The sequence below is a fragment of the Vitis vinifera genome, chromosome 1, assembly GCF_030704535.1.
Source record: "Vitis vinifera cultivar Pinot Noir 40024 chromosome 1, ASM3070453v1".
In the NCBI taxonomy this organism is placed as follows: domain Eukaryota; kingdom Viridiplantae; phylum Streptophyta; class Magnoliopsida; order Vitales; family Vitaceae; genus Vitis; species Vitis vinifera.
Genome location: NC_081805.1, coordinates 26,871,138 through 26,980,182, shown reverse-complemented (window position 1 = coordinate 26,980,182; position 109,045 = coordinate 26,871,138). Strand labels below are relative to the sequence as shown.

At 31.2% G+C, this 109,045-nt stretch overlaps 7 protein-coding genes and 1 non-coding gene across 16 annotated transcripts; 4 read left to right on the top strand and 4 right to left on the bottom strand.

Moving 5' to 3' along the window:
• Positions 1-18,403: 18,403 nt before the first annotated feature.
• Positions 18,404-21,273, bottom strand: LOC100855410 (B3 domain-containing transcription factor FUS3). 2 transcript variants are annotated; one of them, XM_003631315.4, is made up of 6 exons: positions 21,052-21,273; positions 19,940-20,029; positions 19,737-19,837; positions 19,064-19,110; positions 18,864-18,940; positions 18,404-18,759 (listed from the first exon to the last, which is right to left on the bottom strand). In XM_003631315.4, the coding sequence occupies exons 1-6, from the start codon at positions 21,271-21,273 to the stop codon at positions 18,505-18,507; spliced, it is 792 nt and encodes a 263-aa protein (XP_003631363.1). In that variant the 3' UTR covers positions 18,404-18,504. The 2 variants fall into 2 exon arrangements, with proteins under 2 accessions (XP_003631363.1, XP_059591858.1); XM_059735875.1 differs by lacking the exon at positions 19,940-20,029.
• Positions 21,274-21,827: 554 nt separating this feature from the next.
• Positions 21,828-22,972, top strand: LOC100242008 (uncharacterized). The gene has a single exon (XM_010658885.3). The coding sequence runs from the start codon at positions 21,828-21,830 to the stop codon at positions 22,737-22,739; it is 912 nt and encodes a 303-aa protein (XP_010657187.1). The 3' UTR covers positions 22,740-22,972.
• Positions 22,973-46,974: 24,002 nt separating this feature from the next.
• Positions 46,975-55,607, bottom strand: LOC104880861 (protein LAX PANICLE 2). Its single transcript, XM_010658870.3, has 4 exons — positions 54,497-55,607; positions 54,300-54,350; positions 54,115-54,187; positions 46,975-47,524 (listed from the first exon to the last, which is right to left on the bottom strand). The coding sequence occupies exons 1-4, from the start codon at positions 55,261-55,263 to the stop codon at positions 47,366-47,368; spliced, it is 1,050 nt and encodes a 349-aa protein (XP_010657172.1). The 5' UTR covers positions 55,264-55,607; the 3' UTR covers positions 46,975-47,365.
• A 12,530-nt stretch (positions 55,608-68,137) lies between these two features.
• LOC100253986 (putative pentatricopeptide repeat-containing protein At5g13230, mitochondrial) lies at positions 68,138-76,099 on the bottom strand. 8 transcript variants are annotated; one of them, XM_019222508.2, is made up of 7 exons: positions 73,399-76,098; positions 72,666-72,867; positions 72,368-72,423; positions 72,062-72,239; positions 69,393-69,501; positions 69,173-69,284; positions 68,138-68,575 (listed from the first exon to the last, which is right to left on the bottom strand). In XM_019222508.2, the coding sequence occupies exon 1, from the start codon at positions 75,972-75,974 to the stop codon at positions 73,488-73,490; it is 2,487 nt and encodes an 828-aa protein (XP_019078053.1). In that variant the 5' UTR covers positions 75,975-76,098; the 3' UTR covers positions 68,138-68,575; positions 69,173-69,284; positions 69,393-69,501; positions 72,062-72,239; positions 72,368-72,423; positions 72,666-72,867; positions 73,399-73,487. The 8 variants fall into 8 exon arrangements, with proteins under 8 accessions (XP_019078053.1, XP_059591837.1, XP_059591829.1 ...); XM_059735854.1 differs by lacking the exon at positions 72,666-72,867 and having other exon boundaries at positions 69,400-69,501; positions 73,399-76,099; XM_059735846.1 differs by having other exon boundaries at positions 69,393-72,239.
• An 899-nt stretch (positions 76,100-76,998) lies between these two features.
• On the top strand, positions 76,999-77,084 carry LOC132254676 (small nucleolar RNA SNORD36). The gene has a single exon (XR_009466978.1). It is a non-coding gene; the product is annotated as a small nucleolar RNA SNORD36 (small nucleolar RNA).
• A 4,155-nt stretch (positions 77,085-81,239) lies between these two features.
• Positions 81,240-84,246, bottom strand: LOC100262641 (protein TIFY 9). Its single transcript, XM_002262714.4, has 6 exons — positions 83,953-84,246; positions 83,672-83,858; positions 83,505-83,583; positions 83,301-83,418; positions 83,158-83,215; positions 81,240-81,584 (listed from the first exon to the last, which is right to left on the bottom strand). The coding sequence occupies exons 1-6, from the start codon at positions 84,056-84,058 to the stop codon at positions 81,494-81,496; spliced, it is 639 nt and encodes a 212-aa protein (XP_002262750.1). The 5' UTR covers positions 84,059-84,246; the 3' UTR covers positions 81,240-81,493.
• Positions 84,247-100,700: 16,454 nt separating this feature from the next.
• Positions 100,701-103,756, top strand: LOC100252378 (protein AUXIN SIGNALING F-BOX 2). The gene is made up of 3 exons (XM_002262820.5): positions 100,701-101,327; positions 102,111-102,642; positions 102,740-103,756. Exons 1-3 carry the CDS (start codon positions 100,861-100,863, stop codon positions 103,502-103,504), a joined length of 1,764 nt encoding a protein of 587 aa, XP_002262856.2. The 5' UTR covers positions 100,701-100,860; the 3' UTR covers positions 103,505-103,756.
• Positions 103,757-105,318: 1,562 nt separating this feature from the next.
• LOC100257506 (uncharacterized) lies at positions 105,319-107,329 on the top strand. Its single transcript, XM_002262859.5, has one exon. The coding sequence runs from the start codon at positions 105,341-105,343 to the stop codon at positions 107,282-107,284; it is 1,944 nt and encodes a 647-aa protein (XP_002262895.2). The 5' UTR covers positions 105,319-105,340; the 3' UTR covers positions 107,285-107,329.
• Positions 107,330-109,045: the final 1,716 nt, after the last annotated feature.

Sequence of the window (109,045 nt, the reverse complement as noted above, 5' to 3'; positions counted from 1 at the left end):
TTTTCTTTAAATCTCCAATATTTAGATTTTATGTTTTTATATCTTGGTTTTATTATTTTATACATCAACAATTCACATTGATGATTGGATATGATACCATTTTGGTACTACAATACTTTTTATATATTTAGGAAAAGACTATAATATTAATTTGATTTGATAAGAATATGTACACTTAAATTTGGATTATTAAACAAAGGTATAAGGAAATATGAGTTAGGTATAAAAATTATTTTGTTTATAAGGATTGAATGCTAGGGATAATTATCTTGCATAAAAGGAAAGGAAAGCAAGTTATTAAACGATGAATAAACTTGATAATATAAAAATATTTCTAGAAGGCTTCTATGGTACCAAAAAGTACCATCAACTAGGAAAAGCTACCTCTGTAACAAGGTTTGACTACTTTGTAATTTAGAGGCCAATTACTCTACATTTTACATATGGTTTCATTATTTAATATCTTGATCTCACATATTTGTTTCTAATCTTGTACGTTTATATCCTTGTTCAATTACCTAGATTCTATTATACATTTGAACGGTATGAATTGAAAGTTTGATATAAGACCAAATCAATACGCATTAAAAAAAGGAAAAAACATTATAACACCTGTCTTACTTATCGATTTTCCTTTTTCATACAATTGAAAATTTTCACAAAAGAGAAGGTGACAAAGCAATGATTCTTAAGATTCAAGCTATGCTACCATCATGAAAGAAGAAATGGGAAGTGATGTTTTTACGCTACAACCTACAATCATGAAAGAAGAAAAAGAAAATACCAAAATATTGACCAAACAACAAAAAATTGCTTGGGCATTTTAGTACGTAATCCTTTCTTGTCACTTATTTTTTTCTATATTGGAATGTAAAATAGTACAATGAGTGTTAAGATAAGATTGCCATATTTATTAACCAATTAGTGAATTATTCATACTAATGATAGTTTCCTATATTAGCTAAGTTGTCCTTCTATCAAAATTATTTTGGATTAAGATAATAATCATGTTTCTTCTAAGAGATTTGAATTGAACCCTAATAGTAATGATCATAATTTTTACGAAGAATGCAAAATTTTCTTGCAACAAGTGTCTTAACCCCGTTTGTATTACGAAAAGTACTAAAAAAGGAAAAAAATAAAAATGGAAAGAAAACTAAATTCTCTTGTTTAGTTCAAAGTAAAAGGTATAAAATAAAATCAAATATAATAAAATTGTTTCAAAAATTTTCAATCTTCATGTAGAAGAGAAAAAAGAGAAATACACTTGGAGAAATATGTAAGAAATATTAATTGAATTTAAATCTATTTTTTATTTTATTATTTTTATAACTTTGTATGACTTAAAATTAAGAAATATACCAAAGACATAGGTTTTAATGATTGACATATGTTAGTGTTATACAGCGAATGACACTAAAAAATGCAATACATTTTAATTAAATTTTATTAAGTATTGTCTGATGAAAACATTTAGCAAGATCACAAGTAGAATGCAAAACCTCTCAATTCACTAGTAGTATTGGGGTTTTCGTCTCATTTCATATTTTTGTTGTTGCGATCATCACCACAAAGCAGAAAATGATAGACTTGGATAGTTTTTGCCAACAACATGACATGCATAGTGACAAACAATATGTTAATTTGAAATCTAATTTAAATTTGATATAATGTTGCATCAATCGATGTTTCAGTGAATAGGTTTTATCCCGATACCGAAAATGGATGGCGAGAAGCAAAATAAAAGAAATTGATGATTTTAACTATAAAACTACAATAAAACATATAACAATGACATTTGTTGAATTTATAAAAAAGTTTAAAGAAGTCTTACCAACAATCCTCTTATGGAAGAAAGCCTTTTTCAAGAAAAAATGGAATTTGTGATTAAAGTTGTTTTCAAATATCATTGAATTAGTTGTGATATCAATCAAATTTTATTGAATTATAAAACTAGAATGAAATGTGTACAAAATGATATTTCTTGAATTTCAATAAATCTTATTATATAAGTAAGTGTGTTTAGTAACATCGTGATTTATAATAAACTATTATTTTCAAATAATGTTAGATTTGGTGATGTATCGATTCAATTAATACCAAGATGTTATTAATAAAACCATTTGTCAAAATGAATCTTATTTCCTTTTTTGTCCAAGTCACTTCTTTGTGCAAGTCAATTTATATTAACTTGTTAGAATCAATGGTAATTTGAAAATAATATTTTTTTTTTTACTAATACCCCTTAATATTACTTTTTTTATAGAAAAGTTTCTTTCTTTTTTTTTTTCTTTTTTTTTTTAAATAGTAAAGAATGATTTACAATTTGAATATTAGTCAAATGGATCATCATGCATATAAGAAAAAAATGAATATGAGCAAAACTTTTGAAGAATATTTGAAATTTTTTTGTTTTGAAGTGGATGAGTCATTTTCAAGTAGCATTAATTCCTAATGTCCAAATCCTTGTTAGATTGAAAGGTATAGGACCATAGACAAGACAAATTTGTCAATTGTTACAACTTTTTATACAAATCACTACCTTTAATGTGAGACTCAATTTCCTTCTTGCTGGTGAGTTTTGTGGAAAGTGTTGGTTCTTTGTCTAATGTCATTCAATAAATTGACAATAGAATGGCAATGGGAATTTCCCAAATTTGAAGAAATAGAGTAAAACTGTCCCTTTTATTTTTTTAGTAAAACATCCAAGAGAATGAATTTATACAAACAAATTTATAATGTATTTTTATTTTATTATTTTGGCCCATTATCATTTTTCAATAACAACCCACAATTCAAAGATAATTGGCAAAATACTTGATGTCTCCCATGTGGACTAAGGGGGAGAAATTCTTAAGATTCATAATATCCACCTTAATATTTTCATATTATAAGTGTTTCATTAAATATAAAATAATTTTATAATAATAAGGTGATGATTCAACTTGATGAATGTGAGAAAGCAAGGTATCTTAATATTTCATTTTTATCTACTTAAAGGCTATGTAAAAGCAAAAAATAAAAATAAAAATGAAGAAAACTAAATTTAAAATTAATGAAAAAAAATTTCAGGATTTATTTATTTTAACTTTTTATATAAAAATTAAATAATTTTAAAATATATAAAATTTTAACTTTAATTATATTTGATTTTTTTTTATATTTTTTTTTGTAATAAAATCAAATTCAAGAAAATCTTTTTCGTTATTACTTTCCTTTGGTTGCAACAAATAATTAAATAATGAAAAAATAGTTGTGGAAAATGATTTTTTTTTTTTTTTTTTTACTTTACTTTTGAAAGATACAAAAAATTAAATATGATTAAAATTATTTAGAAAATTATATATAAAAAAATTATTTTTAAAATATTTTTTTTATTATTATTATTTTCCTTCAAAGCAAACATGACCTTCAGTATTCTTAACATAGCCAACAGTTCCCAACAACCTTTTCATTGTCTTTAACGCTTTCCAGTTTCCACCAACCAAACATGAACTCATTTTCCAGCAAGAAAATCTGTGAGTTGTACTATTTGAATAAGATACAGGCTGGTGGACCAACCAATCTTTCTCTCGAGCACGGAGCTTTGAAAAGTAATGGACATTGGTGGGAGCCAGCCCCATTCCTCATCATCAATGAGAAGACTAGGCCTGGTGGAGATTGGAGAAAGACAAACTTGTGGTGTACTCCTATGATCCTATCCAAGAATCCAAACTCCCCAAATTATTCATGTGTCTCTGCTGGTTTCCTATTTTGTGTAAATTTGGCATGATGCCACTCCACACTGTTTCTCAGCCCAACTTTCAAATATTTCAGAACCTTATCAGATTGATAGGGTATACCAATAAATGAGTCCGTAAAAGATAAAAATGGCTCCATAGGTGGAGTAAGAGCTCATTTCAGACTCATTTTGTAACTCTTGGCTCCATTTTATAGAGTGATTCTCTACTGAGATTGTAGTAAATATGTGTGTTTTCAAAATTTTAAAAATGTTTTGAAAATCTTATTAAATATATTATTTTTCTTCAAAAAATTTTTTTTAGGCTAAAAGTATTTTTTTTTAAATATTGTCAAATGGATTTTAAAAGTTCATTTAACAATAATTCTAAGAGAAGTTTCTAGCCTAAAAAAATTGTGAAATTTAAAAAACATTTTTAAAATTTTAAAAAATCACTTTTAGTATTAAAAAATTATTTATAGTATTTTTTTGAAAAAACGCTTGATTAATGATTCTTTTAAAACTATTTGCAAATAAAACACTTTCATTACAAGCACTTTGAGTAAAAATATTATTAAATGTATTCTTAGAATCAGTTTGATATTGATTTAAAAAAATGTTTTTAGTTTTTTTTAATATTTAAATTTTTTTATCTTTTGAATATTAAAAAAATTAAAAATATTTTTTATAATCATTGTCAAACGGATTCTTATTTTTATAAGTGATTTGGGACATAGATTATTATCGAAGATGTGAAAATTTTTAATTTACAAATGAAACATAGCTACTTATCATAAGAAAAATAAACTAAAAAGAATATTTTGATTGATTTGAGGATTCAGATCTTGAATTAGAAAAGGTTTTGTTTTCTTTGGATAAACAAACTCATGAAAGGAGATGGCGATAATGGAGACTCTAAGAAGTAGAAATCAAACGGGGAGGAGGGTAAAAATATTCCTTTGTTTTCTTGTGTATACAAAATTTAAAGAAAAGAAAAATCAAATGCAATTATTTGTTGCCTAGTAGATACTATCTACTCTATCCTCAATGATATGCAGACATATTTGGTTAAGTTTCATGGAATTGTCGGGTCCTTCAAAACACTCAGAGTCTCGTGACATAAAGACATGCGTTTCACATGGATTATATAGTCACAAAGCATTCACTTACGTGTAGGATTGATTTTACTTCCTTTTATGTAGATCTTTTCCGTTTTGGACTTAATGCGTTATTATGATTTTAAACTCATTTACATAATTAAAAAAAAGTTGACAATATATATGATATTTTATTATAAATATGTTTTTTTTAATGAAAAGGATAAGGAAAATATTTTAATATTTCCTCATTCTTTTTCTTATTTTTTTTTCCATCATCAACTTTCATAATATCCAGGTGGAAAAATCATTTTCGATAACATGTTTTCCCTATTCTCGGCACTTTCCAAGAGACATTTATAGCTTGAAGATTATCTGATTCTGATGTTTTTTTTTTGGTCATGTTTGGTTGATAGAAAAGTATGTGGTTCAAAATATTTTGTCACTTTGGGTATTTTCAAAATTGTAAAATAAATTATGAAAATCACTTTTATATTTTTTACCCGAGCTTCAATTTAACCTCAGAATTTTTTGTGAAGATTTTCAACCCTCAGTTATGACTGAATGTCTTATAGATATCGGTTAGAAATAAAGGGAGAAAATCTTTGGAACATGTGTAAGGATTGAAATTGAATGTCTAGATATTTTTGGTTAGAAATAAAGGGTGTGTAAGGATTGAAATTGGTTAAACAAATTATAGAGAGTAATGTCTTATTTGACAACTATTTTTTAAGATAATTTTCTGTTTTATAAAAAAAAAAAATAATAATAAGTTTGAGAATAAAAAAAAAATGTTTTTAGAAAAAAAAACAAAATATTTTTAGAAAATATATTTTAATTGTTTTCCCTTATTTTTTTAACATCGTTTAAAAAAAATAATTTTATAAAATAATTATTATATATTATTTTGTAAAGAATCAGAAATGTTTTTAACTCGGTTTCTATGTTTCTATATGTTTTTAAAATAATTTTTATATGTAATACTTTATTTTTAATCATTATCCATATCTATATAATTATTTTTTTAAACGATGTTCAAAAAATAAGTGAAAACAATTAAAATATATTTTCTAAAAATATTTTATTTTTTGTTTCTAAAAACATTTTTTTTTTATTCTCAAACTTATTTTCTTTTTTATTTTTATAAAACAGAAAATTATCTTAAAAAATAGTTGTCAAATAAGACATTACTCTCTATAATTTGTTTAACCAATTTCAATCCTTACACACCCTTTATTTCTAACCAAAAATATCTAGACATTCAATTTCAATCCTTACACATGTTCCAAAGATTTTCTCCCTTTATTTCTAACCGATATCTATAAGACATTCAGTCATAACTGAGGGTTGAAAATCTTCACAAAAAATTCTGAGGTTAAATTGAAGCTCGGGTAAAAAATATAAAAGTGATTTTCATAATTTATTTTACAATTTTGAAAATACCCAAAGTGACAAAATATTTTGAACCACATACTTTTCTATCAACCAAACATGACCAAAAAAAAAACATCAGAATCAGAGAATCTTCAAGCTATAAATGTGTCTTGGAAAGTGCCGAGAACAGGGAAAACATGTTATCGAAAATGATTTTTCCACCTGGATATTATGAAAGTTGATGATGGAAAAAAAAATAAGAAAAAGAATGAGGAAATATTAAAATATTTTCCTTATCCTTTTCATTAAAAAACATATTTATAATAAAATATCATATATATTGTCAACTTTTTTTTTAATTATGTAAATGAGTTTAAAATCATAATAACGCATTAAATCCAAAACGGAAAAGATCTACATAAAAGGAAGTAAAATCAATCCTACACGTAAGTGAATGCTTTGTGACTATATAATCCATGTGAAACGCATGTCTTTATGTCACGAGACTCTGAGTGTTTTGAAGGACCCGACAATTCCATGAAACTTAACCAAATATGTCTGCATATCATTGAAGATAGAGTAGATAGTATCTACTAGGCAACAAATAATTGCATTTGATTTTTCTTTTCTTTAAATTTTGTATACACAAGAAAACAAAGGAATATTTTTACCCTCCTCCCGTTTGATTTCTACTTCTTAGAGTCTCCATTATCGCCATCTCCTTTCATGAGTTTGTTTATCCAAAGAAAACAAAACCTTTTCTAATTCAAGATCTGAATCCTCAAATCAATCAAAATATTCTTTTTAGTTTATTTTTCTTATGATAAGTAGCTATGTTTCATTTGTAAATTAAAAATTTTCACATCTTCGATAATAATCTATGTCCCAAATCACTTATAAAAATAAGAATCCGTTTGACAATGATTATAAAAAATATTTTTAATTTTTTTAATATTCAAAAGATAAAAAAATTTAAATATTAAAAAAAACTAAAAACATTTTTTTAAATCAATATCAAACTGATTCTAAGAATACATTTAATAATATTTTTACTCAAAGTGCTTGTAATGAAAGTGTTTTATTTGCAAATAGTTTTAAAAGAATCATTAATCAAGCGTTTTTTCAAAAAAATACTATAAATAATTTTTTAATACTAAAAGTGATTTTTTAAAATTTTAAAAATGTTTTTTAAATTTCACAATTAAAAAGCCAAAGACCATATTTGTCTTCCAAAAAGTATTAAGAAAATAAAAAAATATTAAAATAAATGATTTTCTCATATTTAGTTTTAAATATGAAAAATATAAAATATAATTAAAATTAATTAAAATATATATTTTAAAATTGTTTAATTTTTATCTAAAAGATGGAAAGTAAATGAAATAAGTTTGAAATAAAATATAAAATTTTATTAATTTTAAATATATTTTTTATTTTTCTTTCATTCTATTTGTATTTTTTATTTTCTTTCTCTTCTACTTTTTTTTTTTTTTCATATTTTTCGAGAATCAAACATAGCTAAAAAGTTCTAAATAAATAATAGAAAAAATAATAAAAATTTAAAAATAGGTTTAAACCCTATAATCTTTTGTACATATATATATCTTAAATTATTTCTTATTTTATATAATTTAAACTCTATAAATTTAACCTAGATTATCTCTTTTTTAATACTAGATTACTTTCTTTTTTTTTTATGAAAATCTCTCCATTTTTATTCTTTCTCAATTTAAATTTCTTCTCTTTGGTCTTATAAATTAATTTATTTTGTCTTACCCAATAATCTTTGACTGGCATTATCATATGAAATGTATGTTAAATTACATATTCCAAACACAGAAAAATTAAAATAGAATTCAAAAGAAGACGCAGACCAGTGTCATAAATTTACGTACGAAACTGCCGACTTTTTCAACAGTTAATGACTTAGAAAATTTGGTATTTAAGTTTTGCCTTTGTCTTCTCTGACTGTCTACGCTGTCATCAAAGTCGGTGCCCCTGGATTTTGTTTATAATTGATGTTAAGTCATTTTATTAATTAATTTATTTTAAAACATTTTATTAATTATATTATATTAAATCATTTTCAATTATATAGAGTATATTTGTGAATTATTTTGGGAGGGTTAGAGGCTTTTTTTAATATTTAAAAATATCTTTTAATATATATAAATTAACTTCTTTAGAAGCCATATTTAAAATATGGTGAATATTCTTAGAAACTATTACTAATGTTTTTAAAATTTGAAATAGTAAAAATTCTTAATAAATTTTTAAAATAATAGTAGCAAATTATTATCTTTATTAGCTAAGTGAGTATTTGATCAACCGACTTAATAATTTAAAGTAACGGGATAATTTAATTTAAATAATTAAATAAATTAAGTTTGTTTGGTAAAATGTTGAGGTTGTTTGTGTTTTTAATTTTTTATTGAAAGTAATTTACTTTTCAAATTTTAGACAGTTTATTTTTTTTACTTTTTCATAATTTAATATAAATTTTTGGTTGAATATAAAAAATAAAAATATTTAACTTTATTATAAACGAAAAAAATTAATATATTAGAATTTCTTTACTTTTTAACACTTAATAAAAATAAAATATTATAAAAAGAAACAATTTCATGTTTGACACTATTAAATACTATTTAGTTTTAAGTTCTATTTATAATTAAGTTAAAAAAATATATTATCTTCCTATGATTTAAAGTTAAAAACAATTTTAAATAATAAATAAAATAATTAATCTATTTTTAAGTTCATATTTTCATTTTCCATTTTTAACTTTTACTTATTACTTATTCTGGTTAATTTTACAATCTTTTTTGTTACTGCACAACTTTCATTATTATTTCATCTTTTTTGTCTTAATTATAACTTATTATGATAAATATGTTAATTTTATGATTTAAAATAAATTTTAAGTTAATTTTATTAAATAACCTTAATATTTAAAGTATAAATTAAATAATATGAGTTAAGTTTTACTAAACACCCCCTAAATCCCTATTATTTTTATAAGAATGTCTACATTTTATATAAGATTTATTTAAAAAAAAAAAACCCACGAGTTCAAGTATAAATATAAAAGAAAATAATAAGTAACTTTCTCAATTACTTTGAGAGCTTTGTTTGAATGAATTTTAAGGATTTTTCAACATGTACATGAGGGTATTAATTTTTCATTTTAAAATTTGTCTAGAATTTTTTTGATATCTTTATTTATTTATTTTTTTGAAAATTTAAAAATAAAAAAGTAACACGTGCTTTTCAAAATTTTAATTTAAAAATGAAAATTGGATAACAAAAATGCAACCAAGATGCTCCCTAGGTGTCATTTAAATAAAATTCTAATTTTACTATTTTTAAAAGAAGAAAACATATATAATTTTTTTTATTTTAAATTTTATAAACATTATATATATATTTGGTAAAATTTTTAAAAAGTTCCAAATAAATTTAATAATTATATAGCAACAAGTAAAATTATTTTGATAATTTAGTTTTTTTTTCTTAAAAACAAAAAATAAAAACCTAAGTTATGTTTGGTTCTAAAAAAGGCAAAATGCAAGTGAAAATAAAAAGAAAAAATAAAAGGAAAAAAAGAGTAAAGAAAAAAAAAATAATAAATTATTTTTATATGTTACTTCAAACTTATTTCACGTATTCTAATTTTTTGATATAAAAATTAAATAACTAAAAAATGTATAAGTTTTTAACTCATTTTAATCTTCTTCCTTTTTTTTTTTTTTTGTATTTTTCATAATACAACTAAATATGAAAAAAAAAAAATATTTTTTCAATTTTTTTTTTCTTAATATTTTTCCAAACCACACATAGCCTAAGTAAATTCTTAAAAAATTGCTTGTCATCAACATCTGGTCGTTGCAAAGGGGCACGATCATGTGGTTGAGACGGACCAAACCCATTCTATCCAACTCAAGATTCGTTTTTGGGAAAATTGTGTTTTGGGCCCAGCTGGGCCCAAAAATTAATGTATGGTCCATATAAGTTTCATATTTAAGCCCAACATCAAATGAAAGAGTGAAAATTGAGAGTAAGGATATTGTCTTTAAAAAATCCCTAAAACGCCCTTGACTATTAAATGAAAAAAGTAACCACTTACCTCACCTTTCTCATTCTCTATTTGACTCTTTTACCCTTCTCTCACCTATTTAATAGTGGAACCAACTTGAATTATTTTTCTTCCTTAAATATGAAAGATGGTTAAAAATTATTATTATCAAATATATTTTTGAAATGAATAACTTTTAAATACCTCATCAAATATTATTTTTTTTTCAAACTTACATAATATATAATAAATATTTTGTAAATATATTGAAAACTTACATAATATATAGTAAATATCATTCTTTATTTTAAACTTATATTATTTCTCATATATATTAAATAATTTTTAAACACCTCATAAAATATTTGTATTATTTGTTTACTCCAACTTGTAAATTAGATATCATCAAATATTATATTTTTTTAAAATTTATAGAACATATAATAAATACTTTTTAAATACCTCATAAAATATTATTAATTTTTTTTTTCTAACTTGCAAATTAGACACATGCTGTTTATTATTTTTTCAAAAATTATGTAAACACTCACATGCATATATATAATATTAATCAAGAAGACAATATTTTTAAGACTAATTTATCAACCTTCCAATAATTTTGAAAGTGTAAATAGGGTAATTGGCCGAATTAAAGTCTTCAAAAATATTCAAAATTTCTCCATTCCAAAATTACCTAATTGCTCTCCACACTAATCCTAACTATTTTTTAATAAAGATTTAAATATTTAAAACCATTAAATAAATACTTTCTTATTAAAGCAATTTTTTCAAAGTAATATGATAAAAATCATGAAATCTTCAAAACTATAATTACAACAAATATTTTTAATTTTAAAACTAATTTCATAATTTAAATTAATGATTTAAAAAAATAAAAATATTATAAAAATAATTTTTATTTATTTATAATTCCATTTAAATATGATTTTTTTAATCTCTATTGATAACGATGAAATTATGTTTATAAAGGCAAAATAGTAAAAATATATATTTCATTTAGTTTTGTAGACCCCATTTGGGGCTCACTTTCTGCAGCTAATTTTGGATAGGTGTCACAATCTCAAGGAACCACGTGTCACCTCGTAATTGGCCTTCAGTGAATCAGGTAGTGGAGTTGAAGGAGCCATTGAATGGTTTACACCTGGAAGGGAATATTCAGAGATGGGTACGTTCTGTTAGAGGGGGAGCGTCTCCTGCAGGTGGTGTTTTTTTCAGAGGGGGGCGATTCTGGAGAAGGAGGGGGGCAGAGCACAGAGAAAACCAGAGAGAAATTAAAAGAAAACAGAGGGAAGAAAAGGAGCATCCTCAGGTACGTTTGCTGAACCACATTTTGCTTGCCATTGATATCTTTTGGGGTTGCTGTGACTATGTGATAATGTATCCATGCTTTGTTCTTCATAGAAAATTTGTTTTAGAATAATCTGTTTCCTTCATAACTCTTGTTTGGATATTTGAGTCATATCTTTGAGATCTTAGTTCCCTTTGGTTTTTCCCACCCTTGTATAAGCCCATTGACTCCAGCATGAAATGGAGCTCGGGTCAGTGTTTTCTTTGGTTCAGTTGCTATTTTGTTTTTGTGCTTGCTCCTTTGCTGTTTTCCTTTGTTCTTGGTGCTCTGCCATGGTGAGTATCAGATTTCTCATCTCTACCTAAAAGAGTAAAGCATTGTGGGAGAAAATCTGGTTTGAGGTGCTTCTGAAGGAGCTCAGCATCAGAGTCTCTGGTAGATATCTGGACAAGGAAAACAGATGGGATTGCTCAGACGGTTTAAGTTGATGAATTTGTTGAAGTTGCAGATTCTGCCTTGTGTGGATCAGTAGCAGTATTTGGGTGTCCCTGATGCAATCTGTTCACTAGCTGCTAGTTGACTTGCCTCTGGTCCATTATCCCTCCTTTGGATAACTGATTGAGGAGTTTGTGATCCATGACCAAAGTGCTCCTGGAGAAAATGAATTCCATGAGATTAGCAGCCCTAGGTGTGTATCAGAAAATTCCAGGTTGATGATGGTTGCAGACTTGTTCATGCAAAATCATGTGTATATAATGATCCTTATGGCTCCCGATATGTCAAATATATTGACCTCTCCAGTAAGATTTGTTCACCCAGATCTTTTAGAGAGAGTTTGCACAGAATAAAGCAAGCAAAGCTGTCCTCAAATGACGCCGGCGGAGAAACGCCTCCGCCATCATCGAAGCGCCAGTCCAACCATACCCGTCAAGATCTTTTGATATGGCACACTACTCCAAATGTCTTGTATCATGGACTGCTTATGATGGAGTATAACTGATGGAAATTGACTGAGTTTTGCGTCCTGGTGGCTACTGGGTATTGTCTGGGCCATCAATAAGTTGGAAATTCAGACCTCTTTTCTAGCTCCGGAAACGGTGTGGGAGAATCTGGGTCCGGGCTGTTGGTTTTTACTCTGGAGATGAGGGCTTCTTTGTTACAGTTACAAGCATTTCGTTGGGATAGTTGGAGCTGTGTCAACTGCAATGACTGCCCTCCAGGAGATTGCATGATTCAGATTGACCAGAAGAATGAGGCCATCCTCTTGCCTATCTATGGGTAACACAGACGCTCTTCAATCATAGGGTTGCTGTAAGACGAAAATCACAGCATTGGGCTCACAACGTCCACTCCCTTTCCTTGTGGCTGAGACGCTACCTTTGTAATAACGGGTAGTAGCAGAATAATAATGTAAAGGTTGAGAAGTTGGGCAAGACGTCCTCATAGCAAACTTTCGGAGGTCATGTTCACGGGCCTGATCATCTTCCATAAACAGCAAGCAGCATAACAGCAATGGGAGATAGTGGCTCAAGAAGGTTCAACCCAATTTTGAGTATTCTTCAAGTCCCAAGTCCATTCCAGAGATCAGTGCACGTTATTTTGGTGGTTTCAGAGTTTCTTCCAGGATGAACCCTAGCCAATTCAATGGTGCAACCTGAATGCAGTTTGACTCAAGGTTCCAAGAAAACCAGGAATGACCCGTGACGACCTCCTTAACATCAATGTCAACATAGTGAAGGATTTGGTCGAGGCTGTCGCTGATACCTGCCCTGATGCCTTCATGCACGTCATCAGCAACCTAGTCAATTCAACACCTCCAATTGCTGCTGAATTTCCGAAGCAGAAGTGAGCATCAGAAGAAGAGGCAACTGCGGTTTTTTGGTGAAGCAGCTGCTCTTTGCATCCAAGAACAACATCAACATCATAGATTGGCATCCCAGAACTTGTATACATCCATTGAGGATTACAATTTAGTCTCTGGCAGGAACTTAAGTTCTGAAGATGTCAGTCCAAGACAATTGAAGCACATGCATGCTAATAACCTAAGAGAAATCCCTGGAAATTATCATGGAGTAGCTATGTCGGGAGACTGCTTGGTGATGACGAGTTTCTATATGAAGACTTCAGTATGGCTGATGTTGACTTGAGCATAGAGAACTATGAAGAACTCTTTGGTGTATCCCAAAATCACTCAGAATAGCTCCTTGAGAATGGCGGAATTGATAGTTTGTTTGGAAGTGGGAATTTGCCTGGTATTGATGCCAGTGCACGGGGTGCGTGTGCTGCTGAGAGTTGATACCTTGCAAGCTGACGGAGATAAAGAATAAAGGTAAGCATTCTGGTGGATGCAATTCAAGCTTGTGGAGGTCAGATGACAGCTGGTGGCTAGCACTCTAGAACAGGGGTGGAGGCATACTTCCATGCTCAGTTTTTGGGGGGTTCAAAGTCATGGGGAGCTGAACATGGGGGCAGCAAATCAGTTCTCCCAGAATGAGAAGGAACTATTGATATCAACCAGATTTATTCCATTGTCTCATCCTTACTCAGGGGCAGGGGTTTCCTCAGCTTCACCCAATCCAAGAGACTTCCCTGAAGTTATGCATGCTGAATTATATCGAGGAAATAACAGTCAGACATCAGCTGGTGCCCTTCATTGCAGCAGTTCATCCAACACTTTTGTGCCTCTGCTACCAGGGAATGAGGCCCCACAAGAACTCAGTTCTGACAGTACGCAACAGGCCTGGACAAACGATGATGATGCATCAAAGATACTCAGCTCTTCCCCCAACGGACCAATGAAAGCTTGCTCATCAAATCAGAAGTGCATGTCTCCTCCACAAATTCAATTGAAGGATATGAGTTTAAGACCTTCACCCAACTTGACAAATGAACAGACAATCATAGGGCAGGGCACACCTTCTGTCCGTCCTTTTAGCTAGTGTCGTAATTCTAAATATGGTATTCCTCAAGTCAAAAGTCATCCCAATGACAACAATGGAGGACATTTTGCACTCGTGAGAAGTTTCCTATCTTACTTGAATCCTCTCTCCTATCTTGGTCTGCCAATTCTTCAAATTCTGAACAGGAATCCCAGAATGGCACGTGGGGATATCAACCAAACCCTGCACTTTAGAACAACCTCAGAGCCAGAGAAACAGAGAGACTCTTTACTCACCCCTCCTCAGATCAAAGCGGTTCTACCACCAGCAGAAGTGATGAAAGGAGCAAGCAACCAATAGCCTCCAGGTGGGAGCAACATTCACACATCGAAGCATGATGAGAATGGTGATCGATCCAGTGACAGAAATGCCTTCTAGAATGGGAACTCTATACAGTGGTGGCGACAGCGACAGCAAGCTGTGTGTCAAACCAAATGACTCGAGCCTACTTGCCACCTACTCCAGATCCCCTGCTGCATGGGTTGCATGGCCACCTTTGGGCCATGCGACATTCTTGGATCTCTTCTTATTTGATTTTAAATATGTTTTCTCAAATCCCATTTTGTAAATATCTTTTTCAAAATTCTGATTTTCTAACAATCCCAATCTTCTCCTCCTTCATCCTTGGAACCTCTTAGGTTCCAAAGTCTCTTTTTCCAATAAATCTTTGTTGCCATATTTCCTTTCGGCATACAATTTTCATAATTCTTTTGTTTTTTTAAATGTTTTGAAATAAGCAAAGAATCGAATTCCGTAATTCCGAATAATGGAATTTATGAAATTAATTCATGCAAAAATAAATGGGCTATGGTGGGGGGCCTACATCAAATAAATTTCCTTTAAAATAAGAATGGAATTGAATAAAATACCATGCATGATATTGGTGCTCCTTTATCTGGTTGGGTGATATGAGTGGTATACTTTGTGTTCATTACTATGCACTAATCTCATTTTGTGATAGCACGTTGCCGTTTGCTGATCAGGTATGCATCCACTTCCACTTCAGTTATCCTCTATTGCATATTCTGATACTCATATGTGCATGATTTGATTTGAGTATTCATTGATTTTCTCATTGATTGTCATGTCAGCTTCATCTCATTAGTAGAGACCCGACTTTAGGGACTTAGAGGGGTGCTACGGTTTTTACCGTACCTTCCCGATAAGTAACCTGACTCCTGAACTCAATTCGGTTTTTCACAGACCACATTTTCCAAAATAATGAGTCACACTTAGAGTTTTTCTTTCTTATTTTGTTTACCCTTTAAAAATGAAACAAAAATAAGTGGCGACTCCAAGTCATTTTCAAATAATCAATAAAAATCAATTTTTTCAAATAAAAATCGAGCTCGCCATCGAGTGGGAAACGCATGAGCACGAAATGCAGGGTCCACAAGTTTACTTATAATGAACAATTCTAATATAATTTATTTTAATTTTATTTTCTATGTGTTAATTTTTGTAGGGAATGTCTTAATGACATAGTTTGGTAAAAGAAGAAAAAAAAACTATCAATAATCGTCTTAATGTCAAATTCAAGTTATTTAAAAATTGTATAAAACCTATTAGGAGCCTTGTACACCCTTGTACACTTAGCACATTTCCCTTGTATAGTTAGTGTAATACCCTTGTACAATGACACAAATTTCATATTTCTCATAAGTTATATGTTCATGTAGGTGTATTAATAATATTTTCAATGGCTTGGTTAAGAAAATAATGGATGACTTATGATTAAATTTTTTTTCTCCCAAATATCATTATTAGGGAAAATATTAGAATTTTCATGTGAGAGTTAAATAAAATGCATGACATAGGAGTACAATCCTTGGGTGACAAGGAAAATAAAAAAGTGGTTTAGAATTGATTAAATTAATTCACAAAGGGTAATCTTGTACACTTTTGTACAATTAGTACATTTCTCGTTAGTGTAATACCCTTGTACAATGACACAAATTTTATATCTCTCCTAAGTTATGTATCCACATAAGAGTGTTTAACTATATTTCCAATGATTTAATTGAGAAGATGGTAGATGATTTAAGGTCAAATTTTTTTTTCTCCAAATATTATTATTAGGAAAAATATTGGAATTTCCATGCGGGAATTAAATAAAGTGCATGACATATGTGTACAATTCGTGAGTGATAAAAAAAATAAAGGAATGACTCATAATCGATTATAATATTTCACAAATGGTAGCCTTGTACACCTTTGTACACTTAGTACATTTCCCTTGTACAGTTAGTGTAATACAATTGTACAGTGATGCAATAAATGAATAAATAAAATTTATTATTTTTTTATTTTCATATAAAAAAATAGTATTAAACAAGGTTTTCAATTTTCATTTTAAAAAATACTTTTCATTTTTTAATTAAAAATATTTTTAAAAAGAGACAATATAGAAAATAAAAATTATTTTTAAAAATAAAAAATAAAAACTAGAAAAATATTTTAAAACCAAACTCAAATACAATCTATATAATTTTTAACTACTTGTTTTCATCTAAAATAAGTAAATATACCTTTCAACCATTTTATATAAGAAAAATTCAATCTCTTTTATGTATTGATATAATCCACTTCTAAAATTAGGTCATATGAAAACATTTTAATTGAGTACTTAAAATAAAAACTTTCCATCCATCCTCTTTCTTTCTTTTTCTTTTTCTTATTTTAATAAAATTTCAATTAATTCAAATCATTAAAATAAATTCTTAATAAACAAATTTGTAACATTTCATATAACTTATTACTAAAAGTCATGTTCAAAAAGTTATTAAAATAAGGAAGAAAGAAGATTAAAAAAAATTAAACTTTTTATTTTATAATAGTAAAAAAAAATTTAAAATAATTTTTAATAAAAAAAAAAATAAAATAGTGAATATATTTATTTTAAATAGTATTTTAATCATTAAATTATTTACTTCTAAAATATAAAAGATAAAAATAAATGTAAAATGTAATTTTTATTTATTTAAATTAATATTTTTTTAGAAAGTATTTTCCAAAATAGTCTTTGAATCATTAATATAATTTTTGTTTATTTATAATTTAAAAATAAAAAAATAATGTTGATTTTTCAATTATTTATAAAAGAGTTTAAAAAAATAATGAAAAATCTAAAAATGGTTAAATAAGAAAGAATAGTGACATGTGAAGGGTGGTAGAATAAAGACAAAAATGAGTCAAAGGGGGTATTTTTGTCTATTCCCATCTCATATCCTTGTGATCAATTATGGGTGTTTGATGGACTCTTTATTAATTATCAAAACCAAATGGTCTAAAGCCCAATTCTCCCTTGGTTTTTCATGGCATGTTGTGTTGGGCTAAAATGAGGCCCAAAGTGGAATATAAACCTAGATAGATACTAGCCCAGCCAGCACAGCTCGGGCCTAACTCTGTATATTCAACCTAATTGCATTAGTTGATTAAGGACAAATTAAGAAAATTTCATATATATATATATACTTATATACTTAGAACATAGATCAAGGACTTGTATCACATTCAACCTTTGTAAGAGTGTGTTTAGTAGTGATTCTAAAAAACGTTTTTAATAATTCTAACACTTGAATGATAAAAAATTTCAAATATTAAAAATATTAAAAACGTTGCCTAGAATCACTACCAAACAGGTTATAAGAGTGTGTTTAAGAGTAATTCTAAAAAATGTTTCTAACATTTATAATATTTGAATGATAAAAATTTTCAAGTATTATAAATATTAAAAACGTTTCTTATAATTACTACCAAATGAGCTCTAAGGGTTTCGGGTTATAAATATCATCACATGCATGATTACAACACATACATTCTATTACTTACTAGATATTATGGGACCAATATCTTTTTTGTAAAAACTATCATAAATTCACTTTAATCACATAGAACTAACTTATATGCATAAAATAATTATATTAATATTATCCACTATACAAATACAATAAGTCTATTGTTTAAGTAAAAAAATTACACATGCACGTATCTCACTTAAAATCCTCCAAAGAGAGGTCAAGAGATTCAAAACTTGGCATGCGTCTTGGAAAGTCGAGTAATGATGCACTTGAGAACTTTGGTGTATCGTCGAGTAAAATGGAACTATGAGATGAGAATATGCCTATTTCATTTGTTGTCATCGATTTTGATTCGTTTCGTTCATCTTCCTCAATTTGAGAATCCAAATCTTCTTTTATCATATGTTGGGGACATGCATTGTAAATCGACTTGCTACCCCTGATGACCTATAAATAACCATATATATAAAAGATTCATAATCACATAAAAGTATTTGATTAGTTAAAATAATTTTGAAATATTAAAACAAAAAGATACCGATACTACTCACGTATTTGTCATTCCTGTTATCTTTGTACAATATAATGAAATCGTTGGCACATAATCCATGTGCCCTAACAAACTCCCCTGAAAGATTTCAAATTCTTACATTTTTTTATTAATTATCATATACTTCAAAAAGTAAATAATTAAATAAATGAAAGGAGGTCTAGGTCACAACTTGCATGGTAGAGAAAATAATAGGCTCACCTGTATTTTCAAGCACATACATCCGAGTTAGGTTGTTGATCCAATATCTATTGAAAAGATAAAGAAAAACTAAAATGATGACTCCAAAATTTTATTGATAGAATCATTTGCTCAAGAATGGCTCTTTAGAGAGAACTTTAGGTTTAGATTTTTAATGGAACTATTTAAAAATGTTAATTAATTACTTCCACAAATGCACAACTTAAATTTTGGGCTTTTTGCACAAGTACAACTTAAAAAAAATAAATAAATATTGTTTTATTAAAAATAATTATAAAAAACTATTGTAATTGATTCTAAATTAGATTTCACATGAAATTTATCTTTTCGAAAGACGATTCAGCTTCAAAAAAAAAAAGTGAATTTATTTATTTTTAAATCAAGTTCTATATAAGAACTTTCAATGCAAAAAGTAAGCTTGTCTTTTGAAAAAATGAGTTTAGCATTAAGAATGAATTCTCCATTTCAAAAGATTAGCTCTGTATTTAAAAAAAAAAAATTAGGAAAGGAGTATAAAATATAATCAAAAGTGCCATATATTTTTTTATTTTTTAAACAACTTTTATATATATATATATATATATATATATATATATATATATTATATTTTTTTTAAAAATCCCTAAAATCTAATATAAACCCATAATAATTGTTTCAATGAACTAACTCAAACCTGAACCTGAAGGTCCATGTCCCCAAGCCGTCCATGTCTTCCATACTGATGAGGGTCCCTTCTATGGTGTACAAAGTGGGGAGATAGGTTTCAGCTAAAGCCTGAGACAAGAAAAAAATATATAAAAGAAATTATTAAAAAAAAAAAAGAATTCATAATGTTACATGAATTTTCATATTAGTTGATGAGCTGAATTAACCAACCTTAGGGATTACTATTCGCTTTGTTGAGCTCACATCACTATACTTGAGCTCCTTTTGAAAAAGAAAACTATATCTTAATGAATCAACTTCCTACAAGACAAAGATGTCTATGACACACCCCTTGTGGTAAAATATCAAATCAAAACTTATGAAAATAAAAATAAAAATTTAAGTGTTAAAGACGTGAATGAGAAAACAGTTTTCTATTTTAAATAGAGAATAATTAGATATTTAATATAAGTTTAAATTCTTATATTTTATGTAAAAAAAATAATTATTTTTTATTTTTAAAAATAAAAAGTATGAAGGATATCCATTAATTTTATTGATAGCAATTATTACCATGGCAACAACTATCCTGTCAAACAATTATGCATTCTAGGGCGTTTTTATCAGGTGAAATTTATTTTTTTGGTTAATTTTTAGAATTTATTTTCAAAACAAATTGTTTTTGGGAACAAAATTAAGATTTTTTTTGTATTTTTTTTGTTTAGTATTATGATAAATAAGTTTAAAAAACTAGTTTTTTCATTTCCTCAAATAAAATTTTGTTCTCAATAAGAATTAATTATCAGAAAGATGAACATTTCTTTTAATAATCCGTACATATGAATTTTCAACAATATTGAATTATAATCATTTTTGAAAAATTAAAAAAATATGTAAGAAAAAAAGGGAAAAACGTAAATGTCACTTATCTCTATTTTAATTTAAGCTAAATATATTAATTATTTCACTCATCTCTATTTAAATTTAAGCTAAATGTATTAATTATTATGAGTTTGAAATTTCATGAAATAAAACACATGAGATCCAAAGAGAAGATATTTGATAAATTTTAAATTGAGAATGAGTTATATATTTAGTTAAAACTCAAAGAAGATGAATAAGATTAATAAATAAAAAATATATTAATATTAATAAATTATTTTTATGCACTCTTTCAAATTTACTTATTTTAAATTTTTTATATAAATACTATACAATTTAAAAATTTATAAATGCTTAAGCAATTTTAATTATATTTTATTTATATATATATATAAATGTTTGAGGTGAATTTTATTTTTTAAGCAATTTTGGTGAAGGAAAGAGAGAGAGAAAAGCATTACCACTTCAGGCGAAACTGGGCGGCGCTGCTCCGGTGTAGGCCGGGGACGGGATGACGAGGTGGAGGAGCCACGGTAAACCAAGGAGTTTAAGCTCGCCGTCCGCCGAGAACTCCCCCTCCCCGATCTCCTCCGGTTTACCCGCGAAGCAGTCGGCGAAGAAGCACCGACTGTCTCTTCCTCAATCGGCACTGCCTCACCTCTTCCACGACCACCACCCTCCATGGAACACAGCAAGAAATGGAGTTGTTGTTTACAGTCTTCTTCTATTCGCTTCTACTCCATGTGCATTTATATATATGTGGAGGATTGCTTTTACAGAGTTTTGGCTGGGTCTGGAGACGGCAACTTGGTGGAGTGGAAAAGAGAGGAAAATGTTGAGTGTATTGGGTTGGATTTTGTTTGATTGTGGAGTGGGATGAGGATGGATTTATGGCGGAGGGATTGGGTTTTGAAGAGGGCGGGAGATATGGATGAACAGGTGTTGAAAAAGTTGTTCTTGATGTCTTCGCCGGACTGTGGTTTCTCTGAAACCGCGGCCAGTCTCCGGCGGCCGTCACACGTGTTGGGTTGTTCCGTAATTTTGGGCTGGGAGTTGGGTTGGGCCGTAGATTGAGCCCGAGAATGGGTGATGGGCCAGGGAATCACGATTTTCGAAGAGGATCGGACGGTGGACATGTTGACGCGAGTGTGGTCTAGAACCACCAGATTGCGCCACCTCTTCCTTATCCTACGCACTCTTGACACCTACACTCTCTCTCTTTCTTCTCAGTACTGTGATGGCAGAGTTACAGCCACCAGAAAGTACCGTCAACGCCGGTCTGGTGGGAGTAGCCATAGCTCCGGCAGTCCCGGCGGCGGTAGAAAATCTATCGACGTCTCTTGCTCCGAAGCGGCAGCGGCGGCCGAGCGTCAGGCTGGGGGAGATCGGAGACCAGCCGGCGGCGACGCTGTCGTACGACTCTCAAGCGAGAAGAGTGAAGCCGTGGCGGTTCCATAAGGACTATGGTCAAGCATCGAAGGCGTCGAAGACTCGACCTCTCACAAATCTGGTGAATGGCGGAGAGTGCCACGAAACCCTAGAAACAGAAGAAAGGAGCTTCGCCGGCGACGGGAATCTCGATTCGGCGGTGTTCGGGAACCGGAAAGCGAAGAGGAGAGGCGCGACGAAGAGAGTAAGATCGAATTGGGCGACGAAGTTCGACGACGGAGCTGAAGGGGATGAGAAGTTCAGCGGCAGGGAAGACGACGAGGAAGAGTATAGGGATTTCGATCCGGAGGGCTCCGAGAGTCTATTAAAGGAGCAGAGTCCTGTTCACTCCGTCGATAATGTGGCTCTCGATTTGTGGCACGGCCATCGAAGACCGGTTAGGGCGAGGGTGTCGGAAAGCAGAGAACACGATGCTGTTGAATTGGACGCAATGCCTGACTCCGATTCTCGTGATCGGAAGTGTCGCACCAGTGCGGATAGGAATTTGACTGCAAATCGCCTGCTTGACGATGGTGTGAGAACCTGGCTCTTCGGACTGGGGCTAGGCCGATACGCCCCGGTTTTCGAGATACATGAGGTGGATTTTGAGGTTCTGCCATTGTTGACACTGGAGGATCTCAAAGATATGGGGATAAACGCCGTTGGTTCTCGCCGGAAAATTTACACTGCAATCCAAAATCTTCGCAAAGGGTTTACGTGAGTTTTGACCTTAGTATAACATCTTAGAATTCTCGGCCATAGCAGAAATCAAAACAAATGCCATGTCTGAGGTGTTTTTGAGCTCTTTTGTCTGATAGTAGTTTTGCTTTTAAGTTACTAATTTTGCTAATTTTGCTGCTGAGTGGTTCTTTATTTTTCTCTATATTGCCTTCACATTGATTATCTGTAATAGGAAGCATAGAAAATAATGCAACCAAGAGAAGAATTTGATCACTTTGGTGGGTGATTGTTTGTCTCTCTTGAAGGGGAATGTCACCATTTGACTCCTATTAGCTTCTTAGTTTAATCCTCCCCATTATGACATCTATATTCTATGGGCTAGGCTCCCAACTCTATATATAGTTGCTAATGAATGCTGTTGTATCTAATCTCACAAAATCTACGAAAATTGAATCTCAGAATTCCTTTTTTGCTATTTGGGAAAAATGGTTGATAAGTTACCATTGATTTTAATGAATATACATGATGCCTTGTTCTACCAGATGTCTGATTGGTTGGGGGAGGGTAGCCAAAGTTCAGGAAGGGCTGTGTTTCTTCTTAACCCTCGTGTTCTTTATTAGTCATGTTGGATTGTTTCCCAATTCATGTCATCACTCATTTCCTTGTTATTTAATACGCTGTATCCTCTACTTCTCCAAAAGTGTCAGTCTTTCTTTGTATTGATGAGATAGAATGAGCGTTCATCGCAACAATGTTAAACCCCCCCATGGTTTTCTGCTCATTGTCTGATCATCCCACACACATCATTGAGGAAGCCTTGTTATCATGTTCTATGATGTACTATAAGATGCATGATGCTTGGAAAATAGGTATAAAGAGAATAGATACAGATATATGAAACAAATATTTATATGGCAAGAATGGAAAATAGAGCAGCAAATAATGAATTTTATAAAAGATAACAAGTTTCAAAGAGGTAGACCTTTATCTATCCAAGATCCACAATTAAATTTTCTGAACTTTGAAATGTACTTCTATTTTCTATGCTGAAAGTCTCAAGTAGTTGCCAAAAAGAAACCTCTGAGCATGTAACAATTAAGATATAAAATAAATACTTGCATATGTCATGGGTGTATAAACTACAAATAATACCTTGTAGAAAATTGTTATATTGCTGATTTTTGGATGTAAAACAAGTAGAAAACCCAAAATAAGGGCCTGTTTGGTTGCTTTTTTTGAAAATTGTTATGGAAAATAGTTTTTAAGAACAGTTTTTGGTGTTTTTGGAAAAAAAAAAATTGTGTTTGGAAATTGAATTCTGGAAAACAGTTTTTGTTTTCAAAAACAAAAAAAACATGTTTGGTTAAGTTAACAAAAAAGTTTTTTAGAAAACATGTTTGAAAGTTTTTTTTATTTTATTAATAAAGTGTTTTCTTTCGTTAACTTGATATTGTAAATATATAAATAATTTTTATATGCACAATTCATTTAAATTAAAAAAAAAATTATTCCATTTTGAAATTTTTACACCACTTATAATTTTCTTAAACAAATGATGACTTTGTAATTATGTGTAAGTGTATTAATTTCAATAATTTAAGGAAGAAGAAAGGGCTTGCGGATGGGGGTGTGGTGGTTGGGTGGAGCTCACCTTCGTGGAAACACAAAAAGCAGTTAGGAAAACACAAAAAGAAGGAAGAGAAAACACGGAAAACATTCTATTCTTTGAACAATGAAAAAACAATGAACACATCTTTTTATTGTTCTCAAAAAAATGGTTTTTGAGAACACAAAAAATACAAAAAACAAGAACACATCCCCTTCCCCAAACATGTTTTTAGTGTTTCTTGTTTTCAAGAATAGAAAACAGTTCTTGAAAACAACAACCAAACAGGCCCTAAGATTCTTGAAATTCATAGAGAAACAATCTTGAGAGTTATGAAGGGGAGAAGTTTGAATTGGATTCTGTGTAAGATCTTGTTATTAATTTCATAGGATGAGCAAAAGAAAACAAAGGAGATTTCTAAAGCTTTGTTTTAGCTTAAGGTACTATGAAGCCAACATAGTCTGGAATTGATTTTTCTTAAAAATAACAAATAATAGTCAAATGTGCTTGTACTGTATATCATATCCAAAGTGCAGCATAAGATACAGTTAGAAACTACAAAAAACAGTTAAATGTGCATATATCATGTATCATATAATTCTGTTTTGTAGAGTAAGATACGGCTAAGATTTCATACATATTTGGATATGTACTCTTTTTACATAAAGGGGAGGGAAAAAAATCTATCACATGTATCATTTAGGGTCTAGTAAGTTGAAGTTAATAGATAATATCTGAGTAATTGGTTTATCTCTGCATGTCAAGTTGTAAGTATATGTCCTCTTTTTATTCATTTCCATGTCTTAAGTCACTCCTGTGGTCTCGCTCGCTTCATTCAACTTCTGGTAATTCCTTTTAATTAATATTTATTGTTATAAGTTTTTATGGATAAACCATGTGAACAAGTAGCTTAGAGTTGATTTAAATGAAATTTCTTCCATGTATATTTTATTGTGTAGTGAATGTCTAGGCATGCTTCTTTACATCCTTTTGAATTTAACATTTAAACCATGTTATTGATTGCTTCTAAGTTCATTTGATGCCAACCACTAAGCAGCCATATGTGTGCAAGTTTTTAGATTTTGTTCTCAGTTTTAACCAAATCAAAACACTTTTGAAGCTATTAACTGTTCATTCATAAAAGCACCGCCTGTTCTGGATGGCTGATATTCCCTTTCAACCCCTCTTCAGAGTACAAATTGAACATGCACCAATTCAACAGTGGACCAAGGAAATTTCTTTTAAATGAAGCCCTGATTTGGGAAGTTTGTAGATTGAAACCATTTTAATGAAATGACTTCTGACTAACCAAAATTGAAAATGTGTGCTTGCATTAAATGAGAATCCATTATACTGATTTAAGACTGAGAATAGCACTAGGAATGGATGTTATATAGCAGGAGATGGAATGGAGTTCAGCAATAGGTAAAATTAGTAGGGAATGGCTTTGCTTTGGCATGGTTGGAAGGGAATTTCCTAACTTGGAAGTGCTGTTTGCAAAATTCAACCTGGTTAGAAATGTCTTGCATTTAACAGAGAAGGTTTTGAGTGCTTTCTCTGTGGGTTGCTTGTCTTCTCTCCAATTGTTCCGGTAAAAACCTCCTGAGGCTTAGGGTACTTCATGTGATTATATCTTGCTATTGCTCTAGGTTTGTGACCTTGTGCTGGTGATACTGTTGACAGAGTAAATAGGCTGTGGATTCTGTAGAACTGAGCTTCTTTGTTTAGGGAGATGAATTCAATAGTTATATTTTTTTTAGTAGCGAAGATTTCAATATTAAAAAGTTGCTCGTACCCATCCTCGAGTATGTTATTGTTTCCCTTGTTAGGCTGTGGATTTGTGACCTCTTTATCCTCCTTTTAAGCATCTGTCGTACACATATTGAAGATGCAGTGTCTGACATGACATTTTTATTCCCAGTAGTCAAGTTTCCTTGCTACACTAGCTCTAGTTTGTTTTCTAGTTGTGATTATTCAAGTTTCCTTTAAAGTTTGTCGTAACCATTTGATCCTACTTAGCTAATTTGATTGGCTCCTTTTGATTAAATTATGTGGATTGACGTTTCTGCTAATCTCAGTATTTTCATGTGTTTGGTTAATTTTATTTGTGCTGCTTGCCCTGTCCTAACCCGGCCATCCCATGACTATGGCTCATTCTTAGAGTATCCTATGAGTAAAACTTGGAAGTGTAATCAACCAAAATTGTTGATGACTTGATGCTTGGCCTTTATGGTGTTCATGGTCAGTGTCCCCATAATCTCTTTTCGATACTGTTTGTGTATGTGGTAGGAGCAAAAGATATGTCAGCTAACACAAGTCCAGAAATGTGTACCTTCACTCTTTCTTTCTTCACCTGAGCATACAAATTCCAGGAACCCATTGTAGCCATGGATAGTTGCCCAACCTAATGTTCACTGTGTCAAGACAAGGGTTTTATGACGGTAGTTGTTCTCTTTGTTTGCTGTATCTTGAGTTCTTTCTTCCATGGTAAGAGAGACTCTTAGGTTGATATGATTTCTTCATGGGAAATATGAATGGAAATGAATTGAAGATCATTTGAAAATTAGAAGTCTGGCCAAAGCCTCCAAAACTGATTTTGTAGAGTGGTTGGGTTTTCATTGAGGGCCGGATGCTATTGGATTTTGTGTTTCCTCTTTTTTTCTGTTTGCCTTTTAGTGCCCGTTGTATGCTAAGGTGCTCTATTTCTTTCAACTCATTTAATATATTACTCAGTTTGTTTGCCCATAAAAAAACAGTTTTAAAATCACATATTTTACAGAATCGTCGCTCCCTCCTCGTCTTCTTCCTCTTATATTCCCTATATTAAAGTGATCAGTTACTGGTCACCATAGAATCCCAATTCTGAAAATGTAGGGCCGGTAGCAGTCAGATTTTCAGAAATTAGGGTCCTCCCCCAACTCCAGCCATCAGATTAATACTCTTAGCAATATCAATCACATTTGGTTATGTTCCATTTAAATTAGTACCATACACCACATACTAGTTTAAGAATGTTGTGACAAATGATGCTTGAAATGATGAACTGAGCTCTTAAGATTTGGCAGACTGGGGTTGCAGTAGCAGGAAGCAGGGAACTGTGAATATCTGCATATCCTTTGGATTCTGAATTTGAGGTTCAGCTTGAACTCACGGTAACTTCTTCTGTAAATGGCCTACTGTGAATGCTTCCATTCACTGATTTCATCCGTGATTTATTCATTACCTGTTCTACGAAAAGGTTAGGCCTGGTCTGCAAAACTTCGGATAACAGTTCTTAAAGCAGTTTTCAGTTTGATTTCACCGATCAAATTCTGTTTGGAAGTTCAAAAAGAAATCATATCATACTCTTGTGAGAATTAGGCGCGGATATTTACTCTTAGCCAAAGCCCAATTCTTATATATATATATATAATATTTATGGAATTTTTTTCTCATCTCATGTATAGTGTTTATGAATTTATTTTCTTATTCCATGGATGATATTTTTATACATTTTAAAGAATTTTAATTCATGGATTGGGTTGGGCCAACGAATGGGTCTGACTCAGGCTTTAAAAAATCAGCCCAAGCTCCACCTAAAGGGATCCCAACCCACTTAGCTATTGTTTAAAGACACAAAACATGAAGGGAAATTACATTGAAGAGGAAAAGGGAGGCTCTAATTTAACTACTTCATTTATCTTGTCATGCTGATGTCACAAACCATTTCAATTTTGTGGGTGCTTTGAAACTTTATTTGCAGTGTGGTAGTATTTTCTAGGTTAGTACATCAGTAATTAGTCCCTGAATCTTGTGGGACAATGGTTAGAGGAACTTTCTTGCTTCCCAAACATTATATTATACGCCACATGAACTAATGGGAGTTTATGATTGAAATTTAATAATCAATCACTTCTATTTTTGTGAAACTTTTTGGTATTGGAACTGGAGGGTCCTTTTTCCTGTTTTTCAGGGTTTCTTTGGGCTCCTCTTTTGTCTTTTGTGATCACTGTCCTGTGGATTTGAATTTGGAGATTGGAGTGAGAAAAACCAGCGTTTGGCTGGCTGGAAAGTTCAAAAGGGAGGCTGCAGCTCCTCAACTAAAGAAACAGTTTGGTACCCAAAAAGTAGGAATATTGTATTATAAAGCAAATGAAGAAGACAAAAGGAAATCATTTAGAAATCTTCAAGGTAATGGTTAAAATTAAAGATTTATTGAAATTTAATTCATTGCTTTAAAATAAGAAAATGAATAAGAAGACAAGTGTATGATTGACAATTATTTTTAGGATAGTTTTATGTTATTTAAAAACTATTTGATAATTATAAACTATTTTTTTAAGAATAGAAAATATGGTATTTTTAGAGAATTTTTTTAGTTATTTCCTTTTACTTTTTCTTGTTTTTTAAGAATTGTTTTAGAAAATAATTATATAAATATGTAGAATGATTAAAAATAAAATATTAAATATTAAATATAAAAATAAATTTAAAATATTAAAAATAATTAAAAACATTTTAGGTTACTTTTGTTTTACAAATTATCAAAGAAAAGTTTTTAAAAACTGTTCTAAAAAACTATTTTGAAAACCATTACTGAATAAGGCCTAAATGTTTTTATTATTATTTTTATGTTGGTGCATGATATTTGACATTTACCAAATTATTTTGCTAATATTTTTTTTCCTCTTGCCTTAAAGGGCCTCTTGCCTTAAAGGGATTAAAGGTTTGGTTAACAATTGTTTTTTAGAATAGTTTTTTATTTTTTAAAATAAAAATAAGAAAAATACATTTTACAATCAAAAATTGTTTTTTGTTTTATATTCTTAAGAAAAAAAAATGATGTTTTTGGAAAATATTTTTAGTTTTTTCAGTTATTTTCACTTACCTTTTAGAGTCGTTTTAGAAAATAATGATTAAAAATAAATAATTAAACATAAAATTTCTTTTTAAAATATATTTTCAAATATTAAAAATAGATTTTTATTCTATAAAATATTAATCAACAAGTTTTTGAAAACAACTTTTGAAAGCGATTTTACCAAACAGGTCTAATAGATTTAAAAGTTTGAAATGAGTTGGTGAAATTTGATGTTTGTTTGCTTTTCCTATTGTGTCAAATTTTTTGTCAATGCAGGCTCTCGGGGAACAAAAGTATGTTATTCTTAAGGTAATTTTTATCTATTCAACAATGAAAATGACTATAAAGACTTTCACTTCATGTCGCTGGATCCGTACGGTTGATTTTCATCCATGTTCGACCAGCAGGCTTTAAAGTCAAACTTCCTTTTGCCTTTACACATTTAAGCTTATATTAAAAAAATAAATATGTTGAGATTTCAGAACAAAATATATATATATATATATATATATATATATATATATATATATATATATATATATATATAATTTAAGTAATATATTTTAATACGATACCATAAATTTAAAAATATATTATTGTTATAGGGTTGAACTGTGAATACAATTTAAAAAAAATTGAATTGAACAGGGAAAATTCAATAACAAAAAGAGGATTTTGGTAAGAGAATTTAAAATAAACGATAAAGTATAATATAATTAATATTTATATTTTATGTTGTGTCAAAAAATTTTAATGCAAATAATATTAATTCAATAATATAAAAATAAAATAATCAATATAAAGATGTATAAAGTTTTAATGTGGTTTATTGCCTACATTTTCATATGAGAAATAATATTTTTACTATATTATAAAGAAGACAAAATCATATACAATTATCGAATTCTCAAAACATTTTATATTTTTTTACTCTTTGTATCCACATCCTAAATCACGAGCTATTTTGTTATTTTGCTCCATTTGATGTCTTTTATTCTTCCTCACATTTTTATACACCTCATAGTTTTTACCATTACAACTCTATTTTATAACTTTTTATCTGATTTATAATGTTTATAAAGATATTTTCAACAACTTTTCTTATTTTATAAAGAAATTTAATATTATAATAATATATCTATTTAAAGAAATGTTTTGTATAATATTTTTTTATAAAAAAAATCTATAAAAATTTGGGAGGGAGGAACCAGAAGAAATAAGTGACTTTATGATATTTCCCTTCTTCTCATTTTTTGAATCTCATAGGCTTGAATGTGAAATTGTTCACTCTCTCTCTCTCTCTCTCTCTCTCTCTCTCTCTCTCTCTCTCTCTCTCTATATATATATATATATATATATATATATATATATATAAATTTATGATTAAAATAAGGAGAAAATAATGATAAAATATATTTCTTTTCCATCTCTCAAATCTCTCAAATCATACCATTGTTTTCATTTCAACTCTATAACGGAACAAAAGACTGAAAATCTAATTCATTTCCCTTAATTTCAATTTCTATTAATTAAATTATTTTATTTCAACATTCAGTTCAAACAAGATATGAAGGTTTTCATCCCAACCCACATGCACAAAAGTCATAGATGAGGGAAAAACACTGCATTGGTGATGATGACAGGAGTATCCTTGTCTTGACTATGCTTCATAGACTCTACTTTATAGCAATTAATAAATTTTGAAAATTTAAAGGAAATATTTATTGTTATTATTATTTTAAGTGACAACGTGTTGCACAACCGAGGAGAAAGTGGATCCTTGGAAATATAATTGCTTTTATCTACTACGCCCAATGACCTTGGCTCCTATTGTGACATTGGCAATACTACTTTTTATAGAGAGATATCATTGTTAATACCACTGAACATATTTCCATTCTTTTAAAAATTATAATAAAATTTTGAGAATCCAAGTGGTAATTTTATTCAATTATATAAAATAAACAAGGGAAAATCATCTCATCATACACCAATTATAAAAAATATAAGAATTTGGAACTTCACTTTTTTCTTTTTAATTTTGGTGTAAAATGGGAAAAAAATATTGTTTATTCATACACTCTAATAGTGCTTTCAAATTTATTCCACAATTACCCTCAAAAGTAAAGGACAAAGTACACATCAATTTAATACCACTTATTAACAAGTACATGTGTCATATATTTTTTATTATTTTTCTCAAATCAATAAATATCTCTTACCATTTATCACGTTTCCACTTTTGACTTTTTTTTTTTCTCTCATACCACCATAATCCATTGTCACCTATTATAATTTTTATTATTATTATTATTTTTTTTCCTTTATATTCTTTTTAACATGCTCGTACATTTTCTCATAAAACTTCTTTAATTTTAATTTATTTTTACTCTCTAATTTATCTATATTTATTGATTTTAATTATTTTTTTAACATATTAAACTTAAAATGATAATATATAATAAATAATTAATATAAAAAATTAAATAAAAACAAAATATATAATGGACAAAAATGAAAATATTATCCCACAAATAATTATGATTTTAAATATTAATTATAATAATACATTTTATAAATTAAGGTTTAAATTTAAAATTTCCATTTTATTATTTAGAACTTTATGATATAAGATTTTTTATATTAATACTAAAAAAAAGATTTATTTATTTTGTAAATTCTATCACATGTAAAAGTAAAAATATCATTGTAATACTATTTTATTATTTACATTATTTTTCTTTTAATTTTTCTTTTAAATTTATCATATAAAAATCACAATAAGTGATGGTGCTTTTATCATTTTTCTTATGATTTTAAATTGATTGTGGATCTAACTTTTTTTAGGCTAAAATCTTTAATTTTTAATTAAAATAAAATATAAAAGAAAATTTATTTTTCATAAAAAAATTGTATTTAACCTTTTATATTAATCCCATAAAAAACAGGTACACCCTTAAAAAAAAAAAAGTAAATTAATACTTAGGAGAACCGGAAACACTATCATACTTATCATAGTGTATATATTCTTTTGGGACCCTCGATAAGTAATTGGAGGTATTTGTCTACCCCAAAAAAAACTTTGGGATCCTAGGTATATCCATTCTTAGAGGAACCAAGACCTCTATTTTAATTTTTATGGTTCATATATTCCTTTGGGGACCCTTGAAAAAGAATTAGAAGTAATTCCCCACCCTAAAACGGACATTGGAACCCAAGGTACATCCTAAAGACAATTTGGTACACCATTTCATAAAATTTGGCACATCCTTAAAACAATTTTGTACATCCAATCCATGAGCTACCAGGACCTCTATATTATTACCCGTGGTTCGTTTTATTTCTTTAGGGATCTTTAGGAAGTAATTAGAGGTCGTTCCCTACTCCAAAACGAACTTTGGAACCCTAGGTACATCCTTAAGGAAATTTGGCACATCGTTAAGAAATTTTGGTACATCCAATCCTCGGGCTATCGAGACCCTTATTTATCTTCCCATGGTCCATATTATCATTTTGAGGACCCTTAGGTAGTAATTGAAGGTCATTCCCCACATCGGAATGAACTTTGGCACTCTTGGTACGTCCTTTACAAACTTTGGTTCATCCTTAAAAATATTTGGTACATATTTGAGCTATTGAAACCTTTATTTTATTACCCATGGTTTGTTTATTCCTTTAGGGATATTGGGAAGTGATTGGAGATCGTTCCCTACTCCGAAATGGACTTTGGAACCCTAGGTACATCATTGAGAAAATTTGATACATCAAATCCTTGAGCTAACGGAACACTTATCTCCATTTCCATAGTCCATTTTTTCCTTTGGAGACCCTTAGGAAGTTATTGAAGGTTGTTCCCCACCTCATAACGGACTTTGGAAACATTGGTATATCCTTTACAAAATTTGATACATCCTTTATAAAATTTGGTACACTTCACAAAATTTGGTACATTATGAAGGATGTACCAAATTTTGGACATGATATACCAAGGGTTTTAAAGTGCGTTCCGAGGTGGGGATCGACCCCTAATCACTTTCTTATGGGTTTCTAAATGAAATTATGGACCATTCATATTCAGATGGGGGATCCAGAAACAATAGGATCGGATGTACCAAATTTTGTGAAGGATGTACCAAGGGTTTGAAAATGCGTTCCGAGATGGGGATCGCCCCCAAACATTTCCTTATTGGTTCCAAAATGAAATTATGGACTATCAATATTTAGAAGGGGGTCCTAGAAGCAATTGGGTCGGATGTACCAAATTTAATGAAGGATGTACCAAATTTTGTGAATGATGTACCAAGGGTTCCAAAGTGTGTTTCGAGGTGGGGATTGACCCCCAATAGCTTTCTTATGGGTTTCTAAATGAAATTATGGACCATTCATATTCAGATGGGGGCCCTGGAAGCGATAAGATCGCATATACCAAATTTTGTGAATGATATACCAAGGGTTCCAAAGTGCGTTTCGAGGTGGGAATCGACCCCCAAACACTTCCTTATGGGTACCAAAATGAAATTGTGTACCATCCATGTTCGACTGGGGTCCCGAAAGCGATAGGATCAGATGTACCAAATTTAATGAAAGATGTACCAAATTTTGTGAAGGATGTACCAAGGGTTCCAAAGTGTGTTCCGAGGTGGGGATCGGCCCCCAATCACTTTCTTATAGGTTTCTAAATGAAATTATGGACCATCGATGTTCAGATAAGAGTCCTGAAAGCAATAGGATCAGATGTACCAAATATAATGAAGGATGTACCAAATTTTGTGAAGAATATACCAAATTTTGTGAATGATGTATCAAGGGTTCCAAAGTGTGTTATGAGGTGGGGATCAGCCCAAAATCACTTTTTTTTATGGGGTTTTAAATGAAATTATGGACAATCTATGTTCAGATGGGGGTCCCAAAAAACGATAGGATCGGATATACCGAATTTTGTGAAGGATGTACTAAGGGTTAGAAAGTGCGTTCCGAGGTGGGGATCGACCCCCAAGCACTTTCTTATGGATTCCAAAATGAAATTATGGACTATCCATATTCATATGGGGGTCCCAAAAGCGATATGATCAGATGTACCAAATTTAATGAAGGATGTATCAAATTTAATTAAGGATGTACCAAATTTTGTGAAGGATATACCAAGGGTTCCAAAGTGCGTTTCGAGGTGGGGATCGACCCCCAATAGCTTTTTTATGGGTTTCTCAATGAAATTATGGACCATCCATGTTCAGATAGTGGTCCCATAAGTGATAGGATTGGATGTACCAAATTTTGTGAATGATGTACCAAGGGTTCCAAAGTGCGTTTCGAGGTAGGGATCGACCTCCAAACACTTCCTTATGGGTTCCAAAATAAAATTATGTACCATCCATGTTCGAATGGGGTCCCGGAAGTGATAGGATCGGATGTACCAAATTTAATAAAGGAGGTATCAAATTTAATGAAGGATGTACCAAATTTTGTGAATGACGTACGAAGGGTTCCAAATTGCGTTCCAAGGTGGGGATCGGCCCCCAATCACTTTCTTATAGGTTTCTAAATGAAATTATGGACCATTGATGTTCAGATGGGGGTCCTGGAAGCGACAGGATAGGATGTACCAAATTTAATTAAAGATGTACCAAATTTTGTGAAGGATGTACCAAATTTTGTGAATGATGTACCAAAGGTTCCAAAGTGTATTTTGAGGTAGGGATCAACCCCAAATAACTTTCTTATGGGTTTCTAAATGCAATTATGGACCATCCATGTTCAGATGGAGGTCCTAGAAGCGATAGGATCGGATGTACCAAATTTTTTGAATGATGTACCAAATTTTGTGAAGGATGTACCAAATTTTGTGAATGATGTACCAAGGGTTCCAAAGTGTGTTCCGAGGTGGGGATCGGCCCCAAATAACTTTCTCATGAGTTTCTAAATGAAATTATGGACCATTTATGTTCAGATAGGGGTCCCGGAAGCGATAGGATCGGATGTACCAAATTTTGTGAATGATGTACCAAGGATTCTAAAGTGCGTTCTAAGGTGGGGATCAACCCCCAATCACCTTCTTATGGGTTTCTAAATGAAATTATGGACCATCGATGTTCAGATGGGGGTCTCGGAAGTGACAGGATCGGTCTATAATTTCATTTAGAAACCCATGAGAAAGTGATTTGGGGCCGATCCCCACCTTGGAACACACTTTGGAACCCTTGGTACATCGTTCACAAAATTTGGTACATCCTTCACAAAATTTGGTACATCCTTCATTAAATTTGGTACATCCGATCCTGTCACTTCCGAGACCCCCATCTGAACATCGATGGTCCATAATTTCATTTAGAAACCCATAAGAAGGTGATTGGGGGCTGATCCCCACCTTAGAACGCACTTTAGAATCCTTGGTACATGATTACTACTCAAAAAGTGCTATTTGATAGCCTGTAATTAATCATTTTAAACACTTTTGAGTAGTAGTTTAGGCCTTTTAACTCAATTGGCATGTTAAGGATCCTTTAAAGCAATTTTGATCACTTTGTGTAAGTTTTGGTGTTTTTGTTAGTATTTTGATCACCAAAGCAAGTCAAGACTGAGGAGAGCTATGAGGAATCTTGGGCAAAGCTTAGAAGTCATTTGCCAAGAGTGAATCCGGATTGCAAGGAGAAAAAGCAAAGAGAATCTGCCATGAAGCCTATTCTTGATGACAGTCATAGCAGCCACTTTTGGAGCACTTTATGAACTCCAAATGATGCATGCTATATACCATTTCAAAGCTCAGAAAGTCAACAATCCAATGCTTCAAACGGTGTGCAATTCGGAGTTGAAACGAAGAAGTTGCAGCCATTACAAGCCAATCACTCCGAGCTAAAGGAAGCATTTTGCAAAGTGCTGCGAAATCACCCTTTTGTTGCGAAGTGATTTCGCAGCATTTTTGTATAGTAAGGTGTTTCTCCTTCTGACGATGCACGAACCATGCCGCGAGAAGGGAGCTGGGAACCTCAAGGTGGAAGCCAACTTCGCAGATTTGTGAAGATAGCTCGATGTTGCGAAATAATTTCGCAGCCCTCTTGGGTGTCTGCGAAATCTCGCAGACACCATTTTTCTCCTGCGAAATGGTTCCTGAAGCCTCCCGAAGTTTGCTACCGACATTGGGAGATATTTTCCATTAGATTTTTGTTGTATAAATCCCAAAATACTCCTTGTAAACCACCAATTACATGATTCCTTAGTTTTTAATTTAATAAAAAGACTAAATATCTTTGTAACAATTAGTTTTATATTATGTTGATATATATACCTCTCGAGAGCCTGTTCTCAGGGAGGAGTTCCTTCTGTAAACATTTGGGTAAGCAAGTAAAGGTCTTTTTCTTTCTACTACCTTACCTTCTTACTTTGTATTTTCATTTTATTTCTAAGTTATGAATTCTCTGAGGAGTTTTCCCCAGAGAATGAGTAACTAAACCTCTAATTCCTTGGAGCTAAGGTTGCCGGGGAAGGTTCCAAATGCAAGAATGCAAAGCTTTGTGGTTTTAGCTAGTAATGAAGAGGAAGTGAAATCCTTTAGTGATTTCTATGTTTTTAGTTAACTTAAAACACCTTGGAGTTACCTGGGCCAACACTTGGTAAGGCAAGTGATTTCCAACCATGGAAATGCACTAGTTTACCCCTTGCGAGCCTCTGGGAGGTGACTTCAAGGTAGGATTTTCTAGAATAGCCAACACTTGGTAAGCTTTTGGACTCCTAGGAGGCATCCATTAGTTATCTCTTGCGAGCTTTTGACAGGTAATCCAAGGTTAAAGATCACCTTGAATGGTTAAGGCTTAGTGAGAGGCTTAAACCATTGCAAGTTGCATCAGTGAGAGAATTAAAGTGAAATCTAATTGAAGGAGTCTCTGTACATCACCGGTTAGAGAATTGACTATATGTTGAATCTCTAATGCGAGGAAATGAACCATCTGACCAAAGCCGTGTCTTTTGCATGAGGAACCACCCCAGTGAACCTAAATCTCCAAGGAATGCTTTTCTTCCTAAATTATTCCAAACTTCTGTTAAGTTAGTTAGTTTAAGTCTCAACTTTTACCAATCAAAGTTTGTGTTTTACTTCTTAAGCTAACCATGAAATGAAACAAGACCAATTCACTTGGAATTGGTATCATTGATTGCTTGTTAATCATTCCCAGTGAACGACCCTAGAGCCACTATACTATAGTAGCTTTTTCTTTGCTACCCTAGTGTATGGCGTTATAGGTAATAAATTTTGTTGATTACTTCCTCAATCAAGGAGCACCAGTTGAACACGAATCAGCTGAGACACCAATTGGGCATGAATCAGTACATCCTTCACAAAATTTGGTACATCCGATCCTATCGCTTCCGGGACCCCTATCTGAACATGAATGGTCCATAATTTCATTTAGAAACTCATGAGAAAGTTATTTGGGGTCGATCCCCACCTCGGAAAACACTTTGGAACCCTTAGTACATCATTCACAAAATTTGGTACATCCTTCACAAAATTTGTACATCCTTCATTAAATTTGGTACATCCGATCCTATCACTTTCGAGACCCCCATCTGAACATCGATGGTCCATAATTTCATTTAGAAACCCATAAGAAGGTGATTGGGGGCTTATCCTCACCTCATAACGCACTTTCGAACCCTTGGTACATCCTTCATAAAATTTGGTACATCCGATCCTATCGCTTCTGGGACCCCTATCTGAACATGATTGGTCTATAATTTCATTTAGAAACCCATGAGAAAGTGATTTGGGGCCGATCCCCACCTCGGAACACACTTTGGAACCCTTGGTACATCGTTCACAAAATTTGGTACATCATTCACAAAATTTGGTACATCCTTCATTAAATTTGGTACATCCGATCCTGTCACTTCCGAGACCCCCATCTGAACATCGATGGTCCATAATTTCATTTAGAAACCCATAAGAAGGTGATTGGGGGTTGATCCCCACCTTAGAACGCACTTTAGAATCCTTGGTACATCATTCACAAAATTTGGTACATCCGATCCTATCGCTTCCGGGACCCCTATCTGAACATAAATGGTCCATAATTTCATTTAGAAACTCATGAGAAAGTTATTTGGGGCCGATCCCCACCTCGGAACACACTTTGGAACCTTTGGTACATCATTCACAAAATTTGGTACATCCTTCACAAAATTTGGTACATCCTTCATTAAATTTGGTACATCTGATCCTATCGCTTCCGGGACCCCTATATGAACATGATTGGTCCATAATTTCATTTAGAAACCCATGAGAAAGTGATTTAGGGTCGATCCCCACCTCGGAACACACTTTGGAACCCTTGGTACATCATTCACAAAATTTGGTACATCCTTCATTAAATTTGGTACATCCGATCCTGTCACTTTCGGGACCCCCATCTGAACATCAATGGTTCATAATTTCATTTAGAAACCCATAAGAAGGTGATTGGGGGCTGATCCCCACCTTAGAACGCACTTTAGAACCCTTGGTACATCATTCACAAAATTTGGTACATCCGATCCTATCGCTTCCGGGACCCCTATCTGAACATGAATGGTTCATAATTTCATTTAAAAACCCATGAGAAAGTGATTTGGGGCCGATCCCCACCTCGGAACACACTTTGGAACCCTTGGTACATCATTCGCAAAATTTGGTATATTCTTCACAAAATTTGGTACATTCTTCATTAAATTTGGTACATCCGATCCTATCACTTCCGGGACCCCCATCTGAACATCGATGGTCCATAATTTCATTTAGAAACCCATAAGAAGGTGATTGGGGGCTGATCCTCACCTCAGAACGCACTTTGGAACCCTTGGTACATCCTTCACAAAATTTGGTATATCCTTCATTAAATTTGGTACATCCGATCGTATCACTTCCGGGACCCCCATTCGAATATGGATGGTACATAATTTCATTTTGGAACCCATAAGGAAGTGTTTGGAGGCCGATCCCTACCTCGAAACACACTTTGGAACCCTTGGTACATCATTCACAAAATTTGGTACATCCGATCCTATCGCTTATGGGACCACCATCTGAACATGGATGGTCCATAATTTCATTTAAAAACCCATAAGAAAGCTATTGGGGGTCGATCCCCACCTTGAAACGCACTTTGGAACCCTTGGTACATCTTTCACAAAATTTGGTACATCCTTAATTAAATTTGGTACATCATTCATTAAATTTGGTACATCCGATCATATCGCTTATGGGACCCCCATATGAATATGGATAGTCCATAATTTCATTTTGGAATCAATAAGAAAGTGTTTGGGGGCCGATCCCCACCTCGGAACGTACTTTGGAACCCTTGGTACATCCTTCACAAAATTCGGTATATCCAATCCTATCGCTTTCGAGACCCCCATCTGAACATGGATTGTCCATAATTTTATTTAAAAACCCATAAGAAAGTGATTTTGGGCCGATCCCCACTTCGGAACACACTTTGGAACCCTTGGTACATCATTCAAAAAATTTGGTACATCCTTTATTATATTTGGTACATCTGATCCTATTGCTTCCGGGACCCCCATCTGAACATCGATGGTCCATAATTTCATTTAGAAACCTATAAGAAAGTGTTTGGGGACCAATCCCCACCTCGGAACACACTTTGGAACCCTTGGTACATCCTTCACAAAATTTGGTACATTCTTCATTAAATTTGATACATCCTTCATTAAATTTGGTACATCTGATCTTATCGTTTTCGGGACCCCATTCGAACATGGATGGTACATAATTTCATTTTGGTACCCATAAGGAAGTGTTTGGGGGTCGATCCCCACCTCGAAATGCACTTTGGAACCCTTGGTACATCATTCACAAAATTTGGTACATGCAATCCTATCGTTTTCGGGACCCCCATCTGAACATGGATGGTCCATAATTTCATTTAGAAACCCATAAGAAAGCTATTGGGGGTTGATCCCCACCTCGAAACACACTTTGGAACTCTTGGTAAATCCTTCACAAAATTTGGTACATTCGATCGGACAGCTTCCGGGACCCTCATTTCAACCTAGATGGTTCATAATTTCATTTAGAAACCTATAAGAAAGTGCTTGGGGGCCGATCCTCACCTCGGAACGCACTTTGGAACCCTTGGTACATCATGCCCAAAATTTGGTACATTCTTCATAATGTACCAAATTTTGTGAAGGATGTACCAAATTTTATAAAGGATGTACCAAATTTTGTAAAGGATATACCAATGTTGCCAAAATCTGTTATAAGTTGGGGAATGACCTTCAATAACTTCCTGAGGGTCTCCAAAGGAAAAAATGGACTATGGAAATGGAGATAAGTGTTCCGTTAGCTCAAGGATTTGATGTATCAAATTTTCTTAATGATGTACCTAGGGTTCCAAAGTTCATTTCAGAGTAGGGAACGATCTCCAATCACTTCCCAAATATCCCTAAAGGAATAAACGGACCATGGGTAATAAGATAGAGGTTTCAATAGCTCAAGTATGTGCCAAATATTTTTAAGGATGAACCAAATTTTGTAAAGGATATACCAAGAGTGCCAAAGTTCATTCCGATGTGGGGAATGACCTTCAATTACTACCTAAGGGTCCTCAAATGATAATATGGACCATGGGAAGATAGATAGGGGTCTCAATAGCCCGAGGATTGGATGTACCAAAATTTCTTAACGATGCACCAAATTTCCTTAAGGATGTACTTAGGGTTCCAAAGTTTGTTTTGGAGTAGGGAATGACCTCTAATTACTTCCTAAAGATCCTTAAAGAAATAAAAATGAACCACGGGTAATAATATAAAGGTCTTGGTAGCTCATGGATTGGATGTACAAAATTGTTTTAAGGATGTGCCAAATTTTATGAAATGATGTACCAAATTGTCTTTAGGATGTACCTTGGGTTCCAATGTCCGTTTTAGGGTGGGGAATTACCTCTAATTCTTTTTCAAGGGTCCCCAAAGGAATATATGAACCATGAAAATTAAAATAGAGGTCTTGGTTCCTCTAAGAATGGATATACCTAGGATCTCAAAGTTCTTTTTGGGGGTGGGCAAATACCTCCAATTACTTATCGAGGGTCCCAAAGGAATATATACACCATGATAAGTATGATAGTGTTTCCGGTTCTCCTAAGCATTAATTTACCTTTTTTTTTAAGGATGTACCTATTTTTTATGAGATTAATATAAAAGGTTAAATACAATTTTTTTAGAAAAATAGATTTTCTTTTATATTTTATTTCAATTAAAAATTAAAGATTTTAACCCAAAAAAAGTTAGATCCACAATCAATTTAAAATCATAAGAAAAATGATAAAAGCACCATCACTTATTGTGATTTTTATATGATAAATTTAAAATAAAAATTAAAAGAAAAATAATGTTAATAATAAAATAGTATTACAATGATATTTTCACTTTTACATGTGATAGAATTTACAAAATAAATAAATCTTTTGTTTAGTATTAATATAAAAAATCTTATATCATAAAGTTCTAAATAATAAAATGGAAATTTTAAATTTAAACCTTAATTTATAAAATGTATTATTATAATTAATATTTAAAATCATTATTATTTGTGGGATAATTTTTCATTTTTGTCTATTGTATATTTTGTTTTTATTTAATTTGTTATATTATTTATTTATTATATATTATCATTTTAAGTTTAATATATTAAAAAAATAATTAAAATCAATAAATATAGATAAATTAGAGAGTAAAAATAAATTAAAATTAAAGAAGTTTTATGAGAAAATGCACTTAAAAAAATATAAAAGAAAATAATAATAATAATAATAATAATAATTATAATAGGTGACAATGGATTATGGTGGTAGGAGAGGGAAAAAAAAAAAGAAAAAAGTCAAAAGTGGAAACGTGACAAGTGGTAAGAGATATTTATTAATTTGAGAAAAATAATAAAAAATAAATGACACATGTACTTGTTAATAGGGGTATTAAATTGGTGTGTACTTTGTTCTTTACTTTTGAGGGTAATTGTGGAACAAATTTGAAAGCACTATTGGAGTGCATGAATAAACAATATTTTTTTCCATTTTACACCAAAATTAAAAAGTAAAAAGTAAAGTTCCAAAATCTCATATTTTTTTAATTGGTGTATGATTAGATGATTTTCCCAATAAAATAAACAAATATAATAAAAGAGAAGTTGCATGGAAAATAAAGGATAATGATATTGCAAATGTTAGTTTTCTATTATGGTTCAACGCAATCCAACCTATATCCATTTTTCTTAAACTTCAACTATAAAAAAATAAATATAACGAAATTATATGGAAAATAAAGAGATAAAGGATTGAGATATTGAGAATATTATGATTCGTTTGTTTGGGAACTGCTTTTTTAAAACAGTTTTCTATTCTTCAAAGCAAAAAATACAGAAAATATATTTGACAACTAAAACTGTTTTTTTTTATTAGAACAAAAATTAGAGTGTTTTCAAATAACATCTTTTAATTGTTTTATATTATTTTCACTTGTGTTTTTTATAACTGTTTTAAAAAATAATTATACAAACGTGTAGAATAATTAAAAATAAAACATTAGATATAAAAATTATTTTTAAAATATATTTAAAAATATTAAAAACAAGTTAAAAACACTTTAGGTTTCCAAACAAATTTTTGTTCTACAAAAATCAAAGAATAATTTTTAAAAATTATTTTCAAAAACTATTTTTCAAAATTATTTTTGAAAATAGTTATCAAACAAAGCCTTAGTTCTTATATTTACTCTTCTCAAACTTCAATCACTTTGAGGGTTTTAACGTTTTGAGGCTTTCAACCCAAGCCTCCCACTTTATGATTTTATGACTAATCATCATCTTGGATTATTGTCCCAACTATCCTTTATAATCAAGACTTTTCAAGAAAAAAAATGATGTTTTTAGAAAATATTTTTAGTTTTTTCAATTATTTTCACTTACCTTTTAGAATTGTTTTAGAAAATAATCATATAAATATATAAAATGATTAAAAATAAATAATTAAACATAAAATTTATTTCCAAAATATATTTTCAAATATTAAAAATAGATTTTTATTCTATAAAATATCAAACAACAAGTTTTTGATAACAACTTTTGAAAGCGATTTTACCAAACAGGCCTAACAGACTTAAAAATTTGAAATAAGTTAGTGAAATTTGATGTTTGTTTGCTTTTCCTATTGTGTCAATTTTTTTGTCAATGTAGGCTCTGGGGGAACAAAAGTATGTTACTGTTAAGGTAATTTTTATCTATTCAACAATGAAAATGACTATAATGACTTTCACTTCATGTCGTTGGATCCTAAGGTTGATTTTCATCCATGTTCGACCAGCAGGCTTTGAAGTCAAACTTCCTTTTTCCTTTACACATTAAAGCTTATATTAACAAAATAAATCTGTTGATATTTCAGAACAAAAAAATAAATAAATTATAATTTAAGTAATATATTTTAATAAGATACCATAAATTTAAAAATATATTATTATTATAGGGTTGAACTGTGTATACAATTAAAAAAAAAAAAATTGAATTGAACTTCCAAATTTGGTGTCTAGAACAGGGAAAATTCTATAACAGAAAGGATTTTGGTAAGAGAATTTTAAAATAAATGATAAAGTATGATATAATTAATATTTATATTTTATGCTATGTAAACGAAATTTTAATATAAATAATATTAATTCAATAACATAAAAATAAAATAATCAATACAAAGATGTATAAGGTTATAATGTGGTTTAGTGTCAATATTTACATATGAGAAATAATATTTTTACTATATTATAAAAAAGACAAAATCAGATATAATTATATTCTCGAAATATTTTATATTTTCTTACTCTTTGTATCCACATCTTAAATCATGAGGTATTTTGCTCCATTTAATGTCTCTTATTTTTTTTCTTACATTTTTATACACTTGTAGTCTTTACAATTACAATTTCATTTTATAACTTTTTCTTAATCTATGATATTTATAAAGATATTTTCTACAATTTTTCTTATTTTAGAAAAAAATTTAATATTATAATAATATATCAATTTTAAGAAATATTTTATATAAAAAGAAATGAATTTGGGATGGAGAAAGAAGTGATTTTATGACATTTTCATATTATCCTTTTGTCATGGTAGAATATTTGAAAGATTTTTATTTAAATGGGGACAAAGGATTTTTCCTTTCTTCTCATTTTTTTAATCTCATAGGCTTGAATGTGAAATTGTTCTCTCTCTATATATATAAATTTATGATTAAAATAAGGAGAAAATAATGAAAAAATATATTTCTTTTCCATCTCTCAAATCATACCATTGTTTTCATTTCAACTCTATAACGGAACAAAAAACTGAAAATCTAATTCATTTCCCTTAATTTCAATTTCTATTAATTAAATTATTTTATTTCAACATTCATTTCAAACAAGATATGAAGGTTTTCATCCCAAGTCCCAACCCACATGCACAAAAGTCATAGATGAGGAAAAAACACTAAATTGGTGATGATGACAGGAGTATCCTTGTCTTGACTATGCTTCATAGACTGTACTTTATAGCAATTAATAAATTTTGAAAATTTAAAGGAAATATTTATTATTATTATTATTTTAAGTGACAACGTGTTGCACAACCGAGGAGAAAGTGGATCCTTGGAAATATGATTGCTTTTATCTACTACGCCCAATGACTTGGCTCCTATTGTGACATTGGCAATACTACTTTTTATGGAGAGATATCATTGTTAATACCACTGAACATATTTCCATTCTCAAGTAACTTTTAAAAATTATAATAAAAATTTGAGAATCCAAGTGGTAATTTTATTCAATTATATAAAACAAACAAATATAATAAAAGAGGAGTTGCATGGAAAATAAAGAAATAAAGGATAACGATATTGTAAATGTTAGTTTTATATAGCTCAGCACAATCCAACCTATATCCATTTTTCTTAAACTTCAATTATAAAAAACAAATGTAATGAAAGAGGAGTTACATGGAAAATAAATAGATAAAGGATTGAGAGATTGAGGATATTATGATTCGTTTGGGAACTGTTTTTTTAAAACAGTTTTCTAATCTCCAAAACAAAAAATATGTTTGACAACTAAAACTGTTTTATTTTATTTTATTATTAGAACAAAAATTATAGTATTTTCAAATAACATCTTTTAGTTGTTTTATATTGTTTTCACTTGTATTTTTTTTAACTGTTTTAAGAAATAATTATACAAACATGTAGAATAATTAAAAATAAAAAATTAGATATAAAAATTATTTTTAAAATATATTTAAAATATTAAAAATAAGTTAAAAGCAGTTTAGGTTTCCAAACAAATTTTTATTCTACAAAAATCAAAGAATAATTTTTAAAAATTATTTTCAAAAACTATTTTTTAAAATTGTTTTTTAAAACAGTTATCAAACAGACCCTTAGTTTTTATATCCACTCTTCTCAAACTTTAATCACTTTGAGGGTTTTGACGTTTTGAGGCTTCCAACCCAAGCCTCCAATCTTATGATTGGATTATGATTTTATGACTCTAATCATCCTCTTGGATTATTGTTCTAGTATCCTTTATAATCAAGACTTTTTAAGACAAAGTCTTCAAAATTTTCCCTTTGGATTATGATTCCAAAACATGTTTTCAAAAGATAAACTACTTTTGAGTAATCTTCAAGAGATTGCACTTTGATAGAAAATTGATCTCACAAAATCCTAACACAAATATTAACCTCAAATGAGTACAAAATAAATTAGGATTGACCAAAATGAAATGCAAATATAAGAATAAAGTACACTTAAATACAATCTTTCAAAACTTAAATAATATTGAAAAATGATTTAGAACTTTGTTTCTTCCAAAATAAGAAATCTAAAGCTTTTAAATAGGAATTGGAAACCTAAACTAGTTGTTAGGTATAATTTGGGATCGATGGGTCAAATTGATTACTAGTTATTAGGTATCAGAAGATATAACAACTAACTATTAGGTCATAGGGGATGGATCAATTGAAGCAACCTTATAGACCTATAGGGGACAAACTAACCCCCTCAACTAGTTAAGCAAATTGGCTCAATCAACTGCCTTATATCTCAATTAATAAAAGTAAAAATGCAAGTTTTCAAGATTGAGTTAAGGCTGAAAAACTACCTCTAAACTCCTTAACTTTTGAAAAACTTTTTAAAATGATTTTAACTAAATATAAACTCAGGTTTCTACAGCTCAATCAACTCCCTTATATCTCAATCGATAAAAGTGAAAATGCAAGTTTTTGAGATTCAGTTAAGACTGAGAAACTACCGTTAAACTCCTTAACTTTTGAAAAACTTTCTAAAATGATTTTAACTAAATATAAACTCAGGTTTCCTCAAATCAATTTTTCAACCGATTTACATAAAAATATAAAAATAATTAAGTACTTAGAAGAAATTAGGAGAGTTAGGTATATAAAATGAATGATCCTCATGCACCAACAATTTTACAAAGAGATTCTAGACAATGATCTTGATTGATGTTTTGTTTGACATCTTCTTCTTCTTCTTATTGATTTTTTTGACTTCATATATTTTTTTATTACCTTTTAAGAAACTTTTTTACTCAAACACACTTAAGATAAATAGTTACTTGTAAATCTTATTTTGTTATTATCGAAACACAGATTAACCACATCTCGATTTAACAATCTTATTAATGATAAAGTATAGTTTTGTGCAAAATTAAAGAATATCATACTAGATAAACATTTATGAATAACATTATCTAAAAAAGAAAAAGGAATAATCTTAAGAGTTATAACCCATAAAATAATGATAAAAATGAGAGGAATTAATAATGGAAGTTCTTTACATAAAAGAAAATTAACAAAATATCAAAGCCCCCATGGGTCAGCAGATGCATAGTGGGTTATGTTATAACCCCAAAATCCACATATATCAATTTGGGGTCATACTCATACTATTTCTTTTCTCCATCAATTAGAGAACAAAATCAAAGAAGCCAAAAGCAAAAAATAAATAACAAAACCCATTAATAGGACCCAATTAAAGGAACCCCAAAAAAAAAAAGAAAAAAAAAAGAAAAAGAAAAAAGAGTTCCATAATTTAGCAATGATACATGTGGGGTTGGGGAGAAAATTAAGTAATGGGAAATATTAATTCATCATTTTCTTTTTCTCTTTGTTTTTTTTTTTGGCCCTTTTCCTTCAAGCACTCCTACCATAGTTTAAAACCATGACATGGTCTGAAGTGGATGAGTCTGGTTGAAGAAAAGTGAGTGCATCTCTTGGACTCCATATGTTATCTCTTACATGCTGCAATGTGAAGAAAGGTAGAAGTTGTTGCCCTCTACATGTTATCTCTATCTGCATTTATACAAAAATATACAAACAATTAAATTTCAAGCATTACATAGACTAATGGACAATATAATTTATTAATCATATATTATTTGTTTATTTTTTAATACTTTTTTCTTTTTATTTTTAAAAAGAGTCAATAGCATTTTTATTCAAATTACCATAACAAAAAAAGCTTAGCTCTAAATAAACATGAATAAACTATTTTAAGGTTTTGAGTCCCAAAAAACCTATCACATACAATGAATTTTGCTTTTATTATGAATTAAAGTATTCATCCATTCCTATAAAATGAAAAGAAAAAAAAAATTGACACTGATAATTTTTTTTTAAAACAGTTATATATTCCACATAACCAAAAAAAATAAGAAGACATATTTGATAAAAAAAAAAAAAATAGATGACAGTTTTCTATTTTTAAAAACCGTTTTTAAGAGTTATTTTAAAAATAATTATACAAATATAAATAATAATTAAAAATAAAATATGATCAATGAAAATAACTTTTAAAATACAGAAAACATATTGACAAACACACTTTTATTTTATAAAACATCACCGAACAATATTTAAAAATTATTTTCAATTTTTTTTTTCATATAATGCTTCTCAAACATAACCTATATTACCTCATTTCCAAAAATAACTAAAAGTGTTTTCTAACAATTATTTTTTTTAACAAAAAATTGGTATTGGACATGTTTTTAAAATATGAAAAATTACTTAAAGTGATTTTAAGAATGACCGTTTGATAATATTTTTACTCAAAGTATTTTTAGTAAAAATGTTTTTTTAAAAAATATTTTTAGGATAATTAATTCTTAACAAATACTATAAGTGATTTTTCAATATTATAATTAATTTTTTAGATTTTTAAAAGTGTTTCTTAATTTTACCAAATATTTAATTCTTTTTAAAAAAATCCTTTTAAACTAAAAATATTTTTTAAAATTACTATCAAACAGAATTTAAGATAATTATCTAATCATGAATTTTTCAAAAATTATACAATAAATTGTAAAAGAAGTCTATGAAAACACTTTTCATTAATTTATTATATCTAAACATCAAACCACTATTTCTACGAAACACTACAAATAAAATCTTTTACCTAGGATCTATATGATACAATGGTGGATAACTCATGATTGTAGATCAAGATTTTTCATTGAATATTGGATTCATGAGAAAGAAGAAAAATTAAAAGAGGATATGTTTACAATGATGACATAGCATCGTCATCATAATGGTGCATGTTGGATGAAAAAAAAAAATCATGTCAATGGAGATTTTGTAAGCTAAAATTGTCATACCATGATCAAGTGGATCATCTAATCATGATTTTGGATTACAAATGTTTAATCCCTTTTCCTATATATTATTATTATGAGGAGATCATACTTAGAAGAATTGGAATGATGCGTAGTTCACCTTCTTTTGGCTTATGTTACATACAATGTATCTCATCATCGAAGGCTTTATTTTTTAAAGTAACCCCACAAGACAACAATGATTTTACTTTAGAAAAATACATTGGATAACTACTATCATAAATATAATCACATGTTTTAAAAAAATTACCTAAAAGACTAGTATTAAAAAATGTGTTTTAGAAGAATGACATGATTGATTAAAAGTTAAGTGTTACAAAAGGAAAAAGAGTAAAAATTAAAATATATTAAAGAAAGAAAAATAAAATTAATTATAAATTTATATATTTTAAAATTATTTAATATTTGTATAAATGAAAAAAAAAAAAGCCAAATGAATTTTCTTAAGTCTTTCTCTCTTTTTTTTTTTCCTCTAGAAAAAATAGTAGGAGATTTTTTTTCTTTTCAATTGAAGTTTTAGGAAAAATGCATTCCAACCAAAGATTGTTTGACTCTTAAAAAGTAATAAGAAAGGATAATAAATAAAAAGGAAAAAATTCTTATATTTAAATGCTGAAAAAAATGAGGAAAAAAATATTTAAAATTTTAATAAAAATATTAAAAGATTTTTTTTTTCATTTTCTCTAAATAAATATGAGGATAATAAAGTAAAGTGTATTTTTTTTATAATTTATTTTTTTCAATTTTCTCAAAGAATTAAATTAAAAAAAATTAGAATCAAAGATAGAATTAAATTTTCTGTACCTAAAAAAAGTTTCTAACGCTTTTCACCACCTTACAGTTTCTATTCTTATAAATTATAATATCTCATACCCAAAAAGTTTCTTTTTTTTTTTTTTTTTTTTCCACCTAGGGGAAGGAGAAGGAGACATTAAGAAACAAATGATGAAAAAAAAAAAAGCAAAAAAAAAGAAAGTGGAATTGAAGTCAGCTTTGTGAGGAGCTTACGTCTTCAAACATTTTCTTTGTTAACGTCTACTTTACCCATCAACTTTCTTTCTCTTTCTCCCTTCCCAAACTTTTTTCTTTACTCCAAGGGATTCCCTCATTCCGCCAAGACGCAACAATTCGGTCAGCGGTCAGCTGCCGAAACAGACCGTTCTGGCCTGCTCCAACATCCCACGATCGAGAAAACTGCCCGAGTTTAATCATTACGGCCCCACCAAGACTTTGCTCGTAAGCCAAAATCATGAAACCATAGACTTTATATATACATATATATATATATATATATATATATATATATATATATATATATATATATATATATATTTCTAAAAATAAAATAAAATAATCTTCTAGTATTATACCCAAACAAAATTATTAAAAAATAAAAATAAAAATGGGTAGTGGATCCAACAAGTACGGCGATGAATCGGCACGATTTCTTTCTCTAGATATCACCTACATGCACGTCTCCCTCACGTTGCTTGCTCTTTCTAAACCCTAAAAATGAAAGGTCAATATATTCCCTCATGAACCACCCTCTTTTTTTTTTCTTTTTTTTTTTCAAATTTTAAATTGGGTTTGAGAAGGTTTAACCCAATCTAATTAAAGGGTGGTTGTGATTTTATTTTATTTCGTATTTTATTGTGCATGCAATGCATTCACCAACGATGTAGCTTTGATATTGGAGGGTTTTTTTTTTATATTTTTTTTATTTGTTTTGTGCGTGGGCTTTGATAATGATTTTGTTGTGGATTTGCCACTCATGCATTGCTTTCCTCCAACGTAAAAATAGATGCTTTTATTTATTTGGTTAAATGAATAAGGGTTTGGTCGTGGATGACATGATGGGAGTGCCTTAAAAATTCCATCAAAGTGCACCACTTAGGGTTCTTGATGGCGCTTTTTAAGAGCAGTCCATGAAAAAGAAGATGATCGGAAGGCATCGGAAGGCTGACGAAAGAGGGCGATAGCGCATGCAGAGAGATGTCGAGATAGACAGGGTCCACGTGTGATTTTCGGGGCCCTACGCTATATCATTTTCGATGTGTTTGTATCGACTTTTGTTTTAAGTGTCAACTAGGGCAAAGGATAATCCAACTCCAAGATCGTTTAATCTTAAAGTCAATGCACTACATAATAAAACAATGAAAAAGAGGAGCAAACCTTCCCACCACCTTCAAGACATCTCTTTTTGCTTTCTTGCTTTGATAATTATTATCTCCCATGAACATAAAGCTTTCATTGCTACTCACATATCGTGCCTAATCATCACAAGATATAGTAGAATATTTTGTTTGCCTAGCAAGTATGAACACAAAATAATGAAACCCAACCACTAAATCGATTTCCTGATCCACCCCAAACACTCCAAAATCCACGCAACATTCATACTCATATATATATATAAACCCTAATGATCATTGACTACTTATAGTTGTTTTATGTCAAGTGTGAAAAGGTAATGCAGGTTTTGCATTATTTTGGGTGACATGGCCATGCTTCCTAGGCTAGAATTTCATCGAATGATTCTAATCGCCGCCCCCGGCCGGCTGTGGATCGAAGAAACGAAAAGAAATTGCCTAATCAATGTCATGACATAAAAGGTTGACTATATCATAATTTTGATTATACAAGAGGGAGGAGAATGTTGAGTGTGTGACACATCTTAATTTTAGGAGAGAAGAATACAAAATTAGGGTTATATTTTAAGCATCTTGTCATGGTTGTATCTGTACATATCAAATTGTTTTTGTTCAAATTAGATATGGATTTAATCTTCACGATCGCCCTTATTTCAAGGCATGAAGTTGAAGGCATAAGAGAAGCGTATTTGAACATCCAAATAAAAGTGTTTATTAAGGGATGACCTAAGTGCCGGAATGTACGCAAATGGACCTTAATATAAAACAACAACAAATGGGAATGTTGTACAATTTTTTTTAAGCTTTCGATTTAATTTATTTGTTTAGGTAGTGTAGACAACATAAAGATATGACCCTCATTGCCAAATTCAACTGATTGTTCTTGGTTTCTAAAGTAGGGTTATAGAGAATATTTGCATCCATTCATACTATATAACATCATTATATATGGTGTTTTTTTTCACCACTTTGAGTATTTAATATCATTTTATTAACCTAGAAAAACCTCTCTTAGCACATACACCTAATCAACTACCGATATATGCAAACACCGGATTAAAGAACGAGGTTACACAATAGATGCCGGGTGTATTAGTACTATAAATGCGTAGAAACCTCATCCCACATGTCATATATTTTGAATGCAAAAAAGGTTGGGTTCAACCCTTAAGCTTAGTTTTCGAAATAGGCACATCATATTAAGAAATCCTAATTTTTTTTTTCTTTTTTCGTAAAATTAGTTGATATGATTTTTCAATACTAACATTCTCACACCCTAATGGAAAATTATACCCTATCCACAATATCAAGAAAGCTTTTAACTTCGGGGAAAGCTTGGAGCTCTACGATGGCATTTTTCGGAGGTTGGTCATGTTATATATGTTGGGCATTACGTCCGAAAATTTTATATACAAGACTGTATGGAGAGATATGGTGGTATTTGATAATACTACTGTGTGCATGAGAAGCAATGTACAAAAGTGATGGGGCCTATGAAGCAGTGGATCTAATGCCCACGTTCTCTCACTTTATATAGTGCATCTCCCCAACATTATTACTACGTACCACTCTATGGTTTTTTTCTTCTAATAATGACTATTCATCCATTTGAAGTCTAGTGTAAGGTATGTCCATTTATCAATTGTGAGTGTCCTCTTCTAGGTATAAGCCCCCTACAACACCTTGTAAAGTCTCCACAGATCTAGCTAGCTCTCTAGCATGCAAGTTTAAGTATGCACAGTAAGAAAATGGAAGATGTCGGCGAGCATGTAGTTTCTTGTTTAATTTATGAAACCCTACTAGGGTTTTGCAAGTGGAGGAGGATGGTGGAAGAAATCGATTAGAATAAAATTATCCATGGGAATTTAAGGTTGGAGGAATGGAAATGTTAAGGTAGGAACAATGAATTGATGCCAGAAGCAAAAAAAATGGAAAGAAATTTTAGGAAAAAACTTGTTACTGCAAACCCTGGTACTAAGAATGATCAATCTAACCCTAATTCAGCCTAGCTCAAAGTAACCAGTCCCCTCCATTATAGCAGTCCTAGTTCAAAATTGCGATGATGAGCTGTTTGAGAGTATAAATGGATCAGAAAATAAGTTCTATTATTTATCAATCCATCCTTATATGATCTGTTATACAACCTCCCTCAGCCTAGGCCTTAGGAATTTGAAATGGGGGAAGAGGGTCGGTCTAAAGGATCCTCCCATTTTGTGGTTCGACGACTCTTAAACAGCTAGCTAAGCTCAAACCCTATCTCAATTGCACCCTATTGGTTGGATCTACTAACAAAAAGCTGCATGTCACAAGTTTAAAATGATCACCAGGTAGTCGGTTCGGACCAAGATCTAGGGTGAGGCTTTGATTTTTTTGCTTATGGCCTTAAAATCCACTAAAACATATATATAGATTGACGATATCCCTTTTTTTAGGTGTTGTATCCCATTTTTCTAAGTGTTACAAACCATGAAACATTACTTTAATGATGAACAAGAAGCCTAAGGAAAACAGCAAAACCCATTTCTATAAGAAGGAAATTAAGAAGGTGGTAGGTAGTTTTGTTGGTAAAATTCTGAATTCTTCATTACTTAAACCATAAACCTTAATTAATCCCATTACTAAAACATCGATGACGAACTAACATGGAACTTGCGACCATTTAGCAAGAGCCAAAAACTTTTCTTCCTAGGCCAACCCCAACCTTTACAAGAATAGATTATGGGCTAAAAGCCTAATAGTACAAAAAGAGATGAGAGCTACCTAGAAATATACTTCCCACCTAAATATGATGTTCTCACTTGAAATAAATACTACTAAGATTAACCCCATTTTAGTTCTGATGTTTCTTTCATTGTTTCTACACCTACCTTGTCCATATCTACATGTAATTTATATAGGTGGCTCAAAAAATAATTTGAAGGTTTTTCCTTTTTCGGTTTTTTTCTATGTATCAATTCTTCACATTCTCATCCTCAACATGACCACGGCTAAGTTTATATGCAGAATATGGAATGCAGTAACATTGATGTTTTGCTACTGAACTACTTTTTCTAGATAAATTATTCACGCATATATGAAAGGAAAAGAAGCAGCAGCGAGGGTTTAAATTAAATACCTCTGATTCGCTATCGAGTCTCAGCTTATTAACCACATACTTCATTAATAATCGAACTGTCATCCTCCCGTCTCTGAGAGAATTGAAAACATAAAGGAAATGTAAAACAAAATGCCTCCATCAAAACAAAGGCAAGGCAACAGAAGAAAGAAAAGAAAACGAAAGAAAATAAAAGAAAAATGTACTTGATTCTTAAGTAGCTCTTGGGTATCTGAGGCAAAAAGGGTTCTTTGGCCCTGCATTGAGAAAACAAGTACAACCCATTAAACTAAGCTGGGGTGTTTTGAAAACTGAAAAACAACCTAAAAAGAAAAGAAAAAAAAAACCAGAAAAAAATAAGGGTATGGAGGTGATCTATTCATGCTTTCCCCTTTTCACTTACTGGTTTTGCGATGCTTGTAGAAGAAACCAAACACCCGAATGAGGCCTGTGGGAGGCATTGGCATTGATGATTCTGAAATCCGAGCTCGGCCCAGCTACATCTACTCCGGGGGCGTGGAGTTGGAAGGGTGTAGCGAAATAGGGGGCTTGGGGTATGAAAGATGAAGAGGTGGATGAAGAAGCCGATGTTATATTTTGCGGGATATGCCGGAATGCCCAGTTAATATCTTGGAGATGAGGAAAATTTGAGGCAGCTCCAGGCTGTTGTTGTTGCAAGAATAAGGATGTGCTAAAACTGTTAGTGATATTGGTAATTGGCCGCGGTGGCGGCGGCCGGAAGTCAGGCAGGTGGTGGATGATGGGGCCTAATGGCCTCCCTTGCTGCGAGCCGCTGCGGCCTGGTAACAGATTCAGCTCAACCATCCCACCTCGGCCGGACATGGGATCGAGCTGATGATGATGGTGGTGCTGCTTGCGCTCTTGGCTCGTCATTTGGCCGCCAATACTCAATTGGAGCCACTCTTCGTCTCTATCTTCCTGCATATCTTTCGAGCTGGAGCCTGTCTCATTGACACTATCAGCTCTTGATTCATTTTCCGCCATGGGAGCAAGCACTAGATCAGATCCTAAGCAAGCTTCACTACAACAGTCATACCCTTCTAATCTGCTCATAAGACATACGTTCTCGTCCAAGTAATTACCAGTATAATCACCATAACCGCCGCGAAAACACTGTTTGGAGAGATTACGCGCAGGAATCATGGTCATGTCGAAACCCTCCTCCCAAACCCCAAAACCAACGCCCTTCTCCGATTACCCCTCTCGTTTCCCGGCTTGCCGTGGATCTCAGCATGAGCCATGGATGACGACAACAAGAGGCGGGACGCTGCTGTCTTTAAATTGAAAGACGTGGAGATCTGTAGAAGCCATAAGCATGTGTGGAAGTTATGGGAAGATCATATAACCCAGAAAATATACCCATTAACCAGATAAGGGTTGTCCCCAGTTTCATAGTAAACAAATCCAAAGACAGCAAGAAAGCGAGCAACAAGGCTTGGAAATCTCACTTTCCATTAATTCTCTTTGTTTGGAAGCTTGTGTTGGGGGAGATGAAATAGTTGCAGAGGAAGAGAGAGATGGTGGTCAGTCAGTTATATGATCAATAAATAATTATTTAATTAATTAATTTTTTTTGTAATAAAAATTATTAAATTAACGAGGTCCAATAGTAATATTTTTTTGACTTTATCAACAAGAAATATATGTTGCACCTGTTTTAAAATGGGGAAAAAGGTTTGAGGGTCCTCCAGCTAACACCTTTAAGGGCATGTTCCAAGGACAAAATTTACATTAAAGGCTTTCTCTTTTCTTTTTCTTTTTTTTCTTTCTTTTTTTTTTTTTTTTTTTTGACATATCACAAAAAGGTCCTTTTTAGCACCAATACCATTACCCGTCTCCCATTTCCTTTGTTTTTTCTTCCTCTTTTATACCTAACCTCAATATTTACACGCAAGTCTTTTGCTCTCTCTCTTACTTGATTATACCATTGATTTTAATTTTGAAAACCGCTACAATTTCCGCTTCCACTTCTAAAAAAAAACCTACAATCCAAACCAAAATTTGATACCATATTAAATCATCAATTTCCCTATAAACTTAATTTGACGGGATTTGAGTTTAATATGCATGTTATGGTGCTTAAGAATGAGAGGCGGGTTTAAGTTGAATTTAGCAAATTTAACCGACAAATTACTCGAATTTGAATGTGAAATAAAAAAGGGTAAGATAGAAAGTGTATATAATCCCCAATTTTCAATATATGTACACAAAATAATAAAATAAATAATGGGTTTTTTAATGGGTATATACATATTTATATGTACATATAGAATGGCTGTGGGAGGACGGGGTGGGGAGTGTTTTCTTCACTAGACCCAAGAAGGAAAACAGCATTGGATGGCAGCATGTGCCTTCCACCCTTACTGCAAAACTGTACGAGCTCTGAATTGTCAAGTATGTCTCTCTCTTTCTCTCTAATTATTATTATTTTTTACATTTTTCTTTAATAATTTTTGGGTTGGAGTTGAGAATTGAGAATTGGGGAGGAATGAGCCTGAAAAGCTGATCTCATTCTTTCCAACCCATCAAACATGTTGCTGCAACCTCTTTATGTTTTCCTCTTCCTCTCTCTCTCTTGAATGAATGAAAAAAAGAATGGAACTTTTAGAGAGGCGTCATTTCTCTAACTGAAACCCACATGCCCATTGGGAAGAATGAACATATCTCTCATCTTTTAGGCTCAGCCCAATATTATAGAATTAAGACTAGTACAATTAAAAGTAATTTGTTAAGAAAACTTGACTTTAAAAAAGAGTAGTAGTAGGAGTAGTATATATGTGAAAGCGGAGGCGTGGCCTTTGGTGGCAGTGCATGGGCATAGAATGACTTAAGCTTGGAATAAAAGCATGAAAGCGAGAGGCCTTTGATGGAGATATCTTTCTACCCAAAATTCTCCTTCAAGATTCCATCGACTTCCTCTCCAAAACCTCTCCCCCACGCGCTTTATTTCCGTGTTTACCATCATCTAAAAATTCAATCAACCCATTTTTATAATTATACTTAACTCTAATTAATCAACTTTATGTATAACTAATATCAAACATGACATATAATTAAATCATGAGTATTAAGGAGCATGATACGCATATTGAATTTAAATTTTACAAATTTAAACTTTAAGAAAATTTATTAATTTAACATGATATCAAAACTTGGATTGACAGGATGACTCATGTTCAAATTGTCTCTCAGCTATTTGCATTTATTTATCTCTCATTAAATCCATTAATATAGCAAGGTGTTAAGTATTAAACATCTCGTTATCATATTGAATTTAAATTCTGCAAGTTTAAATTTTAAGAAAAATTGTCAATTTAACATGATATCAAAACTTGGTTTGACGGGATGACTCATGTTCAAATTGTCTCTCAACTGTTTGCATTTATTTACCTCTCATTAAATCCATTAATATAGCAGGGTGTTAAGTATTAAACATCTCGCTATCACATTGAATTTAAATTCTACAAATTTAAACTTTAAGAAAAATTGTCAATTTAACATGATATCAAAACTTGGTTTGACGGGATAACTCATGTTCAAATTGTCTCTCAACTATTTGCATTTATTTATCTCTCATTAAATCCATTAATATAGCATGGTGTTAAGTATTAAACATCTTGTTATCATTAATCTAATTAATCTTTGGGTTATAAAATTATAAGAGAAAGGAAGAAAAAAAAGATAAATTATGAAAAAAAAACAAAAAAACAAATATGATACAAACTAATTTAAAATTTTGTACATTTTTAAACTCATAATTTTTTTTATTAAAGAAAGAGACAAAAGAGGGAGAATAAACTTGAAAAAATATAAAAAAAAAATTATTAAATTTAAACTTATATTTTCCTTTGATCTTCTTCCTTTCTATTTTCCATTTTTTAACTCGGTCATTGCATTAGGATATTAAGAACACGATTGACCATTGCCAAACACACAACCAAATGTACTTTAAGTCGTAGACAATTTGTTATCAATAATCTAATCAACTTTTGGCACTCATAGTTGAAACCAAACTTACTTGGAAACTAGTTGGATTGGAGCAACAGGTTGATCATAATCATTTTTAGCCTAAAACGTTTGAACATGCAGACAAAGGCAGATAGAACATGCTTCACACATAGATTCCTAAGACTTGAAGTTGGGACATCACACATTTACTACACGGCATTGGTTGCTTAGTTTTTTGGATTTCAAATCTCTATATATTGGGGACCCCCCTAGGAATATTGGTGGGTTAATGCCAAAAATAAAAAATAAAAAATAATAATAACCACCCAACCCAAAACTAAAGCCTTCTCTTGACATTGAGGCATGTACATATGAAACGTAATAATCATGCATGGGATGCCCTCATGACTTAGAGAAAACAGAAAAAGAAAAGAAAAGAAAAGGGATGATTGTCCATGGAATTTACTTAGAATTGTACCATTGAGGGGGACCAATTTATAATAGCTTTTCAATGTGCTTGTTCCCATTAGAGAAAGTGGTTTGGCCTTGTGTTTTTGCTCTTTTGCTCCATGCCCCACTTCATGGCGAGATGTGAATTCCAAGATTTCTACAAGTATAAAAATGTTAAACACCCTTTTTCCCTTCCACAAATTTTAGGGTTTTTCTTTTGTTCTTTTTTTTTTTATCATATTTTTTAGGTCATAAAATTATTTTATATCTTTCAAAAATAAAAATAATTTTTAAAAATAATTATCAAACTTAAAAGATGAAAGAAAATTTAATTTTTATGTTTAACTTAAAAAGATAAAAATATGATGGTTAAAATTGGAAATATAAGAATATGATATTCATTCAAATATAAAATATGTGAATTTTTATATTAATGAATTAGTATGATATAATTTTGATAGAAAATAAAAATACACTATTAGATTTTGAATGTGTGGGGACAAAAAATTGGAAAACCATGATAAAAAATGTGAGGTAGGTTTTGATATGAGAAGACGCATTCGTCATCATGGCATCATCAATGCCATCATCATCACTCCTCCATTTACAAATGAAAGAGTGTGACCCAAAACACACAATGGTGGTTTTGGAGGGAGAGAGAGGGAGAGAGAGAGAGGAGAGAGAGAGAGTAAGGTCTATTTGCATGTGCATGTGGGATAATGAGTGGCTATGTCAGTCCATGCATGTGAGTGTGGGGAAAAAAGAAGTGGGTTTAATGCGTTGAAACCTTTGAAACCTTTGAGAGAGAGGGAGAGAGGGACAGAAAAGAGAGAGAGAGAGAGAGAGAGTGCATGGCTTGTGGAGAGTTTGTGCTTTGTTTTTGTCAGTTTTCATACACTTGGTAGGCTTTGAATGAATGAACTCATGTATGTACTTCACACATCTTTTCAATTCTATATTTATTTAATTTCCACACATAAACAAATGTATAATCCACAGAGAATAAATAGATGCCTATGACTTATGAGAAGTTTTGTCAGGTGTCTTCATTTTCTGCCACCAGGGCTTCTCCCCTTTATAAATGCCTTTGTACTTCCCCACTACTCTTATTACCTCCTTTGTAGGGGAGAAAGTAATATCAATTTTTTGTTTTGTTTTTTCTTTTCTTAAGAAGAAAATTTTGAAGTATCATAAAATTTATATTATCAAATAAATATAACAATCAAATACAAGTATAAAGTTATATAATAAAATTATACAAGCATGATATGTTGTGTTTAGACTTGATAGGTATCAATTCATATTGTAAATACCCCTTTTTTAATTTGATTTCAAAATTTTAATTTCTTTAAAAATTAATAATTTATGTATGATTTAATTATTCTTACTAAACTTGTTAACATGTACGAATTATGCGTCTATCACCAAATAGGATAATCTTTTAAACTATATTTAATACTTGAATCCTTAATTATACATATAGTTCATTACTTTTTAGGTTGTTAATTGATAGCTTAGAGGTCTATCCACTAGCTTGTGGCATTATTGTACTCCAAATGTGATTCAAATCCATTTTTTCTTTTTTTTCTTTTTTTGTTTTGATTTAATATTTCGATCAAGTTTTAATCATTTCATCTTAATATATGACTCTTATATCTAATACTAATATTTGGATTAAGTTTTAATTTATTTTATCTTAAATCAATTGGTATTCAATAAAAATAAATAAAACATCTTATGATATTTAAGACGACGTCTTATAGGTTTATTTTAAAAATTAATCATCTTTTAACTAATTAAAAGTTAAAAAAAAAATCATCGGTACAACTCCAAATTCCCTGAGCTTCTTTTGAGGAGAGGTGAAGAAATATACTAGTATGTTTTTTGTAGTGGGAATCCAAAATTAAGGAAAATATGATTAAAGCAGCTAAGAGGACTAAACTTCAAACTAAGATATACCTTATTCCACTATCTTTTATTGGGTCCCATTCCATCACTGATTTTGTGGATTACATCATTAATTTAAGAAAAAAGTTTCCCTAATTTGCCTTATTTTCTATAATCCCATACTAATGATGGGACTTTATCTATCCAACACACTCCTAATCTTCAAAGTTTGGCATTGTTGGAAAGAAAGACATGCTCTCAAAATGACCCCTTAGTTCATGATGGTGACTCTAAAATTATACAATATATATTAAAAATTAGCCAAACACACCATATTAGGCAGCCAATTTTGAAGCAATGGATCACAAATTTGTCTTCTTTTGGTGATCAGATCAGCTCACCATCCAAGAATTCATCACTAATTGCATTAAGAATTGATGTGTGAATCCCATCATTGTGTGATTTCTCCTCAAACCCCTCCATGCATATTTGTCCTATAAGGACCATCCACATTTTGGAAAATGATGCCCTTTTCCATGACTAATGAACAACCTTTTTAAATTGTTCCACAATATATTAATAAAGTGGCCAACACATGAGACCTTGTTTCAGATGGAGCTAGCTACCTCATTTTCTCACACCTGAGATCAACATATTATTGAAAAATAAGTGAATTTTCTATTAAACAAAAACCCAAATCATAGCTTTTATTATTTATTTATTTTTATAAAAATACTATTAATTAATTAGCTCAAAAAATTTATTAAACCAATGGATTTACAAAAAAAAAAAACTTTTTCCATTTTCAAATAAATAAAATAAAAAAGGAAAAGAAAAGAAAAAAGAAAATTACAAAAGTAGGTATAGGGTAACTAGACAAAGGAGAGAGGCCTGTCATAACATTTGGAGTTGAATAATGATGGCTAGTTGGTTTCTTTATTTCAAGTAGCTTGTAATATTAAGCATCTCAAAGTAGAAAGCTGCCCAAAAGTGGGGGCCTAAGAAATGATGGAAACATTTCTGTGCCCTTAAGTTGACGCCTTTGTGTATTAAGCAATTCCCATGCACTTGATTTAATGTTTTAATCATTCCATGTAGCTTCAAAAAGAGTAGATATAGCTCTCATGACAGTTGAGAGGACACTATATTTACTCATGGGAATCACATGCCCCATTACCCAAATGTTCTTTTGTCTTCTTGTATGCCCAAGTGAAACAATTATTATTATTAATTTATTTATTTATAGCCCTCTATTTTATTTTATTTTAGGGTAACATTATAATATTGAATGGATATGTATTCATATGTGAGTGTTTTTAGGGTTTATTTTTTATACATTAATCTCATTGTTTAAACCTGAATTTTTATCATATATTTTCAACAACATAGATTATATTTTGGATGGGAATCGATTCATTACCTTAAAATTTTCATTTATTTTATATTTATAATGCATGAATTCAAATAAAGGATGGTGATTGATGTTTTTATAACTTCCCTCTTTTAAGTCTTTCTAAAATGTTAAAAGCAATGTTTGAAAGTGAAATACAACTTTTTAAATTAATCCCAACCCTCCTAAAATGGGAGGTGCTAGTGTTCTACTTTTAATGAATACAACAAAAGAAATAACTAATTATTTCAACTACTTTTATGGCTAATCATAAAAGTAACGGATAATAACCTATTAATAATTGTTAAAAAGAAAAAAAAAAAATCATGTGTTTAAAACACATCAACACATGGTAGATGAGTGAACCCTTATATATATGAATGCTGTGAGCCTCTCCCATGAAATATGGTAGGGGCCAGTTCTTGGGTTTCTCAGCAAAACTCTCTAGGTCATGATTTGAAGGATATATGTAGGCATTTCTCTCCAAAATTAAATTTAAAAAAAAAAAAAAAAAAGCATTGCAGAAAACATAAACACAGAGAGCATGCTTGGGCTTTGGCAATCTTGTGATAGAGACTAGTCTTTTAGAGATGAGTGGGATATTAATAAAAATGATGGGAGAGGCATGAGGAGATAGATGCCTTTTGTAGGGTTGGTGGTGGTGATGTATTTCATATTTTTGTAGTATTGACATGGGCATTCCTTCTTCTTTTCTTTCTTATCTAGTGGGTTGTGATTGTGTGTGTGTTTTTGTGTGTTGTGGGGTGATCATTCCAAAGTGAAAAGGGGGCCAACTTTCCATAAGACCACACCCTCCTTTTTGGGCTCTACCACTTTGCATTGCATGTTCCCCTTTTGAATGTGAAACATCTCTCTCTTTCCCTCCCTCCCTCCCTCCCTCTCTCTCTCTCCCCACTTTGCATTGCATGTTCCTTTTGAATGCGAAACAACAACTGTCCCTCCCCCTCTCTCTCTCTCTCTTTCCCATGTCTTAGAGAATATTCTCCTTTCATTTTTTTCATCAACAGTGATTTAAAGGGCCACAGGTTCTTTACAAAATGGGATACTCATGAAAGGACACTGTCATCATCCCTGTTCTTTGGTTTTGTCCTCTGCAACAAAGGGCCCTTTTTTTTCAATTTTAAAAAATGTAGCCCTACACTTTACAAATATGAGAGAGCTTAATGATTGATAACCCCAATTAATAACCTTGTTTCGAGTTTTTTAAACACTAAATACTTAATACATGTATCTAAAAAATGATCCCATTTCTTATTCCTCCTTATATTTGAATTACTTATTAAAAATAAAAATAGAAATATTCCCATTGAAATTAAAACTTAGTTTCATCAAAATTTTGATTCATCTTTTCCAAACAACTTCATGATTCATTTTCATGTTTATTTTCTTGTGGAAAGCACTTTTTTAACTTTAGCTTAACACTTTAGCTTAGGTGTGGAGATGTTTCAAAATTTAACTTTTATCACGCATGCAACAAAATCTTTCTTTCTAAAATTAGGGTTTTTCTAATTTTTTACTCCCCTTTAAACCATTGAATTGTAAAGTCTAAATCAATCTTATTATTCTTTATAGAGGATGTATGGAGTCAAACTCCTTGTTGAGCTCATGGGACTCAAGTTATCCCATTAACTCGCATATTTATTTATTTTTGTATTATGTATTAAATGATAAATTTACTTTTATTATATTTTAAGATTTAGTTTGAAAAATAAGAAAATATGGTTACAATGAGAAGAAGAATAAGAGTTTTGATCATTATATCTGTTTTCTTTCGTTTGATTAGTGAATTCTTAAATATTGGTACATGTCATGAACATGCGGATCACGTTAATTATCCAACCAGACTAAAACTTTTTTGTTCTTTCCACGTATGATGTTGTGTGATTAGGTTATTATAAATAAGTTAAATTTATGTCAGAACCTCGGTAAGTGTGGACCAATATTAAAAGGATTGATACGTAACAAATCCCTATCCTAAAATTTTCCATTTAAAAAATAGAAGATTAGCCCAGTTCGCAGGCACGCTTGATTAGATCAAAGCACACACATGCATAGAAAATTACAAATGCAGATAAAATAAAATTACATACTAAAAAAGAAAAAATAAATAAAAAACAGAGAGAAATAGATAGAAAGGAGGCAATAGTACTGCACTCTTTGCATGTCACCGAACCCTAAATATTCCATTCCTTTCCAAACCCCCTTTCCTCTTCTTCACTGCTTCCCACTCACCATCATCACCACAACCCTCATCATTTCTAACTCCATGTTTTCCTTTATTTATTAATTTATTTATTTCTCTTTTGGCCCTTTTTCTTCTTTGGCCGGCTGCTCTTCAGATTGCTTTCTTTACTTGCCCTTCCACTTTCTTGCTTTTTATCATTATTCACATCTATTTGTGATTATTAGTTTTACTACCAAAAGGGTACTTCCAATTACCTCCCATTTGACTTAGAAACCACCTTTTGGGGTTTCTTTTTTTTTTTTTTCTTTTTCTTTTTTCAAATTTTCTCTACCCATAATGACATGCACAAGTGGCTTGGAATGGGAAACAAATGCAAATTCACATGTTACAATGAGTTTTGATCATAAATAATCATAAGTAATGGAGAGATTGTGTGATTCATGGTGAGAAGCAAGTCATTGTTGGATGGAGTGCACCAAACCAAATATTGAAACATGCACAAGGAAAAACCAAGTCAAAAAAGGAGGAAGAATGAATTAGTGGAATAACCAATAGGTCCACACCTACATTCAAGAAACATGCTAGGAAGTTTACAAAATATATATATATATATATATTTCAACGCTGATTTGATTTATCCCGGAAAGTTTTGTTTTCGAAAACAATTCTAAATCAGAGATTTTACAACTAATTTATGATATTTTGTAAAACAAAAATCTAGTAATAATCTAAACAAAAGTTCATTTTTATCTAAAATGTTTTTAAACCGTTTTCTATATTTTAAAAATAACTTTTACATTTAGTACTTTATTTTGTAATTATTCTCTACATTTGTACAATTATCTTTTAAAGTAGTTTTCATAAAACAACTAAAAGTAACTAAAACCTATTATTTAAAAATATATTATTTTTTATAAAAAAAAATTATCAAATAAGGCTTAATTACATATTTTTTTTAATAATAAGATGGTAATAACTTTTATATAAGATAAAAAAAAAAAGAATTATAATGGAAAATTAATGATTTTTAAAATTATTTTTAAAAATAAGGTACACTTTAAATTTTAAAACGAATTGGAAGGGTAATGATTTTAAAAATTATTAAAAAAAAAAACTTACTACTTGACATTTTAAAAATTACTATTTGTTTTTATTTAGATACATTTTTTATTTTTTGTTTTATAAAAAAATAATAATAAATTCTATATAAAATATAAAACCTCTTATAAAAAAATATGGATTTATCTTGTATCTTTAAAATTTATTTTAGAAAATTTTAAAATTTGGGATCGTAAGAATCTTTTGATACCTCAAATAGTTTTTAAAAAGTGTTGCCTTTTACATAAATCTGTTTATTCAAAAAAAATTTTAAAACAAAAATTGTTTTATATATACAAAAATAATGAAAAATACTAACCAACCTGGATTTTATGCCACATTTTCCTCTAATAAAGTCTTTAACTTCCCATTAATTATACCATAATCCACGTAGTACAATCCTCTATTTAATATCAAAATGAAAGATTGGTTTAAAAAAGTCCTTTGATTGTATAAAGTGATCAACATGTCACATAGATCAAATTATTATTATTTTAATTAAGTGAATAATTAGGATTTAATTATAATATTTATGAAAAAAATACGGTCAATCAAATAATATTATAAGTATCTTAAGTCTCTTTTTTTTTTAATAATTATGTTACAAAAATACTTAAAGAATTAATAATTACAAGGATTTTTTTTATAGTTGCACAATTCATTAAAAAATATTTATAAAAATAATTTGACCATCTATGATATTAAACAAAAGTGAAAAAAAAAAAAAAAAAGGAGGAGAGAGAGATTTTAAGGTGGTCGGAAAAAACAAAAGCTTTGGTGATTAGTGTGACACCATTATACAGAAGTTACGGAACGCGCAGAGATTTGAGAGGGAAGATGCAATGGGGATAAAGACACGCATGATATTATAACGGCGTACGCGCCTCGAAGTTGAGGTGGGATAGGTGGGCATACATAAAATTCCACGCACTGCATGGACGTGCGTGGGTGTGTGGGGCCTACAGCACTGACAGCGCGTGCAAAGCCGAACTTCATGGGGGCCTCTCCTGTGGGCCCCATAACTGCCGCCCTCCATCAACCACGTAGTATTCGTTTTCATACTAATAAATTACTATTATTATTTTTAAAAATTAAGATATTTTTGGTAACTGTTTTGAAAAAGGGCAGAATAAAAAAAATTAAGAAACAATGTTTGGTAATAAATTTTTTTGTTTATTTTTTATTTTTTAATTTTAAAAATAAAAATATGATATTTTTAGATAATATCTTTTATTCATTTGATATTATTTTTACTTATTTTTTAAGGATTGCTTTAAAAAATAATTATATAAATATATAAAATAATATATATATATATATATATATATATATATATATATATTTAAAAATATTAAGAACAATTTTTAAAAAAAGTTTTCAAAAACTATTTTTAAAAATAATTACCAAACAAACCCCAAATTTTTTTATTTTAATTCAATAAAACCCTTTTTTTTCTCAAATAAATCTTTTATCTTCATCAACCACCACAAAAATTCAATAAAAAAAAAATCATGTTTATTTTCTCACTATATTCTTTTTTTAAGTTAAAATATTTTTGCTAAACTTATTTAATTGCATGCAAAAAAAATTATTAAACTTTAAAAAAAAATTCAAACCAACCCTTCAAAAAAACAATTTTTTTGAAAATTTATATAAAAAATCATCTTTTCAAAAATTAAATTTGAAATATTTTTTTTTTTTTTTTTTTTGTAAAATATTGTAAATAATGATAAAAAAAAATATATGAAAAATATTTTTAAACAAATTTACATTGTATATGAATGCACACATCTCTCTTATTCAATATTCAATTCTTCTTCCAAAAAAAAAAAAAAAAAAAGGAAAAAAACTTAGGTATTAAAAATAAAATGATTAAATTTAGATCCCAGATGAAGATCCAAATAATGGGATCAAAAGTTTTTTTTTTTAAAAAAAAAACAAAATATAAACTAGATTTTGAAATGGGGTTAGTTGTCATGGATGAGTCAGCTCTACGTTAGAATTGTCATCACACACCCAAAAAAAATAGTCACATTACATGATCCTACAAATGACTTCCCACTTGGATTTTGCTTTATTGTCTTGTAATCCCACTGGACCCTTGATGTGATGCCTCATTTCCATATATGTTTTCTTCAATTATATTCGAATTCTAAATGCCCATTTCACCACTTCTACTTTACAACCATCTACACACCATAGAGTTTGCATCTTAAACAAATTAATTTGTTCATTAACATCACCTATTATTAATTGGTTTGTTTTATAAGAAAACCAAGGGGTGATAATTTCGATGTTGAAATTTAAAAAAATTTATTGGTGGGTTGACTGTTACTAAAAGGGTGTAGCCAAACAAGGTCTTACCCATATTAATCACATCTCTCAACATTTTTGTAAATTGATTAAATTTGAAATGGGTATTGGCCATTCTTTTTGAAAAGATGGAAAATACCTTTCATCCAATTTTTAATATCTATTTTTCAAGTAAAGGAGAAGTAGAGATTGATAGAATTAATGAGATGATTGTCACGTAAATATTATATTAATGGATATTTTAATGTTTAAAAACACAAGAAGAGACAGAGGATGGACTTCTTGGGTTAAAGTTTAGTAAAAGTGTAAAACACAAAATTTCATAGAATGAGTCAAGATTAGATTTTCAAACACCTTTTTGACCCTTTTTCCATACTTTTTTTTTTTTTTTTCACTTTAAGGAGGGAAGAAAAAATTGTATGACATGTTAATTTGTCAATAATATTTGTCTATCACAAGGACCCAAAAGTCCTCAAATGTCTCTGCAGACCACCCTTGTGGGTTTTTTTTTCTCTTTTATGTGTATATAAATTTTTGAAAGGAAAAGTTTTGTGTTGAAACCACTGTAAATCTGACCAATGCACCTTTCTCCAATGAGCTTGGAATTTCTTCATATCACTTTGAACCTGAATCAAATGGTCAAGCTCAGAATCATTTCCATGCTCCTTTTTTTCCTTCTTTTTCTTTCTGGGAAAATTATTTGTGGACTTCTTTGAAGTTTGAGCACAACCTCACCTACCAATTCACCTGTTTTTCATAGCTTTTGTTTCAATTCTTGAATGGTACATAATGTAAAAACAGTTCTGTTTCAAGTTCAAGCACAATACCCAGATTACAGAATGGTAGGACGCTGCCCTTGTTTGTGCCTAAGAGATGGCATAACCAGGGATGACACAGTTTCAGTTTTCAGCTACCAAAAGATCAAAATCATATGAGGCGGCTCACCTCCATTGCTTTTGGGAGATGTCTGCAACATGCATACTTCTGAATCCACACGTCCCATGCCCAATTCTCCTTGCCAGGCTATTTACTTTAAGCTGGAAAGCGTTGAACAGCCAAATTTGACTTGAAGGAGGGCTGTCGCTGGCACTTTACTACTCTGACTGAATTATGCATTTTACCAACTCTTTGGATTCATTGCATAAATCCATTCTCACCATCAATATCACCTGCATTCAACAGATAAAGAGTTCAGATGTCATGTACTAGTAATAAATATCGGTTGATCAGATTACAGTGGTGACTTAATTCTACCTCTAACTTTCATGCATTCACAGGATAAGAGATAATATGAATATGATTTCCCATTAGATACAGGTTGAAACATCCCAGAAAGATTGTGTCATTCCACCTATCATCTTGAATGAGGCATTACAGAAAAAGAAAAAGACAATGACAGGCATCAACCCCAGTTACTGTAAGAAATTAAAATGGTGTCCCTCTGTTCAATCCTGAATCAAATCCCATATCAGTGGTTGTAGTGACTCATTTTTTCTAATGTCCCCCACTCTAGATGACCAAGTTATAGTTTCACACACAATGGGATGCACAAACTAGTGTGCGACTTCAAAACCATCATCACGATCTGCTGACTTCAGATGTCCAACCAAACCACCTGCTAACTTGGTAGAGGAATCGATGCAAGCAATCTTTGAAATATGGATGTATAAATAAAGCACTCCAATGAGTTTAGGGCAATTAAAAAAAAAAAATCAATTTCAGATCTTTAGCATTTAATGAATACAAGTTTGAGAATTAGTAAGTACCTGATTGGTTTTTATCATGACTAGATATAATAAACCGTTTTGAGAATGTATTTCTGGCCCCAGCTTGAGCCAACCTTGCCAACTTGGTCTTCAGTTCTTATAATATATATACCTTGTCATTTAAAATAAAATGATTTAGAAAACGACTTCCATCAGTGGTGAGTACTGGAAAACTGAAACTCAAATAAAATAGAATAATTGTGCTTAAATCAGTGATTACTTCTTACTGCTTTGAGAAGGGGAAAACAAGGGAAAGAACAGCTCCAGGATGCAATTACAACCATACAAATAAATGATATGCTGTTGAGGAAACAGTTTCCCAAGAATTACTGAAATTCAAAAACACGGTATTCTTAATTAAAGTTGGGTCAGGTCAGCTTTAAACATGACAGAGATTTCTAGTTTATTAACTATTTACAAAGTGGCTAGCACAACATGTGCAACAATTCTATGAAAAAGTTAATAGAGAATGAAGCTTAACTTGCCATCCAGCTATATGGATAAAAAAAAAAAAAAAAAAAAAAAAAAAAATTCTTGGTCATGAATGTGAATCTTAGGAAGTTGCTTCAGTTTTTGCTCATTTTAGAAGCAAGCAGGAGCCGTTTTTCATGGAATCCTCAACAAGGATAGTTTCCTACTTCATCAACAAAAGAAATGAGTTTATTCTAGGAAAGTGGTAACTCAGAACTTTTTCTAAGCAACAGATAAAAATCCTATTCAAGTTTCTGCTCCACTTTTCTCCTTGTCTGAGGGTAGAACTCAAAAAATCAATTTCACTTGGACCATGTCAAAATTATAGTCAAATGATAATTCAATATGGATTGAAATAGCTGGAACAATCTAGGTGACACTGGCAGTAATGGAGTAACAAGGGAATTTGGTAGTTGGTTAGTCAATTGTCTTTGGAACTATGACTTTACCAATGAACCAAATAATCTGATCCATAAGATGAACTGTTGCTTTCTAGAGTGCTAAAATTCTTGTAAGTTGCATGTGATTGTTGTCTATCAGACAACTAAAGATCAAATTTCTTCTGCAGCAACATGAAAGCATACTTGGTAGGTAACATCCTCTATGCAATGACCAGTATGGTCATGTGGTTAACTTTGCATATCGACAAAGCTTAGAATAGGGTTTACTCTAATAACGATGAAACCCTAGCAATTACTGTTGGCTTTTTTACATATGAAGCTAATACTGATGTGCGCGTGTTATCTAAGATATTTCTTTCAACTAAAGGCCAAAAATCTCCTCACTCTGCCACGAAATCATAGCAGAAATTACGGAGAAAAGAGAAGCATCCCAATTAGTCGGCAGCCGCCACCACGTGGTGAAATTAAGCGATGAGATCTACTGGACTTATTATCTTACCGACTAAGACATTTTTGGATCCACTACCACCTATAACATAATTCAGGTCTCAAAAGTCAAAAGTTTATCAATTTCAGAAATATGATTTTGAACAAGTAATTTTTTGGAAATGTTAGCCAGAGTTTTCAATGTCATCATATATTGGATACAATGAAAGGGTGATGTCTCGAATTATTTCAAGTAGACATGAGAACAGAAAGATATGCTGACTAATGGATCATAGATATTGCATAATATTGTCATATATAGCAATAATTACCCACACTCAATCTATTTTAGTAAACATGTCACCACTTCAATCAAAAGAAACTTCTCAAATCCCTCATAAATTTATCAATATTCTAATTCAACCTTCCTTCATGTCGGTATGAACTTAGCTACAAAGATGGATATTTTAACCCTAGAAAAAAGTAGAGGACTTTAGGGTACATCAGTCACCTTACCATAGGAGATTCCTGAAAGCAATGAAATCATTCTCTTTCTGGTGAAAATATTTCACTGTGCAACCTTTAATAACAGCTTGATGCCTAAGTAATAAGTCTATACATATTCAAAAGTTTTCATAGTAAAGATGCAGCTTCTAGTTCTAGATGATGCCTAAGTAGCCTAAGATCTAGTGTTAATCTCTCAACATGCACCCCGTGTGGCCATGCCATGCATTCCCACTCATCATCCTCCACATAAAGAAAAAAACCTCATGCTTAGAAGCATATCCTGCATGCTCAGCCATGAAAAATAGTCAACCATGTTATTAGTAGTCCTGGAATTGGAACTTCATAATATGCCTGTTCCTCATATTCTAGGAGTATAATTTGACCTAAAGTGCAGTTAATATGGCAGTCAACATGCACTCTAAGGAATGGCAGATAAATACAGGACACTGATTTTGTAGAGTGGCCAGTCAAGACTAATGATCTATTTGACTCAAAAGTGGATCATGCCTTTTCTACAATGTCACTGCAGGGGCCATCATTCCCATCAAGGCTGGTGATAATCATACTACAATTTTCCAGACAAAAAACTCAAACTTATTGACATAAATTGGGGAATAAAATTATAGCATTATACTACTATAGTTCAATAAAGTACAAAGAATGTAACTCTACACAGGATTGGATCATTTCTCTACAAATATAACACAATACTTATAACCTTAAGCCAACCCTAATTATAGAGCTCAATCTAGAAGCTTCCAAACAAGGCACAGTATTATCAGAACCAGATCCACATCAAGGAAAATAGAAGTTAGAAGTTTTAGATGGAAGCTGATAGAGTGAAAACAGTTTGACTTTCTCTTGATAATTTTTGAAAAATTTGGTGCTACATAAGCCATGGTTTATTTCTTTTTTTTTTTTATCAATAATAAAGATACATAAGCCATGGTTTATGAGATGCAATTCATCATCAACCAGCCTAAAAAAAAAAAATATAGTAACACTCGTGATGTTTAATTAAGCACCTTAAGACTTGGAGGTAAAAATGTAAGAGAAAATGCTTTGCAAGATGGCTCAACCAGACCTGGAGATGCTTTTGACCCACAAGTCTGTATATCATTTATGGTGAAGGATTGATGCATTGTCTTGGTTACTCAGTATACAGAGTAAAAGAGTTACTAGTGATCATCAGATCATGACTACTTTCTCATGTATTGTTTGTCTGGAGACCTTGAAGGAACCTAATCATAAGCCGGTCAAACCTATGTACACCATTAATACAAATAGTGAACCATCCTGAGAATTAACAAAGACAAGAAGAAACCACAACAAAAATAATTTTCTTAAAATCAATATTTATCTGAACAGGATGATTGTATGGAGAAAATACCACAGTGCCTTGTAAAGTTGGGGTGGTAGACAAATTCATCATGTTGGATGCCAATCCTGCAAGTACAGTTAAAACCAATGTGATGTAAGTATTAAAATTATACAGAATTGCATTTTAATTTTCAGTAGCAGTTAGGAAAAGAACAATTTAAAATTAAACATCTAGGTCCCCAATCTAATAATGTAGAGTATATGTGAATCAGAAAAATTTATAGACAATTTATACATTGATACATGGGGAAATCTACACTTCATAAGAAGCCAGGGCCCTCAAGTTCTAAGAATATAATTTGACCTACCTTGGGGCTACCTGAGAGCCAAATGACCAATCTAAGGAACAGCAGATAAACATATAGCAATTCCATAGAAGAGCAGTGGGCAAGTATAATCATCTCTTTGACTTGAACAAAGGTAGGTGCATATCTACAAAATCTAGTTTCTTCTTCAAGTAACTTTCCTTAGAGCGATAGTTGACTTTCATACTATTCTTTGACCTATCACCTGAAACGAAGTGTCATAGTTTTAACTGGCGGAATAAATTATAGGAGTAGAAGTAATTAAACTTCATGACATCTAATTCTTTTCAGGAATAAGGCCTTTCCACAAAATTGGCAGCCTGTAGGATGCATATGCTAAAGGGGGAGAAGGGACAGAAGGGAAGCCATAATCCAGACTAGCTGATCAACCTCATCAAAAGTTACTAGCAGAAGAAATTAAGAATAATTTTTTCAAAAAAAAAGAAAGTTATACAGGAGAATAAAGTGAATGGACACTATGATCATCAATGGATAAGACAATAATGAGTTCAGAAATCTTGACATGGAAACCATGAAAAGATGACTACATGTGATTGACCTACATATGAGTATGGCATTCATCATTTGCTGATTCATTCACTCAGAATTTCTTGCAGTGTTACTAGAAAAAGTTATAAAGCAACCACAGACTAGCAATAGTAATGTAGCACTCTTATGCTTACATTTCTTTTATAGGTGGAACTATTATGCTAAAGTAATTGTATACTGATTTTACCTGTAAATTTCTATCCAATGCTCTCTACTGCTGTGAAATTCCTCAAAGCAAGGACACCTTACTTCTGGAATGGCAGTAGGGCATGTCAATCACCAATAATCACCACAAGAGCATAAACCTTCTTGAAAGTGATGGAATCGATTGATGTCTCTGACAACAATTTCTCGCTGCACAACCTTTGATATACACTTAATTGCAGCATGGCAATCCACACATATTCGTAGATTTTTCATTATCCTAATGGGGCTTCCAGATGGTGTCCTAATTATCCCAAAAGAAAGAGCTAATCTTTCACTGTGTACCCACAAGAGGCGTTCCTTTTCTTCATCCTCCACATCAAGCAAAACAACATTATAGTTTGGAATGTAGCCTGCCTTCTTGGTTTTCATGTGCAACCACTCCAGCATCCCATTAATCACTCTCACCTCAGGGTGTGAAGTATCCCCCACAGTGAAAGAATGAACTGTGCCCTGGCTTTCAATCCAACTAAGGCCTGGTTCCTTCTTCACTCCTTTTCTTTTCATGTTTTTCCTAACAGAGGCAACATTGTCCCATCTCTTTGCAGTGGCATACATGTTAGACAGTAACACGTGGGTAGCCTTGTCTTGGGGTTCCATCTCAAGCACACGCTGAGCAGAAATTCTCCCAAGCTCAATGTCATTATGGATCACACAAGCTCCAAGTAAAGCACGCCAAACCATAACACTAGGCTGAAATGGAATTTCGTCAATCAACTTGACAGCCTTGTCAAGATGGCCTCCTCGACCTAACAGCCACACCATGCATGTATAGTGCTCTATGCAAGGTTCAATACCATGGTCTTGTATCATTGAAGTAAAATAAGCTTGGCCTTGATCTAAAAGGCCTGCATTGGCGCATGCTGATAGTACACCAACAAAAGTTAACTTGTCAGGTTTGACCTCTGTTTCCTGCATCTTGTCAAAAATTCTTAGAGCCTCCCTACCCAAACCATGCATGGAGTATCCTGAGATCATAGCATTCCATGAAACTTCATCTTGTTTGTTCATCAAATCAAACACTAATCGGGCATCTTTAATGCTCCCACACTTGGCATACATATCTATCAAAGCATTAGTCACTACAATATCTTTGTCAAAAGTGGTTTTGACTGTCAAGGAATGAATCTGAAGTCCTGGCTCCAATGCTGCTAAGCTAGCACAAGCACGAAGAGCACTAGAGTATGTTACTTCAGTTGCCTGCACTCGGTATTCAAGCATATTGAGAAACAATCTTAAAGCCTTCTCCCCATCCCCTAACTGCACATGCCCAACGATCACCGTGTTCCAGGTCACATCATTCCTATGTGGTGACTCCGCAAAAAGTTCCATTGAGTTCTCCATCCTTCCACATTTTGCATAGACATCCATTAAGGCATTTGAAACAAAAACATCAGAGTGAAGGCCAATCTTGATTACATGGCAATGTATTTGATTTCCCAAATTTAAACCCTCCATAGTTGCACATGCTTGCAGCACACTCGCAAAAGTAAACTGATTAGGAAGCACTAAAGCTTGCCTCATCTGAAAAAACATTTCCACAGCCTCCTTGCTCTGGTCACTTTGAGCATAACGTGCAATCATAAAACTCCAAGGGATCACATCCTTTTTAGGAATCTCCTCAAATGCCCGCCGAGCATCATCGATGTCTCCAGACTTAGTATACAAATCAAGCAAAGCAACACCTACATATAGATCCAACTCATAGCGAGATTTTAAGGCACACCCATGCACACTCTTCCCCACATCAAATGCCTCTAAACCAAGACAAGCCTTAAACACACTAGCAAATGTAAAGTTATTTGGCTTAAACCCGACCATCCTCATTTGAGAAAAGAGCTTCAAAGCCTCTTTGAAACAATCATTCTCCGCAAAACAAGTTACCATCCCAGTCCAAGAAACCATGTCCTTGTAAAGAATCCCATCAAACACTTCTCTGGCAACATCAACACGTCCACAAACTGAATAAGCATCAATAAGTGCAGTCCCTACAAATGCATTGGACTCATGACCAAGCTTAAAAATGCAGGCATGGATGCCCCAACCTAACTCCCCACAGTCCGTACTCACAAGCAACTTCAGAATTGTGGTAAAAACAAACGGATTAAGCTCATGACCCTCCCTATGCAATCTAACAAACAACTCAATCGCCTCCAAAAATCGAACAGACTCTGCATAACCTTGAATTAAAGTAACAAATGAGATTGTATTTCTTTCAGGCATTTCATCAAACAATTTACTCGCATCACACAAAAAATCTGACTTTACGTACATATTGAGGAGAATGTTCCAAGCAAACAAGTCCAAGCAACCACCCCTTTTCAGAATCTCACAATGCAGACCCTTTCCTCTACTGGGTTCATCTTTTTGGATACAATCTTGAAGCGCATTGGCGTATGCATGTGAATTGAACTCTGAAGGGGAAACATGACCCACGAATTCTTGAGTCAGTTTTGCAGATTGGACTGAGAACCCACGTCGAGAAAATTGAATCAAAAAATTGTTTCGACAAACCATCGCATAATTTAGACGTATCCATGGCCGCAAACATATATTCATATGACCTCGACTCTCTCAAATGAAGATTCCAAGAGTGGAGTGTAGAGAGCCCATACGTATTAACCCGGGTTTCAAAAGAAGAATAAACGGGGGTTTAGAAATTTTATTTTAATTCAAATTTTTTTTATTTTTCATCACATAAAAGAAAATTTTATATTTTAAACAAATAAATTATAGAAAAAATTATAGCATTTATTTATTTATAAATTACATTCAGTTTTATTATAATTAAAAAATAATTAATGAACTCCAAAAAGGTCCTTCACTGCTTCACAATATATTTTCAAAGGAGTAAAAAACTCTTCAAACTCCCTAAATGAACCCTTCTTAGGACCAAACCTAGACTAGGGCCTAACCCAAGCCAACCTGAGGGCCCACCTGAGCCAGGCAAAGGTCGCCCGACCCCAGTCCAACATGAACCCAAACCAATTGGTCGCGATGGGGGGATTGGGCCATGAGGCCCTTTGTCCAAAACTCACAAACAATGGGCCGAAATTGTATATACAGGACCAATCTTGATTAGGTTTTGGGCCAACCCTGGTTCATTCATGGGCCCAAGCACTCACAATGTTAGCTGATTTTCTAAATTTTGTTAAATGTCTATTTATTTTTTAAAAAGGCGTTTTTTAAGTATTAAAAAAAGTACTTCTAATCCTTCAAAAACAACCCCCTCAAAAAGCCACCCAATTTTAAACAATTTTAAAAACAACACCCAAATTTTTTTTTCATACTGCCTTTGATCGGCTTGATCTAAGGGTGGAGACACGAGGAGATAAGTTAGTAGGGTGGAACGCAGAGCACCAGATAGAAGCTCACCGATTAGGGTTTCTGTGGTTCCCCTAGTCGCCTATATAAAGGGTGTGTTAAAAGCTACAAACTCCATTGCTCATAAATCTCAGATCGAAGCTCTCTCGTATTTTCTCTTCTCTTTTAGCCGTTTAGTCTATTTTTTTTTTTCTTTTTGTTTTTGGGTGTTTGGTTCGTGGGTTTTTGAATTTTTGGTGTGGAGGAAGATGAGGAAAATGGGCAGATGATGAAAGATATTAGTAATTGTTACTGATAAATCTCCATGAAGCTTCAAAAATTCGAGCTTTTTAAAACTGATGCCCATTTTTCCTTTTCTTCTGGTCTACTCTTTTTTGGTTTTTGGTTTTTGGTTTTAGGTTTCAGATTTTTGAAGAGGCGCATGGATTTGTGAATTTTAAGAATAAATGGGAAGTTTGAGAAAATTTATAATAATTTTTAAAATTATTTTGTAAAAAATTAGCCTTCAAAAATCTATTTGATTTTGAATGGGGGTAATATTCATTGAGAGCTCCATCAAGAAAAGCAATATTTTTTTCTCCTATTTAAGTATTTTTATTATAAATAGTTTTATTTTCATTGAAAAAAAGGTTATAAATTTTATATTAAAGATAATTTTTTGAGATTTTATTGTACAAAATAAGTGAGTTTTTAGAATAAATTGGAGTAGTTTTGGGTTTTTTTTTCTTTTTAATATTGGAGTAGTTATTTTTTTAATATTGTTTTTAAAAGAAAAAAGTTGCCAAGCAGACCTTAATAACTTTTGTCTTTTTGGCAAAATAAGAAATTGTTTTTTTATTAGTTTAAATAGTTTGCATCTTATCGTCTAATTATTTGATATTATTAGATGTAAATAAATAATTTAAAATTACTATTTAAAATCAATTTAAGATCACTAAGTTGTATTTATCATATATTATTAATATTTAAAATAAGAATTGAGTTATAATTATATTTTATAAATTATTTTAAATTATAAAATATTAAATTTTGAATTTTATTTCATAGTATTTAAGTCAAATGTAAGAAAGAAATTAAGATGTTGACTTACAAACTTTGTATTTCATTCCAAGTTTGTATTTAAACTTTTGAAAATAAATGGGAAAATTAAATTAAATAAAATAATGCCTCCAAAGAATGAGATTATGAGAGCATATATTGGATGAGTCTTTAAAAAGGATTTTTTATAAGAGTACGGTAATTTTAAAAATTTATTTTTAAATTAGTAGAAAAAATAATTTCAAATATTTGTTTTTGTCATATAAAAATAAAGGATATTTGTTTTCTTTATCAAGTTGAAAATTGTCTTTTAAAATAATGATTTTTATCAAAATAAATATATATATATAAAAAATTAACCATTTAGAAATAGTACGTTGAAAAGATGATTTTTTAAAGAAAAATTGGAATTGGAAATCGTCTCATTTCAAAAAAAAAATAATTAAGTGGAAATCGTCTATTTTAAAAAAAAAAATTAATTGGAAATTTTCCGATACCAAATTAAAATCTTCTCATTGTTTAGCATTATAACATCAGGACTTTTGTTCAAAGCTAATCCACTCACACTAAAGACCCACTGCTTTCTTCCCCATTGTCTGCACTTCATACTTCTGTACTCTCTGTTCAGCTCATTTCTTTCCATCCACCCTCAATCTTCTCCACACCAATCTCATCTTCTCAGCCTCTATAGTCTATATATTCCATTTTTTTTTCCACATTTCTTGATTTTCTCAGTTAATATAGTCTTAAAAAAAAAAAAAAAAATCCACCAATTTGCTTATTTTTTTGGTGGACGATTTCCACTTTTTTTTTTTTTTTTTTGCCTCCAATTTTTATTGGAAATCATATTTTCAATAGACAATTTCTTTAAAAGACATTTCCAACTTATAAAGAAAACAAATATCCTTCCCTTTTACCTGACAAAACTATCATAGATTTATAATTATTTTTTAAAATTACCGTACTCCTATCAAAAATCCTATATAAAGAATGGTAACATAATCCTATTAAAGTCAAAATAAAAAAGCTTAAAATTTCATCAAATATTTTTCTTATTTTAAATTAAATAAAATTTAAAATTAATAATAATTAAATGTTTAATGAATCACAAATTCTCTTTACTTGTTTCAAAATTCAATTTCTTTTTTATTTTTCAGTGAATGCCCTTTAAAATAAGAAATAAGATAAATGATGGGTAAATTACAAAAATTATCTCATTTTTCACCATGTTTCAATTTGATCCTCAATTTTTTTTAGGCATATATGATCGAAATTGTTTAAGAAAAAAATGTTTAGGGTCAAAATTGTAATTTACTCATAAATATCTATTTTGGATTTTTCACCTTTACATATTCAATATATATATATATATTAAGTGTTGTGGAGAAAAAGCAAAGGATATGTTTTAATGGGCTTTCAATTAGAAAGATTGTTGGGCTATTTTGGGTCTGCTAATGCTTTGTGGGCTTGAAGTCTGGACAGGTCGGTGGTCATGGGCCAGGCCCATTGGTTTCATGGCTTTTGAATTTCTAAATGGCAAGAACTGACACTCTATAGGCCTGGACTCATTGCCAATCGGGCCAAGTAGGGCCAATTGAGCTTCTCCCATCCCCAACCCAAATACCCAAAATGTCTCTACTACCCATTTAATTCTCATATCATTTTATGCAAATAATGTCTCTTAAAACATAAATTATAGTCATTTTCTAATTTATTTTTAAATAAAAAAAATAAAACTTGTAAGAGGTTTAGAGTGCGTTTGGTAGTAATTTTAAGAAGTATTTATAATCTTTTTAACATTTAAAATTTTTTATCTTTTATATATTAAAGATGTTAGAAATACTTCTAAGAACCTGTTTGATAATAGTTCTAAAAAGCGCTTTTAATATTTTTAATATTTAAATTTTTTTATCATTTAAGTGTTACAAATAATAGAAACGCTTTCTAAAATCATTTTCAAATACTCTTATAAAAGAAAAAGAAATCAATTAGGAAAATGTATCAAATCTATGACACCTATTAAACAACCTATAAAAAAAATTATAAATGTAAAAAAATTTAAAATAAAATAACAAGTTGGGAGACAGCATTGATCATTGCACCGCCAATAATTCATGCAATATTATAATCAAAATTTGCATGAACTTCACATGTCCTATACCAAATGGTTCAAAAATTTTCATAACCCCATTGAAGGGAACTTTTCTTCTTGGAAAATATTATTAATTTGTGGTCCATTCAAAGGAAGCTTCCTTCTTAGAAAATATTATAAATTTGTGGTTCATTCAAAGTAAGAACATGTGCTGAGATTGGCTGGTGAAGAACATGTGCACTATCATCACATTCAAAAGAGAAAATGGAGCCATTTGGAAGCAACCTTTCATTTGAGTGTAGACAACAAAGGTAAAATGTTCAAACCCACATGGTTTAAATATGTCCTTTTGGTCTCTTCTTTATGGGAGGACTTGTTCAAAATATTGAAACTTCAATTCACTAGGAAAATGGTTCAAAAATCTAGAATTGGGGTTTTTTGACCGACAAGATTGAAGTTGGCTTTGGTGGGTTCTCATGTGGTGGACCAAGGACTTTTCATAGCTTTCATGGAGAGATCATTCTTCATCAAGGAAGTTACCCATCAAGCTAAGGCCCCGTTTGTTATACTACTATTCTTCCTTTCTTTTTTTTCTTTTTTTCTTTTTTTAAAAAATATATATTTTCCCAACTTTTTTTTTTTTCACATTTTTCCATCATGACCTATCAAAAGATCATTTTATGAATTTTTTTTTTTTTTTTAATCTTCACCACATTTATTCAAAAGTCAAGATTTATTTTGGATATGGATTGATAGCAAAAAAAACTTCTCACCCAAAACAAAAATATTTGATGAGGTAGTGCATTGTGAGGAGTGAAACTCCATGGCTGAGAATGCTATGCTACAACCCCACATTTATCTTTATTGGACATATAAAAAAATAATTTATTAATATTAAATATTTTTTATTTTCTTTTCCTAGTACTTTTCATCAAAATTTTCAAAAACCAAACCTAAGATTCAAAACATATGAGCCCACCAAAATATTTCAAAATATGAGAAGAAACAAGCAAATAAACCCAGTAAGAAGAGAAAAAAAAATATATATATATATATATATATATTTTCCCCATCTAGCAGACGTTACCAAAATCTCAATGATTTTCTTAATTGGAATGTAAAACTAACACCACAAAAGACTGAACCAATAAAGGAAGGCAATCTTAGCCTAAATTATTCACGTTTGGAAGAGCTCATACTCAACCTCCCTTTCCTTTTGCCCCTTTTTCAGTCAGCCTACCAAACGTGAATTTGACTCAAAACCTAACACTTCTCTCCACACACTCAAAACGAGGAAGAATCATATCTTCACAAATCCCTTAAAATACAAAGGCTGAACTCTGAATAAACAATGAAAACAAACACCCAAATGAATGATAATAATAAATTTATAATGGTATGGTTAATTGATGAAGAGATCCATTTACACGTGACTATAATAATCTCATAAAATAAAGGAACAATAGCTTTGAATCCATAAGAAGACTCTAGGAAATTGCAAGAAATGGGAGATTGAGTGATTCCAATGGTTGTTGGAGGACCCACTGCTGAAACTACTCTACAAAGTATCGGCTAGATATCAATGAAGATCAACTGGGTTGTCTTCTCTATAAATATATTCTTTCTAGGCCCGGAACAGCTCCTCCATGGTGGTCTTTTCCTGGTCTGAAACCGCGTATTGGATGTGAGGTGGATATGGGTACACTGAAGTCAACCTGCAACCATTAAGAGAAAAATGTTGTGTTTGTTAAATTTTAGGCCAACTAATCTTTAGCTGTTTGCACATTTGTCATTGAGGGGAGGAAATATAAACAATTCTAGAAAGAGCTGGAGATTAGAGAAGGACAAGAGACAATACAACCATGCCAGAAACCAAAAAAAAAAACAAATCCTTATCATCCTCCCTCTTTTTCGGCTTTGCCTCTTATCTTCACAGAGAAACAGAGACAGACAATATAATTAATTTCAACCAAGTCAACTACCGTCTTCCCTTTGTATTTAGGAAACAGGTTGAAGATTATGTAGCTTGAGGTAGAATACAAAATTTTTGATATAAGTTAGATGGGTAAGCTACTATGTTAGTCCATATTTGAAAATTAATATAGGGGAATTCTTGTTTAAATATATTTTTCATTCTTTACTCTTTTAGCAAGCAAAATATATCATATTAAATTCTTTACTCTTTTAGCAAGCAAAATATGTCATATTAAATAAACTTAAACACTAACACTATGTTTGATTAATAAAACTAAATCTATCAAATTTGATTTTGCTATAAAAAAAATCAAAATATAATTAAAATTGATTGAAAATTTATGGGTTTTTATTTGACGTGTGTTTTCTTAAAAAATGTTTTTAAGAAAATCACTTATTAAGAGTTTGTTTCACATTGATTTGAGGAATTGCTTCTAATACTTTTAGAGTACATTCAATAATTTTTTTAGAAAACGTTTCTAATCTTTCTAACACTTCTAGAATCACTATTAAATGGATTCTAACAGTGCATTTGGTAGTGATTATAAAAAATATTTTTAGTATTTTTAATACATGAAATTTTTTATTTTTCTAAGTATTAAAAAAATAAAAAACACTTCTTAGAATATTTGACACTTTTTAGAATACACTTGGGAGTGATTTTATAAAGCGTTTCTAAAATTTTTAATACTTGAATGATAAAAAATTTAAATATTAAAAATATTAGAAACAATTTCTAAAATTTCCATCAAATAGATTTTAAGAGTGTATTTGACAATGATTTTAGAAAATATTTCAAATATCTTTAATACATAAAAGATAAAAAATTTCAAATGTTAAAAATATTATACACTTTTTAAAATCACTATCAAACACACTTTAAAAGTGTTTTTCTAAAAAATACACTATAAGTAATTTTTAATAACACAAGTGATTTTTTAAAATTTTAAAAATATTTCCTAAAATTTATCAAACACTTATTAATGTTTTTTTGGACTAAAAACATTTCAAAAAATCTATATCAAACAGATTCTAATCTATAACATACAAAAGTGATTTGTTGTTTTAAATTTTTTTCTCTTTTTTTTTCTACTTTCCCTTCATATTTTTCTTTAAATTTCTGGACAACCAAAGATAGGCTAGTTAATCAGCCAAATCCTGTGTGGACCGTGTGGTCCACTTCTACTACATGCGTACAAAAATGCCAAATTGCAGGAATATCATGGATAGGAACATCTGCCTAATTTCTTATCACGGATCAACGAAAAACGATTTTGAGATTTCAGATGAAACAAATGAAAATTAGAATTGTACCTCTCTTTACGCTTCTCTAGAAACCTGTGCAATGACTTCCTTCGTGCCAGTGGCAGATCTGCACAAAAATAAAAATATTTCTTAGTTTTTATCATTAGAGACCAAAAAAATGGTATTGAATGCATTTAAAAACAAAATCTAACCTCCGTTGAGAGTCTCGAGAAGCTGCTGCTCCTCGTTTGGAGGAATTGCAAGTTTCGAATCAGCAGGTTCCACAGTCTTGGTGCTTCCGTCCAAAGCGAGCTTCATGATACTCTCGATCTAAACCATAGAAAAGAAAATATGATAATGTCAGTAACAATAAAAACACAGTTTGTAATAATATTTTCGAAACAAATGAAGCGAACCTGCTCTGGAGAGACATCAAAAACGGAGACGGTGCCATTATAGAAAATGGTTATTGGAGTTGTTTCGGCACTCACAGGCCTGAAAAAATTGAAGTATTTTCATGTAAATTATTAATTAAAAATTCTTATTTTTATTTTTCTTGTTCACATGAAAACATTTCTTATACCTGAAAACAGGACTGTAAACCGGCAACGCCGGAAGGTAATTCTGGTCAGCTTTCGGAGTGGACGGCACCGAGAACGACTTCCGGGAAGCGAACGGCGGATTATTCTTCGGAGCCTGCGATACAGAGCCGGAGGCGATCACGGTCTTGAGAAGATCCGGATTGATCTTGGAAATGGCGCTTTGCATTCCTGCGGGGAGAAAGATCAAAGCAAGTCAAGCAAAACCGGAAACGCCATATTTTCGCGGGAACCAAACGAAGGAAGGCGAGAAAAAAGCGCGGACCTCGAAAGCTTCTCCGGCGATCCGAGAACCTCTGGAACTGAGATTTGGCGGTGGCGCCGTCCTTCTCCATTCCGAAGAAATCAAGTTCCATGGCGGCTCTCGACATTTCTGATTTTTCGTATGAAGAATGGGTGGGTTTGAAAAGTGGAGGTGGGGAAGAAGTGAGGGTTGCGTCGGTCTAAATGGAAGAAAAAGGGCGAATGGCGAGGCGGTGGTGGAATGGTTAGATATTAGAATTCAAATAATAAAATGCACGAGGAGCATGAGAATGGGAGGGAGACTAGGAGTGGAGCCTTGGGGGGCGTAGGGGAGGACTCTTAGCGCACGTCTTCCACGCGTTGGTTGGCAAAGGACTTGTTAAATTACGGAAGTGCCCCGTGACTCGTGACTGCCTTGACTGATGCGGCGGTGTGTGTGAATCATGTTGAAACTTGAATGCGGCAATGGTCTCCTTTGCCCCCAGTGAACATTGTTAATCCCCAAGTCTATTTAAAAATTGTTCTTGAAACATGTCTTTTTAGAATTTGTTTTAAAAATCTTTTATTTTTTAAAATAATGTTAGGTTCGTTGAGTAAAGTATTTTAAATATTTTTTTTTAAATAAATAAGAAATTTGTGTAATCATAATTTACTAATAAAAGATAATAATTAATAATATATATTAAGTTAAGAGTATACTTAAATTAAGAATGATTAGCTGAAACTCATGATTTTATTGGATTTAAATATTTTACATACATATTTTAAAATAATCATATTTTTAAAAATTTTCTTCTTACTCAACTATTAAATTTATTTATTTGGATGGACGGAAAAATGTTTGTCGAAATAATTGTAAGGCAATTATTGGAAAGGACCACCACAAATAAAATTACCATTTCAAATTTAATGTATCACATGGGGCTTTTTTTGGATCCTTTCAAGGAGAAAAAGAGAATAGTGAAAAGGGAAATGAAAGAAATAAAACAAGATAAAGAAAAAAAAATGATGGATTTAGATTCAATAATTTAGCTTCTTTTTTTTTTCTTTTTTTTTTTTTACCTTTTTGTGTTTATTATATTATTGTTTTTTCTTTACTAGAATAAAAAACTTTTGAGTTATACAAAGTCTTAAAAAGATTTATTATGTTGACATTTTTATTTATCAAGGTAAATAAAAAAAATTTAAGTATTATTCTTAAAAATGGTTTTTTTTTAGACTATAAAATTATTTTTTTCAAATTTGAAATCATATTTCGTAAACTAAAACCAATTTTTGGAGAATTTGATATGAAAATATGATTATTATTTTTAGAATAAATTTAAGTTGCTTTCAAATAATTTTTATATTGTGTTCTGAAAAACTTGTGAAATGAATTGCAAAATTACTTTTATACTAAGTTTTTGAACAAAATTTTGTTTATAAGGATAATTGAAAATTAATTTTAAGAATGACTAAATTCTAAGAACTTTTTTGATAAATGTTTTTAAGAATAATTTTAAAAAATATTTTTTGAAAACTATTCTTTAATGTTCTGTAAAATAAAAATCGGTTTCAAAACCTAAAATATTTTCAACTTATTTTTAATATTTTAAAATATTTTATTTTTTCTATCGTGATACATAATTGTGTAATTATTTTTTAAAACAAATTTAAACAACTAAATGATATTATTTGAAAATTTCTAATTTTCTATTTTTAAAAAATAAAAATAAAAAACAACTTTTTAATTGTCAAATATGTTATTCTATTTTTTTCTAAATAAAAAAAATTATTATTGAAAATAATTACCAAGCAAACCCTAAATCTTCCTCCAAAACTGATTTAAAAAAAATTATTTTTATGATATTTTGAAGTATTCTCCAAATTTCTTATACTTCTTTAACCTTTAAAAAAAAATCAAATTAAAGTAATACCAAGTAAGTTCACTAATCTCCTTTTTCAAAACAAATATATGATATAAATAGGAATTTGACTATAGTACCAAATCATAAATCGCAATACTAGTCTTCAGTAATCTTATGTAAACTCTAAGTATATAATTTTGGACCTAATATTTCATTATTTTATATTTTATATATAGTTTTATTATTTTATATTTTGACCATATTACTTTATATCGTTGCGGGTTTCTTATTATCTTTATCTTATTTATTTGTAATTTAATCACATCCTTGTTAAACAATCTAGATTTTATCATGAAAATTCGATCGAAAAGTTGTGACAGATGCCCTTACTTTAAATAAAATAATAATAATAATGAAACGTGTTATCTATGCATAGAAAGAGAAAATTCAAAGGAGGAAAAAACACATTTTTATTATAGTTGTGATACAAGCAAATTTATAAATATGGAATGATAAGGAGAAAAGTAAAGGTAAAGGTCCAAAACCATTAAATTAAATTAGATTCTTACCAAGACTTTATAGGTATCGTTTATCATTATGTGGGTTTCACGTGGTCTTCTATTTTGATACTTTGTATGTTGCTTTTCTTCTCTTTTTCTTTTTCTAATTTTTATTATTTGGAGTTTATGGGATTATAATCACTATATATTCTTCATGTCGGAATTATCATCACGTTTTCAATATGTCGAAAGTGGGACCCACGTGGGTCCCATTAAACGTGTTTTTATTTAAACATGGAATAAATGAAGTTTACTTAGTGGAAAAAAATAAAACAAAGAAAGTTCCCTAGTGAGAAAAATTCAATGAAATTATATATATAATATTTTTTGAAAAGTATATATATATATATATATATATATATATATATATATATAAGTTGAATAAAATCATAAAATTGTACAAGGATAACTAGGTTTAGGTGTTTAAGTGCGTTGAATCAAACAGAAATGAGAAAAACAATATAATCAAAAAAGAAAATATTTACCGCACAAGTCTCTTTTATAAAAACTGAAATAACACGTTTCTACAATAAAGTTTTTGTTATTGGATTTTACCGTTTTCTATTTTGTTTTTTAAAGGTTTGTCACAATTTGAAACAAAAAATTTATCAATGAAACAATCCATTTAAAATTTGAGCATTTTAGTAAGTAATTCAAAACCTTATTTCTATTATAATAGTAGTCAAATGAGTAGATAAATATTCAAAGGAGAAAATAAGGGTCTGTTTGTTTAGTGTTTTCAAGAACTGTTTTATGTTCTTGAAAACAAAAAACACCAAAAACTCGTTTGGTTGAGAGAGTGAATTTTGTTTTTGTTGTTTCCCGTGTTCTCAAAATGACACTGTTTAGAGAACAACAAAATCTTGTTTTCCCCGTTTTTTTACTGTTCACAGAACAAAATTAAACAAAAAAAAACAATCTGTTTCCCGTGTTTTTTTTTTTCTTCTCGTTTTCATCTCTTCTCCAGCACAGTGGCTCGCCTCTTCTTGTTTCTCAGTTTTGATTCAAGGTTCGTGAAATTTAAATCCAATCGCACAATAGCAAAGAGACCCCTAAAACGGATCCAGAAAACACAGGGAGCAAAATAAAATTCATTTTTTTGGTTTTCCTTGGGGTTTTTGCTTGGATTTTCTCAGAAATCAAACGAGGATGAATTTTCCCGGAAATCGAATGGGGGATGGGTTTTCTTGGGAATCAAACGGGGGTTGCAGGGTTTTTGCTTGGATTTTCTCGGAAATCAAACGAGGATGAATTTTCCCGGAAATCGAATGGGGGATGGATTTTCTTGGGAATCAAACAGGGGTTGCAAGGTTTTTGCTTGGATTTTCTCGGAAATCAAACGAGGATGAATTTTCCCGGAAATCGAATGGGGGATGGATTTTCTTGGGAATCAAACGGGGGTTGCAAAAAAAATAATAATAATAATAACATGATTAGATTAGTACATGTGAGGATTGAGAGTGGCAGAGGAAAATAGGGCCTTTTACGGATTCTCTCGGTTGGAGGGCAACTTAGAAAAGGGCTTCTTGATGCCCGATGAGAGAAGTGGGTGGTATTTTGAATTTTAGATTTAGTAGAGATAAAAAAAAATTAACATCATGAGAACAATTTTATCTCAACTTAATAAAATATGCTATAATTTTTAATAAAGTTAAAGATTAAATAAAAAAATATTAATAAAAATAATTTTATTATGTTTGATTTATTTTAAAAAAATATAAAAAATATTTTTATTTTTAAATTAATAAAATAAATAATTTTTTTAATTTAAATGAACTATATATCTAAAAATTATTTATAAATTTATAATATAAAATTACTTGAAGAAAATATTTTATTAATTAGAAAAGAAAAAAAAAATCTTTCAAACATGTTTTTTGTTTTATTTGTTCTAATTTTTTTTTTTATTAACTCAACCAAACATGTTTTTTTATTTTTGAAAACAAAAACTGTTTTTCAAAATTCAGTTCCCAAACACAATTTTTTTTAAAAAAACACCATAAATTGTTCTTAAAAACTGTTCTCAAAAATTGTTTTCCAGAACAGTTTTAAAAAACAGCAACCAAACAGGCCTATATAAGCTTCCTAAATCCTATAAAAGTTGTTTTCTTTCCCACGCAACTTTCCCAATTTCATATCATTCACATGAATCACATCTAATCAATCATCATTAGCAAATATATATATATAAAAGACGCTTAGTACATGATTACTATATTTTCAGTCAGCCATGATATCCAGAGTTAGGCACCAAAACACTCACTTTTGACCAAAAAAAAAAAAAAACAAAAACAAAAACAAAAAAAAAAAGAAAAAAAAAAGAGGAATATGAGCACTTACTTTCGACAAAAAACAAAAAAAAAAGGGTGGGGGGAAACGAAAGGGAGGAATATGAGTGCTTTTCCTTAGCATCTCAAAGCCAAACTCTTTCCCTCTTCAAGCCTTTAGATGTTTTCCGAAAATACCTTTTACAAATTTTTATTTATTTTTATAATAAAAGTCTATTTAAAAATTTTAGATATTCTCCACTTATTTTTTATATTTTTAAAAAATAAATTTTATTTTCAGTAAAATGATTCTAAAAGCCATATAAAAATAATTAAAATACTAATTGGATAAATATTTTAAAAAATCCTTTTTTCTTTTTTTCCAAAATACCCAAGCTTAACATAATTTTACCACGAGGGATAATACTTTTCAAATACAAAGTACTTCCTTCTCTTCCCACATGTAAAAAGTGGTCGTCCCATCGCTTTCCACTCAAAGTAAATTTACTCTCACAAGCAAAGGCAAGGAATTGTATTCCAAGAGTCATCTACTTTGCTTTTGTTTGTTCTCAAAAATGGTCATATTAATAAAATTCTAAATAAATAAAAAATTGATAACAAAATTAAGAAAGAGAGAGAGAGAGATCTCCTTTTTGCCATGTTGGATTTTTAGTAAAGTAAATTTTTTTTTCAGGTAAAAGTGTAATTTAAAATTATGATTTTATAATTACAAATAAAAATAAAACATAAATATGCATTTTTATTTAACCAATATTTTATTCATATTTTTAGTCAAACCATTAATAGACATATATCTTATTATTTTCTATATAAATATAAATCCAAGGATTCATATTAATTATTTAAGAACCTTTTAAATTCTCTTAAATGCATGGGCTGCCAAACAATACCCACCCCCATCTAATAAGAACAATTCACAAATGAGTTTTGTCGCCTTTTCCTACACTTCCGTACCCATTGAACCTTCCTCCTCAGCAAAGTCTTAAAAGAAAAAATCAACCATCTTTCTCTTTTGGTGGGCAGACGAGAAATCGCAATCCCACCACTTGCTTTGCAGACTTTTTCGCTCTCGAGTAAAACACGTTGAAATTGCGAAATCCCCGTTGTGTTTCTTTTGACCGATTAGTCAGGCAACTTCAAGTACGATTTTCCGAATTTTAATTTAAATGTGACTAAAAAAAAAAATCAAGAATTTAAGGATAATAAACTAGTTGGTGGCCACCAACTTGTCGGTGGGGTCATCGGCTTCCACGTTGTTTGAGTGTTGGTGTGTTGTGTTCGACACCTGTTTTGTCCGTTGCAGTTGACGGTGGTCGACTTCTGCCGTTTGCACCGTAGAATATATATATTATATGATACAATAATTGAGGATATTGACCGCCTTTTATTTCTATCACCTATAAATAATGTTGTTGCGGTATCACGTGTTTGTCGTGTTGGTTTAATGTGAGCATGTTGCCCACTTGGCACGACAGAGCCGTGATTTACTTAAAAAATTATCTCCACCCCCAGTTTCCCAGCTACTGCCGGCATGTGAGGAGCCTTAATTGACTTTAATACCCTTTTCTATAGTTTTATTTTTTTAAAAAAATTATGATAGGTTATTTTATCTATGGATCAAAATATTTTTTTATCCTCATCTCATATTTGAATATTTTAAAATATTAAATTACACACATATTTATATCAATATTTTATTAAAAGTGGTTATTTGAATTTCTGACTTTTTTCATAGTGTTAATTTATTATTTTTCAAGTTATATGGATGAATTTATTTTATCAGGATCATTAAGCAGCCTTTCTGAGAGTGATTATGATTAAAATAATTTTAATTTATTATATTTTTATTATAAAAATTGTAAAAAACAAAATTAATATTTGAATATAAAAAAATGTTTATGTTGTAGTATGTGGCTCATATCGAGGGAAAGACATATGGAGAAAAAATGACAAATGTCATCATTCCGTTTTGTTCCACCCGACGGATCAAGGGTATTTTTGAAATTCCATTATTGAACAGTTCAGGGGTATTTTTGAAATTTTATTACATGAAGATTAATATAAATAGCATTTTATATAACCCTAATTTGACATATAGTGAAAGTCTTCTTCTATATTTCCGTAGATGTAAATAATTCGTCAAATCATATTAAATTTGTGTACGAAAATCACCTGTCTATAAATGATTTTTTTAATTTTTTAAAAAGTATCAAATATTTAATTTTTTATAAGCAAATGCTTCCAAGATTTAAGAATGTCTCTAACTATTCTCAAAAATCCAAATAACCTCTAAATGGGCTCATGTTGAAGGTGTGTTTCTATTATTATTTTATTTTTAAAACTAACTTTTTCTTCCCCTCTCTTATAATTTCTTAACTTTAGTACTAGTCATTGGATTTGACTTTGATTATTTTATTCAAAAACTAATTAATATATAATTAAAAAAATGTTAAATTTTTTATGACATTGGACATGACCTTTCGATTTTGAGTCGTTATATTTTGTGACCTATGATCAAGATTTTGTGTGTCGTCATTATTGACCTATGGTTAAGTTTAAGAGAAGTGCTACTATACCTCAATAATGATGGGATGAGTTAAAAGAGGAAAAATGAAAAATAACAATGGGATTAAGGCAAGTTATATTTGGTTTTAAAAAAATAGTAAGAAAAAAAAAAGATGTTAGGAAAAAAATATTTTTTTCATATTTGATTGTAGTATAAAAAAAATTGTATTATAATACTCTCATCCTTTGTGAAGAGCTCATAAAACTATATGTATATTTTATATCAAAATTGAGGATTTATTTAGTAACTGTTTTCGAAAATAATTATAAAAAATAATTTTTAAAAATTATTCTATGATTTTTGTAGAATAAAAGTTTGTTTAGAAATCTAAAATGTTTTTAAATTGATTTTAATATTTTAAAATATGTTTTAAAAAGAATTTTTATATCTAGTATTTTATTTTTAATTATTCTATATGTTTGTATAACTATTTATTAAAACAATCATAAAAAACAACTAAAAAAAGTTATTTAAAAATATTAATTTTTTTATTCTAAATAACATAAAATCGTTTAAAAAAATGATTCCCAAAGAAACTTTGAGTTTTTTTTTTATAGCAACTTAAGCTTCATTGTATTTTTCATATATTTTTAATTTTTTTTTATTAAAAATATATTTATAAAGGTGATAATTATAAAAGCATTTTATAATGCATGATAATTTTATTATTATTATTTTTTTATGTATCATAATCAGTAAAATGTTAAGTTTTTTGGTAAGACAAATTTTATTCGATAACTTTCGGAAAAAAAAGTGTCTTTTTATATACTCATATAAAAAAAATACAAATTTTAAATAATTATTTAAAAATAATTAGTATTTTATATATATATATTTTACATTTGATCAGGTACCACCTTTTAATAACATACAAGTACGAGACATTTTACCATATTACATATTACTTTTGACTCGTGAGTATATAACACTTGACTTATATTTAGAGAGTTCATATTTTATGAATGTATGATTCAAAATTTTGAATGAAAATATGCCGGGAATGGTAGAATTAAAAAATAAATAAAAATAAATAGATTATTTTTATATGTTTTTTTACAAATTTATTTTTGTTTATTTGTCATAATCTATATGGAGATTAAATAATTTGAAGTTATATGAATTTGTTTTACTAATTTTAAATATATTTAATTTTATTTTATAATAAATGTAATAAAATAATTTATTTTTAGTTTTTCATTTGCACTTTCATATTGAAAAATATAACCTAATTTGTTTAGATTAGTTTTTTATAATGACAATATAAAAAAAAATCGTTGTTATTGAAAGTAAATTTCAATATTTCATTCTTATTAAAATTTTAATTCCTCTGTCTTGGTCAAGTGTTCTGGATTGGGCTAGATGACACTTGGACCGTCACCATCATTTCACTAATGGGCCCAGCCCAGATAAAATGGGCTTTGTTGAGCCAGGCTTAGTTCATCGGCCCAACTTTAAGATGAGTAGAGGAACTGGGGAAAAGTTTATTGGGTGTCATCAATGAAATGTTTGATTTTCTTATGAAATGTGAAATAAAATAAAAAAAGTTTTAGGATTTGTTAGATAACGATTTCACAGAAATAAAAGAGTTTCTTTCGATAGTTCTTAACAACCGTTCTATTTGATAATGATTTTAGGAAACATTTTTAGTTTTTTTAATACTTAAAAAATAAAAAATTTTGAATATAAAAAAAAACTAAAAATTGTTTCTCAAATTACTCAAAAATATAATTTTAATTGATTTTATGACAAAATTCTTCTTGAGAAAGTAAACTCACTCTGTTTAAAAAAGATGAAAAAAAAATTATTTTTAGTTAAAAAAAAAATGGTAAAACATGTTTTTCAAATTAGAAAATTACTTTCAAAAACAAATTTCAAATGTACCCAACAATGTCTTAGGAAATAATTCTTAAAAATAGTTTTAAAAATATTTTTTATTTATTTATTTTAATGATTAAAATTTTATCTGATGAATCAAATGTGAAAAATAGTTGCCTTATTGTATTCCCCATGAAGATTTGGTATAAAGTTTTTAAAATATTTTTTATATATTTATTTATTGTTCAAAATAATCCAAGAAAAAAATTTGAAAACACCTCAATTTTATTCTTTAAAAATATATATTTTTGGAACAAATTAAATATATATATATATATATATATATATATATATATATATTTATTATTTTTTATTGTAAGTTTGTCCAACATATTTTCTAATTTCCAAACTTTCCCTTAATTTCCATTTTTCAAAAGTATTGTGAAAGATCCAAGTAATTCTTCTATTATTCCTCCATTTCCTTGAATGGATCATGGCCTTTTATTTATTGTTCTTATATTCTATTTTTATTTGTGATACAAATTTGAAATAGTAACTATAGATCCATTAAATCAATAAAACTATTTTCAGGCTTTTACCCAGTCGTGAATTGGATGGTCTTGGTCCTGGATTGGGCTTAGATAAGACTTGGACTAAGACCCAATTCTTACAAATAACAACATAGGCTTATGTTTGGTTCATAGAAAAAAAATATTAAAAAAAATGATTTTTTTCATATTTAATTTCATTATAGTTATGTTTGGTTCCATAAAATTTGAGGAAAAATGTAAAGAAAAGAAAATAGCGAAGAAAAGTAAAAAAAAAAAAAAAGTAAAGAAAAATAAAAATAGATGATTTTAATCTTGTATTATTGTCATTCAATTTTATCCTTGTATTAATCGTAGATAAATAAAATTAATAGAGTTATTTTCCCTTTTTTTTTGGGTAAAATTAGAAAATTAATTTTAAAGGTATGCACGATATGGTCCCTTCTACAAAGTTTTGGCTTTTAACATTGTTTACGGTTGTTTCGTTTTTATTTTTTGGGTCGGACCAAGCCCAGTCCATATTGAGGGAGCCCAAATTTCACGTAGCGCGAAAGAAAATAAAACAGTTGTTTCGTACTGTCCACATAACCACGAATTTTCATTCACTCTCTCCCGGGAAGAAGAAGAAGAAGAAGAAGAAGAAGAAGAAATCAATGGGAGAAGTGAACAAGGAAACCCTAGACGAAGCTACATTGTCGGAGAAGCGAAAGTCCGATCTCGAATCGGAAGCACACGACGACGGCGGCAGCCGAAAGAAGCACAAGAGTGAGACCGGAACCGAAACTCCCGATACCGTTCTCGAAGCAGAGGGCGAAGCGGACAGAAATGGAGACGAAGAGGAGAAAGAAGAAGAAGATAGCGAAGAGGAGGACGAAGGGTACGAAGAAGAAGAAGGAGAGAGTGGGAGTTCGGAGGGGGAGGAGGAGGAGGCTGTGGATGATGATCGCAAAGGGAAGGGGATTATGAAGGAAGATAAAGGAAAGGAGAAATTGAAGGTTGAGGAAGAGAGCGACAGTGACGATAGTGATGATGATGGTGGTGATTCGAGCGATGGAGATAGCGATTTGTCGGATGATCCGCTTTTGGAGGTTGATCTCAATAACATTCTGCCTTCGAAGACTAGAAGGCACGTTACGCCTCATCCTGGATCGTTTCTGGTGACTGATTTCGATGAAGATAGCGACTCTGATGATAGTGACGCTTAAGGTAAAGAATTCCAACTCAAAATGCTCTTGAATTTTGGGGTTTATGCAAGAAATTTTGGTAAGATTCTGCTGTTTCCTAGTTTATCACTCAATCTATTTGATAATTTGCTGTTTTTTGTTTTTTGTTTTTAATTTTTTTATGTGTATATTTTTTCCATGTGATTTGTGCTAGTTTCTCTCTCTCTTTCTGTTTTTTTTTTGGATAGGTAGTTTCTCTCTTTTTCTTGCTGTTAGGGTTAGTTTAGAAAGTTGCTTTCATGTTGCAATGTTGTTTTTTTGGTTCCTCAGTTTTGCCTGAGAAAGTTTTCCGATTGAGAGTCCTATGGAGTAATGTGGTTTTTGAAAGCTAGAACATGAGATCATACATTGACAGTTGAAATGAGGTTGTTGGCTTTTGAAAGAGCTATATGGAGTTCTGCATTCTTTAGCTGGTAGTTCGTCATGATTTTATGTAACTGTGATTCTGTATTGGATATGAGTTTATTAGCTTGTGCTCTTGTGGCCTAATTTGCGATATGGAGTTTTTGATAGGCATGCACCATCAATTTTTGTTAGTTATGGCTTTGGCCTCTATTTGTGAGTTTATCAACTAGTGCTCTTGAAATAAAGTAGTTTCTGTTCGATTATGCTTTGTTTGTAATGACTTCGGTCAAAAGCATTGAGAAATTACAATTCTTGATGAAATATTGGCAATGATTTGCACTTGTTTGGATATAAAGACTAACTGGCATTTCTTCTTGTCAGTTAATGGTTGAAATTTCATGATATCTGGACGATATTTTCGGCTGGCCAAAATATCATGATATCTCCCATAAAAAACCATTTTTCAAGAGATATTATGCACTGGCGATAAATTGCTGATTTATCAGGAGTCATATTAAGTAATGAAGATAGAGAGTGGAGAGAGGTCACAGCAATGATTCCATGTGAGAGAGATCTCAGGTGAGCGAGCTTTGAAGTTTATATGCACAATGTTCCATTCCCAACTTAGTGGGATTGCAGCCAGGTGCAGAGCTTTGAAGTTTGCAACCATGACTGTCCAGCAAGAGGGGAAAACTTCCAAGTGAGGGAATCTGGTGGATAGAAATGGAGAGAGTTTTCTACAAGTAATGGGAGAGGTCTGGGTTTTGGGGGGAGGGAGGTGGAAATCTAATAGGTGCAGAAACCTGGGGTAGAGATTCATGAGAAAAAAAAATCTGATGATGGGGGTGAAGGAGAGAGAGATGACCATGTAATATATGCTGCTTATTAATTAAAACATGTGGTTGATTGTTGCACCCAATAACTCAAATATTATGGATTTAGGCTTTGTTAATTGTTATATAATACTAAAGTTACATATGTTTAGATTTTGGAAAATCAGGGATTCATGATATTATAATACTTTAATTAGTTTCAATTACTTATAGAGTGTTATCAATGTTGACAGCTTTCATCCTAATCTTCACATGCTTATTGTGTCTACATTGATAATGTTTGACTCGGATAATTCCATTATTGTTTGTATTAACCTAAAAGTTCCCCTTCGAATTTCCATATTTTTATTTTTGCTATTCTTACTGCAATATCTATATTTTGTTGACATCACCTTTAATATTTCTATGTTTTCAGAGGGTTTATATTCTGTGCTTAATTTTCATTTCTTGGTGGGATTTTATATAATACTTGCTCCTATTTGCTACACAAAATGGCCTTTTCTTTAGACGTGTTTTTGGCTAGGACCGGGGAAACATGTAAGATTTTTCATCTAAGTAGTAGCACTTCTATTTCTGGTTTGCAGAGCCCTGAAGAATCATCTTGATTACTTTTTGAAGACAAAAAAAATGAAGTTTACTTTTGTAAGCCTAGTTAGAATTTGGAACTAAAAATCATAGTTAAAAATTAAAGAAGTTTACTTTTGTGAATTATGTGATGAATCTGTATATTAAAGTCATATTTTCTTAATTTGTACTTATCAAAACTTCAACATTCAATGTTTTCATATGATATAATATAATTTAACTCTTTAGAGCCTACTATCTCCAATAAAATTGATCATATATTACTCTGTACTTCATACTTCCAATAGATATAAACACATATACATATTTTTTCTATTTATTTTTCACTATATAAAAAAACTTATGATACATGATACAAAAAATAGAATAATGATACACAATACGTTTTACGAGTTAACAATTATGCTAACCACAATGTCTATGCTACTCGATGCGCTCCATGGCCCACATTCATTCATTCATTTGGTTGTCCTTCAACCATGAGTGGGATGAAAATTCTGATGATTTATTGAAATATAGTTTGCTGCCTCAATCCCTCATCAGCACCTGCAAAAAAATGGTTACCAGATGATTCCAGGTGTTTTTTATGCCCTATGGGAGTTGAACCTAGGATGTCCAAGTTTATGGTTTGCCCAAGCTTTCCATTTACCAATGGGTCACCCTTGCAGGCTACCTTTCAAATAGATGGACAACTGTGATGAACTAACTAGCTTCTTCATGTTTAGCAAGCTACCTCTTTTCTTACAGTCTCATAACAACTCGCATGGAAAAACTAAGGGCATGTCGCCAAATAGTTGTTGTATATGATTGGGACCTGAACAGTGATCCTACTCTGACATTCAGAATTTGATGATTGATTAAATTGAAATTCAAAAATTTGATAAGCCATAATCTGGGTGTTTTTGATACCTTATGGGAATTGAACCTTGGATGTCTGCCTGAAGCTTTCTCTAACCATTGGGCTGCCCATGTGGGTTTAGAAACAAGTATGTTTTCAAAAGATGGATGACTGATGAACTAGCTTCTTCGTAAGCTAGCTCCATTCTCTTGATTTCACAATAACTCACATGAAAAAACAGAGGGCATGGTGCCAAATACTTGTTATATCATGGAGGATTGGAACCTAAAACATTGATCCTACTGTGACATTCAGCATTCGATAATTGATTATATTGACATCATATTTGGTGAGCCATTTTTGTCACCTATATTACAATAACAATCTACTTCTGTGCATAGAATATCCATGATCAGTTTAAGAGCATTATTCCTGTTCCTATATAGAAACTCAAGCCTATTGGTGGTCGAAGTTTAGTTCTTTTGCATTTCCCTTCCAGTTTATTTTTATTTTGCAAAGTTGATTAAAAGAAAAAGAAACGCTTGGATTGACTTTCCACCTTTGGGATGCTTACTTTTGACAGGAAAATCTTCAATTTTAGGCTTCCTTTCTGGTCATTCTAGATACAATTTTAAAATATCCATTTTTGTCCGCATTTTAGGCTTCCTTCTGTTGTAACAGAAACCATTTTAGGCTTGCTATTTGCAACTGTTGTTTATCTTTCTCAATATCTGTAACTATTCGCTTTGCCTTGATCCATTCATCAATAACAGAAACCATTTTAGGCTTGCTATTTGCAACTATTGTTTATCTTTCTCAATATCTGTAACTATTCGCTTTGCCTTGATCCATTCATCAATAACAGAAACCATTTTAGGCTTGCTATTTGCAACTATTGTTTATCTTTCTCAATATCTGTAACTATTCGCTTTGCCTTGATCCATTCATCAAGAAAGGTATCTGGTCATATTTTTTCTGTTTCTATTTCTCACGGTTTTAATGTTGCTAAGAATCTATAGGACCATATTAACCATTAAGCCCATCTTCTTAGACCTTTTACATCTAATTACTAGTTTCTTCTTTATGATAGCTGGTCAAACCCAATTATTGTTATGTTATTGAGTTCCATATACAATCATTCATTTACATGTTGGGTCTGCCCTATTTGTTTATCCATTTAATCATTCTGTTTCTATGTGTATGGTTATATAGCTTCACCCTCATTTTATTCTCATGCATAAAGATGATATTGATAGTCTGACCTTGTAATCTACACAATTATGGAATAGCAACAGACTGTCTATGGATGTTGGGTTTTATAATTTATAGCAAATGGCTATTGATTGGTTACTTTGTGAGAGCTTGAAAAAAAGCAACTGGGTTCAGTCAGTGGGTGATGTGTTGGTTTAATCCACCCGGGGATTGATTATTTTAGATATCTTTCTAGGTCATCATGCAATAACTAGATTGATTTTTATTTAAAGATTCAAGTTGGCCTCTCTGATTTTTAGACAAATAAAATACCACATTTGCCTTCTATTTCTCTGCTAGTTTGTTCTGTTTTTAGTTCTGTTTACGCCTTCCATTAATTTATTCACTGGCTTTAACTGCAGAGAGCGGATAGAGCCGAGGAAGAGAGGTCATGGGACCAGTTTTGATTAGTACTATTTCTCAAAGCGTGTCTATAATTTCATCACAAGCTGCCACCTTCTTGTGTTCTCAGGTGAATGAGGCATCTTCAGAGACCATTTTTAATACATAGAGCAGTGTAACCCTAGTTAATTACCACTTATGCTTTTAGGCTCTTTATAATCCCAGGGTCGAACTCTTGAATTGGGTCGGAAGCTTTACTAGGCTTGATGAAGACTCAAGTTATATTTGATTCCTGAATTGGGATCTAAAGCCATGGGAAAACTAGCCAAAATCACATTGATAATCTTTTTTCTATTGTGCCATTTAAAAAAGGCACATTTTACACAGATTGTAGTAGCAAAGTGCTCTATGGTTGAGGAATTTTCTTGCTGCCCAATCTTGTTAGATTAGCTTTGAGCTCGTTGATTGTTAATATGTTATCAGGTGGTTAATTCCCCAATTTAATTATATGGTAGATTCAGTGGCATGAGATGTAAACTAGTTTGAGCTTGCCATATTTGTTTGTGAAAATCATTGTATCTGTTCTGTAAAATTGGACCAAGTTCCATTCTCATATCTGTGAATAGGAGCAATTATCAAATTTCTTTTTATTTTTAGGATATTTTTGGTTCCTGGAAAGTGCCAACGAAATTTTTCTGCTTGAAAAAAGGTGGAGAATGTTTAGAGTTCATAAATTTAATTTTCTTATACTTTGATTTAATTCTATAGTTTCCTTTTCTTTCCTTTTTTTTTTTTTTTCAACTCAATTTTTTTGGAATCAGACAGCCTTATGTATGACTGAGCATGCAATTGGCAAGCAGCGCTTATAAACTCAGTAACTCGGGAACGTTTGACAGTTTGGTAAATCATTTTTATGATTTGAACTCGGGAACTCGGCCAAGGATTGAGGTAATACTAATATATATATATTAATTTAATATAAAAATTTATTACATATGAGATTAAGTTATAAAAAATTGAAAATAATGTCAAAAAAATAATAATGATACTAGTAAAATATATAAAACTAGGCGTTCCATGTAAAATAATAAAAAATAATTAAATAAATTTAAGGTAATCCATAAAAAATAATTTATTGAAATTAAAATAATATCTTATTCTTTTCATCTTTTGCTTTTTCGTTTTCTTTTCATCCCGTTTTCGTTGGAGTCAAACATGTAAGGAAGCAATATTCCATGGAAATGGTTACTCAATAAAAAGGAAGTATTTTCAAATACGCATAGATTTTTGTTTTGGTCTACGGATATTCTGCTTTTTTCTGGTAAATAATTTTTGTGTGGAATCTGGGATATCGATTTTGACATCTCTTCATTTTCATACCATATATTTTGAATTGAGTCTTTTAAAGCTCAAATTTTATTTTATTTTTCCAACTTACCAAAATTTCAGAACGTTTTTCCCTTTTTTTTTTTTTTTTCTTCCTATTAAGAACACTTTCCCAACAAGAAATATAATAAATAATAATATTGACGAAAAAAAAGGCTTTTTGTAAGAATCGCCGTTTTCAAAATAACTGACGAAATAATCGTAATCCTCAACCAACGACCGGATTATTTTCTGTCCCTCCGCAGACTTAAACACTAGCTGTTGGATGGAGTCAAACGAGGCAATCCATTGGCCCGTTACTCTCCGCATGTCACGGTCGGTTACATCTCTCACCATCAGCTTACTATACACACTGTATACCCGTTCCCCTTCCTCCACTTTCTCAATTCAGTTCTCGGTCTCGTTTCTCATCGCCATGACCCAAAAATGATTTTATTTTGACGTGAGAAAAAAATGAAGAAGTTCGTTCCCCATTCGCAACTGAAAATAGAACCATTCGATTGATGTCGAAAAGACTAAAAACCATGACGTATTTTCCAGCGGAGGTTTTAGAGCGGATATTCGCACTGCTCACGTCCCAGAGAGACCGGAACAGCGTGTGTCTGGTCTGTAAGTACTGGTGGAAGGTGGAGGCTGGATGCAGATTGAGGGTTTCTGTGAAGAATTGTTATGCTTTGGGGCCTAATAGGGTTTTGGCGAGGTTTCCAAGGATGAGGGCTTTGAGCCTGAAGGGAAAGCCCCATTTTGCTGGTTTGAACATGGTGAATTGGGGTGGTTTTGCTTTGCCTTGGATTGAGTTCTTCGCCAAGAATTGTCCATGGCTACAAGAGCTTCGATTGAAGAGGATGGTTGTTTCCGATCAGAGTCTTCAAATGATTTCTCTTTCCTTTTCGGAGTTTGAGTCTCTGTCTTTGATCCGCTGTGGAGGGTTCAGCCCTGTTGGGCTTGCAGCCATTGCTTCCAATTGCAGGTACAGACAGAATTGTGCTGGGGTTATAGAGTTTTTCATAATCTTGGAATTCATTTCTTGTTAATTTTCGTAATGGGTTTGCTTTGTTTGATAACATTGTTTTAGAATTGTGCTCTGTTTGTGGATTGATTTCTTCTGTTACATATATGTGCTTAATTTTCAATTTCTTTGTTTATAAAGGAGGTTGTGAATGGCTGGTAGAAGACGAATTCATCTGGGTTTCTTTTGTTTGATAACATTTGTTTTAGAATTGTGCTCTTTTTTTTCTTAATTCATTTTTCCAATTATATGTTGTTAATTTTTTGACTTTTCAGTTCACTCGAAATGGTATTGTTTTCAATTAAGCTGAAAATTTTCCTTGCTTACTTGATATGCTTCACTAAGAACTGTAAGCTAAAATTCATCATCTAAAGTGGGACTATGGAATGAGAACTGATACAAAATTGATTGTATGGTATTGCCTGAAATGATGCTGTTTTAGTTTTCAACCATGTTTGTGAGCTAATTGTCCCATTGAATCAGTGCCATTCTCTCCTTTCTGTCATGTGGAATATGGATACTATAGGCAGATTTTAGCTACTAAATGGATTATGATCAACTGTGGATATGCTGGCCAAAGAAAAATTACCAAAATGCCTGTCTGATAGGCAGGTTATATGAAAGGATTCTGCAACCAACCAAAAGGTGGTCATGTAGTAGAACTAGCTTCTTGTTTTCTTAGATGAGGTGTATTAACTATGGGTGAAGTCCTTGGGCAACATTAACGTGCCTTTTAACTTGTAGGTTTCTTAAAGAGCTGGTATTGCTGGAAAATGAAGTTGAAGAGGACATAGGCCATATACTTGGTGTTGGGGTTGGAGATGGCATAGGCCAGTGGCTTAGTTGCTTTCCTGAAAGCTGCTCGTCTCTTGTCTCCCTGAATTTTGCATGTACTAAAGGAGTAGTGAATTTGGAAGCTCTTGAGAAACTGGTTGCTAGATGTCCAAACCTCAGGAGCCTGCGGTTAAACCGCCGAGTGCCACCTAATGTTCTCCAGAGACTCCTGCAGCAGGCACCTCAACTGGAGGACTTGGGGATAGGGTCTTTTTCCAACTACACAGACCGGAGAACTTACTTGAGACTGCAGAATGCTGTGTCGAAATGTCGATCAATCCGGAGCCTATCTGGTTTTTCATCGTTTACCCCTCTGTATCAGGCTGCTATTTACCCTATGTGCTCAAACCTGATTTCCTTGAACCTGAGCAAAGCAGTAGAGCTTCCAGCTCACAGTCTCATGGAGATAATTTCCCGCTGCAAAAAACTTCAAAATCTTTGGGTTCAGTCTCTTGAAATACTCTCTTCCCTGTTCTCTCTCTGCATTTTATCATCTTTATTTCATTGCAAATTATTTAATGCTCCCATTATCACTGCAGGTCTTGGATAATATTGGCGACAAGGGGCTAGGATTAGTGGCTGATACTTGTAAAAACCTTCAAGTGTTGAGGGTATTTCGACTTGGTTCCCATAATGAAGGGAATCCAGCTCTAACTGAAGAAGGTCTAATTGCTATATCCATGGGTTGCCCTCAACTTCATTCTTTGGTATATTGCTGTGATCAGATGACAAATGCTTCCCTAATAACTGTTGCCAGAAACTGTCCTAATCTCACCAACTTCAAATTATGCATCAATGACCCAAAGACGCCTGATCATACAACTTCACAACCTTTTGATGAAGGCTTTGGGGCAATCGTTCAGTCATGCAAGGGGCTCAGACGGCTGTCACTGTCTGGCCTTCTAAGTGACCAAGTTTTCCTCTACATTGGAATGTATGCAGAGCAGTTAGAAATGCTTTCAATTGGATCTTCTGGGGGAGGTGATAAAGAATTATCCTATGTCTTAAATGGTTGTAGGAACCTCATGAAATTGGAGATCAAGGGCAGTCCCTTTGTTGATGCTGGACTCCTGGAAGAGATAGTGAAGCATGAAAAAATACGATGCCTCTGGATTTCATCCTCCAAAGTTACTCTTGGAGGATGCAGGGCACTCTCAATGCAGGTGCCCATGATGAACATAGAGATCATAGGGGAAAACAACAAGATGAAGAAGGATGATGATCATAAGGTCGGGAAAATGTACCTCTACCGAACCCTCAATGGACCCAGAAAAGATGCACCAGCTTCTGTTTGGACTCTGTAATGGCCTCCTGCATTCTCTTGAAGAAGTTGGGAGTTCTTTTGCTCTGAAGGTAGTTGCCGAGTTCCTTATCAGACTACTATTTACCCCTTTTTTTTCTCCAATTTTCTGAATTATATGGTAGTGAATCAGAACCATAATCATCTGGGCATATTGTTCCTGAAACTCTTGTTAATATCATTTCTGTGGTTCTTGTTCCTGAACTCTTGGCTCCTTCCATGTTGAAACCATAAGTAAAAATAATGTGTTTTCTCTTGTTGGTCTGTTGCAAGCAGCTTCACAGAGGCTTGATACTTGGGCATTCTTGGCCACCCATTAATATAAAATGTCTTATTTTTGCTTTTAAATTTCTGGTTCGATGTCGTGGTTAAAGCCTTGTTTGGAATATTCTGTTTCTTGGCTTTAACTAGAATATAAAATTAAGGTTAAAGTCATAAATTTTAAAGGATAATATTAGTATTGTAAAAATTTTACTAAAAAAGAGCTCCTACTAGAAGCAATGTTTTCTTGGATTCTATGCTATGCCTTCTTTTGTGTCATAACCTCTTTGAACAGATTAGCCTAATGAGAATAGATTCTCTTATTGAGCATAGAAAGAAGATTTTAGCTTTTCAAAAATTTATCTAAATAAAATCTTTATTTAAAGTTCAGATTTAATGAATGTTCCCAATTTTCTTATTCTGGATTGGTCGAAATAACTAATAAGTCAAATAGTCCAATGAGAAAAAATTATTTAATTTGAACTTTAACACTATGTTTGGTTCTAAAAAAATATTAAGGAAAATGATTTTCTTCTATTTAGTTATTCTATAAAAAATACTAAAAAAATCAAATATAATTAAAATAAAGTAATTTTGAAGTAACAAATAAAAATAATTTATTAGGTTTTAATTTATTTTTTATTTTTTATTTTCTTTCTTTTAAATTTTATGGAACCAAACATAAACTAAATCTATTCAAGGCACTAAATAGTTCCTTTTCGGTTTTTGCATTTTGGTCATTGAAAATATACACTAAAATCTAAGCCATGAATGATTCTACAAACAATGGAGCCAACATACAAAATAAAAATAAAAATGAGACTTTGTTATGATATCATATTTGGTACAAAATAATGAGATATGAACATATATTTAGTGTTATATAATTAATATTATTTTTGAATTATTTTTATATTTTTTTAATAAAAAATTTATCATATTGAATTCAAGTTCAATTTTTACTTAATATAAAAAATTTAGATATCCCTAATAAATATTATTTATTGGACTTTGAAATTTTCCGGTTGATGTTGAGAATTCTACTACCCAAGAATTTCTTAGACCATTGGATGTGCAAGATGACATCTTGACCATCCATTTTATTTGTTTTTTATTTAATTTTTTAATATATTCTTTCATATGTCGATATCTTATTTAATTCGCTACGATAATTTGACCCTTTGTTATATAGTTTTCACACGGATGAATCACTTTCCGGTCCTCATCAAATTAATAGGACTTTCTAATCGGTTACATAGAGTAAAATAAAATTATTACTAATAAAAAAAATTAATTTGATTTTATTCTATTTTAAAACAAAATAAAAATAAAAACAGTCATAAAACTCCCACATTTGTTGACGGTTCCTTGATCACCAAGTTTTTACCCTTTTCTTAGATCCTTGGGCACCAAGCATGTTAAATTTTTATTTATTTATTTTTAAAAATAGAAACCGCCATAAAACTCTCACATTTTGTTTAGGGTTACTTGAACCCCAAGGTTTTTGTTTTTTTTCTAAATATATTTTAATAAAAATAAAACTATTTAAAGGGTTCAGAGAGCATTGGGAGCACCACAAATGCAGTTGAAGATGGCGACTCTCTCCAACCTCCTTGGCCCTCCGGAGCTACGCCGAGGAGCCAGTATGCACCAGCCACAAGATCCTCCCGCCGCCACCGGCGACGCCTTCATGGACTTGATGGTGGCGAACTTCAACTCAGCGAGGGTACTGCCAAAACCTCCGATGGGTTACACTGAGAACGCGTCCGCAACATTTCTCTCCTCCGGCAACCCCTGCCTTGACTTCTTCTTCCACGTCGTCCCCGACACTCCGCCGGAGGTTCTGAAGCAGCGGCTGGAGCTGGCCTGGAGCCACAACCCCCTCACCACCCTGAAACTTATCTGTAATCTAAGAGGTGTTCGCGGCACCGGCAAGTCCGATAAGGAGGGCTACTATACGGCGGGGCTTTGGCTCCACGGCCTCCATCCGAAAACGTTCGCGTGTAATGTAGAGTCGTTTGCCAATTTTGGGTACTATAAGGACCTGCTGGAGATTCTCTTCAGGCTGCTGGAAGGGCCCGACGTCCGGCGAATTGCGAAGAGTCAGCGGAGGATGAAGAACAAGAAGAGGGGCAACTATTTTGTACGAAAATTCATATTCGGACATGGCAAGTTGGGGAAGAATAAGAAGACGAAGAAAGGGAAACATGTTTTGCCGAGGGAGGTGAGAGTTAAGGCGGAGATGGAGAGAGCTAAGGCGGAGAAGGAGACGGCGAGGGTTTGCAGGAAGGAGAGGAGGTTGGCGATGGCGAAGAAGGCGGTGGAAAGGTATGGACGTGATCCTGATTACAGGTTCCTCCACGATCGGATCTCTGATCTCTTCGCCGAACATCTCAAGTCCGATCTCCAGCTGCTGAACTCCGGCAATGTCAACAAGATCAGCCTCGCCGCCAAGTGGTGCCCCTCCATTGACTCTTCGTTTGATCGGTCGACTCTTCTCTGCGGGAGCATCGCTCGGAAAATTTTCCCAAAATCTGATCCTGAATACGAAGGAGTTGAAGATGCTCATTACGCCTACAGAGTCCGGGACCGCCTGAGAAAGCAAGTGCTGGTCCCTCTCCGTCGAGCCCTGGAGCTGCCGGAGGTATACATGGGCGCGAACCGCTGGAGCGAGCTCCCCTACAACAGGGTCGCTTCCGTAGCCATGAAAACCTATAAAGAACGTTTTATTAAGCACGACGAAGCCCGTTTCTTTGAGTACCTTAGCAGTGTCAGGGCCGGAAAAGCCAAGATCGCCGCGGGCGCCCTGCTCCCACACGAGATAATCTCGTCATTGGAAGACGAAGATGGTGGGCAAGTTGCAGAGCTTCAATGGCAGAGAATGGTCGAGGACGTCTCCAAGAAGGGCAAACTGAAAAACTGCATCGCCGTCTGCGACGTCTCCGGCAGCATGTTCGGGATCCCAATGGAGGTCTCCGTCGCTCTCGGCATACTCGTCTCCGAACTGAGCGAAGATCCATGGAAAGGCAAGGTCATCACTTTCAGCAAGACCCCAGAGCTCCACATGATCACCGGCGAAGACCTCCGCTCCAAGGCGAATTTCGTGAGAGAAATGAACTGGGGAATGAACACAGACTTCCAGAAAGTGTTTGATCTGATCCTGCAAGTGGCGGTGAACGGGAAGCTGAGCCAAGACGCCATGATCAAGAGAATCATCGTCTTCAGCGACATGGAGTTCGACCAAGCTTCTGCAAACAGTTGGGAGACCGACTATGAAGCCATAAAGAGGAAGTTCAGGGAGAGTGGGTATGAGGCGGCCGTGCCGGAGATAGTGTTCTGGAATCTCCGGGACTCTCGGGCAACGCCGGTGCCGGGAACAGAGAAAGGGGTGGCGCTGGTGAGTGGGTTTTCAAAGAATCTTCTGACGTTGTTCTTGGAGAATGGTGGGGTTATGAATCCGGAGGCCGTCATGGAAGCCGCCATCTCTGGGGAAGAATACGATAAACTGATTGTAATGGACTGATATGGCCTCTGATTCTGACAAATGAAAAGTACATATTTTATTCAATTCGTGGATTTCGATATTGATTTTCTTCATTTCCGACAGGGTTAGAATTTTATCAAATTATTATTATTATTTTTTCTTTCAATTTAAAATAAATTTTAAAGAAAAACTCTATGAATTTTGGAACCAATAAAAATTATTTATATTTAATTGAAACCTTAGAAAAAATAAATGAAATTAACCTTTTTATCAGAAAAAAATTAACCCTTTTTCATAAATATGAGAAATCCGTCGTAAATACATTGTGATATGAACTTTTCTTTCATGATTTTGGGAAATTAAAAAATGAAAATACAAATTCTTTATATGTTATTAATTTTTCTGAAAAAACATTGGGTTATTAATTTGTTACATGGCGAATTTAAGAAGGTATGGTACGATTAAGTCTGAACACACTTAACCACTTAACCATCTTATTATTTAAAGTCCACGTGCTAAATTTGTCGGTCAGATCATACGTGGGAATGAAGGATGGAAATATGTATGTTAACTTCTTATAAAAGAGTAATTAATTAATTTTATTAAAAATAAATAATAATAATTTAAAATTGAAAATTACTAATACTATTTGCTAATTTTAAAAATTAGTAAATTCTTAAAATTGCTTCTCTAGAATAACAATAAAAAAATGGTATTAATTTTTAAAACAATTTTACTTTTAAGTCACAAGCCCTAATAGTTTTTTATTATTAAAAAAAAAACTCTTAAAGATGTTCGTTTTTTAAATGAAAATAAAAAAGTTATTTAAAACTATGTATAATGTGAGCGTTTTTTTAAAGTGAAAATAAAATATTATTTTAAAAAATATGTATAGATATTATTATCAAATTTTCATTACTTAACATTGAAATGATTTCAATCTTACGTTCATATATGCATCCAAATACAAGAATTGAAATCATCAAATCCATTCTCATTGAAGGAGAAATAAAAAAGGAAAGAAAATTTTCATCCCCATTCTTCATTCCTACGTGCTAAACATGAATTTTAATCCAATACCATTTAACAAGATACTAAAAGGCTTAATGAGATTTTTGAAGGATGATGATGTTTTAAAAGAAAAAAAATATGAAAAATAAATGGAGTAAAATGTAAAAGAAGCTCTATTTTTTGGTTTGACCCTATTGATATTCCATGAAAGAGTTGTAATGAGAAATTTAGGTCATATTTGATAACTATTTTTAAAATTAATTTTCTATTATCTAAAACACAAAAGTAGGAAACATGTTCGACAACAGAAAATAAAAAACAATTTTGCATTCTTAAAAACACAAAACATGATAGTTTGAGATAATATATTTTAATTATTTTAAGTTGTTTTTGTTTTTTTATTAGTTGTTAAAAAACTTTATACAAATGAAGAGAAGAATTAAAAATAAAGCATTACATATAAAAGCTATTTTTAGCCTTACTTTTCTTTTACCCCTTAGGAATGCTCACTTGAATTGCATTGGAATTAAGCTTGTCTTGCAAAAAAAAAATAACGAAGGTTAGGTTCCTAATCATAATGGTCATCTGAATGATTAAGATTCATTTATAAGGAAACTTAATTGTTAAGTTCCACTTTCATTCACAAAAAAAAAAAAAAAAAAAAAATTGATTATAATAACCTATGGTATACTATGATTAAGTTTCATTAAAAAACTTAATTGAAGTTAAATTTCTATTTTATCTAGCTAATATGATTAAATTTCATTTAAAAACTTAATTGAGGTTAAG

What these genes read in the sequence shown, in the direction of transcription:
- LOC100262641 (XM_002262714.4), bottom strand. Translation starts at nt 84,058, where the DNA reads ATGTCGAGAGCCGCCATGGAACTTGATTTCTTCGGAATGGAGAAGGAC. An exon ending in GTTTACAGTCCTGTTTTCAG is followed by an intron (nt 83,584 to 83,671) that starts GTATAAGAAATG and finishes CAATTTTTTCAG; the next exon opens with GCCTGTGAGTGCCGAAACAA. An exon ending in TTGATGTCTCTCCAGAGCAG is followed by an intron (nt 83,419 to 83,504) that starts GTTCGCTTCATT and finishes TCTATGGTTTAG; the next exon opens with ATCGAGAGTATCATGAAGCT.
- LOC100253986 (XM_059735854.1), bottom strand. Translation starts at nt 75,974, where the DNA reads ATGAATATATGTTTGCGGCCATGGATACGTCTAAATTATGCGATGGTT.
- LOC100252378 (XM_002262820.5), top strand. Translation starts at nt 100,861, where the DNA reads ATGTCGAAAAGACTAAAAACCATGACGTATTTTCCAGCGGAGGTTTTA. An exon ending in GCCATTGCTTCCAATTGCAG is followed by an intron (nt 101,328 to 102,110) that starts GTACAGACAGAA and finishes TTTAACTTGTAG; the next exon opens with GTTTCTTAAAGAGCTGGTAT. An exon ending in AAAAACTTCAAAATCTTTGG is followed by an intron (nt 102,643 to 102,739) that starts GTTCAGTCTCTT and finishes TTATCACTGCAG; the next exon opens with GTCTTGGATAATATTGGCGA.
- LOC100242008 (XM_010658885.3), top strand. Translation starts at nt 21,828, where the DNA reads ATGGCAGAGTTACAGCCACCAGAAAGTACCGTCAACGCCGGTCTGGTG.
- LOC100257506 (XM_002262859.5), top strand. Translation starts at nt 105,341, where the DNA reads ATGCAGTTGAAGATGGCGACTCTCTCCAACCTCCTTGGCCCTCCGGAG.
- LOC100855410 (XM_003631315.4), bottom strand. Translation starts at nt 21,273, where the DNA reads ATGGAGGGTGGTGGTCGTGGAAGAGGTGAGGCAGTGCCGATTGAGGAA. An exon ending in AGCGAATAGTAATCCCTAAG is followed by an intron (nt 19,838 to 19,939) that starts GTTGGTTAATTC and finishes TTCTTGTCTCAG; the next exon opens with GCTTTAGCTGAAACCTATCT. An exon ending in ACATGGACCTTCAGGTTCAG is followed by an intron (nt 19,111 to 19,736) that starts GTTTGAGTTAGT and finishes TCTTTTCAATAG; the next exon opens with ATATTGGATCAACAACCTAA.
- LOC104880861 (XM_010658870.3), bottom strand. Translation starts at nt 55,263, where the DNA reads ATGACCATGATTCCTGCGCGTAATCTCTCCAAACAGTGTTTTCGCGGC. An exon ending in CTACAAGCATCGCAAAACCA is followed by an intron (nt 54,351 to 54,496) that starts GTAAGTGAAAAG and finishes TTCTCAATGCAG; the next exon opens with GGCCAAAGAACCCTTTTTGC. An exon ending in GACTCGATAGCGAATCAGAG is followed by an intron (nt 47,525 to 54,114) that starts GTATTTAATTTA and finishes GTATAAATGCAG; the next exon opens with ATAGAGATAACATGTAGAGG.